The following is a 142,730-nucleotide window of genomic DNA, read 5'->3' on the forward strand; positions in this document are numbered from 1 at the left end:
CACCGTAAGATGGATAAATGAACAAAGCTAATATACGTATTAATAGTACTTCATAGTATATTCTTGTTTTGTTTAAAGTGTTCTCATCCTATAATTCGGTCCTTTGTGTTGTAAATACAGTTCAGTTCAATGTAAGTGTCCCCAGCTCTTCGAAGACACTGTCGCACCCTTTAGAATCAGAGGAGCGGGAGTTTCTTTGCTCTGAGGCTCCTTCTGTTATCGTGCCGCTCAAACTGGCACGTTTGGTCAGAACGTCTTTGTAATCGCTCCCCCCACCCCCCCCCCCCCCCTCCCCCCGATACATCTTTATCATCATCTCTTTATGTTAAATTGTTTAAATTATGTCAAATGAACGTTGCCCAAGGTGTTTAACTGTGGCAGCTGCTCAAAGGGATGTACTTTGAACTATTTTACCTGTAGTTGTAAGTCTACTGGATCCTAACCCATAAAGGTCAAATCTGAAGGGTAATGACAAAATGAATGAGGGAAAAAATAAGAATGAGTTCTGTCACACAGTTGTTGAATCAACACAGTTTTTAAAATGAAACCAACTGAGATTTGTCAGTGGAACGGCTCACAACTTATAAACATCTTGGTCCATGGGTCGGAAACCTTTTATTCTACCTTTAACATTGTGTATTGTGTTTTAATGTAAAATCTAAATTAAAAACATTATTATTTTTTATTCTGTATTTCACGTTTTTTTCGTGAAGTAGAAAGTACCTCAAAATTATACTCCTACCGCTGTCTGTCGCACCCAAAATATACAATGGACGATAGGAAAGTAAGATTTATAACTTGCATTAAAATATACTTTTAGGATTATATTATTAAAATTGTATATCTATTTGGGTTGCGGTAAAAGTATTGTGCATTCTCCCTGTAAAAATTCAAATTGAAACATATTATAAGGCTTATTTTTCTTTAGAGGAAATGCCCTGACTGATCAAACTGTGAGCTACAGTCATATCATGAAAGGTTACAGGTCTGACGCTTACAACTCATACCGCAGTACATTCTCTCGTTGTGTTGTTTCTTTATTTCAAACCCAAGTGCAGCCGTATTTTGGTGCTGATTACCACGGGCAGTGACGGTTGAGTTAAGCAAGGTACTGCTCTTTATTGTGGGACCAGATGCCTGTGATGGAGAAGGCTGCAAATCAAAAGCCGTATGAAGGACCTGTAAACACACAAACACACACACTCATCTCATATAAAGCTCACACACAACCAAAACCACAACCAACAAATAGCACATTTATTTTACCTAACAAAGCTGCACCAATGAATGAGTCAAAACAACAAGACCTAATGGATTTACAGATTAATGTACATATATATATTATAGTGTGCGGCTGTCCCTTAGATTGATAAGAAAACAACATGTATGCTACACTCTTCTGTTTCTGTGCTCTCATTTCTGCTTTAATGTTTTATGGTCTCCAGCATTACGACAAATGTAAACTCAGTAAGTGATTGAAACAGGAAATGTCTCATGTCCAGAACAAAAATCAATACTGTAATGCAATGAGATGCATAATCATCAATTTGCTCTCGTATGAGGATTCAAGAACTCAGAACACAGTGAGGACAGTTAAGTGTAGAATATTTAGTGTATTCAATAAATAGATTGTGTTTAAACGCAAGTCTTAGTGGTTTTGTCTTTACTCTGGAAATAACCATTGCATGCTAATGTATATTTTGATGAGATAAAATGATTGTTTGACAGCATTATTTTGTAGCAATCTTTTTCTTTTTTTTTTTAAACAGTTGTTGACATCGTCTACATTTACATGGAAACCAATATTCTGATATTAACCACATTAAGCCAACAGTCTCAATAAGACACTGTCATGTAAACCACATTTTCTGATTACCTTGACGCAGATAAGATCATAATAAACAATAATCAAATGAAGACATGTGGAGTATTCCGACCTTAGTCACATTATGGTGACATGTAGGCCTATATATGACTCATTCGCATTATAACGTCCTATTGGAGTTTTCACAGCATTTTATGACATTGATATGTGAGCTTTTCGGCACATTCTCTGGGTTTTAACAGATTGTTAAAATGAAAAGTTGTAGCTTTTACCAAATTAGAAAGAAAACACCCAAAATGGTATATGGCATCGTATATATATAACTATTTCATGATGGGGTTTTAAAACTGGCGGAATAATGTCAAGATGGTTTAGTGGATGTAAAGATGTGAGTCATAATCAGACTGTGCTCTGTAAAATGTAAACTGGAATATTAGTAGCTCATGTACTCTCCATAATATAAATAACATTTTATGCTGAATAAGGTCAATAGTCATAATATTAATACCAATGTAAATGTAACCACTGAAGCTGGTAAAGTGAACTATGTGGGGGAGTGAGATTAATTTGAGCAAATTGACCCTGATCTGCCAGGTTACACCGATCTGAACAATCCACAAACCTTTTCCACAGCAGCCAGTTCTTCTGTTCACGCTAACTGTTGATACAGGGGTCCACAATATGGCATTAGGTAAGATTTACCCTTACACAATATGATTGCGCAGTGGTAAAGATTTGGTCAGGGTTAGCGGATTGTCCTTATCATTATTTCAATATTACAATAAACATGTGCTGATGGTTCGAATGATCATGGTCCTGGTTTAAAGAAACAATGTCAATGCTCCCATCCACCTCATCCTCCTTCCTCCACTATACTATCCTCATGATATAATAATAATGGTAATGATAATGATAATAATTCCAGACACCCAAGCACAATACACTTTATATAAATAATAAATAAACACACAAATAATCAAGCATTACAATAATTTTGCAATAGAATGATAGTAGAAGTTTATTCTTCTTGTACATTATAATTACAAATTATCAAATATTTTTTACGAATTTGATTAAGAAGGAACAATTTTATTTGCATTTTAAATGCTGTGAGCAACACAAATCAAATTCCTGTCAAATTTGTGGAGTGATATCAGAGACTTTCTCAACACAGCAGGACAAATACAACCCAAACTGCCTGCATGTGTGACACTCTGCTTTTCGTGATTAGAGTGAACCAGCCTTTTAATGCTGACCCTTTGTTTAACATATTTGATCAGGACTTACACCGCTGGCCCTTTATTACCAGCCCCTTGTACTGTCAGTGTAAGAAAGTAGAGTTAATCTCACTCACTGTGTGTGGGTTAGAGACTCTGCTCCGTTCGCATGGCTCCTCTACGAGTCTGGGATCACACAGACCCCAACTACAATTAAACTAATGTCTCCGTCCACCCCCACCCACCCACACCCACACCCACTGCAGCTTCCTCATAAACTGGGCTGGAGAGAACTCAATACCAAACCAACCGGCCCGTATCATTCACATACTGGAACTGTGTGTGTGTGTGTGTGTGTGTGTGTGTGTGTGTGTGTGTGTGTGTGTGTGTGTGTGTGTGTGTGTGTGTGTGTGTGTGTGCAATGCTCTTTCTTCACTGTGGTAGGGTAGTAAAAGTAGGTGTGCACCACACAGAGCAGTAAAGAGATTGCCTGTAAAACTCCCTCACAGGCACCACACACACGCACATATGCACATGCAGGGGCGAGACGTAAAAAAGCAGCACCAAACGAACACACACACACACACACATATCCAGTGGACAAACATAACATATCCCTAAACAAATGCACGCACAAACAGACACATGCAAGGAATAATAGTGGCCTTGTGCAGTTTGTTGACAGTGTTGGAGATAAGCAGAAATAGTCACAACGGAAGAGAAGGCATTTTAAAAGCAGACATTTTGATTTGTTTTACTGTGTCTGCAGTCACATGCAGAACCTTGACATCTGTGGGAGAATGCATATTATTTAACCCGTCAAATCATGCACATAAGCTGTTCAGTGCATCTGGAAGGTGCACGTCACCTTGGGGATTTATTGTCCTTGAGGACTTGAATGCCCTTCCACGAGCGCCACGTGTCCCTGTTGTGGCTGTTGATTCCCTTTGAAATATGTTTTGCTTCGCCCGACGTCTTTATCTTTCCTTTCTCCACCGCCCACACTGAGTCTGGTTGTAGAGATTTCTTTCTGTTAAAAGGAAAGAGTTTTTCCCTCTCCACAGTGGCCAATACTTGCTCGTTGGGGGATCTGTTGGGTTTCTCTATAAAGCCATTTTCAGACATGACCTCCGGAGATTGTCGACACAATTTGGTCCAGAGTTTGCATTCTCAACATCACAGAAATTTCCAAAGCGCTCAGGTGAGTGGCGGAGCAGCAGGCAGAGGCAGGATGTAACGTATACATTCTGCATGTTTTTGTTTACAGCACATCAACAAAGCTCTCATCACATCTTCATCGTGGTTTTCCATGTGTATGGCACAGTTTTTTCATCTCAAGATATTTGTTTTCTTTTAGTTTTTTGTTCTTTTAAATTTTTTGCATCTGTAGCGTGTTGGAAATGTCATCAGCACACCCACTCGCTCGAGGTGAATCCTTCTGCTGCGTCCTCACATGGATTCATTTGGACATTATTCAGAGGAAAAAACTCTGGGGGGCGCAGGAAAAACTCTAGCGAAGGTCGAGAGGCTATCACTTGTTTGTTCTCACATACACTAGGACTGGATGAGGCACAGACACCTGGAAAGATGATGGAGTAAAACTGCTGCTTCTTTACATCAAAAGGAGTCTCATGAGGTGTAACCTCGGAGCCCATCAAATATCGCCTGAGGATAAATTAGCCTCCGGGGGTAACGGCCAAGTTTTTGAGTCTTCCTGTGTAAACAGCAGATATCTGGGCCAAGACTGACTCCATTCACTGTACACTGTCCAACTGTACAGTCCAGATGACAACATGAGACGCAAAAATGGAGATGAAGTTGAAAGACATCTACAACCAGATTTATCCACAACTTGTAAGTTTACCTTTATACTAATCTCAGCCATCTACATATGAATTCAGTTAAATTAAAAAGCAGATAGCTGATGCATTTCAGTCAATGTATTCCACCTCTTTTCACTGTTTACCTGTGGGCAGCCTGTTCCACTAGAAACTGAAACCAGAAGGCTTCTGGGCCTCAAATCTTGTCCCTACACATTCCGCATGATTCACATGCGGAATCTGTTTATAGAGATTTCATGAGGTGGTGTGCACATCCAATAAGGATGTCTCGTGGGTGCCTGCAAAGCAAGGCGTATAAATACGTCCCCTCAGCATTACATTACAGCAGCAGGCTTTACTTCCAGCATTCTGCAAACCCCTCCATCATGGTCAGCACAGGATTGCCAGATTCAATTTAAATCATGGACATCATTTTCCTGCATTTTAGCAACCTTTTATGACAAATACCCATGCACAGTTTATTTATCCTTCTACATAAACAAATCTTGTCTCTCCGTTTAGCTTTTTTTCTTTTCAAGAGGATAGCACAGTCAAGTACAAAATATTTACTTCCTCCACAGTACTTTTAGGGATTCGGTATCGCCTTGCATCACCAGACCAATTAATATTTCCAGTTTGCTTTGATTTTCAAGGGACTGCGGACCTTTAGGCAAAAAACATGATGCAAATGATGCTGTTTCGAGTCCAATTTGAATGTCAGGGCCTATGGACACTTGGAGGTAGTTCGTCTAGTTCTTCTCCTTGATATTGCAAATAAAACGTGTTTTTCTGAAAATGCACTTGATATCATACGGACATTTGTCTCTTCTACAGGAGTATATACATTGATTTCATAATATCGTAGCTTGTGGCAAGGCTACCTTGGATGATTTCAGTATTATTGCTACAATCAAAATCTTTATTCAGAAAATGAATTAGATTTTTACTTCTGGAACCACACTGTTGAGCTCCATTAGCACAGGTTATCTGTCAGTGGTGTCCTCTGTCTTAGCCTCTGGTGACATCAGAGACTAACAGCCATCCAACAAAGAGTTTATTTTAAGACATGCCTCTGCCCCCTACACACACACACACACACACACACACACACACACACACACACACACACACACACACACACAGAGAGAGAGAGAGAGAGAGAGAGAGAGATAAACAAACACAGTGTAGTTAGAAGACACACAAAGGGCTTACTTAAATTGTAGCAGCTCACATAAGATAATACTGGATTTGGAGTAATCATGTCGAAAAATACAAATTTTGAGCATAGACCTTACAGAGTTGGGACATTTTTAGGAAGTGATGACATATTGGCTGGTCCTTACCTTTTCAAAGGCTTGTTTGAGGGTTAAAACTTTCTTTTAAGGTTAGGGTTAGAATTAGAATTAGAATTGTGTGTGTGTGTGTGTGTGTGTGTGTGTGTGTGTGTGTGTGTGTGTGTGTGTGTGTGTGTTAACCAGGATCATATGTCTCCAGTCTATTGATCCCACTGAGGTAGGTCCTCATTACTAGGCTACTGTGGTGTGGAATGCTGAGGAGGTGTGTGTGTTTGTATGTGTGGGTGTGTCTTCGTATCTGTGCATGTGTGTGTTTGAATGTTTGTAAGTGTAGTCATGTGTGTGCGTGCTTGTCTGCCTTGCCCCTGCCTGCCAATAAATCCAGAGGCCACATTGGCACTCAGCACTAATGAAGATGGCAGTCTCTCTCTCTCTCTCTCTCTCTCTCTCTCTCTGTGAATAGCAAAGAGAGGGAGGATTCAATCCGTCTCAGAGTTTTCTTGTTAGCTGACATACATTCAAGTTTGATTTATCTTTCTGCAGTGACGTGCCCCCCCGCCCACCACCACCAAGTTATCGATCTCAAGGGGAGTGTCAGATATTAGTTCCAAATTGCTCTGACATCACTGTAATTTGATTGGTGCAATATCGGTAAGTTCTAAAAACAGTTTGTAACATCACTTCAACTCCAGAGGCCGGACATGAAGGTGGTCAGCCAGTAAACAACTCATGGACACATCAAGGCTACATTCAGCTATACTACTAAATTTTTATTTGAAAATGGTCTTTTTAAAACTAATAAACTCTCTGTCCACACAAGTGTTTTGGCTCTATATCAGTTTGAATGCCCATCCATACGAACACGCCTGAAAATGCATATCATGTGGGTATTAACACACAGTGAAATGTTGTTTGTAAAGATAAGTAAATAGTTGTGAGTTTTCCTTTGTAAAACCGAGCAAAGTTTGTTTGTCTTCTTTCTGTTGTACCTCGTGTGCTCTGGTCCCAGGGAAGAGCTCCCGTGTTGTGCAGTGCTAGTTAAGAAAGGCTGGACCACCAACCAGGACACTGCCTCAGAGCCCCGGGACCCTCACTTTAGGTTCACTTGTGTCTGTTGAGTTGTTAATAATAATAATAATAATAATAATAATAATAATAATAATAATAATAATAATAATAATAATAATAATAATAATAATAAGATAAACGTAACACTATAACCCAAGGTCACTAGGAAAAAAATACAATAAATTAAAATAAACCAGTATAGCATTGTAGTAAAATGGACAAGGTTTTACATATTTTTGTATTATAGTCGTAATTGCATTTTAAATATCCAAATACACCAACTATACAGCAAACCAGGGGGAGGTGGAACTGGTTGTTTAGGGGTGTTGTCGTTGAAATATAATGTAGGCATGGGTATTTTAAGGGTGATATAAAATACACAGACAGAATGTGATCAATAGGAGCCTACGACAAATCTTTTCCAGAGGACAACTTCAAAACATCCTATTGTTGAAAGGGTAAAGCAGTGCTGTGAAGTGTGTTGGTGTGGCATCATGGGCCTATAGTGACAGTTGACTCTAGAACGTATCTAATTCCAAGTTTTGTATTTGTCTGTATGTGTGACATGTTGTGTCATTTCAAATGTTGTGTTGTTCACTTATTCTTCCATATTCAGGTTATTGCACAGAGGCATGGGCCAACACATATAAAATTAATAGTAGTACTTGTATAACACTAGGACTCACGGTAAACTGAAATATTTAGTTGATTTAAAAATGTTATTGGTTATGTGTAAATCCAGAATTGGACTGCTGCCTCAAAATCAAGAGACACTGTTAACATTTATATCAAATGACGAGGATCGAAGTATGATTTTAACAATCTATATGCGCGCACCATATTAGAGCAGGTGTGTGTTTCTGTTAAATGAGTGAAAGTGATTCTCTGGACAATATGCTCAAATATGATTAAATTTAGAAAACCTATAACGAAAAAAGAATGAAACAGCATTGAGTAACATTTATGTAATGATGTTGCTATTGATTAATTAATAAATGATTTGTTATAGGATTTGTGAAAAGAAAGGGAATCAAAAAACAGGATGGCCGTCAGTGTTTATCTGTAATATGGTTATTTATATAAAGGATTATGTATAAGTGTATTGTTTGTTCAGTAAATTGGTTTTGGATGACACCGAAATGTACAAGATAAACTAAAGTAATACCAAATATGCTCAGTATAAAACTAAAATAAATATGTAACATAGTCTTCAAACAGACACACACAAATACAGAAACAACAACAGAGGGTTAGGTTTGCATGATATTTTATTTCTTTTTCATTCCCTGTTTTCTGCAGGATCTCTTCAAGTGTTCAGAATCAGTCTGTTACTGAAGGTGCCTTTGTTCAGGTGAGCATGAAGTCAATGAGGAGTGTGTAGTTCATAATTCTCATACAGTCAAATTCCACACCGAGGATGGAGTCACCCATCTTCTCAATGAGAGCATCAAACAGGGTGCTTCTCAGTGCAATAGGGCAGTAAGAGAAAGGGAAACCAGTTTTCTGTTTTCTCGTTCATTTAAAATTTTTGTTATGCAGCCTCATGTCCTGTTGATTTTTTTCAAATTTATATAATATTTCAAAAATATAATTCGTGTCTAAATAATAGTTAAAATTTAAACATTCATTCTCTAAAAACCACAGTAAACTTTAGTACGTATTGTGTTCTAGCGCCCTCTGCTGGTATGGATTCTAAAAGAATGCGCTCCATCCGTCCCCCTCTGCATCTCCATAGAGAAATCTATCTTTTTTTACAAGATATAATGAATATTTATGTGCAGGTCCTTCTCTGATATTACCCAATCAGCCGACAGCATTGTAGGTATAAATCAGCTGACATCCTGCCTTCCCTGTGGCAGTAAACGTCCCTGAGCTATTTACATGTACATTTTTAACATTAGCTGACGTTTTCATCTGGAGAAAGCTGAAATGAGTGCACTGGTGGGGTGCAGTGCAGATGCAGGTTGGACAATGTAAGGGTTGAGGAGGGGATACAGGGGTCAGAGGTCACAGTGCCTAATAATGGGTTGAATGGAGGGATGAAGAAAGGGCTGAAGAGTGTGGGAGTCTATGAATGCCAATATTGAAGTGAAATTATTTGAGGTTTTAAAGCTTTATTTGTCAGATGCATAAGTAATGTGTCTAGTGAAATTCAATGTGGCAGGTTTCTAAGGTTGTGTTAAGAAAAATAGGGATTATAAAAAGGAAAACTATTCCAAATAAAATATTAGAAATACATGAAAACAGTGAAAATAATTATTGTAAACCCCCAACAGATGAGATGAGGAAAAGAACATTTTAATGGGTCAATGGGTGTGTGTCTGTGTGTGTGTTTTAAATTCATGTCAGAAAGTGGTTAGGAGCACTAAGATGTCTGAGCAACATCGGCCTGTCTGAACACGGCATCCTTGAGCTGCCTATCTCAAGTCTTGTAGAGGAGTTTAAATCCACCAAAGCAAGGCTGGAGATGACCCTCTCAGAGTCCTGAGACAAATCTCTATGTTGGACCATCACTGACAACAGGACGGAAATGGACACCAAAAGAATCAACTCAACAGGCTAAAGCAGCTTGCCAACATGCTGACATTGTGGACCATGTTCAACAGGGAAGAGGACATGGATGCCAGGATTCTCTGCAATTTCTACAGGTGCACCATAGAGAGCATCCTGACTGGCTGCATCACCGCCTGGTACGGCAGCTGCACCGCCCTGAACCGTAAGGCTCTACAGAGGGTGGTGACGTCTGCCCAACACATCACCAGGACGGAGCTACCATCCACGGAGGACCTCTACACCCAGCGGTGTAGGAAGAAGGCCAACCGGATCATTAAAGATCCCTATCACCCCAGCCATAAACTGTTCTGCCTGCTGCCGTCTGGCCGACGGTACCGCAGCATCTGGGCCCGCACCACCAGGCTCAGAGACAGTTTCATCCCCCAGGCCATAAGACATTTAAACTCCTCCAATCTGCAATAACTCCACTAAACCAGCACCTTAGCATATTTGCACTATTGCACATAATTGCACTATTGTTTTTTTCTTTAGGTGTATATATATATTTAGATATATATATTTTATTTTCTATTTTAAATTTTTGATATTCTATTTTATATATTTTATTCAATATTTTTTTGCTTGTAATATTCTGAGCATTGCTATAAGAGAGCCTGTGACCCAAGCATTTCATTGCCAGCGACTGCTTAATGTAATTGTTGTGCATTTGACAATAGCATGAATCTTGAATCTTGAGGAGGTTTGGGCGTAGGTCAGAGTAAAACCCTGTGGAACAACTCCTTCAGAGCGGTGACAATTGGTCATGCAGATAAATCAGGCGTCAGGAACAGGCAGCAAGGCAAAGACTGTCACTCAAGCAAAACAGGGGCTTGAAGTTGAAATGGGAGAGCATAGAGAAAAGAAAGATCAGCTGGAAGGACCTGTGGGGAATGGAAGCAAGCAGGATTAGCTTCCTGCTTAGGGAAACCTATGACGTCCTTCCCTCACCCAAAAACATACAGCAGTGGCTGAAAGAAGATCCATCCTGCCCACTATGCTCAACTCCAGCTACCCTCAGGCACATCCTCACTGGTTGCATAATAAGTCTCTCCCAAGATAGGTGCACGAGGAGACACAGCCAGGTACTCAAATGCCTTGCAGCAAAGAGAACTGCTACACTCAGGGGACTCAGGGGACCTGTTAGCACCACTTAATTAAATGCATAGCTGCAAAACAAAAATTATAATTTATTGATTTAAATAAACTCTCTAAGTTGCAAACATTATTTTGTTGAGTTTTGATGAAATAATATTGTTGATAATTACATCAACTTAATAATGTTTGTAATTCTAGATAAAATTTCTGCATTTATTGATTTGAAATGAAATTTAAGTTGTGGTAACTTCATTAAATTGGCCGGACAACTTTTTCTCCAACTTAGTTTAGGATTTTAGTCCCCTAAACATGCCTGGGTGGGGACTTCCGGTTTGCGTAAAGAAGAGTAAAGAAGACACATGGTAAACCGTGCTCCCGGACCTATCGCAATTTACCCACAGAATAACTCCAAAACTCAATATTTATCAGTGAAAAGGATAAATGCGTGGGAGAAGAAACACCAGGAGCCAAAAGAGAGAAGAAGAATTGCCAACACCTAAAGATAAAAGCACTTTGAAGGAGAAAGCTAATAGCATCGTGGCAGATCAAGCTAGCACTCAAAGCCACAGCAGCCCCGGACTGAGCATGAACTCCGAGGACATTATTAGGGCGATACAGGAGCTAAACATGCCTGGACGGATTCAAACAGTTCAGACTGAAAGATGAGAACATTCAAGGCAAGTATCATTTCATTTACAAGTAAAATCTAAAAAAGCTATTTATTTAGGCATTTGTATTAATTGTACTGGATTGATAATGTTGGACAAAAAGAGAGCGAACCTCTTATGTGAAGGGGAAAAAAGGGGAAAATCCCAAGTGGTTGCAAATAAAATGGCTACACAACGTTCTTTCTTTGTAGGCAAGAAATAATTGATGAGGCCCCTGCATTATTTGATGCAACTCAGGTACATTTTTTTGTAATATAAGTCTAGGTATTTTGAATTTAAAACAGTGATATTGGTTGTTTGTTAGCCATTTTATTACATTTTTGATTGATTTTCCGATATCTTCAGGCAGCCATTGGTTACATTTTTGAATGAAAATCAGTCTGAAGTTATTTTAACATGCTGCAACTGTTGTTGTGCATTCAAAGAGAGCAAAGAGAGAAACATTTTTATGAAAGAATGTAAAAATCCTTCAACCAATAAAAATTTAACGTTTGAAGTTATACTATTAAAGGTATATTTCTAGTCTATTACAACTTGGGTTGAAGTCCATTTTTTTAAAGGGATGGTTCACAGAAAAATTAAAAGTCAGTCATTATCTACTCACCACTTTGCTGATGGAGGGGGGGGTGGGTGAAGTGTTTGAGTCCACAAAACATTTTTGTTTCAGGGGTAAACAGTGTTGGAGCCAAATCAAATACAATTGAAGTAAATGGTGATACATTTTTTAGATGTAAAAAAAACCTCAGAAAAAAACATAAAATGCCTCCGTACTGCTCCTGTGGGGTCATCCAAGTGTCCGCAAGCCCCGACATTCATATACTACCTGAAACGGCGTCATTTACACAGTGCTTTTAGCCTAAATGTCCTGTGATATACTCCTTGGGAGCCGTGTTCACGTTCACCCGCAAAACACTGCACACAAGCTCTCGTCCAAGGGCACGCACGGGGTGCACGTTAGGATCGCAATATCAGCTAGCATCGCGTCTTCTGGTTGGGGACTTTTATTCTTAAAACATGGTGTAAATTATGCCGTTTCGAGTCGAATACGAATGTCGGGGCTTGGAGCTTGGATGACACCACACGAGCAGTATGGAGGCATTTTCAAAACTTCAATTGTGTCGGATTTGGATGCAACGCTGTTTACCTTGAGACTCCAAAAGTGTTTTGTGGACTCTAACACTTCACCACCCCTCCATCAGCAAAGTGGTGAGTAGACTGAATTAAAAATGTTCGCTGAACTACCCCTTTAAGTGGGCCAATTCGGTCATATAACATTCCTTTTCAATTTGGTGATAAAAGAAAAAAAATAGGCATCTGTTATCTTACCATGATACAATATTTTTTCTCATGTTTATTGATGCAATCTATTTGTTGTGCATTGATTGGTTTCTTCAAAGCTACAAGAACAAATACTGTTAAAAAGCTAAAACTACTGAAGAAAATCTAATTGGAGCAAATAGAATTTTTAAATGGTTGTCAACTTAAAAACTTGTGCTCATAATTATTAAAATTACGAGAAAAAGACTTGAAAAATCCTTTCAATAATGTGGAAAAAGTACTTGGAACAACTTAATTTGAAGCGGTATTCAACTTAAATGTTTGTGTTTATTGTAACAATTCTTAAGTAAGTAGAAATTAAAAATACATTTCATTGCAGAGGAAAAGCTAATTGACCTAACTCAATGTTGGTTGTTGGTTGAAGGTAATTTCTGAATAAGTTACCGTGACTCAAAAAAGATCAATGCAAACTGTTGCGTTGATTTTCTTTGTTGAGACAAGGCAATGCCTTGCCATCCAAAACATCAACGCAGTTCATAGGACAAAATTTGTCCAAAAAGGGGAACAGGGGCAGAGAGGGCCTCCTCCACTGACCAGGAGTGGTCAGATGGAGAAAGCCTGAGACTGGGAGCTGTTGGTGGACATCGGCCAGCAGCTTACAGTCCCATCACATATTGTCACTACCACCTTAACACCAGACCTGACTCTGGTCCAACACCTTGCGAACCTTCTAGAATTGACAGTACAACGGGAGGATGCTGTTGATGAAGCGAATAAGAGGAAAAAGCTGCGGTATGCAGACATGGCATTTGAGGCAGAGCAACTTGGCAGGAAAGCAATAGTTTGCCCTGTGGAGGTTGGCTGCAGGGGTTTTATTGCAACATTCACCATCAGGTTGCTCAAAGATCTGGGGATCCACGGACAAGCCCTGCGCCAGACCGTAAAAGAAACATCTCACGCTGCAGAACACTGCAGCTAATGGCTCTCAACAGGAGGAATGATCCTAACTGGGCCCCAAGATGCCAGGGACATGCACCCAGGTGTGATCAACCTGTGGTGGGCCTGCCTTTGTAGAGTGTGTCTTGTGATTAAAAGGCCGAAATATCAGATGACACTAAGGTACACAACTGAAGAAATGTCCCCAACATCCGCTGGTGGTCACTAACATCAGATAACATCAAGTGGTGGTAGGCATTAATTAGTGCGGTAGAACATACAAGGGATATTCAGTGTTTGGTTTAAAAAGGCGTAGAGGTAACGATGTCTGATCTACTGAGCGGGTCACATGGTTTTCATAGTAATGCCATACAAGCAAGTGGCCAGTCAGATTTACCTTTAGCCTCAGTGTACCGTCAAGTTCGGTCCTGTATTGTAGATTACAAGGCCAAAACACTAAGGTGCACAACTGGAGTTATGTCCCTATAACATGCGCTGGTGGCCGCTAACACCTGCTAACATCTACTGACAGTTGCCAACTTAAATTGGGCAGAAGACCTTCAAACGTACACGGGGTATTCACCATTTAGTCCTATATTCTAAAAAAGAAAATCTGTAAAATATCATACAATTATCAAAAAAGAGGATTTGTATATTATACTATATATATATATATATATAATTTGCATAAGGAATACTGACAATTCAATAATTTATCAGTATATTCTTGTGTAGGCGGGACTTCCCGTAGACTAACCAATAGCTGCATAGGACACTGGATGTGCTTTGAAAGGTCGCCTCTAGTAAACTCGTCCTTCTCGGCAATACTGTCCAATAAAATTAATGAAAGTTCCATTGGTCCCGCCTTCACAAACCTTTCGGCCAGTCAAAAGCCTTGTGCCTTAGTAAAGCTCCATTCTATAGGCTGGAAGGACGCATGTGACGTGGCGATGGGCCAATTATGAACGAAGGAGGGTTCTCTCGGACCAATGGACGTTTAGGACGCAGAGGCTGAGCTTATAAATGACAAGGTGACAGTTTGTCTCAGCCTACATTCATTGACTACCGCTGTGTGCGAGAGCAGCTAATCCCGGACCCTCCGAAAGCCCGAACTAACCGGTAATGTCTGCGTCCCTCAGCGGCTGCTCCTCTCTGTAACCTCCGTGGACCGCTTCATTAATGCATGCATGTGTGTTTGTGACGGTTAAACGCCTGCGTGTGAAGTGTCAGTACATGTTGGGAAGTTAGCTGTCATTGCTAACGGTAGCTAGTAAGCTAGGTCGGCCATTCAATGACTTGGGATCTTGGGAATGACTTATTGGTCTGAGCAGTGCGTGTGTTCTCGGTTTATCACCGAGGCAGCGAGGGGAGCATGGCTAACATCGGGAGTGAGCGTCGGGACAGCCCGGGGAGTATCTTGTGCGAGCAGCGGGTCGCACCGGGCTCAGCGCGGCCAGGCTCCGCTGACAGGCGGCTGAACGTAAAATGTCTGACACTACGGGCCTACCGTGCTCCGTGGGAGTCTCCCGCTGCAAGGACACTCCTGTCGGATACACGCGGGGGCGTCTCGCGCGCCTTGTCATTGCACTCCAACCCGGCGAGGGGTTATTCTAGCAGGGGGTGCACTGACCCTGCTTTCTAGGCCCCATTTGACCGTCTGCGGCTCTTTTTTTGACCTTCACGGCGGCTAGCTGGTTAGCTTAGCAACTTAGCTCAGCCCTCCTCTACGCTGACAGGCTGCTAAACAGTTGACAGATCAACGCGAGCTACCCCCCTTCCTGTTTTCGATATAGTTAAAATCGTGTCTGTCCTTCCTCTACATGATGTTAATGGTCAAACTGCACATCTTGGAACAGGTGGAAGTTGCAAACGGACATGTCTTCCAGGTCGCAGCTAATGGCGTCTGAGAGTGGGAGTGTTGAAGCCATTCATTCAGCAGCATGTGTGGACGTTTAGCGGTTTAGTCTGGAGCTGATCCTCGCAGTAGTCGATGAAATTGGATTAGCTTCTTGGCTGAACTGGTCAGAAGCCTTTGACCAGTGATGCACTTCTCCTTGGTGAACCTGTTGATAGACATGTGCATACTTAAGATTACTGTCACCAGGGTGGGATATAATTCAAGTTTTTGGAAGCATGAATTTATACACCTGAAATCTATTTCCACGATCCTGTGTGTCACTTTGACCCTGAGCTGAATACAAGTTAACCTTGCAGCCATGTACTGAAGCTACAGCCCTCACTCTTTACATCATCTGTTCAGACTTCAAGGCTGCACACGGATTTGAAAAGAAGCTGAAGTCATAACCTTGGGACATGGATTGATGTATTACACACATTCTGTTAATATTAAACCTTTATGAAGATTGGTAGACTTTTGTGTAAGTGTATGTTATACAAGCAAGTCGGTCACGACAGCAATATGTCATGCTTTCTTTTCTTTAGTCTATTTCCTTTCAATTTTAAAAGTGTCAGGTTTACTTAATGTGAACATGACTGACATTAATCAGGTCACTGAATCAACTGTTTCATCCGCTGTGTATGAAGACACTAACGTTGTTTCTTCTCTCCCCAGGTTCCAGCCATGTACGCCTGCGCCAAGTTTGTCACCTCACCTGCTGTGGTATGTCAGCTGTCCTACTTTGAACATCTAATGACATGTACAGCTGAGGAAATGTTGAAGATTGTAGCTTTGAAACTTGGTTATAATATTCCTATGCCATCATCTGTGGCATTTCCATGTCAGCTGACGCTGCAGCAAGATGGCCATCTCAGTCAGGGACAAGTTGTGGAGGACACAGTTCCAAATTTAAATCTGACTTGCTGATCACCAGAGGTCATATCTGCCATAATGTAGCGCCAGGGTTGGGTTGAATGGATACACTGATTGTAGAAATACTGTTTTAGCTTGCTAATTTTGATTTATCAAATGCAATTTGCCAACATGGATTTTACAGACAAGGTAATATAGCTGAGTCAATAAGCTGTTCAATCAATAAACAAAAAGCTAATCTGCAACTGTATTGGTAAATCATTATTCATTAAAATTCTGTTTGATTCATTTCAGCTTTTCAAATGTGAGGGATTTGCAGTTTACTTAACTAAAACTATGTAAATCTATTTACAATACATTTACACACATGCATTAGCAAATGAACTCTCTGTATCACTATTTTTACTTAATTTAAGCTTTGTGTTGATTGCAATACTAATGTGGCTAATAATTCTGCTGTCCTGCAGTAGGCATAGAAATGTTTACTGCCAGATTTGAGAGCTTCTTGCACTCATTGAACTCTGTATAGCTGCTTTCAGACATGCACTTAACTCCACAGTTCCTCCATATTTTCTCTGGAGGAGTTGCATGTGTGAATGTCAGAGTGAGACGCCCTGCAGTCTCTGCGAACTTTCTCCGCCTGGCCTCCTAGTTTAAAGTCGCACAATCTCCTGTTGAAAAAGCAGTGGAGAAGACGCAGACCAATGTGTCAGGAGAGATTGTAGTGATAAGAGCCGACACAGGTGTCTGTGTGTTAAGTAGTTAATTCATCACTTCCTGCCTCTGGCTGCTCCACCTGTTGTGTCGGTGTAGAGAACCTCCCGCTGTGTGCATGTGTGAAGGGCAGACTGTGGGCAAACTCTAGCCATTTCTCAGGATTTTACCTACAGGTCATGTTTGAAAACATCCTGTGATTCACATTACTGCTACACTCAGTTAATTTTGATAAGACATTAAAGCCCCTGTAGAGCCTTCAATTTTTGTTGAGAGTAGTTAAGTCTTCTATTTTGATCTTTTCTGTAGAAAATCAATGGGACGATGCACAATTTCTCATTGTGTGTTGAGTTTTAATGTGTTCTTCTTTTTCTGGTTTGTCTGTAGCTGCGAGGAGGGTCCAGAGTCCTCGCCCGGCCAGTCTCAGTCTCCCTCTTCAACAGACCTGAAGCCTCAGTAGAGCAGCAGGTTGGTTTTTTTTTCACATCCTCCACTCAGATTAACTACGTATATCTTTTGTTTTGAAAAAATCCCAATAAATCAAAGGCATAACTCTTTATTTTTGCACTGTTTTCTGTTTCGCAACACCATTAGTCTGACTCATTGGCTCTTTGCTGATGCGTAGCAGAGGCAATTAATAACTACTTTCTCCTCTCCTCTCCCAGGCCTTGTTGCCACTCAGTCAATCTGTAGTCGCAACTCGCTCCTTCCAGACCAGCGCTGTTTCCCGAGACATCGACACTGCCGCCAAGTTCATTGGTGCTGGTGCTGCCACAGTGGGTGTGGCCGGCTCAGGAGCTGGAATCGGAACAGTGTTCGGCAGCCTCATCATTGGCTATGCCAGGTAACATTTTTACACATCAGCCATTTGGATGATTTGATCCACAGCACTTTGAGGTGTTTCTCGTGCTTTTGAGACTCTTATTCAAACTAGTTTGGATAATTACAGCTGTGACTTCATCTGCATCATCAGCCTACTTGTTAAAGTAATGGCAAATTAAGCACAATATTAAATGAAAGCTGTCTGTATGTAGGCCAGCAGGTGCTGGAAAGAACCAATTCTCTCAGATTAATAATTAGAGAATATAATAAAGGATATTAACACTTAAAGTGGTATTAAACATGCATACTGAAGTTTAATCAGTATTTGTCCAAAACAAACTGCATTAAATCCAATCTTATTTAAACTACATTGCCTGAAAGCGTTGACTTTATTCTGCACTGCAGCATGCTACCTTCCTGATGGCAGCATTTGCTGACAGTACAGCTGCAACAAGGTCAGGTTTAGTGCTACATCCATGTTCAGCTGTTCTGAGGGGACAGGAGCATAAAGAAAAAACGCAATTACCTTTTGTAGCTGACAATGTAATATCTGTGAAAGGAATGGCCACAACAAACTGCTACCTAAACTTGAGTTGTCTGTAACATGATACCAATGTAAGAGTTTAATAGGATGGCCCCTGAGTTATGGATTGTAAGGCTTAAAGGGTGGGGGCGCTGTGATAGATGTTACTGTTTGGTTTTTTCTTAAAACACATACATTTGTCAATGGTTCTGTTTATATCAAAACAATTTTTATACATGTTACCACTATTAAACATTCTGGCCAGTGCATGTAAACCTTATGATATACATTTGAGCACACTACATGCACGACACACGAGCCTTGTATCGACTGAGTTTCATGTTGGATTTAACGCAGTTAATTTCTCAACTGTTCTTGTTGAAAGCTGCAGTACTCTTGAACTGCACTGCATCATGTTGACAGGTGTTCAAATGAATGAAAGGCCAAACAGCAGACACTCTGCAAAACAAACTGCAGGTTCCAAAATGAATCAACTCCTCCAAGGCTTCATCCACAAGAACATTTTGGCTCTTATCAGTTTTAGTCCCCTTCCATACTAACGTGTCTGACTAACACTCGCGTACACAGGAAGCATTTTATTGTTAGATGCAGAGAGAGCTAGGCTACAAACGAACAATGGCTCATCTCATACACATGTTACCGGTTGTAAAGTTGTAAAATTGTAAAATGAGGAACTTTACTACACAACTGCTGTTGGCAAAGACAACCGGGTCAGTAACACTTGTAATTGATAATCCATGTTGTGTTCTATGCTGGTTGCCGAGGCTGATACTGGTTGTTTTCTCCTTGAAGGGGGTCATGTGATGGGAGCCTGACAAATCAGTGAAGGCTATATAGTAGTAGTATGGATGAGTTTCAACAGAAACTGAATCTTCTCACTGCATTTCCACTGCTTTAGTTGTGGCTCTATGTTCCTGATAGCCTGACTGTATGTTTGACTCCTTCTGTGCTTTCCTCCACAGGAACCCCTCCCTGAAGCAGCAGCTCTTCTCCTATGCCATCCTGGGCTTTGCTCTGTCTGAGGCTATGGGTCTCTTCTGTCTGATGGTGGCGTTCCTCATCCTGTTCGCCATGTAAATGTGGAAGCACACCCACACCTCTCTTCCCTTCACTTGTACCTCCTTGCCCTCCTATCTCCTTTCCCCTCCCTGCTCCCTTCTCCCTCCCTCCCTTCCTTCCATCTGAAGAGGTGGGGCGGAGGGTTTCCAGAACGGGAACTCTGAACGAGCTGATGGGCCATTCCAATCAACAGGGGGAAAAACAATATTAAAGATCTGAGGTTAACAAACCTCCAATCCTACATTTTTATGTTCCTACGCTTATTTTTGTTTTTCTGAAGTTGTATGTAAGACCTCACTTCGGTTGAAAAAATCTGTCCAGAATAAATGGTTGGGATAACTAAGCTATCTGTCGAGTTCTTGCTCTTTTTTTTTTTTTTTAACAAAGAATACTTGAAATTCATATGTAGCTTTTGGTCTGTTTCAATGTGGTCATTTACCATGTAATGTCTGTCTCTAATTTAAAGGTCCAGTGTGTAAGATTTGGGGATCTATTGACAGAAATTTTATATATAATAATCCTAGTGATGTTTTCACGAGTGTTTCGTCTAAATTATACAAATTGTTTTATTTACCCTAGAATGGGCCCTTTTATATTTACATAGTTTATATTCTCATTTGGAGCGGGCCCTCTGCGGATGCAGCAATGTTTTTTACAGTAGACCAAACTGGACAAATTAAACACCCTGAGTTTTTGATAACTGAAGGCTACCACAGGTTCTCTTTCATGTTTGGAAGGGGGTGAGGGATATTCAGCTGCAACATGCAACTTCACCACTAGATGTCACTAAATCTTACACACTGCCACTTTAAGCCTCTTTATTACATGTGACCATTGAAAAAAGAAAATCTTCTAGTGACAGCAAGTGGTCACGTTCCTGAGTGTGCTGTATAAAAAACAACTTGTAGAGATTGTAAACTTGATTGGCATTTAGTTAAGACTAAGTATTTGAACTTGGTTAGATTGGTTGAGTTTTTTTTTCTCCCAATTCCTAAATGTCTAAATTAGAAAAAAATATTTTACAGTCCCATAAAATGGAAGGTGGCAAATCTTCCTTCTAATTCATCAAATATTTGTTTCCCTATTGGCTAATGGTATCCCTTCATTTGAAAAATTAATCACTTATCAGAGCTGACCTATTGGCATAATGTGACTCTAATGGAGGAAAATAAAATCTAAAATACTACAGGAAGCACATGACTATGTATGTGAATCTTAAAGTCTTACGTGATTTGTTAAGGGTTTATAAAGCAAAACATTAGTTTTGGTTCATACTATGGATGTATGATTGTCACAGTAATAAATAAAGGCAACATCAGCATTATTGATTTTCCTAAGAGTTATGACTATTAAACATGACTGACAAAGTGGTGTAACTGTGGAGCCCTGGTTTTGACTTGAATTACAATAAATGGTGTTTGTTAGATATTGGGCATTGTTGCCTCAGAGAAGGTTTCTGGTTCGAATCCTGATTTGGCTGGGGTCTTTCTGTGCGGAGTTTGCATGTTCTCCCTGTCTGCATGGTTTTCCTCCGGTACTCTGGCTTCCTCCCACAGCTCAAAGACATGCAGATTGGCGTTATGTGAAATGTAGACTCTAAATTAACTAGCATGGAAAGTGAGAGTGAGAAGTTGTCTTTGTGTGTCGGCCCTGTGATTGACTGGTGACCTGTCCAGGGTGTATCCTGCCTCTCACCCACTGGGATTTGTTCCAGCTCCCACCGTGACCCTCAAAAGTATTAGCGGTAGCCGATGGATGGATTGGTATGATCTATGTGCATGGTGGGAATCAAAACAAGCTCTTTTCTCCTGTGGTGATTTTAATGCACCATGTGATCTGAACTTATGCACTCGAGTGAAACAAGGCCCTGCCTAGCCCGACTGCGGTCTCAAAACTGAGTGGACCAGTAGTCCTCTAGATAGGTTACAGAAACAGATATGCTTTATTTGTTTATTTTTCTTTAGTCATTTGTTTTATCATTTACCCCTCAGTATTATTTCTTGATTGTTCAATATTATTTTGACTTGCCTGATGAGCCTTTCCTGAACCTCAGATTCACCACTGTAGGGCCTAGATGTCACCCACAATATTGTCTCATCTGCAGGTGTGCAATAGACTTCACAATATTGCTGAGCTCATGTGGGGCTTGCACAGAGAACTTTCATCCAACACTTTCCACCTATCCCATATCTGCACGACAGCAGGGGACAATTAATTAAACATAAATGTGAGCACTTCTCACATGAACAGTGAATGGACCCCACCACAGACCCTACATCCCATAGTCCCAGTGGCTGCACCAGTGAACTCAAATGAACACAACACTAAACAACATAGGAACACACAAAACCAACATGAAAGCTCGTCTGAACTGGTGATGTGTCCTTCCGTGTCGAGGCTCTGAAGCGTGTCGAGGAATCCAGGAAGATTTTTGTGAAGCGTGTATCGAGGCTTGTGTTGATGACATGTGGTGACGTTCAAAGCCATATTGTTTCATATTGTAGCGACCGGCTCACCGATCGCTACAATATTAAATGATTTCAGTCTATCTATATAACAATTTTTCACTAATAATTTGATGTAATCATTTAATATTTTACTTTGATAGTCGACACAGCCAAAGGGGACCTTTGATTTGAAAGTTCACACCGGATGTCGAGTGTATTATCATTGACAGTAGTTTGGTGAGAGTCGGATCCTGAAGTTACGTTGTGTTTACGGACTTCAGAGGATGTGGTCGGTTGAAAACCCTTTATTCTGACACCACATCCCGGTAAACCGACAACAACCGGGCCCTGGAGTGGCTGACGAGGCGGAGCGAGGCAGCCTGAGTCATTTCTCTGACCACCTCTTACTTTTTGGAGGCCTGGGGACCAATGCAGTTCAGCTAACGACAAGTAGCCACCATGTCGTGGGAAGAAATGCCGTGTTTTGTGGCCTCACCCCTGCCCCGGCAGACTGCTCTCTGATCCCATCGGACAAGAAAACTAGCAGCGGTAACTCAGCTGTCAACTAAGCTAACGTTAGCTAGCCATCAGCACTGTCTGGCTCTCCACAACGTAGCGTGTGCTTTAGCCTGCTAGCTTCAGAGCCATGGCGGACAGCTTCGGAGAGAAGTCCAGTGGCGGTGCCCTTGGCCCAGGCGTCACCGGACATGGCAGCGGAGCCTCGCTGCTTCCGACTCTGGCCAACTCTCTCCCCGGGGGGGCCTCGGTAGTCCCCGGTGATCACCCAAGCTCCAGCCCGGCCTTCCCCCCTCCCGCTGCGGTCGCGCACAGTGGCCTAACCGCTGTAGTGTCTCCCATGTCCGCTGTCACTGCTACCGCTGCCGGGTTCGGGACCACATTCAGCCCCGGTACCCTGCCACCGGTCGTGGCCATGTCTCCAGCCGTACACACCTCCTCGCCTCTCCCCGGTATCGCGCTGGGTGTCGGCGGGGTGGCAGGAGCGGGCCTCCTGTCCCAGATCCACGCCACGCCCTGGGACCCGACCCTCAGTACGGACTGGGACAACGAGAAGGCTTCCCAGCAGTGCATCTTGAGGATAAAGAGGTAATAACCACAAGCGCAATGGTTTCGAAAACAAACATTTAGCAATTTTCAGGTGCGTATAGACGCCTGGAAACTCAACGATGCGAGTAAAAGCGAAAGTGAAAGCGTTCTCTAAAGTTTCTGTGATCACGTACTTGAATCAATTAGCCTAATACAGTTATACACATGCCACATTAGCCTCATATCAGGAAAACCTGCTGCTTTCATTTACAATTACATTCAACATGTGTTATGTCAGATCTTAATTAAACGAGACTACAAAGTTATTAAAGGGTCAGTTCACCCAAATTACAAAGAGACATGTTTCACTTCCTCTTTGTAGTATCTACTCAGGTATCACAAGTTGTGTGGAAGTTACTCAGGAGAATCGTGTGGAAAGTTTGAACTAAGTGCGACTTCTTCAACTGAAGAACTAGTCCCTATGAAAAACGTTGACAGCAAGTTGTTTGTGGGAAAGTATTTGTTATTACCAAAAGCTTCAGTGATGTATATATCTGATCACTCTGCCATAATGGGAACTTCATCCGTCTGCCTCGCATTCTCTCTTTGTATCTGCAGGGACATCATGTCAATCTACAAGGAACCTCCCCCAGGGATGTTTGTCGTCCCTGATCCTCAAGACATGACCAAGGTAACATGTCCTGTCTGACAGAGCATTCAAATGATGGCCCTGTTCAGACCTGGTATTAACATCCGTCCTCAGATATACGATCACAACTGATCAGCGTTTATCAGAGTTTGGTGTAGCAATGTGGTCTCACGTCAGCAACCTACACTACCAAGACCTGAATTGTAAATAACTGATCTAAACAATTTTTTTGTATATAATAATAATAATAATAATAATAAATATAAACTTAATTAAGGGCTGCAGCTATTGATCATCTTAGTTATTGAGTATTGTATGGATTATTACATTTTTGAGTAATGGTTAAAAACGTTTAGTTGGCCTTATTAATCGTGTCCTTAATCCTTAATCCTGAGTGGTATCTGTAACTCCGTTTTCAAAAGAGCATGCTAAATATGAAGCAACATAGTCATGCTGCATTAGCGCGTAATGGTCAGAAGCTCTGCTAAATGCCCGTAACAACATTTTCACCCAAATCAGGGAGTCACCATGTAAGTTTAGCCACTGATTCAATGTCATCAAATTGTGTTGTGCTGTCAGACACAACCAGAGCCACAGACGGTGTACGTGTCCTAATTCACGTGTGGGAGATGCAGATGTAACTGTAACAAGCAGGTAGCGCTGTGCAAACAATTTTCATCTAAACCAAAAACAACTGAAACCCTAAAGTAACTAAATCAGCATGTCAACAAAACACAAAAACTAAACATATCCACAAAGCCAGTACTGAAGATCATGCTAGTAACTCAATTATTTCATATGACAGCCTACTCCACAGATTCCAAAGATATCATTATTCTCTTTCTAGAACCAAAACTCACTGAACCAGCAGCTGAAAAAGAGCAAGACACTATAAAGACATCCATAAATTATGTCTTACAGAGTATTATAACCTGAGGACAGTTGACCAACACCGTACAATGAATTTGGTGCCAAAAGACTTTGAAAGGTTCTGGAAATTAGTCAGCATAGACTCAACACAGACGCTCACTTCTGTAAGAGAGGACAAGTAAGAGAGAGAGAGAGAGAGAGACTGGTGCAGCTGCTCACATGAAGCACTGGTAACAAGGGGATTTATGAGTATTTGAAGGCAAAAAATAGGAGACAATTTAAAGGAAACATAATGCTGGGCCAGAGAGTGAGGGGTTTATAGACATAATCTTAATGACACCCACTGGATTTCAAATTCTAAATATAATTTATGATTCAAAGTCAGGGAGACACAACAAATGAAATATTGTTGAAAATAAAAATAAAACAAGCAGAATTGAAATGTGGAAATAACTACATCAAAGGCCTGGGTGGGTCCTGGGGGGATTGGTCATCTTCTGTTAAATTTAAGTTTCAGGAAAAAAATCCTTTACAGTTACATAAATGGCCAACAGTGTCCTTGTCTCTTCATTTGCAGCCTGAATCAAAACCCTGCAGCAATAATAACCTTTTCTTCTGTATGAAAAAATACAAAGATGAATTTCACAGAATTACTACATCTCCCTGTGTTTGTTGCCAGATGGAGTTTGCCCTATTGTCATGGAGACGGGTCAGCTGGCATACTGCCTGGCACATCACCAAGCATTTTCCATGACAATAGAACAAACTCCATCCTTATGCCAACAAAGACCAAGAATGGCATGTGAAAGCTCCATGAAAAAGGTTGTAAGTGAAGTGAACCGTTGATTGATAATGAAATCACACCCAAGTTTAACATTTCCAGTTTTTTTTAGGCCTTTATTTCATTTACATTAAATTCCTCATAGATTGCTTTATGTTTGTTTTGTTGAGCAGTGAAAGGGTGCTTTCCAGCATGTGTCACACTTTTACTGGCACAATGGTTTTTTCCAGTTCAATTTGTGTTGAAACCAGACTGGAAATCCTCATTAAATAATGTGGTAGGAGTGATATTTTTAGGTCTGGAGATCACTGACTCTTGTCAATGTCCTTATTCGTACCCTCGTTTCTCTCAGAGTTGTATGATGTGGATATTGTCAGTGTTTTTCTAGGTCAAATTTTCTGCCCCATGATCTCTTTGTCCCCAGCATCCCTCTCTGCCTATGTACATTTCTCATGGTCTATTATTCAACCCACCATCTCTTCTCCTAACATTCTTCCTATCTTCTGTCCATTAAACCAACTTCTCGACCTAACTAACCTTACAATTTATTTTATTCCCTACAGATCCACGCGCTTATCACAGGGCCATTTGACACTCCATATGAGGGCGGCTTCTTTCTCTTCCTGTTCCGCTGCCCACCTGACTACCCCATCCACCCACCCCGGGTCAAGCTCATCACCACGGGACACAACACAGTCCGCTTCAACCCCAACTTCTACCGCAATGGCAAGGTTTGCCTCAGCATCTTGGGGTAAGTTGTGGTCATTCCTTTCAAAGTCTGGATTCTTTTTTTCTCACCAGGATCCATCAAGGATGGTCCATCATGATGATAAATAAGTCATTTCACTGTAACCTTTTATATAGTGCTGTAAGGTGTATGTTTGTGTTTGTGTGTAGGACATGGACTGGCCCAGCATGGAGTCCAGCTCAGAGCATCTCATCTGTCCTCATCTCTATCCAGTCTCTGATGACAGAGAACCCCTATCACAACGAACCTGGCTTTGAACAGGTGTGTGTGTGTGTGTGTGTGTGTGTGTGTGTGTGTGTGTGTGTGTGTGTGTGTGTGTGTGTGTGTGTGTGTGTGTGTGTGTGTGTGTGTGTGTGTGTGTGTGTGTGTGTGTGTGTGTGTGTGTGTGTGTGTGGCCTAAGATAGAGTTGATGCACATTGTTTTAAAATGGGAGAGGGTTTAATTGATGAGTGGGAAATGTCTTATATATATATATTTGTTATTGATATATATGTGTGTGTGTGTGTGTGTGTCTCAGGAGCACCACCCAGGAGACAGTAAGAACTACAACGAGTGTATCCGCCATGAAACCATGAGGGTGGCAGTGTGTGACATGCTGGAAGGCAAAGTCTCCTGTCCAAAAGCTCTGTGGTGAGACTTACACCCCCGAACAGACCTCATATAAATATCCATCCTGAGTGATCCGATCCCAAGTGAACAGCTCTAGGGAAAGATGTGAATGCACCCATGTGTCCTGGGCCAAACTGATGGACCACCTCAATACATTGATTGTTTTTTGGCCACTGCCACATTATCAACTTTGACATCCTGGCTCCTCTCTCTCCCTCCTACCACGACACACAGACACCTAGTTTCAAACTGGCTAAAAAGAGCAACAAGAGCCAAGTGCTCACTGGAGACTCGTTAAGAAACATTCTAATGCCAAGTGTGAACAAACGAACTTCGATTTGTAATCGGATCACTCAAGATATGATGTTAATACCAAGTCTGAACAGGACCTAACATAAATGTCTGATTCATCCTTTTTTCCTTTCTGCCTGTAATATGTTTTTATTTGTGTAATGTTTTTATTTCTTCTATATTTTTAACTATATTTCATCGTCACTCCTCTCTTCTTTGTGCTTATTAACTAAAGCTGCTTTTAGACATGCACTGAACTCCAGATATTCAATTATCTGGAGGGGCTGTATGTGACAACGCAAAAATGTCCAAGTTACTGGCTCTGGACAATATTGGGAGTTTCTCCTGTGAGCCTTCAAATAATAACTCTGGATAATGTCCGAGTGAGCCCATGTAAAAATACAGAAGGATTATGTCTGTAGGATTTTCAGTGAGCGAGCTGGTGTGTTGACTTGCGATGGCCCAAAACTGAAAAAAACCCAGAAAGATTACTTGTATCTCAGGATGAATAAGAGGTGCCATATACAGTATGCAGTTCATGAAGATTTCAGCTTGCAAAAACACTGAGATTCTCAGGGCTAACGTTGGTGTCAATGTGCTGGAAATACAAAACATGATTTCCACTGTGGAATTTACAGTCATGTCCTGCCCTCTGAATGTTTTACCCAGACGCCACATGTTCCAGACATTTTCCTGTTATGAGCCAGCCTCACCGGAGAAGCTCCTGTATTTTTATTTTTATTTTTATTTTAAACACATTTTCTAGAGTTCATCCCTGGGGAAAAAACTGAAATGGTGCATGCATGTGTGTTTTTAGGAGTGTGATGGAGAAGTCCTTCCTTGAATACTACGATTTCTATGAGGGAGTCTGCAAAGAGAGACTGCATCTACAGGGACAGAACATGCAGGTGACTACATTTGTTTCTTATATCTCAAAAATACAAATAGTGTGGGAATTTATTTGATGCTATCAGCCATTAAATCCAAGCAGAAATGTTGGATGGATGTATATCACTGCTTTGACTGTGCTAAACCATTCTGAGTCAGTACGAATGAAAATGCAGACAGACACAAAAGTTCAATAGAAGATCATTGTCTTTTATTTTGAAATATTTTACGATGGTGACACTTTTGTTACAATGCTTTCTTAAAAGATTACGGCACATTAAATATTGAGATGTTTTTCCTTATTACAAAAGACCTGTATATTTCAATAGATGATAGTAAATGAAAAAAAACTAACTATAATGATTGATCAACAATTACAGCAAGTGGTCTTTACAAGTGAAATTCTTGTGTTTTAAAGTTAATTTAAATAATTTTGAATCTCTGTAAACAAATTCTAAAATATCTCCAGCTGATGCATAAAGTGTTATAAAATAACATGAACTGCTAATGTTATGATGCTGCAGATTTGAGGCCCTAATTGGGCATTTTGGCATCAAATCAGGAAACATTATTTGGTGGTGTGTGCCAATACCTGGATATTGGATCATCAGTAGATGACTTCAGCTCCTGCTCGTTTACACAGACTGATACCAACTGTACATCAAGTCCTGCAATAGATAACACACAATTTGTGTTTTAAATTATGTAACGGTAGCATGTTTGATTATACCTGTGGCCAGATGTAAGCAGCTGTGGTTCAACATCTGCACCTGGTGTTTTTGTCTGTTCCACCTCTCTCTGTTGGCTTACTTCCCTGTCTCCTCTACCCAGGACCCATTTGGTGAGAAGCGTGGTCGTTTCAACTACCAGGGCCTGCTGGCTCGCCTCAGCACCACCCACAGGCAAATACGGGAGAAGAACCTGGCAGAGGGTGACCCCAACAAAGATGACTCGGACTCAGACACCAGCTCCTCAGGGACAGACCCTGACAGCCAGGGCAGCACCCAGCCCTGACTCTCAGGGCGGTTCTGGACTCAATGCCAGGCCGATAACTAAAGACAAAGGGACCTTCTTTTTTTTATTTTTATTTACAGTCGAGGAACAAAATCACAGAAGAGATCGCAACACCTATGTTTAAGGCAGCCCAGACAAAAGCATACTTCTTATATGCAATTCTCCAGCCTTGCTGCCGCGGTGGGCCTGTCGCCCTCCACCCTGGTGTCACCGCTGGTCTTTGCCTCTGCGCCCTCCAGTGGCCAGCCTCGATGCACACCGGCACTGAACTAGCTTCCCACCCATTATGGTCAGAGGTCACACATTTTGTCTGAAAGAGGCATCTAGTTGGGGGGAGAGCCTCCCTCCATTCCCTCCCCTCCACCTTTTTAGTTCTCTCTCACCGCTTCATGTCACTAATGAGGCTCTGGTCCATCCCGGTGATGCCACTGCCATCCCACTTCCCCTTGATTGAGCAGACTCCACTCAAGCTATAGCTCCTCATTTCACCTCTGCGTTTCAACCACCCGTTTCCGCAGTAGATCAGACTGCTTGCTACTCCTTGACTGGAACCAAGCAGCATAGTATGCTGCAAGAAGCTGTCAACAGATGCTAAAGAGGTCTTCCTCAGCCGAAGCCTTCTGGCCGCCCACCTACACAGACCCTCCAACCTCAACCGCCGTCCTCATCATAGTCGGAGTGCCTGTTACTCAGTCCAGGCAGCTTGCACACATCTCCTCCCTGCCCTAACACAATCTCACACGTCCCCTGGACAAACGTACTTCTGACCTCCATCACAAGAATAGCGCTGCATGTTGGGCTGAACAACACATCTCGTCAGGAGTCTGAGCCCATCAAAAACTAAATGAATCGTTATGGTGTTAAATGATTGTGGAAAATTAGATTTCATGCCTCTAGCCCCATTCCTACCCTTGGTCAAGGAGTGCAAACCTGCCTCCACTCCACATGGATTTTATAGACTGTTGCTGATCGGGCTTTGCTCTTCAAAAGAGATGGGATTCATCCCAACAGGCAGGGTAGCTGAACGGCGTCGGCTAATATTCAGCATGCGGTCCAATGTGCATGACTGTTTGAGATCACCAGCACACGTACCTGCTGAGGTCATTCGCTCTTAACAGCACATCACTCTCTATTCTATGCTGCCATCTAAAATCATTAGCTCCCCCTGCCTGAATTGATTTCAGAAGAGCAAAAATTGGCAGTCTTTGAAAGACACATTTCATTCAATGATCGAATTACTTGGGTGGTAATGTGTCTGCATGGGTTTTCTTTGTATACTCCAGCTTCCTGCCACAGTCCAAAGACATGCAGATTGGGCTTAGATGAATTAGAGACTCTAAATTGGCCATAGGTGAGATCGTGAATGGTTGTTTGTTTTGGGTCTGTGATACGCCTGCGACCTGTTCAGGGTGTATCCCGCCTCTCGCCCAATGTCCGCTAGGATCGGCTCCAGCTCCCCATGCGGACCTCATCTATCAGCAGTATAGATGATGGATGGATTTCAATACTTCCAATCATGTCATTTTTTTGCACAACAAAACTCATCAGCTAATTTTATTCCTCATGGTCTACCCACCCTCCAAAACCTAACGGCTTTTTCATCTGTGAATTCTCAGACTAGCTGATGCTTTGTGAGTCATGTGCCTTGTCTCCTCTGGCCAGGGTGAAACCACACCTCACCTCTTCAGGCTGCACTTCAGCTGCCGTCACGGCAGGCCGCATTGAATCAGCAGCCCTGGACTCTACATAACAATGATTCCTGTGTATTATGCAGTTCTGCTTAGCTTTCAGTTAATGACTCTGTTTAGCAGAAAAAAGAAGCTGTTAAAGAAATGTATTTTTCATTGAAATACATCTAACTTTCTATGTGTCGGTTTATTTGTAAAGGTAAAGTGGAGGAACTAATGAAGGCGAGACGAGGGGACCTTTCTGTTGTTTTTTACACTGCGGGTAACTCGAGTTGCTCTGCTCTGTCTGAATAAGGCCTCGGTTGCATCTGTGCAAAGGTACACAGAATTATTTTACACGAATGATTTTTGTTGAAGATAAACTCCCAACAAACAACAGCAGTGATTTCAGTAGCATCCTTTTCACCACTAGATATCAGACTCGACTCCGATCACGTCTAGTGTTACAGAATCTCGTATAATGGGGAAATAATGCTGTCAGCCTTTGATTATCCACTTTTCACAGCTGACTTATTATTTGGTCCATGCAACAACACTACAGGAAATTAAATGTTGCTATCAGGCAGCATTGCTTGCAGTCTTAACACAGTGGAGAGGTGTCCTCTCGGAAAACAGTGAGAATCAGATCTGGCAGAGTTTGGACGGCCTCCAGTGATGCTCATTTTTTACAGTCTATCTTAATTGAGTACTCACAGGTCCATTTGTACGTAATCATTCCAACTTATCATTCTGGTTATAAACAGATCTCCCTCTTTTCTAACTCGACTGTTAAAGGTGGAAGAAAATCTAACGGCCACATTCCAGCTGAGCCGAAGCTAATGATGCTTCAGCCATCTCCGTCCCCCAAAAGCAATCGAGTGTCTTCATCCTGCTAATCAGTGGTACGTTTGTTTATCAGACTCTAATCTGACTCCACCATAAAAAGAATAACGGTGTTTTCCAAAATTCTTTTGAGGCCAAACTCCGCGTTCATCTTCTGCCTCTCAAACTCTTTTAAAGAAGCTCGTCAACATGAGACATATGGGTCAGATGCATGAACACCTGTTGTGCTTGTTGTAGCTTCTTCTCGTATTTCGTTGCCCCTCCAGTATGGCTCTCCACATGCTTCATGTTGGTGAAGAGAAGCAGTCTGCCTCTGCTGTCAGTGTGTTTGTCAAACAGGCTTCTGGCAGAGGTTGGTGAACATTCAAATTGGTTTACTAATATAGGGCATTTCTGTTTCTTTCTCTTATAGTTTTCTAGAAAAATAATATGAGAAGCAGCTCCTAGCAGAATTATCTGACTGCCAAAGTGTGGATTGCATCAGACTTTCTGAAAAGAAGAGTCCATATTCCTGTTTGTTTGTGTTGTGTTGTGCTCGAAGCAGGGTTCTTCTGTGGCTCTAAAACAGCTGGATTACTTAGAAAAGTGATCATTTCCAGGTCTTGATTGTGTTGGTTATTGTACAGAAATTCTGAAAAAGTACAGAATAAAATGTTAAGTCCTGATACTTGTAATGAAAGTCAATCCTTTTGTCTGCCCACTGTCAATTTAAATGTTTTTCATGAGTAAACCCACCCTCCATAGAGTTTATTTCATGGCTCTTGTTGAAAATATGACACAGAATAGTCGGTATCTAACTGTAAACAAGATACAATTACCATAGAAGCTGCAGCTGCTAATAAAATAACTTTGCCTTTGTAAAAATTCAGGGTCATCAAATTTTAAATGTTGATTGTAAAACATTTCTTCTACCTGTTTTTTGGCCTCTACCAACTCCTCAAGGAAATATCCAGCTCTCTTTGTTCAACAGTTGGATACTAACTTTCTTTACTGCAAGGCAGGGATCCCACACTACCAGGGCTTTGTCACTGGAAAGAGCTACCCATCCACTGCTGCTAAGGAAACTAAAACCAGTGAGATCCCAAGCACAGAAATGGCCTGGGAACCAGATTCGATCACATTTTCTTCTGTTAAAATGCATCTTTGCATGGGTCAGAAGTTTTATACTTCTTTGTCTTAATTAATCCTGGGTGTGTGGACATGAATCAATCAGATTGCTGTCCCTTCAAGTGAGCTTGCACTTAAGCAGAATGCTATAATAATGATGGACTTGCCAGGTAGAGAACAATTCTCTGCAGAGGAAATATTTCCCTTTGTGCACAAGAAGATCATTTGTGTAACAAGCCAAAGTGTCAGTGTGGTGTGTACTTCCTTATATAGGTGCATGTGACTATCTTGATAATGTTTTTCAAGGGATTAAAATACCGGACCGCTGACTTCAGACCAGGTTGTTGTTGATGAGTTGTTTTCTAGAATGGCCGAGAGCATGTTCCTCCACCAAAGCCCAACAGTCCCCTTATTAAACCACATTAAAATTCATTAGACCCAGATTCTTATTTGGATCTGCATCAAATTGCTCACACTCATAAATATCAGTCTCTTAAACATGCCAGATTTTTGTATTCATTTGGATCCATGAATTTAAAAAATCATTGAAAATATTGAAAAACATCCTACCTCACAATAGTGAAACAAATCCACGATACACCGCCTGATCTGCATCCACACCGAAAATGAAGGTTCTTCCCTGACTCATACAACATCCTTCCAGCTAATTCTGTGCTTATCTCTCCAGTAGTTTATGCATAATCCTAAACAAACCAACACAGTCAAACACATAACCTCTTCCAGTGGTAAAATTACATTGACCAGTTTTATGAAAGTACCGTCTTTACTGTATTTATGAGGTGTAAAAATGTATTTATTGACACAAGGGAAACAGGAAGCAATGTTGAACTAGATCTTCTTGAGAAAATATTTTTTTTATTAAGTTAGAGAGGATAAAAAACATTACACAAACAGATAAATGAGGTAAACGGGGTGCTGGAACAATGTCAGCGTTATCTTTTAAAGGTCCAGTGATTTATCGGCAGAAATGAAGCATGATTTTTATAATGGTGATTTCATTTGTGTACAATTACCTGAAATTGTTGTGTTTTTGTTGCATTAGAATGAATGTTAATCTACATCAGGAGTGGAGTCCGCCATGTTACAAGTTTTGGTTCCCCTACATACAGTACTTGGGTGAGGTGGTTGGTTGCAAGATACAATATCACCGCTAGGAATCTTACACAATCTTGAATATTTACAACATGATTTCTATTTAATAACATATTTGAAACTCCCTGTTCTTGTAAAGGTTCTGCTTGTCCTGTGGGATCTTGTCTGTCCGCAGGAGGTGACTCTCCCTCCTTCACTCCTTCTGACACAGAGACACTGTGGAGTCGAGCCTGATCACATGCTCAAACCCGAACGCAGGGTAGAGCGGTTCAGTGAATGTGCAGTTGAAGGTGTGGAGGTGGAGCAGTCTGTCAGAGGAGACTCTGTAGAAGGACACAGAGCCAGCAGACCAGTCCAAATACACTGCCACTTTCTCCAAAACAGAGCTAGGATCACATATGCATACATTCGCATGGATTTTGTTGTTAGTGAAGGCAGAGAAGCGGCCTCGAGAGCAGCACACGCTCCATGACTTGTCACTGAGACCGAGGCAGCAGTTGGAACCTATTCCTTTTCGTCTGATGCCTCTGTAAGTCACTCCGACGGACACCCACCCTTTCCTCTCCACCTCCCAGTAACAGCGGCCAGTCAGAGCATTGGTGCACAGCAGCTGCTTCCAGTGGTGGAATCTCTCTGGGTGATCCGGATACGGCTGCTTCTCCCTCTTTAGTGTCACCGTCCTGTTGTCCTCGGACAGAGAGAGGTAAGCGTTTGCCGTGTTTGGGTCCAGGGTGATTGCACATGCGTCTGAGAGAGTAAACAAGAAACTGTTCAGATGCAGGCAATGAGGCAGGAGGAACAAATCAGAACGAACATGTATTTAGCGCGCTGCATCCTGTCCTGCAAATAGATGACATTTGACTCTGTTGACTCGAGCTCTGTTTCCCCAGAGATTTCATGCAGTGAATCATTATCGAATAGATTTAATTAAAAAAGATCTTTACATTCGTGAGTCAAATACACACTTACACTTCTCTAGTCCAGATTTCAACCAGTGCTCGCCAGTATGATCCACACTAGGTAAACAAACACAATGAGCAGACTTATCGTATTTTCTTTTTACAAGCAATATCAGTTCTTTCCAGCCTTCGAGCAGCCTTTGGCTCCACAAACCTGAGAGTGTCCAGTCTCCACTGTGGGTCCTTCACTCCAGCAAAGAGCTGCGTCAGCCCTGAGTCTCCGGGGTGATTGTATCTCAGGTCCAGCTCTCTCAGATGGGACGGGTCCGAGCTCAGAGCGGAGGCCAGAGAAGCACAACCTTCCTCTGTGACCAGGCAGCCTGACAACCTACACACAAACATTGTGCTTGGAATTAAATCGCACCTAAAGATTGAACGTGCATGTAAATAAATGAAAACATGAAGATCAGGATGAACAGGCTTCAACAATCATCAGTGATGATCACATCTGTTGTAGCTTCATGTCATACATTGATTCCAACATGCACAAACAGGCACACATACACAAGAGAGTCATAGTCTTACCAAATATATGTCAGGGAGGACCACTAATAAATTAACACAGAAAATTATACCAACACTATGTGCAATATTACATCCATTTTACTTATTCCTATTATCATTGTCATGAAGACTCTGCCACTAGTAGTTTTAATATCTCATGTAACATATTTTCTATTGTTATTTCTACCAGGCACTGCTTCTGCATTTACTCTGAATACACTTTTTGATTAATAATTGGATTAATTAAGTCTATTTTATCTTATTTATCCCTTCAGGGTCGCAGGGGGGTGGAACCAATCCCAGTTTACACTGGGTGAGAGAGGTGCGGTCGCCAGTCCATCACAGTGCTGACATACAGCGACTAACAATCCCCAGTTAATCTACGCTGCATGTCTGTGGACTGTGGGAAGGAGCTGAGCCCAAACAGACACAAGGAGAACATGCAAACCTGCCCAGGTCGACTGGCAGATTCAAACCCAGAACCTCCTTGCCTTGAGTCAACCATGCTAAGAATGGCACAAACAACCATGACGGTCCTAACCTTGGCCCACAAATATTTATAAATTGTAAAATGCAACAATTGCTCATGTAAATGAACTTTGTGAGGAAAGTTTGATTGAAAATTGTAATTTAAATGGAAAATCCACATATGTATAGAAAGATGCATATAAAGCATTATAAAGCGTTAAAAGTCAAAGATAGGATTCCTGACCTGAGAGTTTCCAGTTTGCAGTGGGGACTCTCCAGTCCACCAGAGAGCAGCTTCACTCCTGAATCCTGCAGGTCGTTGTTACTCAGGTCCAGCTCTCTCAGACTGGAGGAGTGGGAGCTGAGGACTGAGGACAGAGCTGCACAGCTTCTCTCTGACAGGTTACATACATCCAACCTGAATCATTCATCATAAAAAAAATGAAAAATGAAAATGCTATATATTTATCCAGAAATTATCATATTCTTACGTCCTGAATGAATTATATATTTCCTGATGAAAATCAACACTTAATCCAAATCTGTCTGCTTCTGGTAGTTCGGGTTCAGCAAAGCCACCTTCCAGAATCAGATTTGTTGTCATGCTATAATTTTACCACAGACTGCCTCTGATTGTCATGACAGCCAAATGAGCAGTGCTGTGCTCACTGGAGTCATCCAACATTTTTATTTCTTAGGTTAATGTGCTGATCATTAGGTTAATTGGACATCCAATTAGTCAAGCTGTTGGTCAATTTGAATAATGTCATGTGCTGGACCACAAGGAAAATTTAAACTCGCAGTTACATTGATCTCAACCTGATCATTTCTATTTTACAGCAGCAGCTTATCAGTCCACCAGCGAGCAGCTTCACTCCTGAATCCTGCAGGTCGTTGTTACTCAGGTCCAGCTCTCTCAGACTGGAGGAGTGGGAGCTGAGGGCCGAGGACAGAGCTGCACAGCTTCTCTCTGACAGGTTACAGCCACTCAGCCTGCAGACAAGTCACAAACAAGATTAGCTCACAAAAGTTTAACTTGACATCCCTTTGAGCTGACAAAGAAATACACACTTTGTGTATCATTTTCTATGTTAAAATGAAAAGCATCAGAGGGGCGACACATTCTGTGTGTGCACACTGTATATATATATACCCCAATCAGACAATGCTATTTTTTTTATTGTAATAATGCTGTTTTAAACCATATAATAATGAATAATTGGTTAATCTATATAATTATTGGCTGTAAAAGTTAATGCAATACTGCATTATATGTATATTATATGTAATTTTCTGATTTCACTCTGACATCATGATGATGTCATTCCTATAATATCATAAATCATTTCGTAATCTATATAAGCTTTAGGTTTTTTCTATAGACTTACAGTTACCTTGAAAAATATATTTTTGAATTATTATCTTAATTTTCTGTCTTTCTGGTGACTTATTCATGTTGCTTATTATTTGACACCATATGACGGTGAATCATGTTCTGATCAATATAATCTATTGTTTCGCTACTATTTGCAGGAATGTCTTGGAGAATCTGTTTTTTCAGACCGTATTTGTTGGAGCTTGACCTACAGTTAGTTCCACCACGTGTGGTGAAAATTCATCCATTTGTTGTTGAGTTATTTTGTTCAGACACACAAACACACACACACAGACAGACAGACACACAGACAGACAGTTACCCTATGATGGCGTGGGGTATCTAACTGTTTAGCTATTGCTGCAAAAGAGACTGAAGTTGTAAAAGTATGTAAAAGTGACATTCAAGTTGTTGTAAAATTGAAGTGAGCTGACCTGAGAGTTTCCAGTTTGCAGTGTGGACTCTCCAGTCCACCAGAGAGCAGCTTCACTCCTGAATCCTGCAGGTTGTTGTTACTCAGGTCCAGCTCTCTCAGACTGGAGGAGTGGGAGCTGAGGACTAAGGACAGAGCTGCACAGCTTCTCTCTGACAGGTTACAGCCACTCAGCCTGAAGAATAGTTTGTGAAAACATAACATAACCTCAACTGACAGAAGTACAAAAAAACAAATACAATTATTTTGAAAAATCACTCTCTATAATCAGAAATTGATTTAATTAAAATGTATATCATTACACCTACAAGAACACAACAGAGTTCCTGACCACTGGCAGCAGCCTCAGGAGACCTTCCTCTGAAGCAGAGTACTTCCTGAGGTCAAACTCATCTCTATCTTCTTCTGATGACTGAAGGATGAAGACCAGAGCTGACCACTGAGCAGGAGACAGATCTTTACTGGAGAGCCTTCCCGAGCTCAGGTACTGTTGGATCTCCTCCACTAAAGAATGGTCATGTAGTTCATTCAGACAGTGAAACAGGTTGATGCACCTCTCTGGAGATGGATTCTCTCCGATCTTTTCTTTAATGTACTGCACTGTTTCCTGATTGGCCTCTGAAGTACTTATTGAGTGTTTTAGCAGCTCTTGCAGGTTATTCTGATTGGCCTCCATGAAGAGACCCAGAAGGAAGCGGAGGAACAAGTCCAGGTGTCCATCTGGACTCTCTAAAGCTTTGTCAACTGCCATTTTTTGGATTGAGGCAATGGACGGTTTGCTAAAAATCATCTGCACGTTTTGGAACTTAAGCTGTTGTTTCGCCATTACATTTTTCTTCCTGTTAATGAGTGACTGCACGACATAAACTGCCGCCAAAAACTCCTGAATACTCAGATGCACAAAGCTGAACATCTTATCCCCATCCTTGTCCTTCCTCCCCCGCCGCTCTTTTTTAAAGATCTCTGTGAACACCCCAGAGTAAACTGAGGCTTTTTCAAAATCAATGCCGCTCTCTTTCAGATCTTTTCCGTAAAAGATGAGGTTTCCCTTCTCCAGCTGGTGAAAAGCCAGTTTTGCAAGTGAATGTATGTGTGCAATGCTCTGCTCTGTGCCATACTTCTTCTTTGTCTGTCTGATCTGAAACATCAAGAAATCTGTGTACAACTCCGTCAGGGTCTTGGGCATCTCTCCTCCCACACTGGTTTTCAACAAGTCCTCCAGAACTGTAGCAGTGATCCAGCAGAAGACTGGAATGTGACACATGATGTGGAGGCTGCGGGATGCTTTGACGTGGGAGATGATTCTGCCACACAGCTCCTCTTCCCTGAACCTTTTCCTAAAGTACTCCTCTTTCTGTGGGTCAGTGAACCCTCTCACCTCTGTCACGATGTCCACAAAGTCAGGAGGGATCTGATTGGCTGCTGCCGGGCGTGTGGTTATCCAAAGGCGAGCTGAAGGCAGCAGTTCCCCCTTGATGAGGCTTGTCAGCAGGACTTCTACTTTCACTGACTGTGTCACATCAATGCAGGGGTTTTTGTCAGCAGTGAAGTCGAGCTCAAGTCGACTTTCGTCCAGACCATCGAGAATAAAGAGAAGTTTCAATTTACTCTTGTCGTAGTTGGTGTTTCCTGAAGCCTGTAGGGTTGTGAAGATCTCATTAAGATCCTCCTTCCTCATGTCTTTGGTTTCCCTGATACACTTGTGAATAAGCTTCGCAAAACAAATGATCCTCCCCTTTAGCAAATTCAGCTGGCGGAATGTGAGGGGGAACATGAGGTGCACATCTTGACTTGCTCTTCTTTCCGCCCAGTCTAGAATGAACTTGTGTACAAGGAATGTTTTGCCAATTCCTGCAATCCCATTGGTCAGCACTGTTCTTACAGGTGTGGATTTTCCAGAGGGGTGTTTGAATATACTGTTGAGTTTGACCGCTTCCTCTATTTGCCCTGGTTCTCTTAATGCCATCTCAACTTTCCTGACTTCATGCTGCGTGTTGATATTCACAACGCTCCCATATGTGATGTAGAGCTCTATGTAGATGTCATCTAACTGTTTTTTATCCATTCTTTGAGTCCATCCTTCTTGTGCACACATAAATCTGTTGTGGAGGTGTGATTGGAGTGAGTGCTGGTACAATGCCATGGGTTGTGGAGGTTTCGGTTGTGGCTGCAGGAAATCTATTTCACATACAGAGAAAATAAATATCAAAACAAATATCAAGCTTTGTGTATAAAAAACGATCATATTCCATTATATACGATATATATATATATATATATATATAGTATATAAACTGGAAGCAAAAACTGGAAGCAAAACAGATGGCCTGTTTCTCTCCAAGACCATATTTTAGAGGAGCAGCTGTGGTCTAGGAGGGAAAGTGGGTTGACCATTAATTGCAGGGTTTAATCTTATCCAAATGTTAATGTATCCCTGAGCAAGAACTCGTGGTTTATTGATGTAAAAAAAAAGTATTTTTATGTAAGTAGAGTCAATTTAGCACACCCTGGTACTTCTGAGTAGCATCTCTGGCAACAAAGTGGGATGCCAGATACTGGTGTCACCACTTCCTGACATGACTCAATTATTTCCTGTTAGTATTTGAATTTTTTTGTTATTCTACTTCCAGTTTTTGTGTGTTTTTCCTACCAATTGTCTGTACCATCTGTAGTAAGTCTGTTGTTTAAAACCATGACTTCATAACTTTCAGTTGCCAAAATGTTATCTTCCTGGGTACTTCTCTTCTTTACCACCACTGTGTTAACTCTGCCTCAGCATCTATATAACTTTACTGTGACAGACTCCTGGAAGTTGCTGAGCCTGGCTGATGTTCACTAAAAGAGATCCCGCACAGAACTAGTTGCTTTACCTTTTTATGTGTATATGGATTTTTTAAAAAGAAGTCATGTGTCAATTATACCCCTCACACCAAAATTGTATTAAAGGTTTTTTAAAGATGGGTAAACCCTCTAAAAAGGTGATTGACTCCTTTGCCATTTCCAGTAGAGGAGTTTGCCTCTCTGTTCCCCTCTCTGGATGCATTGGGCTCTGTCACCTCGCTGTCTTGACAAATTAGAGTATATTCAGCCGGCAGTCACATGTCCATCACTGCCAATCGGTACCGGAGCCGATTATAACTGTGTCTACTGCAGAGTCATTTGACCTGTGAGTGAATGCTGATTTTCTCCATTCCAACTGCAGACAAAAGCCAGATGTTAGCAGATGTTAGCATTTTTGTGACCAGTAGAAAACAGGCTTTATTGAGATATAGATATGTTGTTTATTGTACTTTTTAACTTTGGTAAAAACTGGGCTATTTCCCCCTGCTTCATTTCTTCATGGTAACCTTGGCTAATTACTCTTTTCTGTAGCAGTTGCTGATAATTAAGAACCAAAGCTTAGCCTGGCATCTCCAGACCATTTCACATTTGCAAATGGCTGTGGGACGTCTTGATTGCTTTTGGATGTTATCAATGTTTCATTGTTAATTCCTCTTTCATATGTTTAAGAGCTAAAGAAGAGAGTATAGCTTTACCTCCAGTCTGACTGCTTTTGGTGGGAGGGTGAGGAAGACATGCAGCCTGTGCTCGGATTGAAGACGCGTTGCTGCTTTCGGAAATCTCTCCAACATCATGCACATGTACTGAGAGATAAAGAGACAAATAAATGCCCTAAGACCTTCATTTTATATTAAAAACCCCATGATATATTTTATTACTTACATTTGGATCCTGAGCTGATGCAGGACAACCTCTGCACAAGATCGTTCCTGCTGATCTTTGTCAACACTTTCATGGTCACCTCCATAGAGTGCTCCTGATACGTGTGCACAATGAGGTCCAGTGTGTCCAGCCTGTCTGCCTTCTCTAAATGGCTCTTTGGAATGGCTGGGAAGCCTTCCGGGATTTCAGCCTGCTGCAGGAACCATTTGAAGCTTTTCAGTTCTTCATCTGCCAGATCCTCCAGTGTTCCTAGGAGCAGCTCTGTAACTGCCGCCATCATTGGTTCCTAATAAATCAGAGGATGTTTTGCCTCTAACAAGGACATGATAAAAAATAAAATAAAAAAAAGATCATATCACAGTATCAGATGATCAGTGTTTCCCTGTACAGTGGGCTCTGTCTATTGTTTAGAGAGTGGTTTTCAAATCTCTGATTACAAAGTGATTGACAAGGCAAAAAAACAAACAAGTCATCAGAATTGAAGAAAAATTGTTGTTAAAGTTTGAAGATGGTAGAAAATAAGAATACATTTTAATCTATATTCCAGAAATGTCAGTCTATATGTGGATCCATATCTTGAGAACCCTTTATCTTATCAGCTTCACACTTGGCATGTGCATTGTTATGGTGCCATGGAAGTGCAGTGTTGAATTTGGTATGATTTGGTCTCAAGATAAGTTCAATAATAATAAACTTTGAGGCGACAAGTGCTCTGTAGCAACGATGGCTGGGACTCATTAACATAAATGACATCTTTGACTATTACAACAGAGCTTTCATGACAAGGGCCTCGTCCTCCATGAGAATGGATTCTCCAGTTCAAGGTGGTGCGCACAAGGTGTGGCTAGCGTTCTGGGACTGCTTTGCTTTACTTTTTACAGTTTCAGAGAGAACTGCAACCACAGCATCACCACAGGCCAAGCAAAAAGCCTGTTCCAAACTGTGAGTTCAAGTACAAGCAGGAAAGCTATGTTCCTTAAAACTGTCAGGTCTTGGTGAGTAGTTAACACAGTGATTTGTCAGTGTTGTAACAGTCCAGTTTGACAGTATGTCAGTAGAAGTTACTTAAAAGGGAAGTCAAATAACAGGAACCAAAGGCTTTGGCGTCACTCCTAGTAGATTTCACATATGCAACACAAGCTTAGACAAGGTTTTCAATTTTTCAATAAAATATTCTTCTGCGACACTTAAACTATAAGGAGAATAGATAAGAGATTAATAAAATATTCTATCAAATATTTGACTGTTAGCTCTGATCTTATGCATTTGCTGTTGTATGTACTTTTCTACTATGACAATGTGGAAGTGTTTGTATTTAGATTAACTCTAAACTTTGCATAGGAGAACTGAGTTGAACCATGAATGAAATATCAGTGACGATATCAAAAATCTCCTTCAGTCAAAAGAACCTGACCTGGCAGACTAGTTCTGCTATTTTGTCAAATACAACATGTTGCAACTTCAGAGTAACAACAATAACATGTAAAATGTTGTTAAAGAAGCTCCATTTTGGTCCCAGAGTCACTGCATTAACCTAAAGTGGATACTCAGATAGAAGGCTACCCTGGCTCTCATCCTCTACGTAACTGTAGAATAAAGGTCAATGATATATTTGTCAAACATGAATAACTTACATCCAAATGAAGAGATTGTCATTGTTCCTCTGTGTAAGAAGCACAGAGTAAGTATTGACGTTCGTGCCTCAGTCCTCTGTGCCTCATTGCTCTTGATGTTTGCTGTCACATGTGAGAAGCCTCTCCCGTGACAGTGTAGAGACGCTGGCGTGAGCTGCGCAAGTCTGAGGTGGAGGGATTGTCTTGGGGGTATTACTTCCCCGAAATAGGTCTCCCAGGCAAAATGTCTTTACATCCAAGTCTCTCTACATTGCGTGTGAAAGGCAAGTATTCTAACACTGTCGTTATCCAAACCTTAGTTTGAACAATCTGATACATTATTTGTTATGTAAGTGTTTATATTTGCAATCACTATCTTGCTGACTGCAGTACACAGAATGGAGGGAGTGTCACCTGACAGACTGAGCTCAGGTAAATTACAGATCCGATGTAGTTTTACATTTTGTCCACCAGGTGGTGAACTATCCTCTGCTTGTCTAACACGCAGCGTCCTGCACTCCCCTAGATTCCTGCTCCAGGAATTTAGAACCCTGACTATAGACTCACAGGCAGAGCTTCATTTTAGTTGCAACTCAATTTCTACTTCACCAGGATAATCCACTAGCCATCAATAATTCCCAGATCCCAAAGGGAATACCTTAACCACAATCAACAAAGTATGTAACAACCAGCTGCCCCGTTCCATTATACCTCGGAGCTCGGAATTATCGACCCCCATAGTAAAAAAAAAGCTCTCATTAAATTAGTTGTACAGATAGTACTGTTCATTAACTCTCTGCGGACGTGTTACTACGGTGTTAGCCGCATATTGAATTATTATAAGCTGGCTTTAATTTAATTTAATTTAAATTTTGTCTGTAAAAACATTTTAAATTTTGAATTTAATGACTCAAACATTCAGATGTTTAACTGATGATGGACAGAAACAAGTTCAGACAACAACAAAGTCACAACTTTTATGAACGAGAAAAACGAAAGAAATCAGAATGGCTAGCTGGCTAACGTAAAACATTTTTCCTGTGCAACTGGAATGCTATCAACTCGGAAACCATCATTGAGAACTTTGATTTTCTGAGTACTATGTCCCCTCCACTGACATGAAGAGGACATGGTTAATGACCTGTACCGCTGCCAGCCACTAGGGGGTGATTGTAACACTCTAGTTAAACATTGAGGAGGATTATCCTTATGGAGACTATAGGTTGATCTCAACACGTCAGATTTTTAACATCATGTTTGCACTATGTCCAATGTCTTTATCTCCTCTGAAGTCCACTGTCTGTCATCTGACAAGCACCTGATAGTCTCTGCTGCTTCGATTATTATTATTAATATAAATCATATTGTTATGAAAAATATATTCTTCTTCTCCAGCATTATCTCTATATCGCTACATCCATATAATATATAAAAAAGTCAGCAACAGAAGCTGTGAGATAGGAGCTCACAAAGAACTCACCTTTACCTTCAATACCAGCACCTCTTTGTTTTCATTTTTAGTGCTGACTTGGTTCTGCTCATTAATGTCCACTGGTTGAGGATGTTGAACTGTGTATGTTCAGCTACAGATGCATATTGTTGAGTGAAAATGAAACATTGAAATTTTAACATTATTTTAAAACTACATTTTAGTTCCACAAATACATTACAGCAAAGTGGGGTTTTTCATGTCTTTCATGTGTTTCACAAAGTCTTGTTTACAGCATTTTTGATTAATCTAAAGATATGTTTTAATACTCTATTAATATAATAATGAATTTATCAACAAAATAATATGACAAAAAACCAAGTATGCATTGCAAGTCATTATTACACAACAAAAAATAGCCCAGTCTGAACTGCTAATCTGCCTTTTACAGTACCATACAAAATCTCTCCAAAATAAAATTTGTGCAAGAGCTTCTTCCATTCAAATAAAAGGAATATATCAATCTACATTAAGCTACAACAAAATACATAAACTAAAAGAAATTTCAAGTATCTTTCTGGCAGAATATCAAAACACTGTGTAAATAAAAGTTTAGCAGTCTATCAAAAACACTGAGTAACACTGAAACTTTGAACTGAAGTTACACTGAACTTTTTTAACAGGAATAATTAATCTCTCAGTAAAACACACACCCAAGCACCCCCCGCCCCCCAACTTTTAGCTCCTCTCCCTTTCTCCTTCTCTCCTCCTCTCTCTCCCTCCCTCAACTTGGCTGTGCATAGCGGTTGTGCTGCTGTGTGAAGACATTTCTGATTTGCAGAGCTTACAGAGCACCATGTTGATCGGTCTCTGACTAAAAACTCCCACACTTTAGATCAGAGGTAGTCAGAGAGAGAATTTCCTCAAGCAAAGTCCTGAGACATCATAAAGTCTACCATGCGTTATGATTCAGTGCCATATATTTTGAAGTAGCCTAGTAGTATAAATGTCTGTATGAAGTCAAAAACAGACTGTAAAATAAAATAAAGAAAGTACAATTCAATAGTATTGTAGTATAATTTTCACATTGAACTGGAGGGTACTCTAATAATAAAAAGATAATATAAGAAATATTCTTTTCTCGTTTCAAGTAAAATAAAGTTTGCATTTAAAAACTAAATAAAGAGCGTATGAAAAAGGCATCTGAAAATAAAGTGCTCAATTTTCGAAAACTACAATGTAGTTTGAGTTTCCCCTTTTTTTCTTTTTTCTTAATATATAACTTCATTTCACATATAAACAATCTCAACAAATATTAACAACTATAGAGCTTTAACACTTCTTTTCTCTTTGTTCCCCACTTTCTCTTGATCAGTGAGAGAAGTAAACTCGACCTTGTACTGTCAGGATTTACTACCGTAAGGACCAAAAGCGGCGCAGGTTAATATTTGACCACCGTAAATGCAAGAAAAGTTAAAATAGAAACGCTCCTTCAAAATCTAATAATAAGCCTGGGTACGTATAGAACGGCGTGTCCGGTCCAGACCGCGGTCCACCTATTGGGGACCTATGCTTTGGATGATCATGGGCGATTTCTTTGGCTTCAGCTCGCTCTTCAGGTGAATCTATTCTTTGACTGTGCGCAGCCACTGTCCTGACGACGCGTCGGACACACGTTGAGCAAATCGACGTATTTTACGTAATCTATGACGTCAATTACCTCGCGTCGTCCCAGCCCTCTTGTGCATTTAGATTATTTTGTATTTGCGTATTTGTTGTTATGCGCATAGTTATAAACGTTTGTTTGATCAAAACATCTCGTTTTAATCTCTGCAATGACCAATTTTAATGAATATTTAAATTGTAAAAAGTCGACGAACTAACGATGCTCCCATGATGCACCTGGTCCACCTGCTGAACTGCCATGTGTGGCACGCGCACGCAGAGGTAGCAGTTAGCAGTTAGCAGGTAGCAGGTAGCAGAGGCTGCAGGAGGCTCCGCTCTTCGCTCCTTCAGGTGTTTGCTCCTGTCGGCCTCACGCTGCTTCACCTCCGGAGCCTCTCAGGTCAGTTCTCCGTCCCTTCACTCCACCACTGTTTGGAAATGTTTGTTGGGTCCGGGGCCTGTGACTTCACAGTTTGTTTGCGGTGGGAAAATAAATTGTTTCGATGCGCGCTTTGTGTTTTTCAAAGTGAATATCTCGCAAATTACGTCTTTAATTTGCCTCGTGAATTAAGCCTTTGCTGACTATTTAATTGAGTGTGTCGGTTATTAACAACCCGACATATCTTTATTTTGTTTATATTGTGTGGTAGGTGGTGTTTGCTCTAATTTAATGATGCTACGAGGTGAATACAACTCGAAACACGCACTTACTTGTTCTTCTCGAACCGTCCTGAGGCTGCAGTCACGTGGTCCAGCGTTTGTGAAAACCTGTGGTCTGACGGAACAGCTGCTTGCGGTTGAAACAAATATTCTCTCAAAAAATCCTAATGAGGTAACCAATAAATTTAAGCTCTGTCTTATTCATGGTGACCCCACGGTCAGTATGTGGAGTTTCAGAAGATTCTACTGTAGAAATTATTAGAAAGTTACAGGGAAAGTTTGCTACTTTTTCATTATATCACTCATAACTTTCTCATATTGGATTTTTTTTTTTTTTAACCCTTATGAGGTGACAAAAAATTCTCACCTCACAATTGTTCAGGATGAAGGGGCGGAGTGAAGGGGCGGAGTTAATTATCAGCTTGAACTCCACAATTCAACCCGATTTGACGAGTTTTGCAAGTCGCCAACAAAAGCTCCCGATTCGGACTTGATCAACAGGCGCCAATCGCTATGTGTAAACTCTTCAAAAACGCAATTTCAGAGGCTCGCTGCCACATCGTAGACTCTGAGCAGGATGACACAGAGGAGCAGCAGGATCACTGGATTCACCTTGTCTCTTCTCTCGTGTTTATGTGATTACAAATAGTTTGAGGCCCAGTCGGGAGTTTCCTGATGAAAGATCGCATATTGTAAGTGACCCTCCCTTAGTTACAATTACAAAACTTCAGATCACAAGACAGCAAGTCTTATTGTGTGAAATGCAAAGTGATACAACAAGTCTTTTGGCTTAACAGCTGTAATCAGAGCCAGCAAGTTCAAAACAAATGAGGTCTATATAAGTTAAAGACTTTGTTATAAAAAAATATTTTTCTTCAAGCTTAAGGACTTTTGAAAATATTGACAATCCTAAACAGAGTTTGTTATGGAACTTCCAGATGAAGCACTTGACTTTCCCCTCCTATCTTGTAGTACAAAGCTGCAACCAGAGCTCTTCTCTTTGGTTGTGAACCTTGTTGAGAGAATTTCTATCAGTCGCCTGTGGACATGTTGCTCTGGCACATTCCTGGAAGAAGGGAGGCCGAGAGGCGAGAGAACCAGTCTGTTCAGGTCTCAGGCTTGTCTGTGACATCACAAAGGCATGTACATGATGGCACATATTGTTCCAGACAGTACTTCTCTTTAATAACAAATCCTTGATACAGTGTTTGTGCATCTGACATTCAGTTACCATAGCTACCATTGTGGTTTTCATACCCAAACCATTTAAATGGGACAGAAGTATCCCTGTTTTAGATATGAGCTCCTTGTTTTGTCTTGGCCGGTCTGAGAGACAGAAATGAGGTGACCTGTCAAAGTGTTAAGTCAGAAAACATTACTATTTATGGTAACTTCTGAAGCACATACTACGAATATATGGACATTAGGGAGGTCGGGATTAACGGATTTTTAAGATAGCTGCATCTTCATAACGTCACGGTTTCATAACCGTAAGAATTGTAAAAACTAAGATATGTAACTATGGTGTCCTGCCTCTCGCGAGTCATGTTTTGTGTGCGTGCGCTTGTTTGTGTGAGCCCCTTTACTGAAACGTTAGTTGACAAGAGGGAACTGAAGTAACAGCCTCATCTCCACCAACGCTGGAGTTGCTGACCTGCTCGGAAGGAGCAGCTGACATGCTGAGACACACACGCACACACCCCTCTCTCTCCCTTCTCTCAACCATTATAAATGTTGCCGGAGTGTAATTCACCTATACTGAGAGGTAATGGTAAAATAAGGACACGAAGAATGTGAGCTTGAACCAGGACAGTATGACTGTTTACACAACTAGTTAACACCTTGTTCCCGAAACAGAACAACTTCCATTGGTGACCCTTCACAACAAAGGTCCCATACAGATACACTGCTTATGATGAGAGGAAACACAAATTCACTGACCAGCCTTCCACAATAAGGCAACTAAATAATATAGCTTGCATAAATGGTTTTTAAATAGCCAAACGTTGCACTATAAAAACTAAATTGATATAGTCGATGATAATAAATGTTTTAGTTCATTAGCTATATTATTAGCTATATATTGCTTGTCGTGTACTTTTCCTTCTAGAGTATTGATAATCGTGAAACCGTGATAATTCCTCTGACAATAATCGTGGCACCAAAATTTCATATCGTGACATCCCAAGTGGACAACCATAATATTAACCAGATTAAGACAAATATGTATAAGACACTGCCATATAAACAGCATTTTCTGATTACCTTAACCCAGAAAGGTCAATAATCAAATTAAGATGTGGAGTTTTCTGTCCTTAGTGGCATTATGTACCCATGTATACGTCTTAATCACAGTATAACATCCTCTAGGAGTATTCACAGCATTTTGCGATATTGACATACGGCAGTTACCTACTGCGCATGCCCTGGGTGTAAACAAGGACAATATGGTGAATACCCCTTGAACGTTTAAAGGTCTTCTGCACAAATTGAGTTACAGACTGTATTTGAAATATATTTATCCAGGAAGAAAAAAATGTATTCATGATGAGAAATATTGTGATACTTCAGTATCCAAAGAACCAATGATACCTGTTAAACAGTCAAACTTAACAATTCAGTACCACATAGTTCCGATTCTTTTCCCATGTTTTCAATATTCACTTACTGACATGTAGGGGTGTAACAGTACATGTATCCCAACCGAATATTTGGGGTACAGGCCTTTCGGTTCGGAATGCACATGTACCAAACGAATGCAGCGAGTACGCATGTTGAACTTATTTGTGTGCTTAAGGGTCTCAAATTACAAATGCGTGTCATAAACTCTAGAGCGAATCAAACAAACCCAAAGTAAACTTCATTACAGTTCAGGTCCTAATAACTTCTCATTAGTAATGGTGTTTACTGTTAACGTGTGAAGTGAGCGCAGGCAAGCAGGGGGAGCGAGCAGTGAGGACATGCGGCAGGGTAATTTAATATGGTACAAGGGACCCAGGCCGCCGCTGTAAAATATACGTAGAAGAAACCTGACAGTTCGTGAATGCACGCATTGGGGAAAGTATTAGCCTACATGAGCAAGATTAAGTCTGTTAGAGGTTATATTTGGTATCGATACATTTTTGGTTTATTGCCCAGCCACTGTGTTGCAATCCAATTGATTTTGAAAAGCAAGGTTGTTACATATGACAGTGCATTTAAACCAACAGTGAGCAACGCGATGCCTCGATGACTTCATACAATTCTTGACTGAACTGTCACCAGACCTTATGTAATGTTAAGGTTGTGTTAATGACTGTCAGGGATGAATCTCACCCATGCTTATTATCTGGTTCTCTGGTGAAACCACATAACTCATGTTCTCTGTCATACCTGGGTTACAACAACGGTTGTAAGGTATTTTTAACCAAATTATTTAATTAGTGGGCAATGTTTATTAGTTACAGCTTAAGGGGATCTGGGATCGCTGAGAGGTGATTTCTGAAATACCTGCCAAATAGCATAAGATGATCACTTGTGAGATTTGAGTTGTAGATAGCAGCCTTGTAGTTGTCTTCAATATACTGTAGGTGTATCACAATAAATTCCCACAGTCTCCCCCTGCAATTGAAATTCCTTAAAGTGGTGCATCATGTTTATGCTTTAGCATCGTAGACTCCTGAGTTCCACAGTGCATTCAGTAAGTATTCTGACCCTTCACGTCACAAAACAGCGCCTTGGGACACACCATTGTGGTGATACGTCAACTAGCCTAGCCACTTCCAGTGCACTTTAAGGCTTAAAACGCAGTGTAAATAACGTGTTTCTAGTCGAATATGAATGTCGCGGCTTGCGGACACTTAAGTGACACCCCAGGGGCAGTATGGAGGGATGTTATTCTGTTTACTTACATTTTACTGGATTTGGCTTCCATGCTGTTTACCTCTGAGACTCAGTGTGTTTTCTGGACTCAAACACTTCACCTCCCCCTCCATCTGCATAGTAAACAACATGCTTTCATATCATGTTTTCTGGACATCCATATCATGTTTCTCATGGGGTTATGCATCACACTGCCCTAAAGGTAATTTTTCAGTACTTATCATTCCATGTTTCGAAAGTTTCACATTGTCTCTGTAACGAAGGAATGTAAAAATCCGATAATGGTGTCTAGTGCATAGTATGCAGGGAATGTTGTTGCCTTCAGCTCACAGCATCCCTCGGCTGTCATAATGCACAATAATACTGATGGAATGTCAATTTTGGGACATTCTATACACAGTTGGTCTTGTCAATCAATTCAATATTAAAGCAAACAGGATGCTCCTTAGCATAACAAAGGATGTGACGATAGTTATAGGTAGATATAAAAATATCATCAATAGAGCCACTGTAGATTAAGATGTTTTACTTTTTCTGAATGCTTTGTATTTTGAAATGAAGCCCACGAGGCAGCTTGTAAACCTTATTTTCCCCTCCACCTGCAGCATTACAATACCTGAATACATGGCGTTATTGGGAATTTACATTTTTACTTTTTAAAAACCCCACGCAGAACCATAAACTAAGTGCACTTAAAAGGATGAGTCCTTTTATTCTCCAATTTCTCATTGTCATTAGCTTACTTGGGTTCCTACTGAGGAGAGACATTTCTTTTTTTAAATGCCTCAAAAAGTAACGTTCATTTGCAAACTGTAGTATTGAACAAACTTTGCTGTATTAAGAGGTAATAGTGCAACTTTTTTGAACTGTTTTTTAAGTGGTGGATTAATCCACAATTTGTGCAATTGTGCTTATTTCTGGCAGTTGAGTGAAAATTTCTTTTCTTTTTTTCTTGTTTTTTTTAAAGTGAACGCAGCAATATGCAAGTAGTATTAATAATGAAATACAAATTTAAGCTAAAGTTTCGAATGTGCATCCAATGGGACAACAGATCTGCTGTACACCTCGTGATGACAGAGCCGGCCGGCCTGTCTGGTTAGGTAGAGTGTTGCTCTACTTTCAGCCCCGCCCAGATACCTGCAGGTTCTGAAATGCACTTATCTGACGAGCATGTCCTCAGTCAGGTGTGGCATTGCTCTGTCTAACACGGAGAAGAGCGGAGCGGAGTTTGACAAAGGACACTAAGATACTGAAGGAGACGTAAAAGGAAAAAAAACAATCTGAGGAGTATTTTCTCTTACGAGGAACTTTGAGAGGAATTCTACAGCTTTACAATTCTTGAGCAAAAGCTGAAGTGATCTCATGTGAACCATTGGGGAAGTGGCGTGTTGAGACATCAGGCCATCAGAGGTGTGTTTCTTTTGTTACTGTGCTACGAAGACTTAACTGATTTCAACTGCTGATGCCTTTTATTGCTTGGATTCATGTGCTAGTGGTGTACATACTGTCTTCATTATTACTACTTGCTCTTGTGCACTTTTTCATTCATACTCAGAGTAAGGGTTGGTTATATGGCACATGATAAATGAAATGTTAAAACGTCAGTACATTTTTTTTAAGTTTTAACGTAGGTTGACCAGAATGACATTTACTTTGACACTAAATTATTTATGCTATAGTAAAATCTCTGAAGGTGGACAAATGTATGCAATTGTATTTGTATATATTTGTAATGTACACATTTGTTCAATTGTAGCTCAGGGCTGCAGTTCAGTTTCTGCACTCTGGAAGACATTTGATAATGCAGTGATAAGTTAACCAATTATCATCAAGTAGGAAATGAAGAACCCAGTTGATGTTTGGTTCAGGAGTAGCAGCTAAACGGAAGTGGAGCATCGCAGTTTTCTGTGAACACAACCTGTGATTGTGTGATAACTGCCTCCTGCCATCAACATCAAACCGCTTCCACAATCTGGTCAGGCTGCTCAAAACTTTGCACTGGATTGTCAACTGCAAACTCTTCCTCTTACAGGCCATTGTCACCTGCTGAATGAGACACGTGAATAACAGCAGTTGGGGGGGGGTGGCGTGTTGCTTATTTATTTTTCCAGTGGAGCAGGAAGAGCCACTAGATTTGCAATGAGCAATGCTTCTCCTATTGGTTCATTATTTTGCATGTAATTGTGTCGTTTGTTTGGTGACTTCCTACATCACCACGAAGATTTTAGGTAGTTGTTTACTTTACTTTTAGAAATGTGTCTTTTACATTTGAAGTTACAAGCCTCATCTTGTATACTCAATTATCCTTTCAGTTTAACGGACTTTGTTTCAATCATAAAACCCAATACAAGCTGAATAAGGTTTACAAGTGAAAGGGTCTCAGTTGTCTGACAAATGGAATGGTTTAATACCTTCACATTTGCATCGATTGAAATATATATTTTTATTTAACAGCGTTAAGCTGGGTAGGACAAGATGCAAAAGAACAATTTGATTAAAACAGATGAAGGGAATATAATAAAGGTGACATTTATGGCAGAGTGCAAGATGTACAGAGAAATGACAGTCAAAATATTTTTAGAATGATTTTCTTGTTACTGTATCTCCCAGCACTCATTGCATTCACGTGTAGTACACTGTGTACTCATCAGCACACTGCCTGAATTCCAATGGGGTAGTGCTGTTCAAAAACTGGTGAGCACTCAACGGAAATGACTTTCGCAACATGTGGCTGCCAAAATATCTGCCGGCTGCTTGGCTCACTTGGCCCTGAAATTTCAAGACCTATAAATTGACGTTTTACTTTCACGTGTGCGCCCTCTATGCCATGCAACATAGAAATTATGACATATTTTTCGTTCTCTCTCACCATTTTCACAGATTTGAAAGTGTTTGAACGTCCCATGCTGCTGCATAGCTATGATGTCGATTGTTAAGACTCAAGTGCACCATCGAGGTGCTCTTAGTCCCACGTGTTGCCATATCTGTCACGGTGAAGGCCCTCATGCACTGAAAATGGCCTGTGAAAATTGAAGTACAAAAAAAACACGTGACTGTACCAACAAAGTGGAGCACACCAAAAAGTATTCACAAGATTACGCTTTTTTTTAAATTTATTTTTTTGTTTACAGTGAATTGTCCTAAATAGTGCTGCACCTATTGATTATTTTTTTTATCTATTACTCTAACGATACATTTTTTCGATTAATCACATTTTTTTACTCTATAAATATAATTTATATTTATCTAAAATAAAAAAACTTGTCATTTATATTTATTGAATCATCTCTTAAATACAAACAAATATGACAAAACAAAGTATGAATTGCAAGTCATTATTCCACAACAAATACTAGTCCAGTCTGAACTGCTAATCTGCCTTTTACAGTCCCTTACAAAATCTCTCCAAAATAAAATTGGTGCAAGAGCTTGTTCCATTCAAGTAAAAGGAAAATATCAATCTACATTAAGCTACAACAAAATAAATGAAAACAAAAAAATGTCAAGTATCTTTCTGGCAGAATATCAAAACGCTGTAAATAAAAGTTTAGCAGTCTATCAAAAAATAATCCTCGGGTAAAATTTGAGTAACACTGAAACTTTGAACTGAAGTCACACTGAACTTTTTTTAACAGGAAAACTTCATCCATCTAATAATAAAATAATTGTTCTTTTCTATTTAAGTAAAATAAGGTTTGGCTTTAAAAACTAAGTACAGAGCTCTTAAAATAACGTGCTTAATTTTAGAAGGAAAACAAAGATGTAGTTTGAGTTTCCCCTTTTTTCTTAATATATAACTACATTGCACATATGAACAATCTCAACAAATATTAACTATACAGCTTTAACGATCTTTCTCTCGGTTCCCCACTTTCTCTTGTTCAGTGAGAGAAGTAAACTCTAGCGTGTGCTGCCAGTCTTTACTACGGTAAAGACAAAAGAAGTGCAGGTTAAAATAAGACTACCGTAAATGCTTGAAAAGTTGCGCAGGTTCATTTTATAATATTTCTGGGTCCGTATAGAATGGCGTCTAGGTAAGGTCCGCCTATTGGTGACCTATGCTTTAAATCAGGGGTATTCAACTAAAATTTAAAGAGGTCCAGTTAGAGAAAATTTCTTGAAGCAAAGGTCCGGAAGATCATAATGTCTAGCTATTTAGTGTGAGATATATATATATATATATATATATATATATATATATATATATATATATATATATATATATATATATATTGAAGTAGCCTAGTAGTTGTATCAACATCTGCATGTACTAAATACCTGACTGTCAAATCAAATTAATTCAGTACGATTCAAAAACTTTTTGACAATATTTATTGTCACGTAACAAAGAACTGAACATATATGTATGATTGCAGATATGTATAATGTTCTCTCATTAACTAAATAAAAGTAAGGCTGCATTTCAAAATAAGAGAAAATAAATAAAATGTGAATTGTGCATGTTCAAATAAAGGGCTTAACTTCAGTAAAATAAAGGGAGCAAAAGCTTGAATTTTTCTGTTTCACATCTTGACTCAAAAGTCTCAACCAATTTTACAGATACTAAATCTCAACACATCTTAACAATTGAACAGTTTTAGAATCACTTTCTTCCCCTCTTATATCCCACTCCCCCACTTTGTTCGTCTGTTTCTCTCCCTTTCTCAGTCTCACTCCTGTTTCTCTCCCTTTCTCCGTCTCACTCCTGTTTCTCTCCCTTTCTCCGTCTCACTCCTCTGTATCTCTCCCTTTGTTTTCTCTACCTGTATCGCTATCTTTCTTTTTCTTTCTACCGTCTTTTCATGTGTAACTTGCCTCTAACTCACATCTGTCTGCACTGTAGAGTTGCAATGTTTACCGCCTGGAATGCACAGACTTGATTGGCTGAGTAGTATCACGTGGGATGGCTTAACTCGCATGCAATTGGTCTGTGCGTTTCCTCATCCGCTAAACCACTACCGTAAAGACTACAAAAGCTGCGCCCGTTACAAATAGAAGCGCCCCGTCAGGTTTTAATTCATAACCTTCTGTTTTGGCTGTGGGTCCGTACGGGACGGCTTCTGGGTCCGGACCGCAGTCCGCCTGTTAGTGACCCCTGCTTTAAATGATCGTGGCCGATTTTATATTTTTATTTAATACATTTTTTCCATTCAGCTTGCTACTAAGGATGAGGTTATGAATGAGATGAATTACGAGGAAAAAAATATTAGAAAAGTGAAAAAAGCCGAAGGTAAGAAAACTGAAAAGTTATTAAACTACCTATCATTAACCATTGCCAACCCACAAGATGGCCCTCAGTAACACTACTCTCCAGTATACGACTTGTTGTGATTTTCACCCCTTTGGACTCGCCATCGTCTCTAAAAACTGTAGCAGGGTTGTTCTTTGGTAAACATTATGTAACGCTGATGATCCAGTCTTAGCCCGACATTGGGCTTGTGGGTAGTGTAGTTGTTCTCTTTGACGAATACAACACGTTTTTGTTAGAACACAGTTGATATCGTACGACTTGTGGCTTCTATATAAAATTGTAACTTCTGGAACCGTTGAGCTCAGTCGTATCTTAATTTATTTATATTTAACTCTGTATATGTACTGTTTAAACAAGATGGCTAATAACATTATCAGCATAGTCTCATAGTAGTTAAAGATCATTGTGGGATTGTTTTACTGTACATTTGTTTTATTGTCTTTGCCTTCATGAGTGATTCATCACTGTACTGTTCTTGTTGTTCTGTGCAGACCCATGTACTTTGCCATGAGACGCGTCCTGCCCTGAAGATCCTTCGATTCAATGCAACGACTTCCTTATCACGTTACAGCAATGGACCCTCAGGTGTGCCCCCTCCGTATGGACAGTAGCCAGTCTGTGATCAGCCTCGACAAGTCCCCCGCCAGCACTTTTAAACCTGGCCACTCACGGAGCAGCAGCACTGGCTCCTCCAAACATTCAAAGCAGGTAACCAGTCTAAAGAAGGAAAAGAAACATTTTAGTAGAACTTTCTAAAGCCTATATTTACCTGTCTATTGTATTTTGCACTCTTTTGGCTACTTACACATTCATTGTTTCCTGTATTTGAGTTGTCTTTTGTTCTTAAAATGTAAAAGATTATAATAGACTGGCTCACATCTAATATTACCTCAATATTGTTTACCCATCGATAGGGCTGCACCTATCGATTCATCTTATTAATTCTTCGATTTTTTTAACACTCATTATAATAATGAATTTATCAAAATAAATTAAAAAAAACTAACTGACACAGAACTTTTTTCACAGGAATACTTCATCTCACTAATGTTTTCTCTTTTCAAGTCAAATAAGTTTTCCATTTAAAAATAAATAAAGAGCTTTTGAAAAAGGCATCTTAAAATAAAGTGCTTAATTTAAGAAAAACTAAATATGTAGTTTGAGTTCCCCCTTTTCTTTTTCTTAATATGTAACTACATTACACAAATAAACAATCAACAAATATTAATTAAACAGCTTTAACACTTTTCTCTTTGTTCCCCACCTGCTCTTATTTAGTGAGAGAAGTAAACTGTACACTGTGCTGCCAGGATTTACTACCGTAAAGACGAAAAAGCTGCGCCGGTTAAAAAACTGCCGTAAATGCAAGAAAAGTTCACGGGTTACAATAGAAACGCTCCGTCAACATTTTATAACAGGTCTGGGTCCATATAGAAAGGCGTCTGGGTCCGGACCGCGGTCTGCCTATTGGCGCCCTTTGCTATAGATGATCGTGGGCGATATTTTTCGCTTCAGCTTGCTCTTCAGGTGAATCCATGCTTTAAATGTGCAAAACCACCTTCCTTACGACGCGTCGACACACGTTGTGATAATTGACGTATTGTTATTGATGACGTCGATGTGTCATCCCAGCCCTACCTGTAGATTTTTCCAGGCATTGGATGAAATTGAAAATAGTGAAAACTGTGGCTATGAAAATTCTGATGGTGTTAGAGTTTTAGTGACAGAGTTTTTTGTCTTTACAATATTACTTTGCTTGGCATTAATGTTCGTCCATACAGGTTGTCCGTCAGCCTGGCTCTGATTAGTTAAATATGATTCATCAAATTCCTTTGTCTCAGAATACGTTCACACACTAAGTGTCAAAAAAATTAAATACTAAATTCTTTTGTATTTCCTAAACGTGGTTTATTTTGTGATTTCTGTCTGTTAGGCTCGTAACTGGGAGGTGCTGGAAGATATGCAGCAACTGGATCTGGGTCTAGTTTCCAGCTCCTCTCTGGACCTTGCTATCCCTGGGATCTGTGAGGGCTACTTGATGAAGAGGAGGAAGTACCCGCTCAAAGGCTGGCACAAGGTTAGCATAGCATGTGCATGTTTCTGTTCTGTTAAGTCAATATTGCACTGAATCATGCCTGCTCTTTTATTTTCTAACATCTCACTGTGATTGCCCTTTTCAGAGATACTTCCTTTTAGAGAAAGGAATTCTCAAGTACTCAAAAACACAGCAAGATGTAAGTAAACAGAGCTGCACCTTCCTGGCCCACAAACTTGAGCTCTTGTGTTAATAAATTGATTCCAGTGTGGCCTCAGATTAATGTAAATTAGTTTGATAGATAAAAAGGGAATGTATAAAAAAAGCATTGTTGTGTTTTAGATTCAAAGAGGGAAGCTCCATGGCTCCCTTGACGTCAGTCTGGCTGTTATGTCCATTAACAAGAAGTCCAAACGCATAGACCTGGATGCTGGAGACAACCTTTACCATGTCAAGGTAACCTACACACTGCAGACATGGTTACACTATGTTTAGGGACACAAAGCAGTTTAATGCAATTTCCAAAACATTGTTTGAAGATCACATGAGCCTCATAAGTTAAACAATTAAGACCTAAGCCGCCAAATATAAACGCACTCTTTTACCTAAGCAAGAATATGACCACCTTGAAGAGCGGACAGAATTGCCAAGTTAAAATATATTTTATTTCTTATCCTCTGAGGCAATCATGAAGAAAATAACATTTGATAGCTTAAACATTTAGTTTTCATTGTAAATCCTTGCCTTTGCCCCAAACTTCATGAAAGCCGGCAAGCTCAGAGTACATATAGTTAACCTAACCCTCTTAAGCTTGGCTTACACTGTACAATTTAGTCCAGTTTTTGCCCCAATCTCTGAGAGCAGTCATATGATTTTCAGCTTCGTTGTGCATCTTTTACTGTGCAGTGTACAAGGTGGAGCGGGCAGCGGTTACTTCATCCTCTCGCACAGTTGAAGCAGAAACGCGAGTCAATTCCTCAAACTGCATTTTCATTTTCTGACTGCGCCTCTGCAAAATAGCAAACCCAGTGAAAGCAAACTGAACTGAAGAAGCCTGAAGTATTAAACAATGTGTAGTTATCACAATGCTAAAACACCATGCACATCTTGTCACTTCAGTGTCATCTGAAACCTACTTCAAAAACTTTTTGGGAGGCTGCACTTAAAAAACAAACCATATATCGCCGTTCCAGCAAATATTTCAGCGAATGACAATTTCTTTGTCTAATCTAGCTCTAAAGGGAAAAGCATGCAAATTTTGCAGCTGGTCTTGATGGTATATATACGCATATGTTGTATTAAAAGATCCAAATGAAGAAATTATATGTTCAGTACCTTTTTTCTTCTGATGTAAACATAAGTGTATTACTTTCTGCTTGTTCCTGTCTTTTTTAGTTCATGTATAACCTCCTTTATTCTCTCTTCCTCCTTTCTGTTAGGCAAAGACCCACGATATCTTCTATATCTGGTTGACCAAGCTGTGTGCCCATCGTGTATTTAGGAAAAACGAGGCGATGAGTGTCCATCATGGCGTTCTTCATGCTCTCTCCATGGGCCAGAGTACCCTCCCAGCCATGGCCACCTTTGCCCAGAAAAGCAGAGCAACAGTAAGTAGAGATTCCTGCTGCAGTTCATGCAAAATTTAACAAAACACATTCCTCATGATTATTCCTCTTATGGTAAGATTTTAGATGTGTAAGTTTAGGTCTAGGATTTTCATATGAAATGTCTTTTTCTAACTTACGAGAAAACGTGCACAGAGTACATCCTAAATGTTTACAACTCAGGGCAAGGATGTTACCTCCGCTAAGGCCCAACAGTCCCCATAAATTTTATCAAGCTGCAACAACTTTCACACACTCCGATATTATTTCCCTAAAAGTGCCTTAAGATAAAAAAAATCATATCTCACAATGTTAAAGACAGTTAAAAAAAATTCTCGATCTGATCCGGATCAAGCCCAAAGCTCTTCCCTGACCCACACCACGTCCTTCCAAGTTTTGTGATGATCCATCAAGTAGTTTTTGCCTAATCCTGCTAACAAACAAATCAATCAACAAAGAAACAAACAGGCGAAAACATTAGTGCTTCCACTGCCTTTGACGTTTCACTCTGTTTTCGTAGTCTCTTAACATGTGGATACTAGGGGTGTAACGGTACATGTAACCGGCCTTTATGTTCAGCACGCACGTTTACCGAACGAATGCAGCGAGTCCACGTGCAGAACTTATATTTGTGCACCTGGGTCTCAAATTGAGGGACAACGTTAGCGAAGGACTGGATGTGCTGCAGGCTCGTGGTTAAGCGACAACAGACAAACAGGAGTGTGAAGACCCTCCCTCATCATTTAAGTCCGCTGTGTGGGAACACTTCAGTTTCTCAGTCACTATTATGACGATGGAAAAACACAAGTGGATCGTGTTTGTCATCCCACCCCCTCCCATCGGCCCCTTCGTCAAAGTTACTCCCCCAAAACAAATGAACATGTTCTGTCTGACAACAGCTAGAGGCCGACTTTTCTGTGACTCAATCACTAGCTTCTGGCTATCATCTCTGCTTCATTGGTGTATGTGTCTCTGGCTTGTGAAGACCTGTGTGAGGTGAAAACACAAACGGGGTGCAGGTCAGTTAGTGACAGATGGGTACACTAACCAATCATTTCATTTGGACTGAATGTTTATTACAGTTCTGTGAGGGCTGAAGATACTCTGTTTTCAGATGACTATTTATTGATGGCTATCAGGACGTGAAGAGGATTTCAACTACAGTATTTCAGAAACAACATACAACTTAACAACCCTACTTTTAAGGGACTGTATTTCAATGTTCAAAGTTTATCTCCCTTATTTCAATTCAAAACGCAATCATCAATCATAAGATGTTACCAATTTTATTATACCTTGTACACACGTGCCAGTGTCGCAGTTCATTAGGTAAAGAGATTTGCGTTCTTAATACACAAAGTAACTCATTCATCACACATTTAAGAATCTAGACAGCAGTCATTGGTTTTTATTGTAGCTGAAATTGTGATGGGTTTAATTTTCCAGCCTCCTCACTATGCCAGCTCAGCCTCAGTGTACCAAACAGAGATGGGAAGCCCCGCACCTGCTATCGCCTCCCACCCCGCAGTGACCAACAAGGTGTCGGCATGGCTGGAGCAGACCCACAACATTGATTCAACCACTAACGGTGAGAGCCACCAGAAATCCTGATCCTCAGATGGAAGCTTTTCTTAGTGACGGATGAACGTAACAGAAGCAAATCTTTGTATGCGCTTTCGCTTGATCTCTAATCTTTGACATTCTGACCTTCTCTCGGTTAGACCTGGCTCGCTGTCAGACAGAGCTGACAGAACTGGCTCAGCTAATCCAGCGACTCCATTGGCTGGAAGGAGGCCTGCCAATCACTAACTCAGACCTGGAGATGCGAATCAGCATGCAGGTGAGTGTTGTGGTTCCTCCGACTACTTCACAGGAAAAGTAACAGCGGGGTCAGATTATTTGATGCATGTCTCACCCAAGATGTTTATGAAACAGCTGACAATAATGCCCTGAATAAGATAATACATTACTGATCTTCAAGGGGGATATTAAGCTAAGTGAACCAACTGATTGCATTCAAGATACTGTAGATGATCTGTAATTCGTCAGACTACGAATACATATTCAGCAACAGAATAACTGGGGTTTATTTTATATTTTTTTAAAGAGGCTTTAACAGTCTTGGCCTCTCGTTTCAGAATATTTCCCTGGAAAAACCCAAGAAGAAGAGTGGGAAGGGGTTTGGTCACTCCAGGACTTTGTCCCGTGTTGAAGCCATGGGGGGAATGGTAAGACTGACTTCACTACTTTAACCTTATGTGCTCTTGTTATGATTGAGTCATGTCAATGTTTTTGTTAATACGTTGAGTCCACCTCTTCCCCGTCTTGTGCTCTCAGTTCACTTCCAGCCACCTGAGCACCAATCCCAGCTCTGGTTTGGGAGCATCTGTTCAGTCTATCCCGAACCACGTCTACTCTCAGCTGTCCAACCCTCAGGTCACTTCACCCGAGGCCAAGAAACTCCACCAGGACATCTGCACTGTCTCCCAGAGAGGTACAGACTTCTGACTTCTAACAACTCTATTTCTCTGAATAGGTTTGAGTTAGTGTTTGATGGTCAATGCATTTCCTACTTGATTGTTCTGAAATCCATAAAAAAAATTTGATTAAGAGAAACATCAGTCAACTTTAGACACTGATCAGGTACGGCTCTGTCAATACCTTATTGAATCTCATTATTAGTATTTGCAAGTAATTTAAGTTCCAATTAAATTTTTCGTCTAGATCTGTGATCACTTTCTGGCCAAGAAAGTAGAAATACTAGTTTTTAGTGGTAGCTATGAAATAAATACCCATGAACATTCAGTAAGTTAACTTAATTAATTTTCACAACCTGTAAATGACCAATGTTTCCCACCGATTTGCATTAAGTGGCTGACAAAATCTGTTATTGGGAAAGAATGAGCTTAATGGGCTCCACATTTCTATTTGATCTTCATAGTAATTGTTTTAAATCGTTTTAATGCACCACAATCTTTAGGGAAGAGTAAAATTACAATGTAAGAAAAAATCTGAGATTGACAATAAAGTTGTAATATTCTGCAGTTTTTTTCTAAAATGGTTTATCTTTGTTGCAGTTCATTCTTCTCTCAGGACCGTTCATGAGGTTTTATCCTTGGAAAGAGAGAGACTGAGGCAGGCTTGGAACAGCCCTGACCTGAGGCAGAACACCTCCCACCAGCTTGCTACACTGTGCAGCACACTGTCAGAGGTAACACTAACAAACACACAGGGACAAAACTGGGATACCTAGAAACAAAACTCAAACCATCCTCATTCATTTAAAATCGGATGACATGAATTAATTAGTGTTCATCCCTCTTTACTTCTGTTCACTTACCCTGCTGGAATCCCAGAGTGGAAACGCAGATTACCTGTGCAAAATATTAGTATCGGCTAAAAAATATTAGTATCGGCTAAAGACAGCGATGGCCAAGCCCTCGCTGTCTTTTGCCAAGCCCTCGCGGTGTGTAGGAGAGGTGCTGTGTGAAACTGTTTGTCAGGTTTGGGCTGTTTCTAGACAGGATAGGCACAAGTTGTCACAGGTGTGACCTGACAGAACACACCTCAAGTCTTTCTCTCCCTCTTTCCACACACAAAGACTCAAGTAGAAGAATCGTTTTCACATACTGAAACTGAGCAGTTGCATGAGTTGATGGGCGTGTTAATACCTGCTGTCAAACTGACGCTGCTCGGTAACCGTTGTAGTTTGCTGTTAAGTGAGGTTTCATCTCAACTGCCTGTCTCCTTTCTTACTGTGCTGCATAGCTCTGTATGTTTTAACTCTGAGTGTTGATGTGACTGAGCTTTGCTTCGTTGTTTGTTGCTTGGCAGCAGCCTGTCGACCTGCATTATCACTGTGAGCAACATTTAACAAGTCACTTAAATTCCTGTTCTCTTCTCTGCACTGAGCTTGTAATTAAAGATATTAGTGTTTATTAGATGGGGAGGATTACATGAAAAAATATAATAGAATTAGGTGTAGTTTCATCCTCTGGCCACATAGACATTTAGAATAGACATTTAGAATAGTGACACGTTGCTCTACACTACGTGATGTGGAGTCTGCATGTTTTTGACTTTCTGTGCTTCCTCTTGTGTCCTGCATGGCTTCTCTGTATGTGTGCATGTCCATGCTCGTCTGTAGCTTGACATACAGTCACGTCTGACCAAAGTCCACTCGCTTTCCCTGTCCTCTGACTCTACTGACGAATCCTTCTGCACAGTCCGTCCAGACCAGGTGTGTACTGCATTGTGCTTTTGTATGTGAAAGTCAGTTTGTCCCTTTGTGTATGGCAATTTCCTGACCTTGCTGTCGGCCATTTGCATTCATCCTTACCTTACATGTGTGACGTTTGTCTCAAAATTATGGGCAAAGTGTTGACATGATCCCAGTTGCTATCACAACAGAGCACAATCTGCTACAAGCCAATTCAAGTGAATGAGTGTTGTCATGTGGTTCGTATTATTAGGTTAGCAATTTACACACTTACACTAAAGTGTGTGGACGTTTGGTGGGTTGTACCGGTAAGAATTGAACCTCACATCTGATTGTGTGAGAGTTGATTGTGTCTGATGACGGGTCTCCTCACATGCCTGTTGGCTAGTGATCTGTCTCCTCTTTGTACTTTGCACACTGCAGAAAAATAAGTGTTGATCCTCTTCCCATCTTTGCTCTCCCCCCAACAGAGGACACCATCTATGGGTCGTCAAGTTCAACGTGCGCCCTCAGTGGCCGATTCTATGGCAGAGTATTTTGACGCCAGTGAAGTGATCGTGTGCGAGAGCTCATCAGAGGCTGAGGCTTCGGATGAGTCTGGCCTGAGTGACATCACCACCACCAGCAACTCTGAGCCAGAAGAGGGACACAGTGAGTGTTAAAGTGGAAATTAATCACTTAATGTATTTAGCATAATTTAAAAGAGGGATTCCTGCTTTAAAAATCCTTACAGATTTTGACAGTAAAGCTGAAGCGACAAGAATATCTGCATATTCTGTTAGCACTGGATGAGTACTTAAAGTACAGGAAATGTACTTATTTTACAGAAAAAAACCTTTCAGAATCATATATATTACAGGAATATAATTACTGATGCATTTTATGTTGCTGGATACAATATCAATTACTTTATGTACTACTGTGTAGCTTAACCTACAATATATCAATTTATTAAACATGTATTTTGATCATATGAATATAACATTTTAAAAGTTATTAATAGGGGCGGCTGAGGGATCGAGTGGTCGTCCTCCAGAAGGTTTGGTGGTTCAATCCTCAGTCTTCCCCATCTGCATGCCGAAGTGTCCTTGGGCAAGATACTGAACCCCTAAATGGCCCCTCATAGATGTTGAATGCACTAATTTTAAGTCATTTGGAAAAAAGTGTCTACCAAATGACACATAATATAATAATTACCCAATATTAAAAAATGTACTCCAGTTTAAGTATTACATAACCACAACTCTTAGTTTTTAAATTTGTATTCTTCCAAGCAGAAGTCTGAGCTTGGTAACATCAGGGCCTACTAGCATTAGCTTAACGTTAAACAAAGGGTACAATCACCTTAATCAGTGTCATTCTTAGTGATATAGCCTCCAAATCGGTGGTTTAAAGTAAATGTAAGAGTAGCATCACATTGAGAAATTTTGAAGGCATTACATGGTTGTATTAGCTCAGGTACATGACCCAACGGCCTTAGCTGCCTAATGTGACTCCTGCTAGCTAACGTTGGCGAACTGTCTGTCGCTAGCCTGCTAATTAATGAGTCTACTAATGTTAGCTTCCAAACTGAGACTGCAAATGCTGATTTTAAAGTTAATTTAAAATGGTGACTTGGAGAACTGCGTTGTTTCAACATTTCAAACAATATCTCTTCCGTTTTACATGCTAGCTAAGCTAGCAATGTTTTGAGCTAGTTAGATTACCTGCTGTTGATGGGCCGCTCCAGGGTCTCTGCACAGACTTTCACGTAGGGAGATCATAGACACCTCCAATACGTCCCTCTCACAACAGCATCAGGTGGTGCAAATCTGCCTTTTTGCAACAGATCGACTTGCTTGCGGTCTGCATTGCAGTGCAGTGACCACATGTGCTCCATGTTGTGTTGCCCACCCTCTAGGCTCCTGTGGACACTGATTGCTGCTCCAAGTAAAATGAGTTGGGCGTCTGCACTCTCTCCCTCCTCCTCACAGGCTGTAATGAATACTCCATCGGGTTTCTACTTATCTCCTCAAAATCCCTCTCGGTCTCGTCTTCTGCCATATTTTCCACTAATTACCGGTCGTAACACACCCTCTCTTCTGTTGACGTTATGCCTCCTCTCCAACCAACCAACCGTATGATGTGGCCAGTGACGTAATATCAATATGGCGCAGAGCCAACGCACATGCCAGTAACAGCAATACATGTTTTTTTATTTTTATAAATTACTACACACTTAAATCTGTATAGAACTTATCAAAAATAGACTGTTTCACGTTCTCTTTAACACAAGCAGCCTGTAACCAGGAGCAGTCAAATAATCCTGCACAACCACAACATTTTCTTACCAGCAAGACATAAGATGGACATTGAATGGAAAGAATGACTCTCCTCCTCTCCTTTTCCAGCCACTGCCACCCTCAACTACAGAGACAGTCTGAACAACGCTTCTAACGGACCAAGCCAAACGCGCACCGATACTGGTAAGGCCACCTCTATTGTTGACTCATTTAATTTGAGAGCAGTGATGTCTGGCTCTTCAGTACTCACACCATACTTGGACCATATCATTTACAGTTCAGATCTAGTCTCATGTCTTAGTTAATGTAATAAAAGACTACTTTTTTTTGGTGAAGTTTGCAGATTCAAGTTGAAAGCATTAATTGGAGGAAGACAAAATGCTATTACTTCCTTAATTTGCAAGCATGACTCACTTACTTTGACTGTTAGTCATGAGAGATGCTGCTTCCTGATGGAAACATTAAAGTAAACATCACACTTTTCCCTACCATTCACTCTACAAAATATCATGTTTAGACTTGTCTTTATTATTTCTATATGCTTATATCTATAAATGTAATGCCATGTTGTGGGTCTTTGCATTTTAAGATATTAAATTTCCTTGAATTGTACTGGTTTGTGTTATCCAGGTCGTCGCACCACCATCCCTGCCCCAGGAGCAGACAACAGCCAAATTGGAATCATGACCATCCTGTACAACAACATTGGCAAGGACCTGTCCAGAGTCTCCATGCCGGTCGCTCTAAATGAGCCACTGTCTCTGCTGCAGAGACTCAGTGAAGAGCTGGAGTACACAGAGCTGCTAGACATCGCCAACAGCATTGACGATCCTTATGAGCGAATGGTGAGTTTGGTTTGCTAAGATCACTAATCAGCTGGATCCGTGAAGGAGTTGAGCTCATTGCTAACTTTATTAATTGTTTTTTTAAATCTGTATGTTACCAGGTTTACGTGGCAACATTCTCCATCTCTGGCTACGCCTGGGCGTCCTGGAGGAATCATTACAAACCCTTCAATCCTGTTCTAGGAGAAACATATGAGAGTCACAGAGAAGAACGAGGCTTCCATTTCATCAGCGAGCAGGTAACCAGCATGAAGGGACGAACAGATATGTTGACAAAATCTCTACCATTTGGGATTGGAACAAGATGTATGTATGTGTGTTGTTTACAGGTCTCCCATCACCCACCCATCTCTGCCTGCCATGCTGAGTCAGAAAACTTCGCTTTCTGGCAAGGTATGAGCAGTGTGTGTGATTGTAAGTGCTTGATCCACCTGTTCTGTATGAGCACCGTTAAACCTAACACTGTTAGTTTCTGTTGGTCTGTCTGCTCTTAGATCAGAGATGGAAGAACAAGTTTTGGGGGAAATCAATGGAGGTCCTCTCTAGCGCACTGGTCAACGTTTCCCTGCCCAAGTGAGCCACTGCTTCCTTTAACAAAACCAGTCACACAATACAGTAGAGAAAGGAAAATAGACATTATTGATTGATTGACCTGTTTTGTGTGTGTGTGAAGGTATGGGGATCACTATGAATGGAACAAGGTAGTGACATGTATCCACAATGTGCTGAGTCAGCAGCGCTGGTTGGAACACTATGGTGAGGTGGTCATCAAAAACACAAAGAGCGACGTCTGCACCTGCAAGATCACCTTCGTCAAGGTCAGGCCACCCGCTGTCTCTTGCTGCTTAATCAGTGAAAAGTCAAAATCCTGCACATGGACTCTTCCTGTGCTTCTGTTTAACCACCCTGACCCTTTTTATATTCTAGTCTCGATACTGGAGCTCAGAAAACAGTAAGAACGAGGTGCAGGGTGTGGTTCTGGACCGGGCTGGAGAGGTGGTCCATCGCTTTGGAGGCCTCTGGCATGAAGGCATCTTCTGCGACACCCTTCCTACACCAAAGTGCATCTGGAAGCCCAGTGAGTAGAGTCCTGTTTGAACATGTAATTGTCCTGACAAATTCAGCTTTTGACTTCATCTACAGTGATGTATGTAAAGAGTCTTAGTAAGGTGTTGGGTAGGGTTGTCAGGATAACCGGTTTTACAGTGTTCAGGCACACACCGATTACCAAATTCGCCCACTGGCCACACCATCTACTTAATTTTCTTTGTAGGCATCAAACCATTTGATTTTCACGTGGTAACACCCACATTCATCAAAAAAGTTTAAAAAAATAACAAACGTAGTCACACGATGTGTCCAACCCATGCAGCACCATTCACATTGGTGCAGTGGAGTCTGATCATGTGTTGAGAGGAAGGTTGACTGACAATGAGCAGGATTTAGAGAAAAAAACAAAAACAAACTGGCATGTATTAAGCCTACTTCTGCCTGCTTGAAAAATACTTTTATAAGTGAGTGGACTTTCTGATTTCTCCTTGGTTGTCATGGGAAGTGTAAAAACTTATATTATGAAACTTGTCATGATAAATTAGACTATGGGTGCTATAGTCATGATATATAATTAAAGGACACCTTCAAGTGCAGAATCAATCTAGCCAAATCTAATGTCAAAGATCAAAATAAGAGCTCTACAGACACTGAGCTGACACATCCTTTCCTCCCTAAACCGTCTAATTTAATCGGTAACGCTGCTAAAACCATTCATTTTTAGAACATCTTGTCTTACAAAGATACAGAAATAATTTACCAATACTAGTTGAATTACAGTGACAAATACATAGTTTGCAAATTGGTGGGTTTTCTGCACATTGTCCAGCGGTTGAGTTCTTGATATTGACAAAGTTCTTTCCTGTTTAGACGTGCAGCCTGATGATCACGCCCAGTTTTATGGCTTCTCACATTATGCCAGAGAGCTAAACGAACTGACACCTGAGCTGAAGGCTGTTCTTCCACCCACTGACGCACGCTTCAGACCAGACCAGAGGTACAATAATTTGTATTTGTTTAAAAAGAGAAATGTCTTGCTGTCCTATCTTCCATGTTGCAGAGTTTAATTATGCGGAGGTCTTTGCTCCGGAGGTAGAGCGGGTATTACACTAAATTGGAAGCTCCTACAGTTTGCATGTAGAAGTATGCTTGGGCAAAGTACTGAACCCCAAATTGCCCGATTGCTGTACTATCTGTGTGCAAGTGTGTTAGTGAAGTGATGCATGAACATGTGTGTGACTGGATGTGTAACACTGAGTAAATGCTAAGAATATAAATGCAGTCGGTCCATTCACCATTTAACTCCTGTTTCTCTTCATCAGGCTTCTGGAGAATGGCGAAGTGGCAAAGGCAGATAAAAAGAAGGATGAGGTGGAGGAGAAGCAGCGGGAGAGGAGGAAGGAAATGGTCAAGATGGGGGAGGAGCACATCCCCAAGTTTTTCAGGTGAGCCGCTATGCTTTTGAACACTTTGGATGGAAAATTTCAAATGAGATGCGTAGACATTAGACACAACTAAAAGGTGCCTCATCAGCACTAATGTTAAGTCTGTTATCAGAAATGCTTGATTCCTACAGTGTCTTCATCTTCAGGTGTAACTGGTTTGTGATTTCAAACACTTCGCTTGTGTCAGTGAGCCTGTTTATAAAAGAATAATGAGCAACCACTTGATTTATTTGCTATTTTGCACAGATGAGATGTAATGGGGTAGTTTTTAAAGGTTTATTCAAAAGGGTTAGGCTAGATGTCTCCTCATTTTCAGTCTTAATTCTAAGCTACCTGGCAATAGCTTTCATACAGTGTTCTTTTCAGCCATCCTACCCAGCCTATAACCAATAAGTAATTGAGACATCAAGAGTCAGATTCTGGCAAAGCCTTTACATTTTGCCCTGCACAGCTTTTCTAGCCTCTATGGCACTGGTTTAGCTGCCCAGGAAACTCATAGAGCCATTGCATGTGTTTTTAAATCAACTCGTGTGATGTCACTAAGCCAATCTGTGAATTCTGATGAGCATTCCAGCCAGATGTGGTGAGAGGTGCACATTAGGAAGAAACAGGAGGAAGAATAGATGGTGAGAAACTGGTCAGAGAAATGTAAGAAAAGTGACTTCACATGACCTGCTTCTTAAAAAGAGAAAACTCAGATTTAAACCAAGACTAGACCGACTCTTATGTTCATTCTTCTGACAGGGAGTTCAAAACCTGTAAGTCTCATATCTTCAGTGACTGGCAATTGATTAAAGCAGCAATGTGATACAACACTACACCATTCCAAGTAAGATTTAAAATCCTGGACAAGAAAAGTGTGGGTTGGACATAAGAGGAAAAGATGAAAATGATTTTCATTTGTTAAGATGTGTTTAAATTGGTTGAGACTTTTAATTGAAAATTTGTTAACAAAATAAGAAAGGGAAACTTAAATTACACCTTTACTTATTCGTTTTATGCATTTATTTTTAACATGAGAAAAGTACTTTGTTATAACTCCAATTCAGTAAGAAATCTGACAATAAATAATGTCAAAATATGATTTCATTATATGTTCTAAGTTGTTGATGACACACAGAAGATGATACATCTAATATTTCAATATATATTGCATTGATTCATCACGCCAGTTGGACTTTATCATGTTCCCGACCTTACCTTCAGGGAAAGTTCTCTATCTGGACCTCTCTGGATTTAACTGAACCCCCCTGCTGTACAGATATGAATCAAACTACTCCTTTTGAAAGGTTTAACATTACATTTTTTTACCAGCTGAGTAACAAACAGTTGTGCTTTTCTTTTTTATGTTTTCAGGAAAACTCTCGATGAGGCCGGCAGAGAAGTGTGGCTGCACAACGATACATACTGGAAGCTCCGCAAAGACCCAGGTTTCTCCAACATGGAGAACCTGGACCTGTGGTAGGACACTGCACCTGGTGTTAAGTGAGACTCAGTCAAACCAGCCAGCCGCTAAAATGAGATGAGTATGTGAAGGCAGCCCTCTATTGGTAAAAACGACTATTTGTGTTCATGTTAGTGCCGTAATAAATGCCTGAATATACTGTAAAGTGAACGGTGTAGAGGAGAGGGATGTAAGAACGCATACGTCAACCTCTCATCGAGGTGAGGTGCCGCAGTTGAACAAATGAAGACTGATTCAGATTTTGCCGGATGTCTTTGCAGCCTTTCGCCTACCTCTAGCAATAACAGTAACTATGATCATTCACAATTCAAACACAAATCTTAACTTAAAATCCACTTTAAAATTGAATCACTGCCCTCCAGAAAAATGTTGTTAGAATTGTTGAGTTTCCCTGTCAGGACTGAGGCCTCATCATGTAAAGTTCTTGTATCATATTTGTGGGGGAAATGCCATAGTTTGTTACACCATTTTATTCGTTTTAACATTTCTATAAAAATAGTAGTCGGGCTCTTTTTGTATGACAGAGTTCAGAAATAAATTCAGATGCATATTTTCCTGCTGAGGACTCCAGAACAATTGGAGGACTAATCGGGTGCTTGTGGTGTATGTTATAGGTGAACTGGTGCTGTCCTGCTTCTTTTTTCAGTGAGTCTTAATGTGTAAACTCCTATTGATTTGTAAAAATGGTGCGTATTGTATTCTCTGATGTTTAGTTGTGGCACATCGGTTACATAAATTTGACAGCTAACTATTCTTAGTTGATGCAATGAAATATTTTTTTATTGATGTTTCAACAATGGATTTTAATAAGGAAAAGAGACTACTGTTTAATCAAATATTTTTTTCTTTGGTTTTGTTTCAAATAAAAAATTCCATAATCAACAGTTTCTTGTTCAAATAAGCTTCATCTTCTGTAAATAACGTTAAGTAGAATCTGGACAAATTCTATATATCACTACAACACATTTGTGTTGTAGTGATATATAGAATTGCAATCTGATTATTATATATATATATTAGATTCTGTACATTTACATGAGTTTTGCACTTTCTAATAAGCAATCCAAAAAGGTTGATCAATTATCCTATAGTGTTAATAAATCTTCAATAAAAGAATAACACGTGTCCTGTTCCAACTAAGTTGTCCTACTGTAACTAAGTAGTGTCTCATTAATAAATGGATTATGTTCCAGATGCTTGAAGAAAGTTGTACATGCAGAGTAGAGCAGTCTAAAGATAAAGCGTAAAAACCCTGGGGGCTTTCTGGAGTTTTATCTAAGGCAGTCAGAAGAATTATGCATTCAAATGATTTACTAATGTAAAAGTAGAAATACTTCCTCGGTTCATTGGTATTCTCCAGTTTGTTCACTTTCAAACAGTTGTATCTCTGAATTGCTGCTAATGCTCGCTCAATATTTCCTGCTGCTTCACAATTAAAGACTTCATCTGGCCATATACACGGTTTTTAAATGCGCTTTCTACATATTTATAGTCAAGATTTGGGTCTTAGAAGGCCGTCATAGACCCAACGCACACTTTTGTTCTAACAAAAAGCGCGTGTGCGAGATACTCCCTTCTCTCTAAACAGTATCCACATTGTATTGTCTACGCTTGGGGACTTTCATATCTAATTCAGATACCCAGACAGAGAGGCACCAACTTCAACTCTTTTGCTATTTCACCAGTGGCAAGACATAAGGACACAATGTGATTTAGTTATGCATACTTTAGACTTAGCTATCCAATAGGAGGTGAACACCTACATGTAACATAGAAGGTGACAGCAATTCTAGTCATTCATGGATGTGCTGTTAGAATGGGTGACACAAGTAGAGGAAGATATATGTGGATGCTGTGGGAGACATCTTCAGACTTGGGGGTGACAATTGCTCATGTTACTCTGTTAGCGTTTGTATATTGTTCCACCTTCTGGTCTCCTTGATGCATCAAGTCTACATTAAAATCTTCGTAAGACATCAGCTGCTGCCTGAGTTCTCCTTTCACCAGCTTCCAGAAAACTTCAATAACACCGTCCTTTATTCCTTTAGCATTACTGAAAGTTTTACAAATAAAGTGCACCCACAAGCCTAGGTAGCCAAACCTAGATAGTCTGTACAATAAATGTGAGCAGTCACACAATAGGAAAAGTTGAAAACCCACCACAGTTTAGTCAAACTTAAAGGGGACATAGCATGCCCGTTTTTACCACAAGTTGATATGGTTCCTTGGGGTCTTAATGAAATGTCTGTAACATACTTTGGTCAAAATACCACAAGGATCATTTAAAACAGCACCCTTTTTACCCTGTATAAAACAGCCCTCCACAGAGTGACCTGTTTTGAGTGCCTGTTCCTTTAAATGCTAATGAGCCAGCTCCCCTCTCCCCCCTCTCCCCCCATGATTTTAAACGATATAAATTACATATTTTATATGATATAAATTATCAAATATGCATCCCATACTTTGTATTCCCCTTGTTGTCCTGGAGTTTTAATTTTCCCAATCACATAATTAAATGTCCCCCTCTGCCCATCCACTACAAGCACACAAGCAGACAGACAGAGAGAGAAAGAGAGGGGGGGGGGGGGCTATGAAGACCATCATTTACCCCCGAACCCCGACATTCAACGGGTACAACAACAAGCGGAGAAAGCAGAATCGCGGGCTGACCTTATATATACAGTCTATGGGGCTGACCAGCGGAGAAATGCACGTCCCGTGTGAACAGCCAGGCGGCTGCGCGCTGGAGAACGGCGCTGCGCTGCCTCGCAGCTGCGCTTCCGCGTCCGGTGTACCCCGGCGTACAGTAGAGCTGAACACTGCGGAAGTCTTCCACACAGCTGGCAGTGTGGAAGACCGCTGCGAGGCAGCGCAGCGCCGTTCTCAAGCGCGCAGCCGCCTGGCTGTTCACACGGGACGAGCATTTCTCCGCGCTGGTCAGCCCCATAGACTGTATATATAAGGTCAGCCCGCGATTCTGCCATGTAGGGAGACTTCCAGTTCCTTGTTACGACACAAAACCCAGGAAGCGCAATCGAGTCGCTCAAGCATGACGTTTCTGACTTAGAGGAACTATAACAAAACGCGCGAGTGTTTTTTCCCCAGAGTTTTGGGGTTGGTAGACATGCCAGATACCCACATTAACCTGTAGAAGCACTAACAAAGTGGAATTTGCATGCTATGTCCCCTTTAAATGGAAGTGAAAAGGAAATCAAATGGAGACTGACCATACTTCCTAGCAGCTGTAGGGGTGGAGATGTAGGTCTGTTAAGGACACCACTTTGTTGACAAGAACCTTAACACCAATTATGTTCAGTACAATAATAACATGGCTAAGAATCCGCTGGGACAGTAGAAGCAAACTAACACAAAAGTAATGAAGAGAGGCTAAAGTGACATCTCTCTGTAAAAAACGTATCCTGAAAACGTGTTTTAGCCCTACCTAGTATTACTGTATATTAATTCAATTAATGTAATGTTGCACAATATGTTACTCTGTACACCAGTGCATCTGTTACAGAAAAGTCTCAATGCAAGGTTTTCCAGTATGTTTTCTCATTAATATACTGAATTTTAGTATTGAAATGAACCACAGATGTGATTTGAGTGCAACACAGAAAACCAGTGCTTCCTGGGCCGAGTCCTCAGGCTGGCTGCATCCAGAAGGTTGTAGATCACATTGAGGCTAATGGCAGCATTCAAACGGAGCAGAGCAGAGAATCCGAGATCATGCAAATTCACACGGCTACATTTTCTCACCAACCTCTAGTGGCATCTAGTCACATTTATAATGGACCAGAGGGAAAATATGACATAAGTCAAAACAAGTTAAACCAACGTGAAAGTTTATTCTTGATCTTTAGTAGACATCTGACAAAATCCATCCTTGCTGAACTCCTCCTACCAGTGTTTTCTGGAGCTTTCAGCTGTATCACAGTGTTTTCATTAGCACAATTAGCCAGAGCCATTGAATGAAGGCCATGTGATGCAGTTACAAGCTCAGGTAGCAGCTGGAAAAACAAACCTTCAAGTTGGACTGTTTCGTTATATAAACCAAAACCACTGTATCTTCATGGCTTAATACCACCAGGGGTTTATTTATTCTTTGGATGAACCAAACCTGACAGTCTCAGGTCGAGCATCTTGAAGGATTGATCCCTTGTTTGAAAAGGGGAGAGTGGCCAGCAGTTTGAGCTTTGCATGTGACGGTGTCGAATAACGCCGAGGTTGATATTATCTGAGCTACACGGTTTGTGAAAGTGTATTATATGTACGCTAACAACACCACACACTCAGAGATCAACATGGCAGCTTGATGATGATGATTTCCGAGCGATGGTTAGGATAAAATGAGAGGAGGCTGATCTGGAGTCAGCTCTGTTCTCCCATAGCTCTCTGTTAGCTTTGAAAATCTCAGCGGGCGAGGGCGAACTCAGAATCCCTCCAGCTTGATTTCCCAGCAGCCAGTGGACGTCCACCCACGGATTAGAGCTCTGGTGAAGTGCCCTGAAGCAAGGCAGTGAACCCTTGCTCGATGACAATGTAAATCCACCAAGAGCCAGATGTAAAATCTCTGCTGTCCCAGGATTGACTCACTGTGTCAAAATGAAGAGAAAAGTTTTTTTTTTTATTGGTTTGCTTCATTAAGATTTGATAATTTTTTTTGCATTCGAAACATGTCATTCCAACGCAGCAGCCCACATGTGATGATGCGTGATGACATGTTCAGTCACTGCCGGTGGCTCATCGTCGCTCTGCTCTGTAGTCTCAGTACATCAGGAACCCTGTGGGTAAAGTCACGTATGTGGAATATTTCTAGTGTAAAAATGTGATTCAAAACAGGAAACCACGCTTATTTTTTTTTCTCCCTTTGCTATTATAGAAATGTAAACAAGAATTATTCTTACTTGTACTATATTATTCTAAATAGGATTTCTGGACTGTTCATAATAATCATGAGAAACCTTACAGGCCTTATTGTTCATCATTCAACAAATAATTGAGTTAGAGTTGATCTACCAACTCATTATTCTGAATATTATAAGATATCATTGCATAATGGGATTAGATATGATTGATAAAATATAACAAGGATTTGATGAAGATCTCATAATAATGGCAAATGTTCCTATAATTCTAGGAAAGGAAGTATAAAGTTATGATTTATCAGGTCAGGTGGAATTGGCCCCACTCCTGAAACCCTTAAAGGATAAGTGGTATAGATGATGGATGGATTTATCAAGCCTAATTATATGATATATAAACTTGTATTTATAACTAAATGTTCATGAGCCATTAACAGATATTATTACAAAATTACAGATTCCATATTTACCTGATACAATAATTGTGAAGAGATCTTATGACATGCTATATCATGATTATGAACTTCAAGATATTTAGTCATAATTATCTGATAAATCATTAATGATAAATCTAGGTTTCTTTTGATTGCAAATACAACTACGACAGGAAAGTTTCTCTTGATTATGAAATGTTCAGCATCTTTAGCTGCGAGAAACATTACAACAGTTTTAAAAAGCAGTAATAAGTGTGCGCTACGATCTCTTTCAATTATTGCCTAGAAAAATGTAGTTATGACATATTTAATATTATGTTTCTAATAATGTAAGGTCAGCAGTATATGAGGAGTCAATTGTTTTGTAGTCGCAGATATTTGCTTCCACAGTTTTCTGCCCTTTCAAAATAAATGTGGTTTGAGCAAGGCACTTTCATCACCACACCAGACCAGAGGATGGCAGTACATGATGTTTTTTCTATGGATCACATTTTTACCTTTGGAGCATTTCACACAGTTAACTTTACATATACTTTGCTTTGGAACTTCACCAGCCAATAGCCCCATGAACTGTCATCAGCGTCCAGACTTATTTAGCTGTTTAAACTGCCCTTAAACTGTGTCTTTTCCAGACCACATGGTGCTTATATTCTGTTATCCCATCTTTAACTAACTCAAATAACTTTCTAGTGTCTAACTCTTCACCTCATGAGATAGTTCAGAGTTCAATCTGGGTCCAGAAACCTTCACTAAATCTTCCTTTTAATCCTCCGAGACAACGGGAGAGGGGACATCCAGGTGCTCTGATGCATTCTGGGACATGAAAGCAACAGGTGACATTACATGTGTCGGGTGTTCTTCAGCACATCTGTCTCCACAGCTGCTCTCAGACCACCGTACAGTTTGTCTTTCACACCATCAGCAGCTTTTGTCTGCGTCGGTGAATCTGAGATATAAAGTACTGTCTTTTCTATGTCTGCTATTTCCTCAGCACTCACATATGTACAAATGCAGAGTTTGGTTTTGAAAGGAGAGACAAAACACCATTTGATCCAGAATTGTTGATAGGGTGCTTTGTGTGAGATTAGGCAATACAGGTATGTCAGGTGAACAAAGATGAAGAGTCTGGAGTGTAGAAAAACAGACTTGCTCTGTCTCTATGTAGAAGTTTTACTGGGAGCCCTGAAAGAAGCATGCAGGCTCGCTAAATCTTTACCGTGTTCAAATCAGTCAAGATTGGCTCTGGGGAAATCGGGTGGAGGCAAAAAAAAACAACAAGTCAGATCTTGCTGTTCTCCAAGTGTGAGTCGATGTGTTTTATGAGGGCGTCATCAGGGTAACCAGTTGGGAAGGTCAGCTGACACAAAGGACAGCTGCGAACAGCACTCTCCTCCGACTCCATCCATAACTGCAGACAGAGGAAGACACAGGTGTGAAACCACTGATCCTGAAGAGAGAGTGAAATCCCCAAATCGGATCAACAAACATGGAGAATGTGACTGCTTAGTTTGATCTGTCTGTTAAAGCGACGGCTCAACGTGACTTTCACATTAACTTGTGCAGTGCCTGTTCTAAACCTGCCGGTTTTCTTGGTTTGTGGTAAAGCTCCGGAGCTGCTTCAGAAATATTCCTTGTCATTAGTGAGTTCGCCTCCAACTGTTCTTTACTGTCACTTCTTATTGTTTGTGTGCTGGAAGTTGTGTGCAGAGCTTGTTATAGACAGTCTAAGGTGCAGAGAGAAGTCATACAACTTTGTGTTAATGCTTTCCTGTTCATTTGCTTTATAACTGGACACACATGTCATATCTATAAGTTTGAATGATTTACTGAACTGCTGTTATTTTTTAATACATTGCATGTGGGACAACTCAGAGGTCTGTTGAGTCAAGTTTACAACTTTTCAAAATAAAAGCTATGTAATTCAGCCTATGACCCAGTTGCCAATCTTTGCTGCAGTTTATCTGAAGACGAGAGAAGAGGACAGGTTCAACACTAATTTTTGGTAATATTGAACCTATCGCATGTCTAAATTGCATCAAACTCGGTAATGCATTTCTCTGGATCACTATGAATACACATTGGGGAGACACATTGGAGACCATGTGGACCTAACTCTTCTTACTCCCCACATTTTGTATCAGTGGAGCGATTACTGAGCACGCACACGTAGGTGTTGCTTTAATGCTTGAGCTTTCTTGACACTTGACTGGCCTCTCGAAGCACTGTAACATTATGGGAGCGAATGCTACAGGGTGGTGGTCTTAGATAATGATAATGAAGTTCTAATGATTTGTTTTGTGTATCCCATTTTTATTGATCCTCTTTTGGCTGCGGCAATGACCCATTTTCCCCACAAGGTGCAGCTAAATGTAATCCTTGTATCTACTCACGTTAATAGAAGGCCATGACTGAGCATGTTCTGTGTTCATGTAGGGAGGCAGATGGCAGGAGAGGGTGGCAGGGCCCTCGGGGGCAGAGAAGGAGGGATGGTGGGGCTGTTTCCGTGGAGACGGGAACGAGGGGTGTAGGGGCTGTTCTCTTGGTGATGATGAGAGAATCCCAATTGCACCCAGAGTCCGAGGTGGGCTGTCAGCCGGCGACAGGTATGCACAAACATCCTGTAATGGTACACAACACACACAGTTTTAACAATAAATAACCCAGCTTAAAAGTCACAAACATCATTGGTTGTCACCTCTTCATCATCAGAGGACTGTGGAGGTGTCACCAGTGGGGTGGGTTCAGGTGGGTCATCAAGGCGACAGAAGTGATGCCCCTGAATGAAAGAAGTAAGAGAGAGCAGCACGATTACTCTGATTTTTTTATTGTATTACAGAAATTTGTGTGATGCTTTCAACAGCCCCGAAAAACGATCACATATTGTATTGTACATACGAGGTTAAATAGTTTTACAGAAAGGTAATTAGTTATCAGAAAATAGGACATTCAGCATTCAGCTTCTGTACTGGTACTTTGCTTTTCTTACCCTACCCTATGAGATTCAAATCTATACACCACAATTAGGTCTGAGGAGAATCAAACTATGTATCTACATAAGAGGTGATATCAAATTTTATATTTTATTTGCACTCTATGCGAGTTAACGTAACCCTCAGTGTATTTGTATGCTCCGGATTTATTTTCCTCTGTATTACCATCGTCACTCTATTAACTTTGTATTGGGCTATGACCACCTTGTAAATGTGGATAAGCTTCATTCAGTACTGTGCCCAAGCTCATCCTACACACGGTGTAGTGGGTGGATCCCTGACTCCAGACCAACAAGACCCGACAGGGCACGATGGAAACCAATGGGTCGCACCAGGTTCAGACAAATCATTTAAAAAAACAACAGGCACCAAACGTTCGAAAGGCTATTTGGGTGATAGGCTATCTACTCAGCACCTTTCTAAAACAATGGCCACATGGTAACTGCGTGACAAGGTAACTGGACATGCTTCAGCTTACATCAACTGTGTCAGACTTTAGTCAGGTTCAAACATAATTAAGAAAATGCCTGTTGGCTTCTGGTCAGTCTCTGGGACTCTGGTTGGGTTTAGTCTGAAACATGGAGCCTGACCTGCACCATGAACAAGAGCTGCTTCTGTTCTGCTAACAAAGCTGCTTTCATTATAAACATACTGTTTACCATTTTCACCATCTTAATATGGCATGTTTGCTAATCTTTAAAGAGCAGATCGAAGTGAATTCAACTCTACCCCAAATCACAACATACATTATCTTAAAGCACTTAAATCAGGTCAAGAGCTTAGAATATTACAAAAGAAACACACTAGTTCCCACAAAGAGCCAGGAATTACTTTCAGGGTATTTTGTTATAGACCAAAATCATCCATCTATCCATTATCTATACTGCTAATCCTTTCATGGTTGTGGTAGTCCTTGTGCCAATCCCAACTGACACTGGGTGAGAGGCGGGGTACACCCTGGACAGGCCACAGGGCCAACATACAGAGACAAACTACCACTCACATTCATACATTCGCTCAAATTAGTGTCTCCAGTCCAACCTAACCTCTATCTGCATGTCTTTGGAGTGTGGGAGGACACCAGAATATCCAGAGAAAACACACACAGACACATGGAGAACATGCAAACACCACACAGAACGACCCAACTGAACCAGGATTCGAACCAAGATCATTTTTGAAGACATTACTATATCACCGTGCTGCCCCAGTAGACTAAAATATTGGACAGATCGAACGTTTGAGCGGAGGGTAGTGCTCGAGGAAATATTGAGGAGCACCAAAGTTAGTAGAATTCACCCTGACAGGAACCTCAACATCTGTACCACAATTCCTGGCAGTAAATCTACTTGTCTTCATTTTTCACTCTGAACTATGTCAACTTCACGGAAGTCTTTCCTTCTTGTAGTAAGTAATTTACTAAAAGTAATGATGGGGGCCGTATAAGGTTGGTAACAATAAGGGCTTCACTCACTCAATAAAGTCAAATGTCTCACCTCGGCAGCCCTTGGAAATCCCAGGTCCAGTGCACAGTGATGAGGACTGCTGGTCAAACTGCTGCCCCCAGCTCTCTCTCTTCCTCCCCCTCCTCCCCCCCTCTCCCCTCCATGAGCCGAGGCTGGTCTGACAAGGCCCAACAAGGCGGTGCGGAGCTGATGTTTGTTTTGGCTGTAGCCCTGTGTCTCGCCCAGGAGTGGCCTGGGCTTGGGGAGAGTGGAAACCGGGTCCCTCATCAAGCGTGCTGGGGGCCTGTGGATGGCTGATGGGTCGGACACCTGGGAACAGGAGATTGTCAAATGTTCAAATGACTCCACGATGCAATAATCCATTTCATTACAAAGTTATTATAAATCCAAGTCCAATTACCCCACAAATGACTCACCTCCGAGTAACTGCGGCGACCTTGGAACTTTGCTCGTAGGCGGCTGCTGGTTGGCTGCTGAGAGTAAGAGGCAGGGCTGTCGCATAGGGAGAGTGGAGGAGAGGGGGTGGGCAGAAGCCTCTCAGGGGAGAGTGAGGGGCGCTGGGGGGAGGTGGGGGAGAGACGCTGAGGAGTTGCGGGAGGACGAGAGCCTGAAGGATTAAGAGAGAAAGAGAGAATGGGAAACACATTAAGCTTTCATCTCATTACCACACCACTGGCACCACACTCCCTGTTTCAGTTTACCTCAGTTTTAAGAGATCTCTCCGAAGCAAAGCTGGGAGGGAAAGACTCAATGAGAGGTCCCTTGTAACATGAACACTTTGTTAGAAGTGGAAATGAAGCTGCCTTGCTTCATTTCCACAATATCTTACAACACATGGCAACGGGTGACTAATGTAAGTCTGCATAACTCTAATCTTGTCAGTGATGTGTGTGCAGTGCACTGCAGATAGGTGTCTCTATTAAAGCCCCTTTTCACATGGTCAAAAAACCCACTAACATCTGGCTTATGTCTGCAATGGAAACATCTGACGTTCACTCCCTGGTCAAATGTCTCTGCAGTAGACGTGGATTTTTATTGGCTCCAACTGGAAGGGACGGGAATGTGACACCCCGGTGACACTCTGCTAATTTGGCAAGACAAGGTGAAAGACTGCCTCAGTTGTTTGTGTGTTTGTGACGTTGAACATGACCGACCGGGGAAAAAACTGAGAGGACAACTCCTCTACAATGGCAAAGGAGTCAATCGCCGAGTTTAACTGCATTTCAATAACCCACATGTACCTGCTTGGTGTAAAAGAGGTTTAACAGCCATCACATTGGCTGATCACTGTTTGTACCTTCCTCTTGTATGAAATGGCTGTAGTCTCAATTGACTTCATTACTGTCAGCTAGGATCAACTGGTCATGGGTTACATCTCTCTCGTCCCCGTCCGCTGTCTCATTCCATCCATTCAGTTTTCATACTTGACTTCAGTGTTGTCGCCTGTGCAGCAGCTGCTGTCCCTCCTCTGTTTTGGCTCATATCTTCTCTGTTTTAGTTTCAAATGTTGTTGATATCTATTAGATCATCATAAATCATCATGACCATTTCAAATTACTGCAAAAATTATGAATTTTGCATAGTAGCAGCGCATAGTATGATGTCACCAGAATATTTTCTGTCAGTAGGCTGCCCGTCTGACTGACATCCAGCATCCTAGAGACGATGTGACACTTGACTTTGACGTGGCCTCGCTGGCTACATGCTGTGGTGAAGCTAATCCAAACAGAAATACGGACTTATTCCAAACTCCCTCCATGTGTTCATCATTTGACACAACCAGTGTTGACATTAGTTTGTTTTAACCAGCAACACCAACAGTTGAATATGTGACATTTCAGGTTCGATTTTGGTCCAAATATGTTTTGACCCACTTGAACTGTATGCAAAATGCACAGTGAAGTCCCTGAACCTGTAACCTAGTCAGGTGACCTACCAGGCTCCTGGGAGACGTGTCGTAGAAGGTCACTCTGTTTTGCAGCCAGATTGCGAACCCGACCCAACTCCTCTGTTAGCTCGGTGTAGGCTAACGCCAGGTTCACCCTGCAGCACACAGAGAGAGGGACTGGATGAATACAGTAAATACATGTAAATGACAAACTAACAAGCACTTCCAAAAATAAGCTTTTGTCTGAAGCAAGACTCACTGTTCATCTCCAGCTTTCTTTATCCATTCTACGTCGCAGTGCTCACAGTGTGGGGCCAACTCCTGTGACTGACAGAGGGACAGACCCAGAGCGGTGGTTAGGGCGGCAGCACTGAACAATACATGAAGATAATCTTATTTGTCTCCTACATGTGGGCCAGCTTTAAATTCTCCATAGAGCTATTACATTAATTGTTATATCTGTATCTTGGAGCCCAAACCGGACAATTAGCATGCTTAAGCACACTGATGGCCAACCAGCTCATCCACCTCTACGACAAATGTGCAACCATCTACTGATGGCAGCTCTGTCTTCTTGTAAAATGTATCTAAAATGTGGTTAATGAACTAAAATATATCCAACATTAAACCCTGAGTGTTAAATCAAAGAACGACAGTACTTCCAGGATCGAGAACCTATATGCTCAACAAATTGGATATCAGTCAAATTCTGCAGGCAATGAAATTCCATTTGCAGAGATATGGAAAACAGTGAGTCGTGTATCACGCCTATCAGCTGTACCTGTCTTTGTGCTTTCTGCAGCTGAGATGCCTCCTGCTGCAGCCTCTGAAGCTCAACCCTCATTTCCTTCTCCCTCTGACAGGCTCCCTCGGCCTGGTGCCGTGCCCCATCCAGCTCTGCCTCCAGTCGCTGCAGTTTCAGGTCTGACAAGGCGTCCAGACTGCGGGAGCTCTGCAGCGTCGGCCCGCGGCCCTCTGATAAAAACCAAACAGCTTCGGTCTGTTTCCTTGTTTTTCTCTCAAGTACAATGACACCAGTGAGCAAGAGACTTCAATACCTCAATCACGAGTACAGCATTTTTATATATGAGGAGTTTGCAATCAATATTAAATAGTAGTTATGACTGAACTGTAGCTAATGATAACTTTTACCACATTTAGGGTCATATCTTATTTTATTTACTTCATGTCACGGTGACTGTAAACTTGGGAAATGTATAAACCAGAGATAGAATTTGAACCACCTCATTGAGATTTTAGCTAAATTTGCAAGCTGGTTGTAGCGGATAACATCTGCCAAAGTGACAGCAGACTCAATCAGTGAGAGCCTGAAGACTGAGAGGAGAATCTCCTGCTGCGTTATTCATGTGTGAAAGGAAACCTCTGGAGAAAGTCTGGACACAATTCTCCGGAGTCTCAAAACAGCTGCAGTGGTGAAATCAAGGCACCAGTTGAATCAAGTCTTGTGGTAGAAAGAGGTTAGTTTCGGTCATCCTGCTTTTTTAACTAGTGATATGAGCACCTAGTAATTGTCTGGTATACGCCGACTATTATGACTGGCTCTCTCATACTTATACTTACTTATACAAGTTGTACTACTTAATTGCATTACTCCTCCTACTATTCTATATCTGATTGGGTGTAGTGTTCTCTCTGTCCAGATAGAACACACCTCTGGGTACGTCCAGGCTGGCGTGGAGTTGAGACTGACGGGCCTCTTTGCTGCGGAGTTGAGTGCCGATTTTCTGAAGGGACGTCTCTCTCTGTCTAAGAGCCGACTCCAAGCTGCAGATCCTCTCTACATGCTGCTCCGCTAGAGTCGTCTGACGGACACACACACACACTTATGCACACGTGGAACCAAAACGGCTATACAATGGCATAAAATGCTCTATCTAACAAATAACATGACTGTAGGTGTGTGTGTGTGTGTGTCTGTACCATTTTGTCTAGGTCTCTCTGGACATTGCTCTTCTCCAAGTGAATCTTCTCATACGCCTGGATGACTTCCTCCAGCCTCTCCTCTCTCTCCTTACTCTTCTGAAGCTGAGAGAGGTAAACAGTCACCATAGACCCTTTGAGGGGTTACACTGTGCAAGTTCTGGCCATTATTTCAGACTCAAATCATAACACCACCGATGAAAACATCAGCGTCAAACATCAGAAAGGACAAGAAAGTCAGGAGACAGTTTCTAAACCAACCTCAACTTTGGTCAACCCTGTTATCAAAGAAAAAAGTAGATTTAACACTAAAATTACCACTATCTTTGGAAAAAACCCACCCTTTAGTAAAAGACCTACAGAAATTGTGAAATTGAGTTCTCACAACGATCAGCTGGCTGCTTGTGTTTCTTAACCCTTCCATCTTTGTTGCAATGTCTTGTGACTTTGATCTTGTGCTTTTCTTATTCAAGGTCCAAAGTCTGTGAGCAGACGGCAAAACTAGACTCAGGTTCAACAGATAGTTTAGATCTTTTTGCTAGATTTGACAAAGGAGATAAGTTGGTATGACTGGTGATTGCTGATTGGCTGATCTAGACAATACTTTTTACAACTAGAATTACCACCTCACAGTTGTTTACATCTTTTATTGTCCAGACTCATACAATATACATGTAGCAAATACTCTGAGGGAATTTGATAAGCGTTTAAAATGCATTAGCGGCCAGTGAATATTTCCTCATTCTCCTCCAGAAAAGAGGAGAGGAAGACTACTGGCTGAGGTGACCACAGGTGCTGCGTTGCACATGTTGTGGAAACGGCAGAGAAGCCAACACTATGACTTTACAGGACCATCCGCAGGCGCACACAGCTCGGGGGAATTTCACCATCTCCTCCAGGAGCTGCGTCGGGTCAGCACCAGGATCTGTCTCTGGACAGTTTCATTTTTGTATCACACAAATTTTTCACTCAAGTACATATAATTAAATCTTGAGAAAGTGAAGTGAATGATGCGAATTCTGGGACTATTGCGATTCACGTTTATCCGTGTCTTTGCATTGACCTTGTATGTAATGTCCTCGCTTTGCTTTTGGTATGAGCGCAGCGACATTTGTGTGAAATCTTTTCACAACTGGCATGTGAATTCTTGAGTTAGAGCCAAAAATGGGGTTTGTGAGTGCACAGTGAATTAAACCTTTATGCTTCAACCACCAAGATTTAATCAGTTTGTCTTTGAGTCCAAGATAACGTTTGTGCCAGATGTAATGAAATATCCCCAAGCTGCCCCTGATACATCACATTCACAAGAATGGCATGGATGTTAGGTCACAGTGACCTTGACCTTTAACCTAAGCAACTGTCACTGAACTAAGGGTATTAATATAACTTGAGCAATTTATGAGAGAAACTATGAGATCCACCATAACTAGTGGTTGCAGTGATATTATTAATTTGTACCTCCTGAGTGAGAGAGTTGATCCTCTGTTGTAGGTTAGTCGTCTCTGATTGAATGACACTGGCATCCTTGATGATGGGCTCACAGGAACAACACACTATCCTCTCCTCTCCAAATTCACTGATCATGGGAAACTGGAGGAGATAAGAGGAGAGGAGGAGTTTTCAGGAAAGAATTCATTCACACTGTAAAAAATTCTTCATGCTCTTAATTTGTATTCTTTGTTGTACATTTAAATCTGTGTGCAAGCTCTATGTGTGTGTTCTCTGCTGCCGCTCTCCACCTTGACCTCATAGTGTTTCAGCTTCCTCTTGATGCTGCTGTTCTCCCTCTCCAGACTGGCCAGCCGGGTCTTAATGTCGTGATAGGCTGCGGCCAAGGCCAATCCTGATGATGGGTACATGTCCTCTGACAGTCGATTAGCCGACCAGGTGATCCCAGATCCGCCCATGTCATCTCTCAGGCTCTCCCCTCCTCCCAGCAGCCCCAGCTCTCCTCTGCCGTATAGATCCATCATCAGTTAGCTGTAAGGGAGGAAAAGAAGGAGGTCTAGTTGGAAAATCCAGTGAAGAATTGGACTGGACTTTGGACAGACTCAACACAAGCTCACTCGGTCAATCCACATGTCCTGACCAGAGCTGACAGCCAGAAAGTGTGTATGTGTGTGTGTGTGTGTGTGTGTGTGTGTGTGTGTGTGTGTGTGTGTGTGTGTGTGTGTGTGTGTGTGTGTGTGTGTGTGTGTGTGTTGTCCAGAGAAGATCTGTGATGATTAAAAGTTATTCTCGGGTCCATTTGAGTTATTATTGTGCACTAACAATAATAATCCTAATGAGCAGCGACGGGTGATGTGTTTTTGTCCAGAGCTGATTGTAGGGGATGTTTGTATGACATTGCTCTGGGTTGAAACAATACTTGGTTATACATCAGGGTGGTCTCTCTGTGCTCAGTGGGTAGACTGGTCTGGGATATGATTAAGGTGCAGGGTAGGTGGCAGATTCGACCGAAATATTAACCACAGCCCAGTTGGCGATTTGTTAATATTGACTAAAGGACGTGGTCACCAGGGGGTGTGGGAGACGACAACCTTGTAGAGAACTGTATTCTTCTGTATTCTACACACTCATTTAAAGTGGTATCTACTGAGTTTATGCTGAATCCCATCCGCCTGCCAAAAACAGTCAAATCTTTATGGATGGCCACCAGGTACTTACGTAGGTAGGATTTCTTCTGATGCTGGGGAGTTGATAGCAGAATTTTTCAGTTTATTATGGGCATGCTATTTTGGTCATTTTAGTTTTAAGGGTACAGCCACATATGTCTAAATTTAGCAGTCACATCTCTCTTAATGGGAGTGATGATCGAGTAAGGGCCTATGGCTGACCGCTTCTTTTCTGTTCAAATACAAAAGATGTCGCTTGTGAGTTTGGTGGATTAGGAGCTGTTTAAATAAAAAAAGAAAAGCAAGAAGCAATGGAATCCTACTTTTTCTCATTTGAGTGAGTAATAACTGATAACAGTTTTGTGACACTTTACTTAACACTCGAATAGTGTTAGCGTTTTGACTGGCTTTCAGCAACATTTCTGAATACTGAAAATGTGCACAATAAGCTGTCTTAACAAAGAGGCAATGTGATTTTTACAAGTCTGACGTGTGCACATTGTGGTGTGTTCGTCAACAGGAAACCAGTCGGTGCTACAATGCAACAAAAAAGGAAAAAACCTTTGAAATGATCTGAAACATCCTGACAGACACCCAAGGTTCTAGGTAAGAACCCAGCATGGTACAACATAAAAGAATAGAAAAGATGATGTGATTCAACTGCAGCAACTCTCCCTTTCTAGTGTCCTTGTGTGCGTGTGCGTGTGCGTGTGCGTGTGTGTGTGTGTGCAGAGCCTAAAGACATGTGCAGTAGCAGAGAGGAAGAGAGGTCTCACATCTCTCCACAGTTACTTAACTCCCCCTCTTACAGCCCACACACTGGCTCCCACACATGCAAGCACACACACACAAGCACACACACACATACACATACAAGCACACACACACACCCACATACTCACACATTCAGCCCACATACTACTTGTGTCTATTGTCTATGTGTCCACCTCATAGCCTACGTCTCCCTCACAGTTTTCGACTGGGTTCACTCGAACTCGCTCGATTGCCTTTTCCTTGCACACACTGTGTGTGTCAGCCAAGGGCAGATCAGAGCGGGGCCATATGTCTTTATCATATGGTTGTTTCATTTATTAATGGACTGACAGTTCGCATTACCCACAATCCCTGGCAGTCAAACACAAAACCCAGTGATTTGCCTCATCATCAGCATGTGAAGTGATGACATCTTTGTTTATGCATAATGCAACATTTAGCATTTCCTTTAATTTACTGTGTTCGTCAGCTAAGATTGTGTTTCCATACTTAGTTAGATAGTTTACCACTTCGAACAAAAAGTTTGTAGTAGATCATGATTCATAATTCTGTCCAACAGCAGAAATTCTCAAAATCCATCAAAGGGATTCCAGTAAAAGAAAAAGAAACAGAGAAAAATTCTACTCAGGGGAAAAACAACAATTTCTTCACGAATTAAAGGGGCACTCCACCAATTTTACTCATTAACTGAAAGCTTACTCATCACGAGGAGTAATACTCAGCTTGTGTTATAAAATATTTATAACTATAAAAACTATAAAATATTACAGCTCAGGGGGGATTTGATATATAAAATATTAAAAATAAAAATAAAGCCTGGTTTGGAGTTAGATGTTTAGAGATGGTCTGATGAAAGACACAATCCAGGGTCATTGTGGGACATGTAGAATCCAACAATTTACAGCGTTAACTATGCAAGGGACTAAATGTACATATATGTACATATATATATATATGTACATATATGTATATGTACATATGCAGATCGAATGTGTTTGTCTGCACCTCAAGCTGCTAGTACAGCATCTGCTGTCAGCTTGGGTTTCTTAAGCCACATTAAATTTAACATTCATTTGCTGCTTGTGCACAATTTAGGGAAATCAAGACCACACATGAGCTCAGCAAAATCCATGTTAGAGCATGAATGAAACATGCATTACGCCCAGAATTTGCCAACTCACATTACTTTACACTGAGTATATGTTTTTAAACCTTGTGACACAGTCAGCACAACAGCAGTCAGTGTGGACTAAACTGTGCATCTAGAAAACAGGAAAAACTGGAAAAGGACAAACACAGCAGAAATCCCACTTTAGCTGATTATAATTCCATCCATATTATGGGCAACTCTTTGGAAATAGTTTTTCTATTTAACATGGTCAGGCACAGAGAGATGACTGGTAGAGGACGGAGAGTGACCAGTAAAAGGACTGGTATATGTCTAAGAGGAGCAAGACTCAGAGCGGTATTGTCCCTGATGAGAGAGGAACTATAACTGATCATGTTGTTCATCATATGGTTTATCAGTGAGAGAGGCTGGTCTGCAGCCAAATCTTCCAACATTCTACAGAATTATCAGTTGCCAGAAATTTCTAGAAAACCAATAATTATACTACATATTTTTTTAGTAGCTTACTATACATGGAACATTTGTGTGCAATTTTGTGTTTGTGCTTCAGGAGGTAGCACTTCCCTCCCACTTAGGGAAATGGACGGACTTCAACTGCTGAACAGGAAATTGATATGGACATAAACAACAATAGAATAAAACTCAGAAATGTAGGATAGAGTGTTTGCAGATGAATCTGGATATGTTCAAAGTACAACCACTGAACAAACATCAGTATCAGAGTGAACAGCCTGTCCTCTCTGAAACGAACTCTGAATGTGTTGAGGAGCTCAGTACCAGTTTGTCCAGGTAAGAGGACCTGCCTCACCAGGGCTCAGGAACTAGACATCTCCTCCTGTAATGGTTTATTTCTTATGTTTCATTATGATTTATTTTAGAGCTTGGAGCCAGGACAACAGCTCACATAATCATTTATGTGTATGAGGCTGATTTCAACTTGCCCGAAACATGAGAAACAATCCTCACTGGAAACAACAGTGGCGAGTTCAGAGTGGTGTCACATCCTCTGATGCTCTGCTGTTACATAAACTGTCAGCTGGACCATACCACACTGAGCGCCTCATTTTATTCCTTCATGACCTTCATTGAGGATTTGGGTCAGGGGAGGAAAGAGAGGAGTGAGGCTGAATCCAGATCTTTTTGTTACCGTGGGAGAATCTGATGATTCACCACTGTCTCCCAGTCACAGAGTGACAATGGAGTGTATACCTACACCAAGGCCCAATTAAGTTAAAGAAAGAAAGAAAGCTGCCTGGTTATGATAAAAGCAAAGTGAGAAGAGATGACAAAACAGACAGTCCTTAAGGACATGGCACCTTATCTGTGAGCACAGCTAAGGGCTAATTCAGTGTGCATGGGACACACACACATACACACACACACACACACACACACACACACACACACACACAGTAGAGTAAGTACATTAAATCAAACTCTCAAATCTGCATGAAAATATAAAACGTTATGTGGTTAAAGCATTAAAGTCATGGATTATGTAGCATTATCATTAATTATGTTGCTATGATTGTCCCTACAGCTTTGATATGATGCGACGTGCAACATGAGGTCAATTAGAATGAGCCTTTTAGATTGATGCAATTATACAAACGTCTTCATCAAAGGATTATACTGCTCCTCAACATCCAGACAACAGTAACCACAGCACATGAACTTCCCTTCAACCAAGCAGAAGCACAGGGAAATCACTCTGCTTCCTAGTGTGCTCATGAACTGTAAACTGACCCCGCCACACTACTGGTGTCCACATACTGCAGCAGGACCAACCCATTGTTTTTGAACTTTTCGGTTTTTTAAATTACCCTTTTCACATTTTCAGATTGTCATTTTACAGTAGTCATTTCAATATCCTTAGTCTTTTTACATTTATCTATGGGCTTATTATCCTGAGGAATAAATACAATAATAATTTCTGTTTTCTTTTTTTAAATCATGGAGTAAACTTACCCTCCACAAAGAGGACAACATTAAATAAGAGGCTCAGACACAGAGAGAGATGAGAGAGGGCATTAGGATGATGACATAATATGACATGAAAGAGAGAGAGAGAGAGAGAGAGAGAGAGAGAGAGAGAGAGAGAGAGAGAGAGAGAGAGAAGAGTGGGAGAGTCAATGGAAATGAGGTCGCTAGGAGAACTTTCTGTCCTACTACTCTGATCACGTGACGTTTCCTACATGTACAAAATGTGCACACACATTTATTGTGATAACACTGACTATATTAATTTCCCCTTGCGATACAAGTCCATGTCAAACATCTGACATGTGTTTGGTGATGGAAAACCTTCTAAACATTATCCTATTTGAACAGACTAATGTGTATTTTGTCTTAGAACCATCTCATGCAGGAACCATGAGCTGTTGGTTGTACTAGTGCAGAGCCCGTTGTAAACCTGCCAGTTTCCTTGTCCTGTGTTAATGCTCTGCAGCTACTTCAGAAGGATTCCTTGTCATTAGGGAATCCTCCTCAAACAGTTCTACAATATACTGTCACTTTTTTTGTTTGTGAGCTGGATGTTGAGTGAAGAGCTTTTTATAAACAGTCTATAGTTCAGAGTGAAGTTAGAAAACTTTGAGGTCATCCTACCTGGTTTATCTGCAATAAATATTTATAGTCAGTGTTTTTCATAAAATGGAACTGAATTTATCTTATTACTGTTAATGTGTGTGGCTTATATTTAAGCTTGAGTGATTGACTCAACTGCTATTTTTTTCATACATTGCATGTCAGATATTTCAGAGGGCTGTTAAGAACCGACATAATCTTCAGACCCAAATTCATTACTTTTCAAAATAAAAGCTCTGTAATTCAGCTTGATATGAAGCAACAACAGCAACAACACAATTGTTGTGCTTTCAATTTTAGGTAGTGATTCAATGAATTTTACAATTACCGGGATCAGAACCTCTGCTCAGTGTCTGTGTCTCAGTCTGTTAAGGTAAAATAAAAATAATCAAATAAAAAAAATTTCTGGCAGCGATTATTCAAATCTGAATAATCTGACAAATAAGCAATTATTCGTCTGTTTATTCAAAATTTTAAATATTGACCGTATTGTGTCTAAATCGCACCAAATTTGACACTGCACCTGGGGCAGTTAACAACACACATGCCAAGTGTGAAGCTGATAAGTTGAACGGTTTGTGAGACATACGTTCCACATGGACAGAGATATACAGACATTTGTGGAATTAGGGGGAAGTTATTGTGGCTGATGTGAGCAAACTTCAAATACATATATAGGCTAAGTGACATGAAACAGAAGCTGCTGTTGGATTTCAGTTGAAATGTTTCCATTCAACTTTTAGTTTGTATAAACATTAAGAAAGTTGATTAAATGCTTTCCCTCATCTTCCTAAAAGAATGAGCCAAACTATATCACGGCTAACAGACATATTTTTGTTTCTTACCGTACTTTCTGTATTTGTAGTCAGGTACTGGATACAAACGGTGTAGGGCATCCTCTGCCCTCTCCTCCCACACATGTACACACAAATACCAGCTTGAAGCACTTGCTCTTCAAGCCCCTTGATCTCCCTCTACCTTCTGAAACAAAAAGCGCTGCTGTTACCGCCAACCACATGTGAAGCAAAGCTCTGTGATACTTGTGGCCCTGTTGGACCTTATCCAGCTGCTGTAGAGAATGACTGAGCGGACCACCCACCACCAGCTAGTTTTAGGTTTTCAGATGCGGTGTGCAGAGAAAAAACAGCAGGTAAGGCCAAATAAGTTTCAGTCACCCTCTTGAAAACCAAAGGTATTGCTGATGCAGTTGGGGGATATAGGACATCGTCTGGTGAAATGCGCCCCTGCGGTACAGGGACGCTGGAAGTCAGTCAGAGTCGGAGGTGCTGAGAGAAAGTCTATAAAATTCATATTAAAGGCAGCGTAGCACCAAAACAAGATTTTAGTTTGAGGTTAAATTGCATGAACAACATTAGCACTTGACTTTTGAGCAACTATAGAAATTAGAGATTTATTTCTGAGACATACCTAACCAACTTTTCCCTCTGCTAAAATCTTTGATCCTTTCAGTGTGTCACGTTCGACACTAATTGTAGGCCACACAGTAAGACACTGGGTTCCAGCTAAAATCACATATTGTGAAAAATAAAATGGGTGGCCTACTAACCCTAATACATCACTGGTGGATGAAAAGTCCCGGTGTTCAGAACAGAGGTATTTTCACACTGTGATGCACCAGTGCTTAGTATGAAGGGATTGTATTATACGTTGTGTTATTTTCAAATTAATGATTGTTGTTTCAAATTATCTAGCATGCAAGACTTTGTGTCAGCCACCCAATATGCAATGCATGAGTTGATGTTGTAAATCAATCAATACACCTTAAATATGAATAAAACTTTGACCATTCCATTGTTTTTTATGGCTGGATGGTGGGTGGCTGTGGCCTTGGGGGTAAAGACTAACCTGAAGGTCTGTAGTTCCATTCCCAGCACCTCAAGTCTGCATTCTGAAGTGTCTGGGCAAGATACTAAACCCCAAATTGCCACTGACAGTCTATGAATGGTGAAAATCCATTTATATACTTCAAATGGCATATTAGGCTATTTCAACCATATTATATGAACTGTGAATATTCTACTTCATCACTTGAAGGAAAAAAAAAATCACTCTAACTGCAGGCGGAGCTAAACACTGCAAAAGAGAGAGCTGTGTTATGCTGTTGTTAGGTCACGTCCCATACACAAGAGCAGTATAGGTTAAATTATTCTTATTATTGATCTGAGCACTTGGGTGTGTAACATATAAACAAATAAATAAAACTAATATTGTTGATATATTCATTATTGATTATGTTCTACATGTTACAGCCTGGGTGATAAGGTGTTAATAGATTAGTGGGTCAGCTGGAACACAAGTAAATAAGAATGACTGGGTTTACCACTAGAGGGCACTGGGACATACAGCTCTTTCTCTGTGTAAGTGTATTGTGGCTGTATCCTGTCACCTTTAAGCACAGTGCACACAGCAGACTGTACATGGCTGTTTTATTTTATTTCCCTAGCAGCCCAGTATACAAACCAGTATGTGAAGATCATTTAACATACCAGTTACTATAGTCGTCAAACATGCCTCTAACCCACAAAATGAAAATAATATTCTGCTGAACAACAAAGGTTTATTTTTGCCAGTGTGGAATAAACAAGGAGTTATAATGGCTCCAGAAAATCACTGTATTGCTCAGACGTGTTCAAAAAATCCGACAACACCTGAACTCAACACGTGCATCCATGCTTTCTGTCGATGCACTGAGGGAAAACAACATGTCCTCATTCTGCGTGTTACAGTCAGGTCCCCAAACCAGAACACGCACACTGAAACCAGGCTGCGCATCCATCCCTCCCTGGCATGTCCCCACACAGCGCGTCTGTGGGACTGACGAGTTCCCGTCCAGCCCGTGGAGCTCGGAGGAATTTGTCCTCAGTGCAGTGTCCCTGTCGGTTCTGTCTGTGGTCCCCTGCTCACAGGCCAGTCATGACTGTAATGATTTAACAGCTCATTACAGCGTCACTGCCGAGCCTCTCCCCCCGTCACCATCCATCCCTGCGCAAACAGTCCCATCCTGACCCGCTTAGAAACACTGAGATCTGATTCTCACCGGCAAACCTGCCTATAATGTGGCAGAGAGCATGCGAACACACAGACACACACACACACACATACACACTCTCACACACACAGTCCGAAGTTGAAGGAAAGGACACACACGACGGACGAAGCCGGTTTACTTACGTCTCAGTAGAAAAACCATGGAGATGATGGTGCTGACGAGGGTCGACATGACTGGAGTCTGACATCAGCAGTGGATGCTGCCGTGAATGTGTGTGTGCGTGTGTGAGAGTGCGCCCCCTCCCCTCGTTTGACCATAAGGGGAGGGGGGAGGAGAGGATTTTCATCAGAAGGAAAGCAGCTCACATTGGTTCTGTTCTCCAGTGAGTGCTATTATACAATCACTGAGGATATACCTTTTCACACATCTATTTTAAAATCGGGTCATTAGCATGCTTATACTTTTTCAATTATTTATATTAATATCGTTTTAACTACCCAATTTGTTGCAGAGATAAAATTAATTTGCAGATACTTGCTAGGGCAGAAATATCGATATGTAACATGTTTCATCCAAACTGAGAAACTGAGACAACGGGGATGCATATGTGTATGTGAAGCAAATGTCGTGGGTCAAAGTTCACCAAAGTCGAACTCCATGCAAAGACACGCTGCGATTTCTTTTGTTTGCATTGTCGCTCGCACAGATTGAAGGTGAACGGAAGGCGAACTGCAACATTTGCGTACATGTGACTGGGCCCTAAGAACTAAAGAAGCCAAAGACTCAAGCTATGAATTTGTTTCTGACACGTGCACTTAATGTCTTATTCTTTGAAATCCTCTTTACTTCCCGATAGCAATCAATAATTAAAGGGAAAAAGCCGGTGTCTGGGGCGCTCGCAGGACTTTAATATATGAAATGATTGGTTGGCATACCTGTATGTCACTTACCGACCTTACTGCTTGTGCACACCCTGACCATGACATACACCGATGAAGCTAGAGCGGTATTCGAAAGTAAGCGATCGAGTAACGTAACAGTCGGCCTCTAGCGGTTGTCAGGCAGTGCACATTCATGTGTTTTGGGGCATGGCTTTGACGAGGGGACAGATGGGAGAGGGTGGGCCGGTCGTCGCATTTTTTCAAAGTGTAGCCTGCTCCTGCCATCTTACCTTGGATGACCAACTCTAGCTTTACCATATTTCAGGAACACACTATGACATATTAAGGATGGTGGTGCTGTTCAGCCCACAGATTTGGTCCATATCTCAACAAATTAAAGTGTGCCATTCATGTTCCCCAGAGGATAACTCCTACTGACTCTGGTATTCCCTGAGTTTCCTTCTGGTGCCACATAATTAGAAACAAATAACAGATCAAATATTTTAATTTCCATGCATATAGTGGGCTCACCTGGCCCGCTGCCTCTGAGCCTCACTGACCAGTTCCACATGCTCACATGTTAACTGTCTGCAGTCACCTGTTCCAGTTTCATCATCACTTTGGTCACTGTTCTAATTCTGTCATTGTCATATTCTCCAGCTCATTGTCGGATTGTCTGTTTGTCTACTGTTCCGTTACCTTTGTTCTCACTTCTTCCTGCTTGCCTCCTCATCCACCCATCTGCCTAAAAGACATTGTTGTCCTTCATTAAAGCTCCTTCTCTGCATCATAACATTCCCGTCAGTTTATGTTTGAGTTACACACACCATCTTGTGGCCACTGTATATCACCAGACCATGTACACAGTTGTGTAACAGTCATATTTAAGCTCTGTCAGACAGGTTTTTCTAATGAAAATAATAAGAGTGATGTTTAAAGATGTAACAGTGTTATTAATGATAGCAGCCCCAGAGAGAGAGAGAGAGAGAGAGAGAGAGAGAGAGAGAGAGAAGGAGAACTATGGGAGGCTTGATTGTTAAGGGCTTTGTCTGTGAGGAGCAGGATCTTGAATTCTATTCTGAATCTTACATGAGCCCAATGCAGAGAAGCTAAGACAGGAGTCATATGGTCAACACTGAAACAATCTCAATGATTGCTTGCTACTTGCTTGTTGCTACATCATGTCCAGTTAGGAATCATGTTTGCTGTATACCCCTCCGAACGGACATTTTTCAGACCCTCACTACAAACCGAGAGGTACCCAGAATGCCTTGCGAATAAACGGCAAACTGGGAGAGAGACCAACAAATGTAGTATTTTCTTCATTAAAAACTTAACTTAACTTAAGTTTAAAAACTACGATAATTATTGTAATATATTAGTTTAATATCATTTCAATGTATTATGGTCACTTTTTTTTTACAACAACCTTAAAAAAAAGATCGCGAGGACGCTAGCGTGAGCATGCTAGCGATCCTTTCTTGCATAATAATCCCGTATTTTCGCATCTACTACTGACGACGTGTCGGGTTTTCGCAGCGACTACTTATGACGTAACGGCTTCTTGAAGGGCTGTCCCAATTCGTAGGGGGAGATTTCAACCACTACCCCTTGTGACTCCGTTTCAAGGGGCAAGATAACCCTCGAAAACAAGGGGTAGGGCCAAGGGCTGAAATGGGATTGGGCCTTAATTTGCTAAATAGTATAGTAGCCAAACATTTGTTTTGGTAAAAGTAGAGAATTACTGTAAATATGTTAATTTTAAAGCATAGGCACTGAGACTGTTTCTCTGCAAATGGATGTGTGTCATTTACCTTAAGTGTAAAATTCAATCTGGTTTGCTGTCTGGTTGAGTGAGTGTGGGAGACGATCATGCTGTTGACAGCAGCACGTGGTGGTTTACAGAGACTGTGGCCTAACCGGTTCTGTTACAAGAGAGGCTTTTGTATGAACATGGAGGAGGTAAATCTTGTACCTGGGCGCCACCCTGACGACTAACCGGCATTACACTCAATTTTACAGTTATATCACAGATCCACCGTAGATTTTAACACTGTTCTAAGTATGGAGGTAATTTCCTGGCAAAACATAAACAAAAAGTGTGTGGAAAGCAAAATAGTTTTTACTCATTTTATTAAATGTCCATAATAAGTGACATTAAACTTGTTTTCGCTTCAACCACCTTTACCTTAACGCAAACAGAGGCACACCAATTATCAAGCTGCAGCTGGCGTGACCAGGTTTTCACTAAAGACGGACCACATGACCCCGGTAGCTATCGGAGATATCACCTCATTAAGTTTTGATATTCTCCCAGGTGATAAAGTAATCCTTCAGATTTTGAATATTTGCTCATTTTTAACCAAATGAGGTTTCTCCAGCTGGTCAATGTGTGACGTTATACCAGGAGAAGAATCTAGCGTCAACAAGCCCTTTTGAAATTCACTCTGTCATTGTTGTCTGTACTTTTGATCCAGATAAAATTCCTTCTGACCGATGGAATTTGTATCGCATATCCACTGCTGCCACTTTTTCAATCTTTGCCAAGAGATAGAGCTGAAAAATGAAAAACAACATGGCTTTCGTAGGCTTTCGTAAATGCTTTGTTTAGTTGGGTTTTTGGCAGGACATAACCTGAATGTTTGCAATCCAGGCAGATCTTTATTTTATTCTTGACTATTTATCTTGATTACCTACTGTGTAGTATTACCTCTCACAAGCTCAGTCTTTTCTGTCTTCTTCCAGATTTTCTATCCATGACAGCCCAAATTAAACAACATTGCCCCGGGCACTCTATGTGATGCAACTCGGCTGCTTGGCTTCTGCTTCAAGTGGCAGGAACAGTAGACTCTGTGCCTGCCCAATTCAAGTGTGCCCAAAGACTACTGAGTCCAGACCAGGATCCGTCTTTGCAAGCTAATATTGTTTCTCTCATGTGAGAACTTATCTTTCACTCTTCAGTCTGTGCACCTGTCACATGAATCGGCTGCGTTTGAGTGATCTTCCTGCGTGCACACTTGCACCCACGTTACCACCATAGATTGAACAAATTATGTCGGAAACAATTGGGGATGAACACTTGACGTTACTCCGCTTGTCAGTTGTGCCTCCTCTGCTGCCTCACTTGGGTGGAAAGCAAACAGGTGAGCCCACAGATTAAATAGTCCAAAGTGGACAAACTGACATAACCTATGATCTGTACTTTACTGTCTTTACTGTAGGAGCCAAAATACCTCCAGACACGGCTTCTCAGATGCTTTGGTGTCGTAATTGTCCACTCAGGGCGTCTTTGCTTTCTAGCATCCTCCATTTTCATAGCAGAACAACAAAACATTACTGGCTTACTTCACTGAGAGGTCAAGAGGGCATGCAAGAGGTCAAGCTGACAGCGCCCGCCCGCTGCTGGGTCTTGAGGCAAACTACTTCAGACGGTCTGATGCGCTTGTAGAGTGAATATTTTGAATTCGAGACGGTCATTACAGTTCAAATGTGAACTTCTCCTCCCCACGTTTGAATGAATGTTCAAATTTCAAATAAAGAATGAGGGTGGGTGTGGGGGTGGCTCAGGAGAGCACCCCCAGCCGTGCCAAAGGAGTGATTCCTGCAGCAGTTAGTGAATCACTCAGTGTTTAAAGGTGGCAGCACGGCTGGACGTGGAGAGGAGAGCCACAACACACAGAACAGAGATCATAAATCGTAGAGATCACATACATGCATGAAAAGAAGCGTGCGCCAAGGGAGCCAGACGGCAAGGCGCACTGTGGTGTGGAGTTTTTGTGGTGTATTCTGTGTGCAGCAATAAAATCTGAGATCAAAGCTCTGTGTTGTGTTCTTAGTGCTGAGTTAACCCACCACAGCAACCACCTGTGTTACACCATGTAAAATAAATAGTGATTAAATGGCTGGACAAATGCAGTATGTTGTGAATACTGTCATGTCGGGTTAATTAGAGCTGAGCTTCTAAAAGCTGTGAATCAATATGGTCCCCACACAAGTAAAGAAATTATTCATTGGCCAGATTGAAGAAAAAGCTCTAGTGGTTTATGGTAAATGGTATGTATTTATATAGAGCTTTTCTAGTCTTTAGGACCGCCAACCTTCTGGTTGAAGGACGACAGCTCTACCCCTCAGCCACCGCCGCCCCAGTTCATGTGTAATGCTGCTAACTAACAGACAAACAAACGCAGATGAACACATAACCTCTTTGGTGCAGGTAATAATGCACAGTGTTATTATTGTAGTAGTTCTGAGAGTACCCTGGATGGTCATTTTCACACGAGTTGTTGCACAGGGGATGTCTGAGACAATATCTAAGAAGTTGCTCTGCTCAGCTGCACATTGAAATGATATTGAAATGATTGTACAGTATACAAGTGTTATATGTTGGAGGTTTAAACTCCAGAACAATCATGAGCCATGTTAGATACAGAAACTCTGCTTGACACTTACCTCAAGCTGTGTTTTAATCTCTATCTCTGATGTGAAGATTAGAGAGTGTATGTAGTTATATCTTAATGTGTGTGGTCTATATCACTTATGTTGTGGGGACTTAGATCCATTTACAGAGTCACATTATGGGGACTTGTCTTACCATCATTACGGTAAATTAAATCATTAGATTTTAAGGTGAGTACAATATTGTAAATTTGCCCTATAGTGGTAGGTTTGGTTCATGTTAAGGTTAGGATAATGGTTTGTGTTTGGCAAGTACACCTTATGGTTAAGTCTCCAGGATATTAATGTAATTCAATGCAATGTCCTCAGAAGTCACGCAGACGTGTGTGTGGCCTGCAACACATGCTTTTACTGTTCTTCAGCATAATTGTGTGCCTGCATACCTGTGGGTTTATTACATTACATCACATGTCATTTGGCAGACGCTTTTATCCAAAGCGACTTACATTTAGTGCATTCAACATCTACATCTATTTATCTCTAGGATTATATCTGTGTGTGTGTTTATGGGTGTGTTTGTTGTGCGTGTGCATGGTTTTGTCTGTGTCTATGTGGGTGTTGTTTTTTGTTATCAGTTCTCTATTGTGACATTCCGTTAATGCATAAGTCTTGTGATAAATATCTTTGTCATCCATTGTGTTCAGTGCAGGCATAGCAGACACAAATAGTTTCAGAAGAAAATGGGTTTTATTTCTGCATTTCAGTGTGTGTGTGTGTGTGTGAGCACAAGTATTAATTAAACAAGGATTTTATGCAATGTAAGAGCAAAGGTCACCAGCATAGCGCTGATGCTGACGCTCCACGGTGCTCCACATGTGATCCTGGGGTAATCAGTAAGCAGGGCCAAGATAGCAGTCTCTGGGCTGCAGAGGTATCTGGTTATACAGCCGAGCAGCAGCATGTTTGATGTAGCTGCAGAGAAAGGACATGAAAAAGGAAGAATTAAACACATACAAGAATGAATGATAAGTGCATTTGATCAAAACAAGTATGTCAATGTACCATGACAGCATGCAAGCTGATAAAAGGGCTACAGTCCTGTAACTATTAACATTGTTTAGTGTTGCATTGCATCACAATAATCGCTGGAACGATATAGAAGCATTCAGTTTAAACTTTTCTCTTTTATCTGCATTTCTTCCTTCATCAGAAGTCGCAGTGTAGAAACGTGGAGAGAAAAGAAGGGTATGACATTTTAAAAGTGTTGTGCCATTAGGCACAGTCATTTCAGTCACATAAGCAACAGGATATCTAATCAAGACATTTAAACCACTACTGTGCACTTACTGGTCACATTTAGATACCACTGAAATTACAGCATGGCAAGATTCTGCATCGAAAACCATGTGTCTGGATTTGTTTCGAATTTTCCTCTCTGCAATTTGCACATGGTCATTTCGAGGTGTGTGATTTCCGAAAACATGCTTTTAGGATATTTAAAACATTTTGTGCTTATTAATTATCTACTTTTGCTTGGATTCAGTGTTTAGTTGGATTTATATTCGTTTCAGTTTTTTTCAGATAAGTCTAACATGAACCTCCAGGTTATTGAGGCTTAACCAGACCAATCAGTGCTGTCAGGTTCCAGCCCGGTCAAATGCACGCATATGTAGCAGTGTTCGAACCATCTCCTCCCGCTCACTTCCGATGCTAGCCAGGAGGCGATTCAACATTTGTTTCATGTGGCGAGGCAAATTGCAGCGTGGCTTCGCGTGAAGATCAACTTTAGTGAACTTTGATGAGCAAGTGAAAACCTCAAAAACGTATATGTCACATCCCTTTTCTGTCAATCCTTTTGTTGTCTCGTTTTTGGTTATATTTTGAAACTCACATTCTCCCATGTTAATAGTTTTTTTGGTAGTTTTTCCTTACTCTTGTTGAGGGTTAAGGACAATGGATTTTTAAGTCCTATGAGACAAGTTGTACATTTAATTAGTAAATTATCATTATTATTATTATTATTATTTTAAATGTTCATTTTACACTTAGTATTAATACTTTTAATTGAAAAGTAATAGTTTGAATGACTATGACCTTGGCCTCCTTTCAGTGCAGTGGTATTTAAATGTCATTATCGAGTATAGTATTTTCAGTAGTTATTATGGATTTCCTTGCTTTCTGTGTGAAAAACAGACAGACAGAAATAGAGGAAGTTATTGTCCTGTGTTTGTATAACTGAGTGACCAATTAGAATGTGTGTATTTCTCATACACTGTTATGTGAAATCATGGTCAATCATAGAATGTAATATTCTAATTGGTAGCTATTTTAGTTGCTTGTGTATTACATGTTTTACATTACCGCGGTAGGCTCAAGTTTGCTGTTCTAGCTTGGACATCAGCAGCCACTTTACCAACTGCATCACTGTACCGTCATTTTACTGCAGGAACTCACTGTTGCCACTGAAGCAACTGTCTTCAGCTCCCACACAGTTCAATGTTGTGTTGCAGGTCCCCGCCAAGCTGTCAGCTGGGCTCGCACAGTCCGGACACACCTTCCCATTCATGAAAGAACTGGGAGCTGGAAATATGTAAGAGGAGGAAAAAAAAGTGGAGACAGACATGTTTAAAGTGCACGTCTTTAGTACATGTAAGAAAACCAGACCCCAAGCTGAACGGACTTTACTGAATCGTCACTGTGGCTGCACTAGACTTCCCCTCACTGGTGATAAAAACCTCCATTGTCATCTCTGCAGTGTAACTGTATGTGACACCTGTCTCTGTCCAAAGCCAATAGAGCGCAACAGTGACCTTCCACTTTCAGAATGGCTCCAGTTCTGATTAAATTCTCCTTCATTTTCTCCATTGACATTTCAGCAAATCTGGAACCAGGCTGACCAGATGAATCCTGACCATAAAACATTTTATTAAAACATATTAGAAAATGGAAATAAATTATTTGAAGGAACTACACATTCCCATAAACCGTTGCTAATGATCCCTTTCCCGTAACTTCCAGCGCTTCTTCTTGAATTTGTTGCAATATAGTGTTGTTTGTACCTTGTACATATACAATGTTTAATACAGTGTATAGTATAGCAACCGAGTGTAGTAACGATCCAATCATACCTGATTGTAACCAATCCTAGCCAACATAATTTCGCAGTTGGTGGTAAACATTTCCATGGCAAGAGTGATTTCCACCAATCAGTGATGTCGCTATCACACCTACAGATTTAGGGTAATGTACTCCTTCTTCTTGACATCTTGAAAAAAACACTTCAAACGCAGTTGATATCGTACAGACTTGGGGCTTTTACAGGAGCATATAACATTGTTTGTCAATATGGTTGCTTGTGGTAAGTCTACCTTGGATACTTACATTATTATGGCTAATAATCAAAACCTATATTCAGAAAAATAACGTTTCTTTTTACATCCTTAACCACATCGTTGAGCTTTATAAAAAACAGACTCCGGTCCTTGTAAAGCTCCAGTAAGAAGTAACTTCCTGGAGTACTCACCAATAATAAACATAAGAAGACACTGGTCTAGCACACTAGAGAGGTGTTTTTACACATCGAGTTTTGTACAGATTAAACAAATGCAATATAAAGTGTTAGTTACTGAGCTTCAGAGGAGTTGATATGTAGATGTTGTCATCTTTGGACAGAGGCAGGCAAACTGTTCTACTTTATTTTTTACTCCCAAGGAGGATGAAGACCCACCTCTGCCTTGGCCTGGGTTAGGGTTAGGCATGAAGAAAGGTGATTGGTTAGGATTAGGGAAGATTAGACAAAACCAATAAGAGGCAGGATATGTCTCTGCTCACCTCAGGTAAAAAAAATAAAATGTTGCTTTTACCCTGTTTACAGTCTTTAGGCTAAACTATGCTGAATGGCTATAAATAACAGCTTCATAACCTTCACATTTAACTCTTGTGAAAGTCCATTCCTAACAATATTGAGCTGTTGCTTTAAAAGCTCACTGAAAGAATGATTGTGATATCCATGTCAAGTCTGTGTGTTAAACACAACTGAGTTTCTAAGCCTAGCTTGGCATCAAAATAGGGAGCAGGTGGAGGCAGACTCAAAACTAACCCCAACAACACGGTAGACAAAACAAGGGTTTGAGTTGTGTGTCGAAACATTTTTCGGCTTATGAGACACATGATAGCTTTTCCCCCTCCTTAAAGTCTTTGTGCTAAGCTAGGCTAACCACACCCTGTCACCTGCTCCATAGGCAACAATACTGGTATCAGTCTTCTCTCAATCTCAGACAGATATAAAATAAGTGCGTTTGTGACACATTTGAACTTGCCCTGTGCTTGGAAATGCAAATGATAAAGGTTTTACAGAATTGCAGAATTTAAAAGTTGCATTAAATCTTACTGGCCAATGTCTGGAAGTTGCAGTTGTCGGTCACGCAGCAAATCTGAGTGTGGGCTTCCCGTCCGTAACCGAGGTTCACTGACCATTCAGTCTCAATGCTGGGCGGAGTGAAGCAGGACAGCGGGGAAGAACACTTTTTATTCACTGTCACAGTGGCAGATGAACCGGTCCCCTTCACTGGAGGGAAGGAAATAAAAAACATGGGAATGATAAATAAACAAAATGTTAATGGTTAACTGATTCAGTCACTCTTGTAACAATAACCTACTTTATCTCATCACAAGAAGATTGAATTGTTGATTCGGTTTGACTGATACTGCATTAAAGGCTCGTTGTGTAGGATTTAGTGCCATCTTGTGATAAGGGTACAGATTGCAGCCAACTCATTATCCCTCCACTCACCACTCACCTGGGGTGGGTCTCGGGTCACAGAAAAACATGCAAGGCCCTTCCCTTCGGCATGTATTTGGGTTTTCTGTTGTAGGCTATTGGAGAAACATGGTGGTGCCACATGGTAGACTATACACCTTTAACTATGCTCATGTAAAAGCACTGGACTCACAGTACTATAGATTACTGGCACCCACCTGAAGTGACAGTTTTGCAGATTGTCCTCGTGGCAGGACACTGGACAGAGGTTGTGTTGGAACACATTTCATTTGTACACACATGGCAGTGCAGTGACTCAGCTGGAATGCAAAGAAAACAGCATTTCTGTTTCATTTCAGTACAGAAGGAGAATAATACGTTTCTGCTTCCACCATCTCACACACATGAACATGTGTTCCATGGCATGTTCATTTTCACTTTTATTGCACATATCTTTGTATTGCATGTATCAAGTCATTTTTGTTTCATGTAAAACTCAGGAAATATTAATCGACCCTTCTGGTAAGATACTTTTCAAACATGCAACATACAAACAGGGTAACACAACAACCCTTTGTAAAAGGCCTGCATCAAAAAACCTCAACTTATCATCAAAAATTGAAACTGGTCATGAAAAGTCATATGGATCTAAACCTGATTCAAATTGTCACGAGCAGACAATTGTAGTAGGGCTGCTAATAATTATCACTAACAAATAAAACATCCCCCAAAACCCTCCACTTTGTTCAAATGACAGAAAATATAAATAAACATCAACATTTCAATTTGAATTCTTAATAATTAATTTAGGATCAAAGATGCTGATTGTATCGTTTTGTGAGTTAAATCATAAATGAGGTACATGAGGTGATAGAGGTACAGTACAGTAGTGTTACTGTAGCAAAGTAGTACTGTGTATATCATATTTTCACAGATGTTTAATCTTTTGCCTTTTGGAGTAGACGTAGTGAAATTCCTTTATAGTTCATGTGATGCAGGTTGAAAAAAGATGCACGATTTTGAACAGTGAAAGGCTGTTGCAAACAAATTACCACTATAACACTTCAAAAGTATTATTCTGTGTGGATACAGACAACAGCGTAAGACAAATCACATGCCCAGAGAAAACCACTTGCCTGTGTAGAGCAGAGCCCAGGTCAGACAGACAGTCAGCAGCAGCTTCATGTTTGGTGGAGGTTGGTAGGTGTTTGGAAGTGGAAACCACCAAAGCATATATAAAAGTCACTGAACATAACTTGATGACAAATCGTTCAGCTGTGGAACCAGTTCAACTGCTGTTTATCTGATCATTTACTTTGATATTCTCTCTCACGTAGCCGTAGACTGTGTGTTCCCGTATCGGCGTATTATCTCACAATGAATCTGAGTTTCAGTCAGGAGTCCTCGATAAACCATATTTTACCTGTTTCCTCAATGCACATAGTGAGCACCTGACCCCTGTTCTTATTAAAAATCCTGGAAAAAAGCAAATGGCCCTGTGTAGAACTGCTTTGTTGCCAAATTTTCATTTGAGCTTGACAGAATTACCTCGCACAAACAGACGTTTAAAGTTGGTCTGAACTGGTCAGCACACAGTGGAATAAGGTAAAGCAAGGTAGCCCACATGTTGCTCTCTAAGCCACATCCTCCCGGTCTTGCTGGGTGGTCCCATGGGGTTCTGGGGCCAAATGATATGTAACAAAAAATGTATAATCACTTGAGCTTGTTGGCTTCCTCCAGTTGGGATATGGACTGGGAAAACCCAACAGCCACCCGAATCAAATGCCTGAATAAACTGGTTCCTTCTAATAGAAAGAGAGCAGTAGCTTTACACCAAGCTCCCCACCTGGTCCTGAAGACTGAGTCCAGCCATCCTGTAAAAGTCATACATAACAGGTGTTGTGATGGTGACTCATTGGAGTGTTCTTTGCTGCTCTTCAGAGATAGAGAGAGAGAGAGAGAGAGAGAGAGAGAGAGAGAGAGAGAGAGAGAGAGAATGTGAGGGGAAAAAACACAAAGTTAGTGACATGTAGTAAAATAAATGCCGGGGCAGCACATGACAACTGCCAATGCCAGTCCTCTCTCTCTCTTATTATTAGAATTATTAAAATTAATAAACTTTTTATTATTGTTGCTGATCTATAATAATCTACACTGAGTTGGTGACCCTCAGCAGGTTAGGAAGTTACTGTGTAAAACACAACACTGCCATCTATGGGAGAAACAGAGCAATAATGATCACACTAAAGCGGCTTCTGGGACGTTTACACATTTTCTGTGTAATATATCCAGGGAATACAGAGCCGCTAAAGTCCCCCCCCCCCCCCCCCCCCACAGGGGATATTTATTTATCTTGTACACACAAGATATCAACTTGTTCACAAAAGAAAATCACCTTGTTGGAGCAAGTTAAGGTATGTGCAGCAAATGATTTCTGCTGATTACAATCGCATGTGTTTCATTAAATGACATTCCAAAGTGAAAAATACTTAGCTGAGTTCTCTCCATCTGAAGTTGTCAGAGGTGCATGTGAATTTTTACTAAATCATCTTTTGCACACAATATATTTATTCATGTAAACTAGTTGTGTGCTAAAGTTATCTTGTGCGAACAGGATTGAAAAATATCATCTGTCGGGACTTCAGGGGCTCCATGAATTCAAATGTTCAAGTTAGCCCTTGTATTATTTCAGCAGAACAGTAGGAAGAAAAGGAGACGTGTCTTGTTGTGAGCGCTCAATGTCCCTTCTCCAAACATCTTCAGTTGTTTGTTGAGTAGTTTAATCTACGTCATTGTGTCGTATCCCGTACCAAATCACACATTTTTCAGCATTGCTGTATCTCTAAAAGTTGACGTTCCACGATATCAGAAAAAGCCCCAAAGGAGCAGTCACACCTGCTGCTGTCTAGCGATGCAGAGAAGTGACCTTAGCAAAGAGGATAGTACATTGACGGACATTAAATATACATCGAAAGCCAATGTTTCCTGAACATTTTCAGGTTGAGAGGTTGAGATCACTGAAGTGAGAGTACACACTTGTGCACAGTCTATTCAGACACAGGCATGAAATCTGTCATCTTTGGTCTGTATTTCACTACATTGAATCTAAATCAGAAAAATGTGTTACTTATTATCAGATGTATCAAGTGAACCATGTAATCACAGTCATTTGAGACTAAGGACCCTCTTACCATGAGGCAACAGTTCTAACCACTGCATCACCATGCTGCCCACTAAAAAAAAAAAATCTAAAGTTGAATGTCTGCACTTAAAGCTCATAACATAACTTCATATCCAATGAGCTGAAGGGCAGAACCAAAATAGGCAAAACTTGTGCCAGTGTGTATATATTCCATATCAAACTTAGAACTGTAGGTGAGACCAACAATGTAACTCCTTCCTCCAACGAGGGTTGGGACAGCCCTGTTGTCCTGTAGTAGTTCTTCTGTACCCAAACTTATTTGTATTTAATGTAGTGTGTAGGTACATTAGTATAAATAAGTACCTCTGCCAAGGAACTTGTGTTTTCATCAGAATTACACAAAAACTGCTGAAGTGATCCAGATGAATGATCATATTAAGGATTTTGTTTGGATAGGGTGTTAGCATCCAATTGAAAATAACTGTAGTTAATGTTGCAGGCATAAAAAAATCAGATGCCAACTTCTGCCTTTAAACTTCAATAGAAGTGTGTTTAGCTGAGGGCAGTAAACAGTAAATATACCACATCAGCCTTCTAAACCGTGGTTTGACGCCAACTGTAAATAACACATGAAGCTATGCTGCCTGTCTACACTGCAGCTGTCACCTGAGACTGACCTCATCGCCTCAGAGGAAGATCAACTATCTTGGCGCGGAAACACTCCTGCTGTGACTCCTGCTCTTCCTGGAGAGAAGTATCTGCCGTCTGTGCCTGGAAACACTCCTGCTGTGACTGATGGCCTGTTGTTGCTCTCTGCCACAAGTGTTTACTGCATGCGTCGTTCTAATTGCAGCTCTGAGTGTAAAATATCATCAGGACAACATCAGCGTTATACAATTAATATCAGTTTATGTGGATCACCATTAAATAAATATTTGCTGTCTTTCTGAAAACAGGTTGACTCATCATCATGATTATTATTTGGGAAACAAATAAGACAAATAAGTAAAGTTCTGTTATATTTGATGAAGATACCAGGTTACAAGAGAGAGTGAATTTCAGTGATTTGTGGTTTGAGGTGATTTGGAACTTTTCACCTCTGAGTTATACCATACCTCCACAGCTGTAGCTACTGTAGATGTTATAAATCTGCCTGTTTGTGACTTGGGACTCGTTCCTGTGACAGACAGCCAAACTTCCCCTGTCCCTTCAGCATCCCCAAATATAGCCTGTTTACAGTGTGGAAGCTTAAGAAGGTCACAAGGGGGAAGAATGCATTACAGTTTGGATCACTGCCAGGGACTCCACACACACAGCCACACAGACACTTTCCACTAGGTGAGTTCAGGTTCCATGAAGTGACTCATACACAACTGTTGATCTAAAGAGATCAGTTACAATTTTGAAAATATGTCCAACTCACACAATAATATATGTGTCCACACGTTATGTCCTCAGCACCCTGCTGTTCACATCAGTACACATTTCTGAGAATAAAAAAATAAAATAAACAAACATGAAACCCTTCTCTAGAACCTGTGAGATCATACATGTGTAACATAAACGGTACTGACACAAGCAAAGATTATATTTCAGATTACTGTGAATGTTCTTTTGCTTCCTGTGACATTAACTTAATTTGATTAACAGATGTATAATAGCTGTTGTGAAAATAGTTGTAGCTTATTATGGGGTGACACATGTCATGTTATTTTTAAAACATACCTGAGATTTTGAGGAAATGAGGTTTAATTGATTCAGGGTCACATAATAATTTCAAAATAAAAAGACCAAAGCACTTCTGATGGCAGTGCGTCCTTGCTATGACCTTATTAGATTAATTAGATAAACTAATGAGACTGTGATAAATGTGATTAAATGACCTCATGTTTCATTTTTTGTCCATTTTTAATGGACTGGATATTTTAGTCTCATCTAAGTCAAAGAATAAGAAGCATTTTTTCTCATTGTAGTGCAGACTAAGTATAAACATTTTCCTCAAACTTCAGCAAACCGCATTTTGTGATTTCATCTATTAAGTCCGGAAAGATGCAACAACACAAGCAAATCCAATACAATCTAACTCCTACAATAAGATCAGAATGTAACCAGAAAAAATAAAAAACCCGTACAATCAGAAAGAAGCCTTCACAGTAGCTCCTCCCTGTATAATGTTCTGATTTGTCAGAACTGTGACGGAAAGATGATGATTTTATTCTGTTGTTTCGTTTGTTAGTGGGAGTTTGTGTTGTACTATCTCTGCTGCCTCACGATAGTTCATTCATCAACATTTTCACTGGATGGGAAAATGACATCTACGTGGGTATAGCAAAGACACTGTCGGACTTCTGCCTGTAGGATGCACAATTTCAGCATCTTTGGTCAGGACTCTGAACCCCAAGTTCCCCCTGATGGCTCTGTGTGAATGATGTAGGATAGAAACGTGCAGTATATAGAAGAGCTAAATATGTGTGTGAACGGATGAATGCAATTCAAGTGCTTTGAGTGGTCTTTAAGACTAGAAAGGTTGCTACATAAATCCAGGTCATTTGTGATTACCAGTTAGCCTGGTATATATTGGTAATGCCCCCCAATATGCAATATTTTCTAGGGTTGTAAAATAAATATTGATTATGAAACATTAAACTGTTGAATCAGTACCTTTCTGCTACATCTTATACTGTAAACTAAAGCTGAACTATAAAATCATGATGGTAGATTTATTTTAAGAACGCAGGTTGCAGGTCAGAGGAAATAACTCAACCCAAGTACGGCTGCTGACCTTGTGCCAAACCCAGTTTGCATGATGCCCAACAATCAGCCTAAGTACACGGATCTGTGTGAACAGACATCGCCAGCATAGGTCCACAATCAGCAAGAATGATAGATTTAAAATATACTGGTTGGAGTCCTGTTGCCAAACCCTAACTGCCACTGCCACCATTGTGCTGCAATCAGCCCAGAACAAAATAGCCCATAAAATCTAGAGTGACATCTAGTGGTGGAGTTGCATGCTGCAGCTGAATACCCCTCACCCTCCCCTTCCAAACATGAAAGAGAACCTGTGGTCGCCTTCAGTTGTCATACAAACTCAAAATGTGTTTAGATTGTCCAGTTTGGGCTACTGTAAAAAAACATCTGTATAATATATATATAGTATAAAGGGCCCATTCTATGGTAAATAAAACAACAATTTGTACCATTTAGATGATTACTAGTGAAAATATGACTCAAACTATTTCATATTCATTTTCTACCAATAGATCCCTTTCCCCTAAATCGTACACATTGAACCTTTAATAGTGTATAAGCCTTAATAGATTTAACAGAACAACACTGTGTGTAGTTTTCAATAATTAATTAAATATACTGAACATATCAAAAACTATAAATTGACATACAAAGTCATGTTGGTTTAACATAAGGGACTTAAATATACTCAACATTAAAACATTAAAGACAATCTTCAAATTATCATAAATGATCCACATCTGTTTAACAAATAAACATTGTGTGTATATAACATTAGTAAGATATTTTTAATATGTGCAACAATGCGTCTACACATAGACTTTTTTCAGTGTATTTTTGATCCAGTAGTTTTTACTTGACAGCTGAAAGCCAGATGGACAGCTCTGTTGTGTAGTACATTCAGCCACCGGACACAGTGTTGTTGTTATGTGAGTCGTGTGTGTGCAGTAAGTAGCAACAGAGTCACTTCCAGTGTTTGTGCTTCTCCACTTGTTAGGTGTCGATGTGATGACAGCACACATGGCGACATGTCATTGTCTGAGCTGTTTATCTCTCAGAATGGACGTTATGTAAAAGCCAGTGTGACCGGGTCACTTCTTGTTTACTATCTTCCTACAGCGAGCGCGGACGGGAGTGCTCGAATCCCATTGGCCGGCCGCCGCCCACCGCGCCCCGCCATTGGCTGGCGTCCTGTGATAAATAAGAGTCTCGTGCGGAACAGCAGCTCGAAAAGGATCGTCTCAGTGTCTGTCAACGAGCTCGTCACACTCCAGAGGATTTTACATCCTGTTTTCTTTTGTTCCTGTTGTTTCTGATAATCCATCTTTTTGAGAATGACCAGCAGCATGAGGCTGGTGCGGTCAGTGGTGAAGGCTGCGGCTCTGGCCAACGTGCCCAAACACATAGACCACTTCTCCAAGTTCTCCCCATCTCCTCTGTCAATGAAGCAGTTCTTGGACTTTGGTGAGTGTGACCCATCTTTCATCCACCTACCTTCATTTGATTGATTATACTCAAGTTGAAATGCTGATATAATAGTGCATTTAATATAAAAGAGATACATTAAAGTGCAGGATTGAAGCCTAATAGAAATATTCAGAGTCCAATTTAAAACAAAATGATAATAGGATTGAGGAAAGACGTTTTTATTTGTTAAGAAACTCTGAAGTTCAGTTGCATCTTTATGCTACAATCTCAGTGGTGCACTAGTGGCCACTGATGTCAACAGGTTATCAGCAGGAAGAGCCGTCCTGTTAAATGATTCCTAATTTGTCTCATTGGCTTGATTTCATCATCATCATCATCATCATCAGTTAAGCTGAAGGTGTCAGTTCAGTTGTGACCTCCCTGATATCCAATGATGATGTTTGCAGTTGCAACAATGGCCGTTGCTTGTGTTAATGCAGTTGACAGTGATGACAATGATGATGCATGTGAAGATGACATTTGTGAGGCGAAGCCATACTTGTTTTTTTGTATTTTTTTTACAGTTTTGCCACCGAAATTTGTAAAGTTCGTAACTATTAATAGTAACATAAGTGGCTACATAAAAAAACAAAACTTTGCAATCAACCTACAGCTCGTCATCATGGAGCATGGACTCAGCTCTTTGTTTAGCAGCCTGTCCCTTGAATACACAGTTTCATTACACTTGTTTGTTATCCTGCTCGTTTCTGCCCTTTAGGTTCAACCAATGCCTGTGAGCGCACGTCGTTTGTCTTCCTTCGTCAGGAGCTTCCTGTGCGTTTGTCCAACATAATGAAGGAGATCAACCTGCTGCCCAACCGGCTGCTGGCCACACCCTCCGTCCAGCTGGTCCAGACCTGGTGAGAAATAGCAGCGAACTACTGAGCGCTCACCCAAATGTTTAGGAGAACACTTGTTTGAATAGCAATGGTTTTACTGACTTGTTTACTGACAGACCTGATGTGTCCCTGCTGTCCTGAAAAGAACTCCCGGTTCATGTGTCCCTGCTGTCCTGAAAAGAACTCCCGCTTCATGTTTCTCAAAATACTGTTACTTGATGCTTCCTTTTGTTTTTCCAAAATGAGCTGAGTAAAAAACATATAATATATATAATATAATAATTGGTTTTGTTACTTTAATGTAACTTTGGACACTTTGATATTGTCATGTTTTCACTATGTTTGAGCAAAAAAGGCATGTTGGATGATTCACACATTTCAAACCTTCCTTTTGGGGTTAGCGTTGGGTATTGTCAGGTTTTTAATCCAACTGCAATAAATAGCAGGCCAACAGTGTAAGCCCCAACTAAATCCATTATTACACTACAGAGCAAGGCAGGAGAGAGGGAGGGTGCCTGAACTTTGTCCCAGTTCCTCCTCTAGCCCCCGCCTTTCTTCATACGTTTTCCTCATCCTGCCTGCTTGTTGTTGCAGCTGAGGGGAACATGATGTCCAGAACAGTGGTCTCTCTGCTGAGCGTCAAAGTGATAGTGAAATGAAACTTCCACATCATCCATGAGAAGGTGTGAAACACCAACATTTCAAAGATTCTTCGAGATTTTAAGAAAAAAGCCAAGAGAATTTTGAAAACTGATGTTTGACTGGATCCTAAAAAAGTTTTGCTTTTACTTATTGTTAGTGTTTTCAGGCTAATTCCGGATTATTTCCATCTTTTGTCATAAACATTTGACTTTTACTCTGACCACAATATTGGAAGCTTGAAATGCTCCCGATCTGGGAAAGTTTGCGAAGTTGCTTATGTAGAATATTGCAGAGAAACTTATTTAAAAATGACTCAAAACACTGTCACTTTCAAAACAAGCAAAACAAGCAGTGCAGTGGACTGGTTTAGGCAGGTTCAACCACAGCCTCTGTGTTTTTCAAAATCCTGACGTCATGCTGTGGTGTCTCCGGAAACTTTCCAGGAACTGCTCAATGGAATTAGTTTCACACTCACACAATATGGGAACTCAGTAAAGTGAAACTGATAAGTTAAACGGTTCCCAGGATATGCATTCCACATATAGACAGAAATAGAGGCGGAGAGACAGACAAATGTTTGTGGAATTAGTAGGTAGATTATTGTTTTTTGTGGTTTGTGAATTATCTGAAATGCGATGTGGTCTCTGGCATTGTTAATGCATTGATATCCCGAGACTGTGTGAAGTGATTGATCAACAAAAATCTGGTCTGAAACCAGAGGGGCAGGATTTCACTTTGATTTGAATCAATACAGTAACATGCCCCTGAACTTCATAGGCACGTGTACAACACACTTACCCACAGATGATCTGCTTGTGTTGAAAGTGAAACAAGCGTCTTTAGTGTCTTCAGCACAGACACTGAGCATAGTCATGAAACCAAAAAAACATTAACTACAAAGTTCTTCGTGGTTTCAGAAGTTGTTTTATTAAATGAGAAATCCCATGATCCACAGAGCAGACTGTGTATACATGCCCTAACAGGAAATGCATGCTACTTGCTGTCAACTCTCTAATAACAAACAGCAGGCAGGACTAAGGGCATGTCAGGCGACTGGCTGCTTGTTGACAGCTGGGTTATGAAAGCATGCGTATTACATGTCAGGACTGGTGATGGATGGCAGTGTTTCCATTTTTCTCTCCACAGCCCCAGGCACTCCTCTCTGTTTTTTTGCCTTGCTCTCCCACTAGACTGTCCCGATGATTCCAACTGTAGCGAGGATAATCTGTGTACTGGTGTGTTTACCATGCTGTGGCGACCACTATCCCCGATGGCTGGAATTGGCCAGATACTCAGGAACTCTCCTGTGTTTGTGTTCTCTCAGGTACAACGACAGCCTCATGGAGATCCTTGAGTTTCTGGACAAGAACCCTGACGACCACAGTGTCCTCGAGACGTGAGTAAAAGAACGGGCAGGACAGAGCGGGACATGATAGCACTGCTTTCACTTTCTTCTTCTTTAACCTGACCCCTGCCTTCTTCTTCTCCTCCTGTCACGTTCCCTCCCGTCGTCTCTCTCCTCTGTCTCCTACACCCTCAGGTTTGTGGAGGTCTTGGAGGCCATCAGGAACCGGCACAATGAGGTCGTCCCCACCATGGCTCAGGGAGTCATCGAGTACAAAGACACCTTTGGCCAGCACGACTCCGTCACCGACCACAACATCCAGTACTTCCTGGATCGCTTCTACACCAGCCGCATCTCCATCCGCATGCTCATCAACCAGCACAGTGAGCCCCCCCACCATACACAAACAAAACAAAGCAACGATTGGTTATAATATGTCAATATACAGCTTTTCAACTACTGCAGCTAGTGGTATTGCACTAGGAAGAACTGATTTCCCTTGTCTCTGCTCTCTTGCAGCTCTAGTCTTCAACGGGAACACAAACCCCGCCCACCCCAACACCATAGGCTGCATCGACTCCATATGTGATGTGACAGAGGTTGTGCGAGGTATGGAGAAAGACGGAAATTACAGGTTTTAAAATAGATTTTCTTTTTTCAAATGTACGTTATTTAGAAGATCTGAAGTTGACATTAAGTTTTCTACTCGAGAAAAAGTAAGTACGTAGTTGCTTTTAAATATACGTAAATTATTAAAAATAAAAGTGCTCTTAGAGTGTAGCCCGAAGTACAGATATTTGGGGAGGACTAAAAGTAAATATTAGCCAAAAATAAATCTACCCAAGTTACATGAAAGATGTACAGTAACACTTCAGAGGTACATACAAACAAAATGCACAGAGGGTGGAGGGAGTGGGGGACCTGAAGCAGACACAGCACCTCATTTCCCCCCCAGGGAGCTGCAGTGTGTTTATCCAGCCCTGATATGATGTCAGTCATTATATACAACAACAGTACAGTGTACGCAGGTTTTGTCCAATATATTGCAGAGGAGGAGCATTTCAAAACTGCTAGTTCCAACCGTTAGAGTCTTGCTCTGTTCAAGCAAGCCAGGACTTTGTGTCCCCACGGCCATTATGAAACATCCCATAGTGATTTACTTTCATATAGTCAAGTGTCTGGGTCACTTTTTGTGATTCATAGAGGAACAAAGCTCCCCACCTCCTGAAATGAGGTCTGGCAGGCTGCCAGTACAGGCTTGTTTCAGAGTCACAGCGGCTGATTGAGATCCATGATTATACTGATGATAAACTTGCATTTATCACATAGGTTTATCTTTATGTTTATTTTATGATGTTATTTTCCTCTCCCTCTCTCTCTAGATGCCTATGAGAGTGCAAAGTTGCTGTGTGAGCAGTATTACCTGGGATCACCAGAGCTGGAGCTGAGGCAGATGAATGGTGAGATACACACACACACACACACACACACACACACACACACACACACACACACACACACACACACACACACACACACACACACACACACACACACACACACACACACACACACACACTTGCTGATGTGTGCGCCTACAGAGCATTTGACAGATTTTTTTCTCTCTCCCCCAGCCAACAGCCTCAGAGGGCCTATCCAGATTTCATACATCCCATCTCACCTGTACCACATGGTCTTTGAACTCTTCAAGGTAATTAACGATAGTAGACCTGCACAGAAAAACACAAACAAACGCTTATTCTCATTATTGATTCATCTGCCACAGGCCAAGGTCACATCTTCAGTGGCCTTGAGTCTTGACGAAAGTCAATTAGGCAAGACTGATCTTTGCAGCTTTTCTCTATAAACATCTGTATGCAGTGGTTGCTTGTGTTGGGAATGATGTTTGAAATGTCTACTTTGTGGAGTCTACTGTTATAACAAGGTGCACACACAACAATGTCAGTGATGAGGCACATTCAGAAACTTGTGCTTAGTATCCATACACCACACCAGCAGTTCCATCAGTATAGTTTTTATAGTATGTCACACTTCATGCAGCATCTATTACCTGCTTTTTAATATCATGTCAATATAATTTACTGGCTATCAAACAGCTTGTAACTCTCTCTGTGTCCTCTCTGTAGAATGCAATGAGAGCAACCATTGAGAACCATGAGGCCAGCAGGACCCTCCCACCTATCAAAGTTATGGTCGCCCTTGGTGGAGAGGACCTGTCCATCAAGGTGAGTGAATCTTCTGTAAAATGCAGAGACTCTTTAATCGTCAAGTTAGTAACATACATGCATTTTTTACTCAGATGAAAATATATATGTCAATGTTTGATTGAAGGAAGAGTTCTTACATCTCAGACAATGCAATACCACGCTAAGTTTTTTTTGGCGGGTGGGGTTTAATTTAAAGAATTGACATTTAATTCAAAATCTCAATTCAAAAGATAATTACTCAACTTTTGAGTTGGTGTGATCCTGGGCATTTAAAAGTTTTGAAATAGTCACAAATGAAATGAAGCAATATTTTCCAGGGAAATTTGAAGTAAACATACTTCAGCAAAAATATGCAACACTACTTGCAGCTTTGCAGCTTTGCACAACTTGAAAGAAGGATAAACAAACCAAGAATAGAACCAGAAATGGCACAACTAAAACCTGTCCACTTAAAAATATCACACTAATCCATCCTGTAATGCAGCCATACTGAAGTATGTTACACACACATCATGTGGCCTCTAAGAAGATTATGTATGTGAGGATTGTTAAGAAAAATCTATGAGAAGAAAGAGAGAATGTTTTCTTCTTGCCCTCATTCTGAAGTGACATGTTTTCATAATTCCCCCAATGATCTTGTGTCCCTGTCTCACCTCTGTTCAGTGGATTCGTAGGTTATATAAACCTCATAAACCTACATTATCTGCCCAGATACCGAGTACATTCATGGTGAACCACGTACTCATATTTAGACAGGATCAACTCTGCACATAGCTGATATCTGCAACCTTTGCTCCTTAGATGGAGACACACACACATACATGAACAAACACACGGTTACCTGTTGTGAGTGCATGTCTCTTTCAGTGTCCTCAGAAGATCAATCCTGTGTTTATGTTTAATGAGCAATGTACCAAAACTTCTCTCCACCCTCTCTTCATGAGCAGACTCTATAATATGTGTCTCTCTCTCCAGATAAGTGACAGAGGAGGTGGGGTTCCTTTCAGGAAGACAGAGCGCTTGTTCAGCTACCTGTACTCCACAGCGCCCAGGCCTTCCATAGGAGACAAACACAGAGCCCCACTGGTAAACAAATCACACACAAGTCACACGTTCAAAACACAATGTTAATATGTGAGAAGAGCTAATGTGTGTATTTATGTGTGTGTGTGTGTGTGTGTGTGTGTGTGTGTGTGTGTGTAGGCTGGTTTTGGCTATGGTTTGCCCATCTCTCGGCTCTACGCTCGCTACTTCCAGGGAGACTTACAGCTCTACTCTATGGAGGGTCATGGCACTAACACTATCATTCACTTGAAGGTAATATATGCAGCTACACACACATTTGCACCAACATATTGCCTGATATATGAAAGATGGACTGATTGGCTCTGGGCCCCATTCTCTGCATACGGCTCAACTAATCCTAATATGTCAGCCAGATAAAGACTTACACTTAATGTCTTAGCCAGCTAACTTCAGATGTAACTGGAGGATTAATATATTACTTATCAGTCAAGTCATCTAAATAATAGTTTGCTAACATGAGAAATGGCAGCATATTTTTCTAAGCTACTGAGTCAAAGTTCTATGAAGCTGATTGACTAATGTCACTAGATGCACATTTTATTTACAAAATGACAAATAAAAACAATTCTAAGGATAAGTCAATAATCATTTTAAAAACAATTATTACCTAATTCAAAAAATAGTTCAGCATTTTGGAAAAAATACACATTAGACTATTTGACTATGAGGGTTAGGCCAGAGGATGTCGCACCTTGTTAAGCCCTATGAGACAAATTGTAATTTGTGAATATGGGCTGTTGAAATAAAATTTGATCGATTGACTATTTCCCTTTTTTGTGTAAAGAGATGTGAGAGGAATAATTCACTCATTTCTAGCTGGAGCTTGTTACCTTAACTTCAAGGCCTCTGCTGGTTGCCTGGCAACCATCTAGCAGTGATGTTAAGAGTTCTGAAAGTCCTTGATGCCGACAATAAATGTGATTCTTTACACTGAGATTAAACATGACGATTTTTTTAGCTAACAGACTCAAACTGTTTCCCTCCTTTATGCTAAGCTGAGCTAACCAGCTCCAGTATACACATTTATTTTGGTATCAATCTTATCTTATTCTTGACAAGAAAAAATAAAGATCTCTTGTAAAATGTGGGACTATTCAATTATGAAATCCTTCCTGTTTCAATGAAGTTGTACCTGTCATTTTTATTAAATTAAAATGTCATAATCATCATTTAAATCTCATAATTAAATGGCAAAATTCTCCATTGGAGTTAGGTACAATGGAAAACAGATATTATTATTTCAAATAATACCCTTTCAAATTTAGTTTGTGGTGCTAAAAGCACCACAAACTAAATTTTCTTTTTTGACTTTATCTTATTGTATGGTCCTATTGAGAACTTGCTCTGAGATCTAGATTTATTTGAATCGGCCTTTAAATCTCAAATGTCTAAGCTTTTCTCTCATATAGTCAACCTCACCATGGTTAGCGGCATATAAAGAAAAGGGCCCAAGTCTGGAGTCAGACAAAGGCATAATAAAAACTAAATGGTAAATGGTAAATGAACACTGCACTGAAGTCTTTTCCCTGTGTCTGTGTGCAGGCGCTTTCTACAGACTCTGTGGAGAGACTGCCAGTTTTCAACAAGACTGCGCTGCGTCACTACAAGCTGACTTTGGAGGCAGACGATTGGTGCAGTCCCTCAAAGGACCCGTTGGACATGGCTGTCTACCGCGCCACCAAGTGATGCAGACGGGATGCCATGTGACTTTTGGCACAAACATTTACAAGGCGACCATAAAATGTCCTTCAAAGGCAGGGCATTGTGGGACCAGAACTATAAGCCCGGCGGTGGACCGGGGCAGAAGTGATCAAGTGTGGCCAGGGAGAAAGAGAGAGAGAAGGCCGAGTATTGCATGTCCAGATCATCCAGGAATTTTCTTGATTAGAGCGAGCACCTTCTTCCCATATCTTCCCCTGCTTTCTTTGCATGTGTGCTGTAGATAAAGGAAGAGAGAGGGCTGATACTGTGAGTCGAGATAGTGGACTGAGAGAACGAGAGAGAGAGATGTTGAGCTAATGGCTTAAGATACACAGTGGACATTTTCTAGCAGATAATAGGATTGTGATTTAATGGTTCAGTGTGTAGGATTTAGTGACATCTAGTGGTGAAGTTGCATGTTGCAGCTGAAAACCCCTCACCTCACCCTTGCCTTCAAAGCATGAAGGAGAACCTAATGTAGCCATCAGTCTGGGCTACTGTGAAAAACATCCATAGAGAGGACCTGTTCCCGATGGAAATATAGAGTATTCAAATATGAAGGGCCCATTCTAGGGTAAAGGAAGTTAATTAGTTAAATAGTTTCCATTTTATCTGACGTCTGAAGTTACTGGTGTGCCGGGAGAAAGTTGACCACACATTAGCCAAATTTGGCCACACCTGACTAAATTCACCACGCAGCGTTGTCTTAATGGTGAGGAAAGTCAGTGGTTACTGACTATAATCACGCTAAACCTTTTTTACTGTTTGGAAGCTGCAATTTTTTTTTTCAGTCTTTCAAATCTTGTTTTCGAACAGGATTAAAGTGATTAATCGCTCCGCCCTAAATATTGGAGATAGATGGTTTCATTTTTAAAACCATTTTGAAACAGGGTAAGCATTCCAACTCTTTGCAATAGCTGAAGCCTTTGCATCAGTTCTAGCATACAAACTGTTAATATACTTTCAGGATTTTTGGCATCAGTTTACTTTGAGCCGACATGATTACGAAACTGATGGAATGGGTCCGACGAGGGCTTCTCACAAGAAGTTTGAAGAAAACCTTGCTAAATCTAGGACAGATAACAGTACACGTGTATTTCAGCTTGATATTAATACACCACTTACCTCAGAAGAAAAGAGGCATTTCACATAAATGTTATTGTGTCTTGCTGTTCTTTTTAAATAAAGATGTTTTCGGTCTTTTAGTTTAAAGACGCCCTAGGAAGTTTCCCCACGCTAAAAAGTCCTTTTTGGTATGAGAAAACAAAACACCTTCTTACTTTGTGTGACTGGTTTGTTTTTCAGTGAATCAGTCAGACAGGACACTATGCTGATTTTAACTAAGTTTATCTTGAACAAATCAACTATGTAAACCCTCTCTGGAATTCCTGCATTGTTGTTGAACAAATGTTCAATTGTCCAGATACTGATAGTACACGAGAATTAAAGATCATTTAGTTAGAGTTTAGCAAGTACGTGTAACACTGTCAGACAGTTGTATAAGCATGTCTTCTATTGACAGTTGTGGATATCCATTAAGTATCAGAACTGTGTGGAAAGTGTTCGCCTCAATCACTGAGTTGCAAAATAACAACTCTGTGCTGTATATTGTGTCACAGATACAGAATGTGTGTTATCTGTTATTGTGTCTTTTTTCAAGTGCCTGTATTCTATTGTAAATTTGAAGTTAACTGTTCATATTGGACTTCTATTTTTTTAAAAGAAAAAATAAATAATTCTGAAATGAATTCAACTTTTGTGTTTTATTTCAATAAATATTGGGGGAGGAATGTGTGTATTCCAGGGTTTGAAGCTGTGTGTACAAAACAAAGAGTGGAAAGATGCGTGTGCGTGTGCGTGTGTGTGTGTGTGTATACAGTGCCTTGCATAAGTATTCACCCCCTTTGGACTTTTCTACATTTTGTCATGGTATAACCACAGATTAAAATTTATTTCATCGTGAGTTTATGTAATGGACCAACACAAAATAGTGCATCATTTGGAAGTGGGGGGAAATATTACATGGATTTCACAATTATTTACAAATAAAAATCTGAAAAGTGTTGAGTGCATATGTATTCACCCCCTTTACTGTGAAACCCCTAACAAAGATCTGGTGCGACCAATTGCATTCACAAGTCACATTTGCAAGTCACATAATTAGTAAATAGGGTCCACCTGTCTGCAATTTAATCTCAGTATAAATACACCTGTTCTGTGACGGACTCAGAGTTTGTTGGAGATCATTACTGAACAAACAGCATCATGAAGACCAAGGAGCTCACCAAACAGGTCAGGGATGAAGTTGTGGAGAAATATGAAGCAGGGTTAGGTTATAAAAAAATATCCAGAGCTTTGAACATCTCTCTGAGCACCATAAAATCCATCATAAGAAAATGGAAAGAATATGGCACAACCGCAAACCTACCAAGAGGAGGCCGTCCACCCAAACTGAAGAGTCGGACAAGGAGAAAATTAATCAGAGAAGCAACCAGGAGGCCCATGGTTACTCTGGAGGAGTTGCAGAGATCCACAGCTGAGGTGGGAGAATCTGTCCACAGGACAACTATTAGTCGTCTACTCCACAAATCTGGCCTTTATGGAAGAGTGGCAAGAAGAAAGCCATTGTTGAAAGGGATCCATAAAAAATCCCGTTTGGAGTTTGCCAGAAGCCATGTGGGAGACACAGCAAACATGTGGAAGAAGGTGCTCTGGTCAGATGAGACCAAAATTGAACTTTTTGGCCTCAATGCAAAACGCTATGTGTGGCGAAAACCCAACACTGCCCATCACCCTGAGCACACCATCCCAACAGTGAAATATGGTGGTGGTAGCATCATGCTGTGGGGATGCTTCTCTTCAGCAGGTACAGGGAAACTGGTCAGAATAGAGGGAAAGATGGATGGAGCCAAATACAGGGAAATCCTTGAAGAAAATCTGATGCAGTCTGCAAAAGACTTGAGACTGGGGCGGAGGTTCATCTTCCAGCAGGACAATGACCCTAAACATACAGCCAGAGCTACAAAGGAATGGTTTGGATTAAAGAATGTTAATGTCTTAAAATGGCCCAGTCAAAGCCCAGACCTCAATCCAATAGAGAATCTATGGCAAGACTTGAAGATTGCGGTTCACAGACGGTCTCCATCCAATCTGACTGAGCTTCATCTTTTTTGCCAAGAAGAATGGACAAACCTTTCCATCTCTAGATGTGCAAAGCTGGTAGAGACATACCCCAAAAGACTTGCAGCTGTAATTGCAGCGAAAGGGGGTTCTACCAAGTATTGACACAGGGGGGTGAATACATATGCACCCAACAGATGTCAACTTTTTTGTTCTCATTATTGTTTGTGTCACAATAAAATTTATTTTGCACCTCCAAAGTACTATGCATGTTTTGTTGATCAAACGGGAAAAAGTTTATTTAAGTCTATTTGAATTCCAGTTAGTAACAGTACATAATGGGAAAAAGTCCAAGGGGGGTGAATACTTATGCAAGGCACTGTAGATGACCTGGAATAACTCCAAACAGTTCAGGGCCAGCACAGGGACTTTGGCCACCATGCAGGGTGTGTTTGCTGGCACATCAGTTAACACGCAGCGGGCCTGTGTGTCCGTGCGTATTTGAACATTTGAAGTCCTGGTCATAAAGTATTGATTGGGCTGAAGATGTGACGGCTTGTAGATATGGTCCAGCGTCAAAGCTGTAAAGATTGCAGTGTTGGTGGTCAACATCTACTATGATAATAAATTGAGGTGTGTGAGGTACTATTCTCCATCCAAGAGAATATTTCAGGTATCACTGGTTTCTGATCTAAAAAAGTCTGACATCTTTCAGTTTTGATCATTTGTAATCCATGGTAACAAGTGTTTTGAAATGATTCCTCTCTGGTTTGCACCTCTCACATGGCCAGGGTGGCTGCCGTTGCCATAACAGATGAGGATTGTGAATATTGTCCATTATGTCCCCTGTGCCAAATTTAAAGACAAAGCATGATTTCTAACCAAAACTCAATTGAAATGAAATGAATTGGAGGGGTGACGCACACCCTGCATGTACACTGTTCCCTCTATAAGGCAAATCTGACTTTTTAATATTATAGTAATGCTGTTTCTTATTGATGTCAAATATCATTATGAAATGCCAGTGGGATGTAATTGATCATGGATTATTTTTCCAAGCTTTAATTCATCTCTGTTGCCCTAAAAATCTCAGAGACACCTTGAAAAATGTGTTTTTGATGTATTCATTACATTGTGACTTCTTCATGATGCCACTTATCATACGATATCGTATAGACATATTCTGATCAATACAAACACCAGATTGTCCCTAGCCCAATAATTTACAGAGACATCTTAGGAATGTGTGAGAGGACTTATTTATGTTGACCTTGACCTTTGACAGGGGTGAAAACAATACTCCTGACATTTGAAATGGCAGACTTAAGATAAACACATATCATACGTTCTCTGGGTGAACTTCATGTTTATGTTATGCAGTGTTTATGATTGCACAGCAAAATAATGGTTTTATTCAATTTCCCTAAGGTGCTCTACCCACATACAAATTATTATGCAATAACACAATTATTATTAATCCAGTTTATGATGTGTCCAACAAAAAGGTTAAAAAGTTTGGCCTGGATCTCGACCATGAATCAAATTCAACCATCATGACCTCAGTCTGACATAAGTATTGACTGTACACAAACACACAAATGTACCCAGTATATTTGACCAAGGCAGGTTCATGGCAGAAAGCTGAAGGACTAGCTTGAACCAGTTATGTTGTGGTATGAGCCAGAACCTGGTCCCTGCTGCAGTAGAAGGTTAGGCTCTGCTCTCTGTACGTGATATCTGACACGTCCATGATGTCTAACACAGACAAAACACAACAAACCCCTTTTACAATTGAGTTCAACACTATCATGCTCTTGGAGGTTCTGGAGGCCATGCCCTCTCTTTGGTGTCTCAAAAAATACACGGTTTATATTATTACTTACAAATTTTATTAGAATTACTCAAAATCATGAGTTAGAAGTCAGATGATGAAGGATTACACTGAAACAACAGAATGGCAGTAGGAGAGCACATACCTCTGTTCAGGCCAATCAGTCCCTTTTTTAAAATCACATTTAAATTCACTAGATTGATTTAGTTTTTTCTTGGCACCAAATTTCACACACTGATAAATACCAGCCCCCTAAAAGTGCCTGCTTTTTTATTTAGATCCATGAATTATTCTCTGAGAAAGCAACAAAAATGTTTGGAAAAAAACTCAGTCCCACCTCCCAGCTTTGCATTCTCAAGCCGTGTTTTTGTCCAGGCAGAGACACTCCAGCCATAATTTAGGGGGTGAAGTAACACATGAAGTTTGTGCAGTTACAACCTCTGGCCAGTAGAAAGCGCTGCTGCCCCCTCAGCATACCCACTTTCAGCATCCTTGGATTTTATGGTTACAGTCGTGGTGCTGCAGAAATGTAAATGAATATTTTAAATTGCTCTCCTGCTTCCTTTGGTGCTCTATCTAGGTTTGAATATCTAGGTTTGTGTTAAATTGTAAACTACCTGTACTGACCATCAAATCAGATAAGAAGGGTTAGGGTTAGGGGAATTAAGAATTTTCCGAGCGTCTCACGCCTCATGAGAGGCTAAAAGGATTTAAATATTCATGTTTGCTGCTCCAGTGCATTTCTTGACCTGCCCACCACATGTTAACCTATTTAACTATGTTCCAGTCAGGTAGAATAAACTCTGTTTATATGAAGATACTTCCAAAGTTATTGTTTCTGTTTCAAACTATTCCTGTTCTCATTGGGAAATCATTTTTATCACTCTTGATTCAAACTATTTCCACTTTTATGGAAGAGATTATTTACTGCTGTGCCAAAAAATAAAAGGGGGGATGTGACTATACCTCGGTCTGTATCCTTCTTGGTTTGATCTGGTAACTCTGTTCATGACCCAGTCTGAGTACAGATGGTACAGATATCTGAAGACATACAAGACAAGACAAGACTCTATTGTAAGGCACGATTTGTTTAAAGATGTGGTCAAACCTTTTGGCTCTATAGTTAGGGTACTCCTCTGTTTCTGTGCTGCAACGGGATTTAAAATATTACGTTTCCCCAAATTTGAGCACTTCTATATTAAATTCAGTTTACTGTGATGTCAAATCTAAATTTTCCTCCGAACAGAAGCCGATTGTAGATTTTATTGGAAAAGTGTCAATGTGAGTTGTTCATTCAGCCTCAATGGCCTTAAACAGTGCTTCACTCAGTTATACTTGCAGGTATAACATAATACATTTGCATCATTTGTGAACAGAATTGGCTATTCATTCTAAATAGAAGTCCAAAATGCAACACAAATGAAAATGAGTTGTAAACTCACAAGTCTCATTAACTCCTGATGATAAAACAAGAAAAAAACACACACAAATGGTAGAAACATGCAGTCATGTATTGTTTTCCATGTTGGTCTGTTGTCAGTGGTGTAATTATAGATTGAGCAGTGACCCCATGTGGTGGGATTTACAAATTACAATTAAAGCATGTTTGCATGGTTGCATGTTTATTGTTCTCTGTGGCGCAATCGGTCAGCACGTTCAGCTGTTAACTGAAAGGATGGTGGTTCGAGCCTACCCAGGGATGCATGTGGTATAATTAAATAGGTAGTTTGATCTTGGGGGGCTGTGGCTGAGGGGTAGAGTGGTTGTCCTCCAACCAGAAGGTCGTGGTTCAATCCTCAGTCTTCCCCATCTGCATGCTGAAGTGTCCTTGGGCAAGATACTGACCCCCAAAACGGCCCTTCGTAGATGTTGAATGCACTAATTGTAAGTCACTTTGGATAAAAGCGTCTGACATGTAATTGTTTCTTTTTAGAACTAATCTATCTTGGTCACCTGAAGATAACAGCAAGATTTATCAAAGCTATTCTGGAGCTAATCACAGTATGCTGCTCACAAAGTGTGGTTGCATACATTTAGAGTGGACTAGTTGGTCCTTTGGTGTTCAGCTGTTAAACTAAACATATTTTCTGACTCTGGATTTTTCTGGAGGGAGAAGGAGATGTCAATTTTTAACGACAGATACTTTATTTATGTCCTAAAACATGTCGGGATGTTTGTTCTAATGACAAAAACTGATGGCTCGCAGTCATCTTGGAGAACCAGGGTCCCTCAGGGTCTGCGGCCCTGGAGCAGTTTTCTGATTTACCAGCTCAGTATCGTGGCCGTGTGCGACGTCCCTCTCCACTCGCTCAAGTGAGTGAGCTCTGGGTTTGAAAGGCCTGGCCATTAACTGCTTTTCTAGCTCTCCCTTCAGCTGACATCCACCCTGCGTCAACCACTTTTACATTTTGCACCACGTAGCCCACACTTACATGTCCTGCTTTCTCTGCTGCTGGTGTTTCTGATCCACTCAGTTAATAACACTAAATAAATGATGGCCATGAGGTGTCACCTTCCTGGAGTCAGTTTTTGACAGTTGCAATATTCGAATGGTGTTTGTGTCCACCAGAGGGGGTTGTAGCAGGGATCTCAGTCTTCAGTATGATAAGAATGTGTGTATGAATAGGAAATTAACAGGCGGCTCAAAAAAAGAAGAAAAAAAAAGAAACATAAAAACAAGCACAGGACACAAATGGAAAATTTTGGCATAAGCTTTTAATCTTTTTATTACGTTTTTGAGGTTTTCTCTTTAAATTTTATTTTTGCTTTTTCCCAGTAGTTTTGTTTGTTTGTGTGTGTGTTTTTTATTATTTTTTTTATTATAACTCATCTGGTTTTATTTATTATATTAGTAAAGGAGGAGAGTTGCTCAGGTAAATCAGCATTCACAGTCAAACCTTCATACATTTTAACAACAGATCAGATTTTTTAATAAGTCTCTATTTCACAAATGCTGTTGAATTATTACAGTTTCACCTTTTTTCTTCTTTTACATTTTTCAAAAATAGAAAAGGTAAATAATAAACATTCCATTGAAATATATTTTATACAGGTCTTTATACTCTTCATTTTTTTATTTTTCTCTCTCCAGTGTAGTGACAATAAAATTATCCAGCATCAGTTTGTATAGCATAATCCCCATTTATTAATGGAGGGAAGCCTCTCGTCCATCTGCCTGTCATCCTTCTGGTGTTCTCTGCCTCTTTCCAGTGGACATACACCAACATGTTAATCCTGCTGTGGGACCATCCACAGATCAACCAACGAATATGTCAATACCTCAACAGTGATATGAACCCCCGAGTGTCAAAATTCAACTTAGTAAATAGCTGCATCTGGACTTGTGGCGTGGTGTGTTTTTGGAATACATGAAAAATCTGCAGCATTGGGTAAATGAGGAAGAGAAGGCACAGCAAAACGAACAGGCCTGAACAGACAGGCAGAGAGGCGGGCAATGGGTCGGCAGCTTGCCAAACAGTGAAGAAGAGTTTTCCATGGTGCCATGTTTCAGTGGGAAGTTGTGACAGCAGTGCCAAAAGCAGAGAGAATAAAATGACCCTAGAATATATCTGTTGGAAATGTAAGGAGACGGTTACATGGGAAGAATCCCTCTGCTTGATTTCCCAAACAGGCATCGAAGCCTCGACGCTTGTGTTGGAGAGCTTCTGGAGAGCCGGGATTGGACTCATGAAACTGAGCCTGTTTTGCCGCCAGACAGTGATCACGTCTAAAGCCTACCAGTGAAAAATGAACATGCCTGTGTTACAGCATGAAAATAAGCCCAATAAATAAAAAGAGTGAATTAAAGGGGCGAAATGTGTGTGTCCCACAATGTGTCTTCTAACCTGTTAGAGAAAAGAAGAAGGGAAGGCAAGCACCTTTGCTCTTTTTTTTGTTCTTCCATGGAGGAGAGGCTTCCCTCCACATGGCCATTCGCAATTGAAGTTAAAGTCATTTTAAAGTTTCCCACACATGCATTTAGAATTCATCTTGAAAAAATAGGATAGAAAAACACAAGAACAAGGGATGCAAAAAAAGCTTCTTCCTCAAAGTAAGTGGAGGAGGAGATGGAAAAGATAGATAGAGAGAGAGAGAGAGAGAGAGAGAGAGAGAGAGAGAGAGAGAGAGAGAGAGAGAGAGTGAGGAGGATGGGATGGAGGGGGGAATGCAGACTGGAGTTTTAGAGCCCAATTTACAAACCAATGAAAAACATTATCGAGACGGAGCATGACAGAAGTCACCTTGACAAAGAGAACTGCTGCTCTCCATAGAGAGGGTGTGACTTTTGACCACACCCAAATCGGTGATGTCACACCTCGCATTTATTTTATCTGTTTTGGGGAAAGCATCCACTGTGACATCACTGAGTGGTGTGAGTGTGTCTTAACCCAATGAGAACTGCACGGCAACCGTGTCTGCCCACGTGCCGTTCGTGTAGACCTTAAAAACTCCACTCAGCGTTACAGAATGGCGGCAGTGGTGGATAATGGAGGGTGGGGGTGGGGTTGGGCTTAGTGGGCGGACAGTGGGCGGAGCCGCTCATCTGCATATTGTCCTGATATGTTTGCTCGTCAGTTGGGTTTCAAGTAAAGTTGCACTATTGGTTAGTTCAGGTCTCCTTTTATTCACAAGGGGGCGGGAGGGAGGGAGGGGGGGGGGTGCGGCTTAGCTTGGACTGTACAACATGCTTCCTCGCTTACAGTGTAATTTATACAGACAAACACACACATTCACACACTGTCCCTTACACACCCTTACACACGTGTAACCAAAACCAGAGACCCTAAAAAAGATCTTATTTCATTATTGCTCTATCCCAGCTACGCTGCAGTGGAATAATCAAGATTTCTATGTTTTTCTACAACTGTGCAACAATAACTTCTTCTTCTCCTACTGTCCGACATGTCTCTATTACATCTTAATCAAGCTGGTTTATGGAGCAACTTAACTTATAAAATTCATGGGGAGCGGTTGTGGAGGTTGGATTCCACCATGATGAATGACTGTAGCCACTGCCCATGAACTCGACCTTTGCTCTGACATCTTAGTGTTCCCAAACTGAGGATGTTACTAAATGCATTTCTGCAGGACACGAGGGGATTGAAGCCGTTCGATGTCAATAATCAGGTTCAGTAATTTTTTTACCTGGGTGCTTTTATGTTGTGAAGCAATACGAATAACAAACACCATCAAGTCGACGTATGGTTATTGCAGGATCAGGCATTTTTTTGTAACTTGGCATGTGCTAGCAGCTATAAGACAGGTTATCTGAATATGCTACTACAATTCAAATCACTTTGACAAAAACAAAAAAAATCTGTTTCACACAAGTCTCCCAACATTATGAATGACCAATTATCTACTACTGTAATTCAGTGGAGCTTTGTGAGCCATTTTGGTAATATTGATGATATGATCACCACCCGTTAGATCATATTGTCACTGCTATAATAAATAAATAGACTTTTCTAGGTACCCCTCTGTATGCACTGACTCTGCAGTGACCGATGTATATCCAGGTTAAGTTTAACATAAAGCCCAACTGAGACACAGAACAACGTTTTTCTAACAGTGACATTAAGCCTGTAGCCCAACTGGTGCATGCTCTTTATGTTAACTGCATGCTTGTATACAAAAGCATTTACAGATGCAATTTTAGAGTATTCATGATCATAATTCATCAGACTTGCTTGAGTTAAGAAATATAAAATTCATATGCAAAATAAAAGTTATGTTCACCTTGACGTTGGTACAGTTCATTACTATTTTTGACATTTCAAAAGAAAAATGACAAAAACATAAAATAAATAAAATACCTGATGCAGTGTGGAAGGGCATCTGGACACAGTTTTGGCCAAAAGGTCAGAAAAAATCTACTTCCAGGTTTAAAGTAGCATTTTTGTGAAAATGCTCTTTTGAAACAATGATTTGAAGATGAAATTTTCTTGTAATTACACACTGCAGCATCATAACAATCTTGATGCTCTACCTCTCAGATTTTTGATTCCGTGTATTCCTGAGATGGGCCCTGTTTTCTGTTTGAGTTTCTGGCTCTTTATGATTCCCCCAGCACAATACAGAACATTTGAAACAAATCACAGTTTAAAAAAAAAAAGAAGTAAAACACAAAAGACACAACATTTCTTTTTTGTGACAGCACAGTAATTTGGAACAGAATACCAGTAGCAAATAGAAACCTTGTTGGTCCCTGCAATGTGCAAAGTGAATTTCACATGTGCTGAGGGAGGATCTATTCTTTCTTTCAGCCATTGTTCTCATAAGTTTCAGTTAGCATTAAGTGTACTGCATGGCCATATACACAATAAATTAATGAATGAATACTTCATGGACTGAGACTTGGAAGCACGAAGAAAAAAAAAGATAAGTGAGCTGAGGTCATTTTGTCTCCCTCTGTAGATACAGAGGAACTTTCCGGTGAGCTACCACACTTAAGCTAAATCCAAATTTGCAAAAGTGCATCAAGCCATTGTCTTTTAGCTCCGTTGCTACACTTGCAAACCAAACGGGCATGCACTCAGAAAGCCTGTCAGTGCGTCACACTCTCCAAACCTGCAATTCATCAAGTGCACAGCTGACCTCAAGGGCATTTTCTGGATTTGTAGAGTGCTCAATAATTATGCAAAGACAAATCAAAGGGAAAGTTTTGACGTGTATATCAATAAAGCAGCATGATGTGACGGGTTCAAGAATTTTTATCAATAGAAAGGATTTAGGTCTTAAATTCTATCTTCGTAGCTAAACAGTGCGACAATTGTTGAAAATGTCACAGCTCACTGGGCCAAATTTTGGGGGTTGGAGTTCACAGATCTGAAGAGTCGACATTTGGACTTAGACATTTTGAGCAAGCATGTCTGTCGATCTTTCACCGTGGGAGCACAGATCTGGCTGCATGGTAACATTTTGCCAGTAACAACTCTATTAGCTTTTATAGCCCTTTTTGGAAAAGTGTGCAATGCAGAAAAGCAGAGCTGATGAACTTCTGTGGCTAGTGAGTTTGGCAAAAGTGGTGACACCAAGAAAGTGGAGATTTGTCTCCAAGTAGCTGGACAGTTCTCAGAACGTATTCTGTCTGTCGTTTGTGAGCATTTTACAGGATGTGTTCGAAAATGGAGCCAGATTTCAGCAGGAATATTATGGATTGTTGTATAGCTACACATATGAGACATTGGGCCCCTGGGCACAAGCATATGAAAGGCCACCCACCCCACCAACAAAGAAGCAAGACACCCAGAATGAATCAGACATAACACAATTATGCAGATGTGGCTTTTTTTTCTCTCTGTGGTTATGTTTCGTTCTCTATGTAGTTATTTTGTTTCTTTTTGCAGTTGTTTTAAGTCTTGTTTTTGTCATTTTGAGCCTCTTTGTAATCATTTAATTCTCCCACAAGACGTGTTCACATCCATTTCAAACACAAGCCTCACTCCCCCTGGTGCCTCTGCCCAGCAGGCCTGTACACTCATCCATCCATGCCTTCACAGTTTCCAACTATTTTGCCCAGGTCAAGGGCCCACATGGTCTCACAAACCAATTAACAATGAACAGAGAACAATTCAAATACACATGAGAAAACGTTTCAAACACAGTGAGGTGTATAAAGAAGACATGAGAGGATCAGAAATGAGAAGAACCAGCACATTCCAAATCCAGGTATTCAAACAGTTTTTGGTAATAACTCATCTGTCCAGTAATAGTCAGCTTTCACTGACAATTTTAAAGGCATTTCCACCTATCTGCGTATTTCACTCTGTTTCTCTAGTTTATTAAAATCTGTCCACAGATGTGAGTGAAAATGGTTTTCCCACAGCCGAGCAGAGCGTCCTTCCCTCTGCTGTTCCCATAACCGTAGGGGTACTTGGCCAACCCTTTTTAAAAACATAGAACCAAGATGGCTGCCTCTCACCGGGAGAACCACCACGAAGAGCTACTGTTCATCTATTAATGCTGGTCTGACTGACACTGCACAACTGTCCTCTTCTGTTGTCTCACCATGGGAAATGCTACTCTGTTCCTGTGTTATATGAGCCGATGACTGACCCAACCTAATAGCTGCACAGTTACTTCATGTTTTAAGTAGTTATACCATTTTTTTTGTGTGTTCACAAGTTAGGCTGCTAAAAATATCAGTTTTCGTGCTACCATGACTATACATGTGCTGAGTTTGTTATGTAGAAAAAAAAAAGTTTTGTTAGTTTGGTGTAATGCTACTCGGCCAGGCCTTCAGTTACGGCAACCATTAGCAGCAGTTTGCAGGACACTAATACATCCAGTAACATCAGCCAACGAGCTGGTAAAAGCTGCTTTCAGACAAGCTCTATCCCAGAAAGTCTGGACCCAATTGTGCAGACATTCTCCAGAGTTCATGTCAACAAATGGTTGAATATTGTGATGCTCTGATTCAAAAGCCTCGCTCAGTAAATAAATACTCTTTCAATGAAGCTACACTTTTACGCAACAAAAGGAACATGGTGAAGAAAGCGACTGTTTTCCTGAGCCATTTTGAAAAGAAAAGCATGGAAACTAACCAACAGCTGCTGTGGCTACATTACAGCTAACTCAAATAGGGTTAATTAATTATCACTCCTCTTCACCACATAAATTACAAGATGAAATCTGACAGGGACTGTTAGTCATTATGGGATTCTTTGGCAAAGCTACACTGAAAAAGCTAGTAGACCAAACATTTGCAGATGACATCATACTGTTTCTGTCTGAGTCTCCTGAACCATATACAGAGTTATGTCAGGGACATACCTATATTTAGCTGCGGCTCAGGAGGCAATAGAATAGAGAAGCGCTATACGAACGTATTACTTTACATTAAGCTATAATATAAGGAGTCTACATTCAGGGTTGAGGTTTTCAACATTGCTTGTGATATTTTCTGACTATACTTGACTGTTTTTAAGCATACAAAACAACAAATCCGATTTTAAATGGGAGTAAAAGAGGGATTCTGTGTTAAATACAATTGAAACAAAATTTTTCGGGGATAACATTTAATGTTAACCGAAAAGGTAAATGAGGAAATAAAATCTCAGGATTCTTCAGTAGGTGAGGTTGAGCTTGGTGAATTTTGACTTTGGTATTTGTGAAAATTTGGCTTGGGCCTTTTTTTTTTTTCAAGAGTACACACAGCATGAATTAAATTGAGTCCAAACTCCTCCCATACAATATGAAATAATGTTAGTCTGAACCTTGACCGTGACTCTTGAAAATGCTAATAAAATGCTTTTATTAAAAATGTTTCATAGAGGTGTTGATTCAACTGTACGATCATTTTGGATGATGTAGTTTGTGATGCTGTAGAACTGTATTATACACAGAAGAGTCTCTGTCATTAAATCTATCTTCACTGATAAAAATGGGATGGTTAAAATAATAGAAACATGTCAGTTCAGTTATCAGTTCAACAGCATCACAAACTGCAGCCTCCAAAATGACTGTAAAGTTCAATCAACACGTTAAAAACACTTTATAACATTATAACCCTCATGAAGGAAGATTTATTACAGGACTGTTAACTTTAGCTAGTGTACCTAATAAACTGACAGCTGAGTATTAATCTAAAATCGTGGTGTGACAACCCTGGATGATGAGACAGCCATCTTGTGTCTTTTCACCTGAGGAAGTAAAAAGGCCTGCCTGGATGTGGGGGTGCAAAAAATAGTTTAGTACCTTTTCCCGTCATATTCTGGACCCCAGACTTCCGATGACCTGTTTAACCTTGAAGATGTGGCGATGCCTTGGATGTCAGGGTCAAGCAACAAGTTCCAGGGAAAGGGACAAGAGACATTTTCAGTTCAAATTCACGTGATCAGTGACACCTCGGAGGGCACAGCAAAGTTCAGTTCAACATCAGTTTGATAGTCCTGGGTCCAGATGGTGGCACAGAAACACGCATGCAGCTGCCATTTGAGAGAGTCACATATAGCAGTTCTGATAAAAGGCTACAAGAAGAAGAGGAAGAAAGAGAAGAGGAAGAGGAGGAGGAGGAAGAAGAAGCTGGGTCGCAGTCAAGTGAGAGGTTGAAGAAATAGCAGTAGTAGACGAACTTGTAGTAGCATAATAAACACTTGCAGAAGTTGGGAGGAGTCTTCTTGGATTTTTGGGAGCTGGGTTGGGAGTCCCCTAATATTTCTCAAGGAAAACAAAACAGGGGGGATGTTGCAACTTCCCCTTTCCCCCTTAATTGTACATGTTTTATCATTAAAAAATAAGAGAAAATCTTTTTTAAACATTATCCTAGAATTCTTTTTTACTCTTTTGCATATAACATAACTCTGTTAAATTTTCACATTTAAATGATCAATTTCTAGCCCTGTTAATCTTGGGGGGGAGGGGGGGGGGGGTCGGAATGGCTTGCAGAGGTCATGCAGAATATTCATGCTGGTAAACAATGTCATAAAAATGCATTTCTAATTTGCAATCGTCACCGTATTTTTTTTTTTTTTGGTCCATAGAATAGTTTCTCAAAGATGTTCTCCCGCTGCTGCTGAATATCTGCTTTTCTTTGAAAAGCCTGTATCTCCTCGCCCCATTCCCAGAGGTATTGAGTGTATGGTCTGCAGAATCTCCTCCCCCACTCCCTGTTTCTCTCAGAGGAGGAGGCAGCTCCTCCTCATCCATCATGCCGTCAGAGAGAGCGGTTTGCTGCAGGAGATGCTGTTTTGCCCACATCTTAGCATCCAGTTTTGGGGTTTAATAGTATTTCATGGTGGTGATAACGAGAATGACGTTGCATTGGCATTGCTAGGTGGGGGGAAAAAAAGAAATCTACAGTCTCTCTCCCTTTTTTCTCACGGACCCCTGCTCCACTTATATAATCCATCCATTGTGTCTTTGACTGTCTTTCTTCTGGTTTTAATTGGTTTCATTCATGCCATGCAGATTTGCTAAAGAAGGGCAGCAGCAGCAGCGATGCAGCGATGCAGGGGGAGGAGGTCAAGATACCGTAAAGTCTTGAGAGGGAAAGAGAGAGTGAGAAAGAGGCTCATCACATCACATCTTCATTTCCAGTGACACCTGCTTCTTACAAGCAGATGTTATGGCCAGTTTCATGTCTTTGAGGGTTTCTGTTCACCCCAATAGTTTGTCCATCCACGTGTCTGTCTTTGGGTTAAATTCCATCTCAAGGTGGACTAAAAGTGATTCCTCGAGGGTCTACGGAGATCCCAGTGTTCGTGTTTAAGTCCGAAGCTGCCAACAGTCTCTCAGATGATACAGATGCTGTCAAATAGATAGGATCACGTCAAATATACATATGATATGGCTGATGTTTTCTGATATGTATGAGCAGATTCCCACCGGCTGGTAGAGGTCCTGTGGTTCAGCAGAGATGAGCAGGGCAGCCCGACCTCTGCAGCCGAGCGGCAACACTGGATCAGGCTCTGCTGGAGCCGTTCGACATCATGATGGACCGCCCCTCACCTTGCATAGTGCTTTGAGCGCCAAAATTAAGGAGCATTCGCTGGAAATCAATAGCTGTGCATGCAGCTTCTCGAAATAAAGGGGAGTCAGTCAAAGGAATAACACAACTGTGGAAATGGAGGGTGTCCTTGTCACATGGTTTCCAAATCCTCTTGCTGCCGAGCTGGGAGCATCCAGACCGTGGTTCGCCATGATTACCAGTCACTTCCATGTTAAAATGTCTCCAGGTTGCATATGAATGTGTCACACGGATGAAAAAACGTTCAGTCAGCGACTATGATGATTTCAACCTCTCGTGTTCTTTGTTTTTTTTTTTCTCTTTCTCTCTGTCTCTCTCCCATTTTCAACAGTGAGTTCCATCAGGGGAGATGGAGGAGCAGTGGCATAAAACTCATTGTTTTCCTCTTCTCATGTGGAGGGGAGGAGGGAGGGTTAGAAACTCAGCACTGAAAGGAAAAAGAAAAGAGAATTTTATTGAGGATTTAAAGTGGACAAGCCGCGATCATGACTTGTTCACTTCAGATTGATCGCGCCCTGATGGAGGGTGATCGAGAAGTGTACAAGTCATAAACAGTTCATCAATTCCTTCAGGTGCTAACACTATGTATGAGCGGATAAAGACTGTAGATATTTCAGATGCAGCATTAGGTTACAGTTTGTTTTAACTACAGGCCAATGTGTTATTTTCTTTCAGACTTGATGTGAACTTAAGCAGCAGATCTGCTGTACATTCATACTGTCATTTAGCGGAGCGATGATGGTGGGTAAAATAATTTCTTCTTTCCTTTTAAAAGAATGTCTGCACAGAGGACAGGCTTTACTCAGTGAAAGTGTACTCCTGAATAAAATAAAACATTTTAGCATTTTACAAACTAGTTCTTACTCAGAGATTAATTATTAGTAAGCAATGTCACTCAGTAGCCTAATTGTGATGTAGCAACTGAAACAACTGACACAAATAAAGTCAGGGTTAAGAGTCAAAAAGGGAAGACGGTGGAAATGTCTGAACATACACTATTATAATAATAATAATAATAATAATGTAAATCTTGAAGATTTTAAGACTAATACTGGTTGTTTTCCTCTGGGACGGGGGTCATGTGATAGAACACTGACGAATCAGAGAATGCTTTGTGCTGGATTCTGATTCTACGTTGTGCCCTTAAACACCTCATCAGGAAGCAGTCAAGTGTGTTTACGTTTACGAGTTGGATTAATGGAACCCAAAAAATCCGTAATGCCCCAAAAAATTCTTTGGACACAATAAGCTAAAAATACAGTGTGACAATTATTTTACCCACCAGCATAAAAAATGTACTTGGTATCTTTCTGAGGTGGATCATGGAGCCACATTAAGCACATTATGGGCCTGTTTCCCAAAAGCATCAAGATGGGGTCAGATTATGTTTGTTTTGTACATCTTAGATTCTTGTTGTTTTATGCCGTAGAAGGTTACTTTTTGTGAGGTTTGACAGAACAACATAAACTTCTTGTTGTCTCTCTCCATCTTAGTCTCTGTTGTTTTGAAGAAGCCTGAATACACAACTCACCGCTCCTACAATTTTTTTTTCAGGTTCCAAAAATTTGGGCTTTTTTTATTCACAAATAATTTTGTAAATAAGAGGTCAAACAATATGATTAAAAAATATTTATCGAAATGTTTCAGCTCTTTAAAGGAAATTCCAGGTGATTCCTTTATTTTCCCCTTTTGAGTCTAATAAACTATTAATACAGAGAAGGTTTACAGCTGGTTTGTCTATTACTATGACAATGGCCATTTTTACCCAAAGATGCTGTTGGCAAACAGGCTGTGAGATTCCTTGGATATACGGTAAATGAGATGTGTCGCATTAGCCATTATAGAAAGCCTTCTTTCTTTAATAATTCAAAGTCATCTGAGGCTGGAGATATTAAAAGACTTTCACAATGGAGTGTTACAGATCTAATTTGTAGTTTCCAGTGTTGTGGAAACTGCAGCAACAACATACTGTACACCAAGGCAAGGGAATGGTAAACCAACTACACCACTAAAAAAAAGGAAAAAGACATCACTAAAAGGCTCGCCCAGCTCAGTCGACATGCAGACACACCAAGAAGACACAGAGCCTGAATGTGACACACACTAACTCATTTCTCTCTGTCCACACAATCACACACTCACAGACGGCAGAAGTCCTCGGGGGGCTGCTCAGTCCTCTGATATGATGAATGGTTTTGAATGATTTTGGATGGTAATTGAAAAGCTGATGAGACCAAGAGACATCGAGGTCAACGGCAGTGAAATCAAAGAGGTGTCGGAGGTCAAAGTTCAAACCAGAGGACTGCAGCCAACCAGAACTGGGCTCAAATCCAGACCAAGAGCTGAGACTTCAACATCTCAGTTGGTGTGTCCTGCTAATGTACAGACCAGACCTTGGCCAAATAACAACCATTTTTAGCTCTTTGTTTCATCCCACTTTGACCGTCAGACAGGCAAGGTTTGCTGTGTAAGGCCAGCTGATTTTCTACCTAATTTCATTCTGGTGCAGTGTGACAAACTTCAGTTGCCCTGCACCTGTGTGGGATAAAACAAGCCAGAGGAAGTGTTTGTGGAGGCTGTTTGACCCAGGTGTGGTATACACAAAGGCTACATGAAAGAAAAGAAAAAACAAAGGTAAGGAAATAGAGTGCAGCACACGACACGAAAAACATAGAACATAAAACAAAATGTCACGAGAACACAGGAACCACACACAGGTGAGGGAAGACAGCACAAGAAGCAAACACAGGTGCACAGGAACAACAGTGAGGTACACATTCTTACATGGAGAAGTGATTTTTGCTTCTTTCTTTCTTCCTCCTCATCATCATCATCATCACCATCACCAAACTTTTCTGTCTTCCCCAAACTTTTCCTCCTCCATCTCCTCCCTCTGACGCTGCTCGGCTGACAGTCCACTCAGAACACATCACGTTTATAGCACATTCTTTTTTCCCTCCTCCCCATTTACAACAATCTTTTAAAGTCCATTCCTATCTCTCTTCCTGGTGAAATCCAGTTATGCCAGTGTATTCATATTTTTTTAACCAGGGGCAAAGGTGTTTCAATTCCTCTCTGTGTGTTGGAGGGATACAGTTTCACAGAAAGAGGGACGCAGATATTGAGAAAGGGTGAAAAGACGACTGGATGACACAAGGGGGAGACAGGAAGCACATTTGGACAAGGAAAGCAAAATAGTATAGTTGAAGGGGAGTGGGCACAAAACAGAGCACATGGTGGGCACAGAGAAGAGAGGGAAGATCTACGCACAGTACATCTCTGAGGAAACGTGGCTGAACATGAACACTGGGGCACAGATGGAGAGATTGAGGAAGAGATACCTGAGTTGTGAATGGATGGAAGGGAGACAAACTTTGGCAACAAGGGGCAACATGTGAGAACCAGCAGTAATTTAAATTTTAAAAGAAAATCCCCAGAATTTAGCTTGTGTAGGGTACCTCTGCAGTGTGCCAATCCATTTCATCCATCCTATATTTTTGAAGCGTCTAACTGGTTTAGCTTGCTGTGGAATAGTGTACATTCTCAACCATTTTAAAGAGAGAAGTCATCAGGGCTAAACTGGGGTCATATCGATGCATACTGTGTTCCCAGCATAGCTGGACCATGATCTTTCCTCATGAAGGTTGGATCACCAACCTCAGAAAAATGGTACATCCACTTAATTTTAATATCATCCAATACTAGTGGACATAGCCCAGAAAAACTGATCAATTAGGCCTTCAGAAAGCTTTATCTTGCCTTTTTTCACAAGCAATCAAATGAATTTGTCTTTCAATATAAAATGGCCATTGGTATGCTCACTTTTCATTTTTACCTCATCTTGTTCACTATAGGAAGACATTTAAAAAATGGAAACCATTGGGAGTCATTGTTTACTAGAACAACACGTTGTTTTTTGTATGGAGTGTACTGGTATAACATGTTTTCCAAGTGTTGCACTATAGGTGGTTGCAGTCTAAATGGCAGGGTCAGGTGAATCTTAATTTAAAGGTGTTTCTAAAAGCTGAATTGGCTGCTCCCTAGGAAATAAGTTCATGAGGTTTAGGGTTAGCAATCACCAGCATCACCACAGTCACAGAGTGTCATTATGGGGGTGAGGTCTGAGAATACGTGACTGATAGAGAAGCCAGAACCCAAATCCCTCTTCCTGGGACTCACTTTAACATGGGGAGACGTTCCAAACAGGATTATAATGACAAAAAAGTGTTGGGTATCTTCAAAAAGTTGTTTACAGGGAAAATGTTATACAACCAAGGTTTCCGATATTCAAAGTAATAGGGTTTTGTGCTCCCCTTGTGAGTACTACTAGCGTCAGGTTAAACTGGGCTTGACTCTCATCCCTTGGGGGAGGTTGCATTGAATTGTTGGATTCTCGTACAGCAGAGGTATCCTTTTAAGCTCCTTGCAGTTCATTTGACAGGACCGATGGAAATGTGTCATGGGCAGAGAATGAAGTCGCAGGTGAATGAAAGTCATGGAGGGGGATCTCTTGGGTGGAGAAGAGTCTTTCTTCTCAAAGAAAAAAAGGAAGAAGAAGAAGAAGAATCAGAAGGAGAAGGAGAAGTAGAGGAGTTGAGACAGTGATGGAAGAAGCTGGATTTGTTTGTTTTTTTCATTTGTTAGCATTAGTTCACAGTTACTGTTTCTTTTTGCATATATCTGACAAGCGCAGGGCTTTCAGAACAGTTCTCTGTGAATAGAGAAGCAAAAAAAGAAAAGAAATGAAATCAAAAGCTACGATTGTTAATATGTTTCTCTATAAGTCTCTCAAGATCGATAAGAAAGCAGCTATACAAGACCTATCAGAAATATAACCCCTTCCCATCCTGCAAAAATAAACTTTCCCACCCCACCCGGCCTTGTTACAGTACCTAACTTGGTCTGCTCCGACCAATAGCATCATAGCATTTTGGCATGCATAATGTCGGCCCATCCCACCTCTTCTTGCATCCAAAGAGATGATTTTTTTGTCCTGCATGCTTTGTTAGTGCATATGTATGCTTCGAAACACATACATCCACACACACCCTTAGTAATCTAAATGTTATATACACATTCATTAAACTTGAGACTTAAGTTCTATCAAACCTCCTCACATTACTAGCCATATCAGTATCCTTATTGCTTGCGTTGGAAACCCATGCATATTCATCTACAACGCAAACTTTACATATGTACATCATCATCACAAAAGCAACCAATCAGCAGTGGCCTTAAGGAAAGTGACTCACAACAAGAGCACATTGGGAAGGAAAGGGGGATACGGAGAGGGTGAAATGGTGAGAAATGATCGAAAGGCTGGGGGGGTGGGAGTGTGTGTTTTACAGCTATGTATGAATGCGTGCAAGTGTATGTGTCTGTGTGTGCCTGGTGTGCATGTCTAATATGATGGGGGGTTAAAATGATTTTTTTTACTAAGAATCTGATGTGGAACTTCCAGTATATTTAAACCTCAAAATCAATCATTTGCACTTTGCACTTCTGAAGCAAAATGAAAAGTGATGCCCTGCTCGAGCACGAGGCTAAACAGGAAGCAGGAAGCCCAGCATGGCCCCAAATCAGGGACTCTTGCGGTTCACAGTATAGCCTGACATTATTGGGAAAACTCTCTCTCACTGACAGTGAGAGTAGGAATTGGAAGAATTAAGAGCTATAGCCAGGTGGTGATATATTAAATTAGGTTAGCATTAAACTCTAAGCAGTATTTTCAGGGGGTCACCTAACGTAAGCCCAAGATGAAGCATCTAAATTCCAACACTGCTGACAATGCTCCTTATCAATCTGTACACTAATAAAAACTGTGAAACCAACTCGTGGTTGAGCAGCAACAGGTGCTGTGACTCCCCCGTGTCAGTTTAGTAGTTTTGCTTTGGGACAAAGCCAGGCTAGCTATTCCCCCTGCTTCGAGTCACACATTTAAGCTAGGCTAATCACTTTCGGGCTACAGCTCCAAATTTAGCGTGACATAAAACTGATATTGACTTTTTTTCCCACCCACTCTTGGCAAGAAACTGAATAAGTGTACTTCTCAAAATGCCAAACTTAATCTTCAAATATACAATTATCTCCACATTTGTTGCTCTCACCTTCCGGCATTCCCAGCTTTGAGAGTAAAAAAGAAACAGCAAGAAGATTAATCAGAGCACAGAAACATTCCTCTGAAAAGGAATCCAAAGCTAAATTTCAAAACTTATTTTTTTTTTGGGTCGGATCCAAGAGACAAACTTTCTCTGCAACTTGAAGTGGTTCCTCTCCAAGGATATTCTCATGCAAATCACATCCAAGATGCTCTGCCGGCTGAAGGCCCTCTGTTAGTTTTACGTGGGAGAGAAAGAAGGTGAGAGCGACAAGGGATTTAAACAGACATGAAACTTAACCAGCAGACATGAAATTACTGTCTACACAACAATGACAAAGTCTGACATTGTTCTGAAGTCATATACATTTCAGTAACATCAGAAAACTCTAGTTTGAAACAAAAAGGGCCACATTCAAAATCAGATCAATAAAAACTAATTGGCAGAATGATAACTGATGATAACTGTTCATAATCAATATCAAAACTAAACTGAAACAATGATTTCCTTTTGGAGAAGCAAAGTAAAAGGATGCATTTTTTCGAGTTGACATTTGTGCATCTTAGTACAGAGGTAGATGGAGGTCTGGGCACACAGACACACACACACATAACACAAATATCCGTTTCACACTCATCACATATGCCACAGATAC

General features: G+C 40.8%; 8 protein-coding genes and 1 long non-coding RNA gene across 25 annotated transcripts in view; 5 read left to right on the top strand and 4 right to left on the bottom strand.

Moving 5' to 3' along the window:
* The first annotated feature begins 14,729 nt into the window (after positions 1-14,729).
* Positions 14,730-20,007, top strand: atp5mc1 (ATP synthase membrane subunit c locus 1). 2 transcript variants are annotated; one of them, XM_034594385.1, is made up of 5 exons: positions 14,730-14,874; positions 16,328-16,375; positions 17,627-17,707; positions 17,902-18,083; positions 19,568-20,007. In XM_034594385.1, exons 2-5 carry the CDS (start codon positions 16,337-16,339, stop codon positions 19,680-19,682), a joined length of 417 nt encoding a protein of 138 aa, XP_034450276.1. In that variant the 5' UTR covers positions 14,730-14,874; positions 16,328-16,336; the 3' UTR covers positions 19,683-20,007. The 2 variants fall into 2 exon arrangements, with proteins under 2 accessions (XP_034450276.1, XP_034450277.1); XM_034594386.1 differs by having other exon boundaries at positions 14,735-14,874; positions 17,905-18,083.
* A 1,919-nt stretch (positions 20,008-21,926) lies between these two features.
* ube2z (ubiquitin-conjugating enzyme E2Z) lies at positions 21,927-30,856 on the top strand. Of its 2 annotated transcripts, XR_004614781.1 has the most exons (8): positions 22,301-23,215; positions 23,774-23,846; positions 26,019-26,206; positions 26,353-26,464; positions 26,722-26,834; positions 27,922-28,012; positions 28,824-29,314; positions 29,346-30,856. XR_004614781.1 is itself a non-coding variant. In XM_034594341.1 (7 exons), the coding sequence occupies exons 1-7, from the start codon at positions 22,758-22,760 to the stop codon at positions 29,004-29,006; spliced, it is 1,218 nt and encodes a 405-aa protein (XP_034450232.1). In that variant the 5' UTR covers positions 21,927-22,757; the 3' UTR covers positions 29,007-30,856. The 2 variants fall into 2 exon arrangements, 1 of the variants encoding a protein (XP_034450232.1); XM_034594341.1 differs by having other exon boundaries at positions 21,927-23,215; positions 28,824-30,856.
* Positions 30,857-33,487: 2,631 nt separating this feature from the next.
* LOC117766869 (NACHT, LRR and PYD domains-containing protein 12-like) lies at positions 33,488-42,970 on the bottom strand. Of its 6 annotated transcripts, none has more exons than XM_034594271.1 (11): positions 42,919-42,942; positions 42,833-42,882; positions 41,199-41,510; positions 41,012-41,119; positions 37,784-39,653; positions 37,477-37,650; positions 36,487-36,660; positions 35,912-36,085; positions 34,850-35,023; positions 34,706-34,752; positions 33,488-34,483 (listed from the first exon to the last, which is right to left on the bottom strand). In XM_034594271.1, exons 3-11 carry the CDS (start codon positions 41,476-41,478, stop codon positions 33,930-33,932), a joined length of 3,555 nt encoding a protein of 1,184 aa, XP_034450162.1. In that variant the 5' UTR covers positions 41,479-41,510; positions 42,833-42,882; positions 42,919-42,942; the 3' UTR covers positions 33,488-33,929. The 6 variants fall into 6 exon arrangements, with proteins under 6 accessions (XP_034450162.1, XP_034450166.1, XP_034450163.1 ...); XM_034594275.1 differs by having other exon boundaries at positions 36,487-36,526; positions 37,517-37,650; positions 42,919-42,933; XM_034594272.1 differs by having other exon boundaries at positions 42,833-42,970.
* A 2,945-nt stretch (positions 42,971-45,915) lies between these two features.
* LOC117766870 (oxysterol-binding protein-related protein 7-like) lies at positions 45,916-71,504 on the top strand. 4 transcript variants are annotated; one of them, XM_034594279.1, is made up of 23 exons: positions 45,916-46,305; positions 56,169-56,385; positions 57,611-57,754; positions 57,858-57,911; positions 58,055-58,168; positions 59,152-59,319; positions 60,763-60,904; positions 61,038-61,156; positions 61,455-61,544; positions 61,654-61,810; positions 62,394-62,527; positions 63,464-63,556; positions 64,006-64,186; positions 65,926-66,000; positions 66,448-66,662; positions 66,764-66,901; positions 66,992-67,055; positions 67,157-67,235; positions 67,336-67,480; positions 67,590-67,740; positions 68,583-68,709; positions 69,035-69,157; positions 70,514-71,504. In XM_034594279.1, exons 2-23 carry the CDS (start codon positions 56,221-56,223, stop codon positions 70,620-70,622), a joined length of 2,787 nt encoding a protein of 928 aa, XP_034450170.1. In that variant the 5' UTR covers positions 45,916-46,305; positions 56,169-56,220; the 3' UTR covers positions 70,623-71,504. The 4 variants fall into 4 exon arrangements, with proteins under 4 accessions (XP_034450170.1, XP_034450172.1, XP_034450169.1 ...); XM_034594278.1 differs by lacking the exon at positions 45,916-46,305 and adding an exon at positions 51,586-51,836; XM_034594281.1 differs by lacking the exon at positions 63,464-63,556 and having other exon boundaries at positions 46,191-46,305; positions 70,514-71,492.
* Positions 71,505-76,344: 4,840 nt separating this feature from the next.
* Positions 76,345-94,649, bottom strand: LOC117766877 (TANK-binding kinase 1-binding protein 1-like). The gene is made up of 13 exons (XM_034594293.1): positions 94,503-94,649; positions 85,952-86,186; positions 85,665-85,796; positions 84,207-84,311; positions 83,938-84,088; positions 83,047-83,240; positions 82,525-82,592; positions 82,314-82,420; positions 80,794-80,984; positions 80,408-80,686; positions 78,617-78,697; positions 78,312-78,539; positions 76,345-77,329 (listed from the first exon to the last, which is right to left on the bottom strand). The coding sequence occupies exons 2-13, from the start codon at positions 86,177-86,179 to the stop codon at positions 77,201-77,203; spliced, it is 1,893 nt and encodes a 630-aa protein (XP_034450184.1). The 5' UTR covers positions 86,180-86,186; positions 94,503-94,649; the 3' UTR covers positions 76,345-77,200.
* Positions 94,650-100,330: 5,681 nt separating this feature from the next.
* LOC117766919 lies at positions 100,331-108,281 on the bottom strand. Of its 4 annotated transcripts, none has more exons than XM_034594370.1 (6): positions 108,175-108,281; positions 106,202-106,285; positions 104,574-104,675; positions 103,987-104,163; positions 102,051-102,176; positions 100,331-100,568 (listed from the first exon to the last, which is right to left on the bottom strand). In XM_034594370.1, the coding sequence occupies exons 3-6, from the start codon at positions 104,638-104,640 to the stop codon at positions 100,393-100,395; spliced, it is 546 nt and encodes a 181-aa protein (XP_034450261.1). In that variant the 5' UTR covers positions 104,641-104,675; positions 106,202-106,285; positions 108,175-108,281; the 3' UTR covers positions 100,331-100,392. The 4 variants fall into 4 exon arrangements, with proteins under 4 accessions (XP_034450261.1, XP_034450259.1, XP_034450260.1 ...); XM_034594368.1 differs by having other exon boundaries at positions 106,202-106,290; positions 108,175-108,232; XM_034594369.1 differs by having other exon boundaries at positions 108,164-108,205.
* Positions 108,282-111,462: 3,181 nt separating this feature from the next.
* Positions 111,463-119,970, top strand: LOC117766898 (pyruvate dehydrogenase (acetyl-transferring) kinase isozyme 2, mitochondrial-like). Of its 2 annotated transcripts, XM_034594338.1 has the most exons (11): positions 111,463-111,712; positions 112,434-112,575; positions 114,521-114,592; positions 114,737-114,924; positions 115,061-115,150; positions 115,924-116,001; positions 116,176-116,252; positions 116,689-116,787; positions 117,745-117,855; positions 117,973-118,086; positions 119,398-119,970. In XM_034594338.1, the coding sequence occupies exons 1-11, from the start codon at positions 111,583-111,585 to the stop codon at positions 119,539-119,541; spliced, it is 1,245 nt and encodes a 414-aa protein (XP_034450229.1). In that variant the 5' UTR covers positions 111,463-111,582; the 3' UTR covers positions 119,542-119,970. The 2 variants fall into 2 exon arrangements, with proteins under 2 accessions (XP_034450229.1, XP_034450230.1); XM_034594339.1 differs by lacking the exons at positions 111,463-111,712; positions 112,434-112,575 and adding an exon at positions 114,160-114,305 and having other exon boundaries at positions 114,449-114,592.
* Positions 119,971-135,794: 15,824 nt separating this feature from the next.
* Positions 135,795-142,730, bottom strand: part of LOC117766876 (potassium voltage-gated channel subfamily C member 1-like) — a 69,233-nt gene continuing 62,297 nt past the window's right edge. For 2 of the 3 annotated variants that reach the window (XM_034594290.1, XM_034594289.1), the window contains exon 5: positions 141,778-142,730. This exon is cut by the window's right edge. Coding sequence is in view for 1 of the 3 variants with exons in the window: in XM_034594291.1 (XP_034450182.1) it covers positions 136,391-136,404 (14 nt within the window). In the remaining 2 variants the exon portion in view is untranslated. Of the gene's footprint in view, positions 136,405-141,777 lie in introns of those variants that run through there. The other variant, XM_034594291.1, reaches the window with a different exon arrangement.
* Positions 136,411-142,730, top strand: part of LOC117766945 — a 19,011-nt gene continuing 12,691 nt past the window's right edge. The window contains exons 1-2 of the long non-coding RNA XR_004614793.1: positions 136,411-137,157; positions 137,359-137,363. This is a non-coding gene — a long non-coding RNA (uncharacterized LOC117766945). The remainder of the gene's footprint in view (positions 137,158-137,358; positions 137,364-142,730) is intronic.

The sequence above is a fragment of the Hippoglossus hippoglossus genome, chromosome 8 (assembly GCF_009819705.1).
Source record: "Hippoglossus hippoglossus isolate fHipHip1 chromosome 8, fHipHip1.pri, whole genome shotgun sequence".
Taxonomy (NCBI): Eukaryota; Metazoa; Chordata; class Actinopteri; order Pleuronectiformes; family Pleuronectidae; genus Hippoglossus; species Hippoglossus hippoglossus.

Bases quoted from the DNA above. Each gene is read 5' to 3' on its own strand.
- atp5mc1 (XM_034594385.1), top strand. From the start codon at position 16,337: ATGTACGCCTGCGCCAAGTTTGTCACCTCACCTGCTGTG. The intron at 17,708-17,901 runs GTTGGTTTTTTT...CCTCTCCTCTCC, and splicing joins AAGCCTCAGTAGAGCAGCAG to CAGGCCTTGTTGCCACTCAG. The intron at 18,084-19,567 runs GTAACATTTTTA...TTTCCTCCACAG, and splicing joins CTCATCATTGGCTATGCCAG to GAACCCCTCCCTGAAGCAGC.
- ube2z (XM_034594341.1), top strand. From the start codon at position 22,758: ATGGCGGACAGCTTCGGAGAGAAGTCCAGTGGCGGTGCCCTTGGCCCA. The intron at 26,465-26,721 runs GTGTGTGTGTGT...TGTGTGTCTCAG, and splicing joins ACGAACCTGGCTTTGAACAG to GAGCACCACCCAGGAGACAG. The intron at 26,835-27,921 runs GTGAGACTTACA...GTGTGTTTTTAG, and splicing joins TCCTGTCCAAAAGCTCTGTG to GAGTGTGATGGAGAAGTCCT.
- LOC117766869 (XM_034594272.1), bottom strand. From the start codon at position 41,478: ATGATGGCGGCAGTTACAGAGCTGCTCCTAGGAACACTGGAGGATCTG. The intron at 41,120-41,198 runs GTAAGTAATAAA...TTTATCTCTCAG, and splicing joins CATCAGCTCAGGATCCAAAT to TACATGTGCATGATGTTGGA. The intron at 36,661-37,476 runs GTCAGCTCACTT...ACTTGTCTGCAG, and splicing joins TGCAAACTGGAAACTCTCAG to GCTGAGTGGCTGTAACCTGT.
- LOC117766870 (XM_034594279.1), top strand. From the start codon at position 56,221: ATGCAACGACTTCCTTATCACGTTACAGCAATGGACCCTCAGGTGTGC. The intron at 60,905-61,037 runs GTGAGAGCCACC...TCTCTCGGTTAG, and splicing joins CATTGATTCAACCACTAACG to ACCTGGCTCGCTGTCAGACA. The intron at 64,187-65,925 runs GTGAGTGTTAAA...CTCCTTTTCCAG, and splicing joins TGAGCCAGAAGAGGGACACA to CCACTGCCACCCTCAACTAC.
- LOC117766877 (XM_034594293.1), bottom strand. From the start codon at position 86,179: ATGATGGATCTATACGGCAGAGGAGAGCTGGGGCTGCTGGGAGGAGGG. The intron at 80,985-82,313 runs GTAGGTCACCTG...TTAATCCTTCAG, and splicing joins ACACGTCTCCCAGGAGCCTG to GCTCTCGTCCTCCCGCAACT. The intron at 80,687-80,793 runs GTGAGTCATTTG...TCCTGTTCCCAG, and splicing joins GTCGCCGCAGTTACTCGGAG to GTGTCCGACCCATCAGCCAT.
- LOC117766919 (XM_034594367.1), bottom strand. From the start codon at position 105,588: ATGCTTTGGTGGTTTCCACTTCCAAACACCTACCAACCTCCACCAAAC. The intron at 104,164-104,573 runs GTGGGTGCCAGT...CCTTCCCTCCAG, and splicing joins CTGCAAAACTGTCACTTCAG to TGAAGGGGACCGGTTCATCT. The intron at 100,569-102,050 runs GTGAGTTCCTGC...CTTTCTCTGCAG, and splicing joins CAGTTGCTTCAGTGGCAACA to CTACATCAAACATGCTGCTG.
- LOC117766898 (XM_034594338.1), top strand. From the start codon at position 111,583: ATGACCAGCAGCATGAGGCTGGTGCGGTCAGTGGTGAAGGCTGCGGCT. The intron at 115,151-115,923 runs GTATGGAGAAAG...CTCTCTCTCTAG, and splicing joins TGTGACAGAGGTTGTGCGAG to ATGCCTATGAGAGTGCAAAG. The intron at 116,253-116,688 runs GTAATTAACGAT...TCCTCTCTGTAG, and splicing joins TGGTCTTTGAACTCTTCAAG to AATGCAATGAGAGCAACCAT.